General features: G+C 42.6%; 4 protein-coding genes and 1 long non-coding RNA gene across 16 annotated transcripts; 3 read left to right on the top strand and 2 right to left on the bottom strand.

Annotated features, from left to right (window-relative positions):
* Positions 1–4,026: 4,026 nt before the first annotated feature.
* Positions 4,027–5,452, top strand: MOS (MOS proto-oncogene, serine/threonine kinase). The gene has a single exon (XM_081204220.1). It carries the CDS (start codon positions 4,383–4,385, stop codon positions 5,400–5,402), a length of 1,020 nt encoding a protein of 339 aa, XP_081060346.1. The 5' UTR covers positions 4,027–4,382; the 3' UTR covers positions 5,403–5,452.
* Positions 5,453–12,407: 6,955 nt separating this feature from the next.
* RPS20 (ribosomal protein S20) lies at positions 12,408–16,519 on the top strand. Its single transcript, XM_081205508.1, has 4 exons — positions 12,408–12,567; positions 13,965–14,064; positions 15,301–15,374; positions 16,295–16,519. The coding sequence occupies exons 1-4, from the start codon at positions 12,565–12,567 to the stop codon at positions 16,475–16,477; spliced, it is 360 nt and encodes a 119-aa protein (XP_081061634.1). The 5' UTR covers positions 12,408–12,564; the 3' UTR covers positions 16,478–16,519.
* Positions 16,391–18,306, bottom strand: LOC308593298. Its single transcript, XR_014010899.1, has 2 exons — positions 18,014–18,306; positions 16,391–17,642 (listed from the first exon to the last, which is right to left on the bottom strand). It is a non-coding gene; the product is annotated as an uncharacterized lncRNA (long non-coding RNA).
* A 2,239-nt stretch (positions 18,307–20,545) lies between these two features.
* LOC308592762 (kinesin-like protein KIF20A) lies at positions 20,546–51,518 on the top strand. 6 transcript variants are annotated; one of them, XM_081204509.1, is made up of 20 exons: positions 20,546–21,328; positions 24,215–24,332; positions 24,958–25,035; positions 27,508–27,627; positions 28,780–28,918; positions 29,000–29,184; positions 31,052–31,148; positions 31,827–32,000; positions 33,831–33,942; positions 36,126–36,197; positions 39,113–39,259; positions 40,475–40,640; positions 42,427–42,597; positions 43,352–43,491; positions 45,387–45,552; positions 46,112–46,217; positions 46,495–46,550; positions 46,892–47,011; positions 47,193–47,249; positions 47,511–48,412. In XM_081204509.1, exons 2-20 carry the CDS (start codon positions 24,222–24,224, stop codon positions 47,751–47,753), a joined length of 2,460 nt encoding a protein of 819 aa, XP_081060635.1. In that variant the 5' UTR covers positions 20,546–21,328; positions 24,215–24,221; the 3' UTR covers positions 47,754–48,412. The 6 variants fall into 6 exon arrangements, 5 of the variants coding, with proteins under 5 accessions (XP_081060635.1, XP_081060636.1, XP_081060637.1 ...); XM_081204510.1 differs by lacking the exon at positions 20,546–21,328 and adding an exon at positions 22,993–23,077 and having other exon boundaries at positions 24,221–24,332; XM_081204511.1 differs by lacking the exon at positions 20,546–21,328 and adding an exon at positions 51,333–51,518 and having other exon boundaries at positions 24,018–24,332; positions 47,511–47,770.
* Positions 48,359–94,745, bottom strand: LYN (LYN proto-oncogene, Src family tyrosine kinase). 7 transcript variants are annotated; one of them, XM_081204756.1, is made up of 13 exons: positions 94,464–94,745; positions 74,377–74,505; positions 70,322–70,364; positions 70,116–70,221; positions 69,520–69,618; positions 69,319–69,422; positions 67,194–67,343; positions 65,363–65,515; positions 60,594–60,776; positions 58,282–58,358; positions 52,375–52,528; positions 51,530–51,661; positions 48,359–50,162 (listed from the first exon to the last, which is right to left on the bottom strand). In XM_081204756.1, the coding sequence occupies exons 2-13, from the start codon at positions 74,497–74,499 to the stop codon at positions 49,960–49,962; spliced, it is 1,527 nt and encodes a 508-aa protein (XP_081060882.1). In that variant the 5' UTR covers positions 74,500–74,505; positions 94,464–94,745; the 3' UTR covers positions 48,359–49,959. The 7 variants fall into 7 exon arrangements, with proteins under 7 accessions (XP_081060882.1, XP_081060885.1, XP_081060883.1 ...); XM_081204759.1 differs by having other exon boundaries at positions 74,440–74,505; XM_081204757.1 differs by having other exon boundaries at positions 70,116–70,224; positions 74,440–74,505; positions 94,464–94,743.
* Positions 94,746–103,460: the final 8,715 nt, after the last annotated feature.

Genomic DNA, 103,460 nt, shown 5'->3' with positions numbered 1-103,460 from the left:
AGTTCTGCAAACTCCATGACTTAACGATAAAGACCCTCTGCTGCAACCCACCTAGCCAAACGTCTGAAAGTTACAGGATGTGTTGTAAGGCCTCAGATTATGAACGTACTGGACAGGCATGTTCACATGGTAGGAGGCAATCCTCAAATACAGTGCTCAAAAAAAGCATTCAGAGTTTTTAAAATAATATTGAAAATTTAAGGTGAAGACACACATATTTTTAAAGCAAATTGTCCCCCAACTTATATTTGTGTCATAAATTCTTGATGCTTTAAATGCAGGGCTTTTCTTTCTGATTAATTTCATCTTGCTGGTTTTGGCACAATGTTCCTACCTGTCAACGTATTATTAAATCTTGATTCTGATTTTATGGTGTTGGCCACCCCTCCCAGCTTTGGGTCTACAAATTTTAAAAGCATCTCCTCAACACCTTTGAAGTCTTTTATATGTCTTTATAAAAAATACTGAATAGCACAGAGCCTAAGAAAGCGCTGTGGAACTCCAGGCTGCTACAGAATATTAAATAAATTTAAGGGGCGGTCAGTTTTTCAACCAGCTGCAGATCCACCCAACAGTAGTTGTTTCCAGTCCATATTTTACCAGCTTGTCAATGAGGAAATCATAACTTTGTCAACTACTGGCAAATGTTTTTGGAATTTTAGCCCAAGAACTTCTGGAGGGCAACAAATTGGCTAATCCTGGTCTATGGCATTGCCATGATCTGGGCAACTAGTAACTGTCAAAAAATAAAAAGGTGAGGTTGGCTTGAGAACTTTTTGATAAACTCAACCATACATGATAGTAGCCAATTTTACTTTTTCCAGGGGTACCCTTGAACTGCCAAAAGCATGTCTCAAAGAGAATACAGTTCTATCCAGTGTACAACTCATCCCAGAATAGCTTTCCTAACTCCTATTAACACCTCTGTATTGCCATATCTAGTCAATCGTTGTACCTAGACATAAACTTTGGAACCTTCACTGCCTTCTTGACATTAGCTGGAAAGGGGAGAGGTGGGTTTCAGCAGCATAGTGTGAGCACCCAAACCCCAGTGCTTTTAGTATTAAGCCCATTAGCCTTAATTTCATATGCCCATAGAGAAAGATTGGCAGAGAAAGAGAGAAAGATGGGGCAACGCACAGAAAAAGGACCTGATCAGGTGTGTCGTGTCGTTCCCAGGTAAGGCAGCCTCCTTTATACAATTCAACAAGGCGGGTTTTGAAGCAGCAAAATACTAATTTATGTGTACATTTCTAATATGCATGCATTTTGCTTACCATACGTATATATGGTGGGTGAAGAGATTCAGGTGCATTATCCCACAGCCGGGTTGGATTTTTGTTTACTCCGCTTATTTCAAAGGAACTCACAACTAAGTGCGCACAAGACTGCAGCATCCTTACAAGAACCCTGTAAGATAGGTCAGCCCTGTTATCCTATAATGGCAGGTGTAAGGGAAGAAGGGTGACACTGAGGAAATGTGACTCACCCAAGACCACATATTGCAGAAGTGAGAATGACCTAAAGACTTCACAGCACACAGCTCACACGCTTAGCTACTACACAGATCGGCTCTGGTAACGGAACAACTGAATCCTGTGCAACACTCTGGGAGATCTACTGAAATTGCATATTGTCTTTAAAATGCTGCAATCTTTTGACTAATTTTTGCCACACATTTCTCTAGCTCTAATTCTGCTTTGGCCTTAGAGAAGCCTCGTGTGATTAAGAAAAAAATAAAACAAATTGTTACTTAGCAAAGTTGAAAGCAATTTGAAAAGTACAGTACACACAATCTCTTGTCATTTCAAAAGTAACATCAGAAACTGAAACTTATATTCATCTATAAAGACCAGGCATTTACTTATGCCTGTGTCATATCACACACAAGTTTAACTTGTGCTCATGCTCATCTGAAAGTCCCAAGTAAGCATTTTGAATATACACAGCTTTGTAGCAGTTGATCTAGAAAATCACAAAATGACACCTAAATTGTGTCATCATCCCACAATTATATTTGTTGCTCATGGTGTGGTGAAATCTGCATGGAGCAACACTTTGTGAAAGAGCCCAATATGAATGTACTTCCTTGGGTGCAGTGTGATAGCAAGGTAAAATTTCTGATTGATAATGAATTCTCTGTGGCATTCCATAACCTCTCATTCTGATATAATTGCAAGCAATTGCTGAAAAGCAGAGAAGTACTTTCAGTGAAGCAGTTTAAGAAAAAGAATTTTTTTAAGACAGGGGGGTGTTGAAAAATGAGGGCTCCTTGTAGGAATGAATCTTAACAAGTTCATAGTAATACTATGGCAAGTTTAAAAGCTAATTTAAGAAGACTCTTTCTAGGGCAAATGACTTAATCTAATCCTGAATACACTTACAAACATAAGATCAGCCCTACTGGATCATGCTGAAGACCCACAATGGGAGACAACTAGAGCGCAGGTGGTGGAAAACTCACTCCAAAGCTGACTGAATGATTATTCAGTCACAGAATGCTACCTGTAAAGCAGCAGTGAAGGCGACAAAAGAGAATTACCGTATTTTTCGCTCTATAAGACCACAAGACGCACCTACTTTTTGGAGGAGGAAAACAAGAAAAAAAAGATTCTGAATCTTAGAAGCCGGAACAGCAAGAGGGATCGCTGCACAGTGAAAGCAGCAATCCCTCTTGCTGTTCTGGCTTCTGGGATAGCTGCGCAGCCTGCATTCGCTCCATAAGACGCACACATATTTCCTCTTACTTTTTAGGAGAGAAAAAGTGAGTCTTATAGAGCAAAAAATATGGTACTTTGCCACCTCTATTGCATCCTCAAAGAGCTGTCTGGCAGAGTTGTTTTGGATAGTCCAAAAACTGATCATTACCAGAAGTGGTAGACGGACCTCTGGAGCACTCAGCAGCATGCTGTGATCAGTTTTCACAGCACTTTGAGGATAAAGTAACTCAGCTCCATAGTGCCTTGGGTGTCACCGTCATTGCAGTTCCACCTGAAGTGTTATATACAATTTCCATGCTCTACGGGATCAGTTTCAATTTACATGGCCCAGTGATTTGGACAGGACTCTTACAAAGATGTGCTTCTTGCTCTCATGAACCATGTGCACAACCAGGCTGTGGTGAGTGCATCTTTATGTGATGGAATGATGCCTGCTTCTCTTAAACAAGTGGCAGTGTGTTCACTCCTGAAGAAGCCCATTCCAGTTCCTCTAATTTATAATAACAACCACCCAGCTGCAATTACAGTTGTACCTCGGGTTACAGATGCTTCAGGTTACAGACTCCGCTAACCCAGAAATAGTACCTCGGGTTAAGAACTTTGCTTCAGGATGAGAACAGAAATCGCGCGGTGACAGCGGGAGGCCCCATTAGCTAAAGTGGTGCTTCAGGTTAAGAACAGTTTCAGGTTAAGAACGGACCTCCGGAACAAATTAAGTACGTAACCAGAGGGACCACTGTACCCCTTTTGGGGACAAGGTGGTGGAGAGAATAATGGCTGAGCAGTTGCAGAAGTTCCTGGGGGATACAGATTATTTAGATCCACCTCAATCTGGTTTCAGGCACAATTTTGGGACTGAATCAACCTTGATTGCTACTGGGTACCAGTTGCTGGAAACCACAGGTGAGCAGAGTGCTGTTGCACTCATTTCTGGCTTGCAGGCATCTGGCTGGCCACTGCGAGAACAGGACGCTAGATTAGATGGGCCATTAGCTGATTCAGCAGGCTCTTAGGTTTTTATGCTCAGAGCCATATAGCTTCGCAAGGTTGCAACTTTTCTCTGAGAAAGCCCTTCTGTCTTGAATGTGCTGAACAACGGGCAGAAATTTAAGTTATGACTCTTCCTAGCATCAAGAGTACAGTGCCTATTGAATTTCTACCTGTCATTCAGTTGTTAAACTCCACTAGAAGTTGCTCTATTTAGCTACAGCCTTCAAATGCAATACACAGGACCAGAACAGCATTAGAACCTGACATAAGATCCAAATTAAATATTTCTAGCAAGTGTACTTAGGAATAAGCCTTTCATGATTTCCATGAATGGAAGGCTTGTCACTAAAATCACTTAGTAGGAATAATTTGTACTGAACTCAGTGAGACTTACTGCTAAGTAAACATGTTTAGGATGTTTAGCATTGTGCTGTAAGTATGTTTAGGATTAGGACTGCAATATCAATTCCCTTTACAGGCTAAAGTTACTAGAGTAATTATTAAAATTAGAATCATCTGAAGCTGATTGGAGTTTGTCATGTGAGATTAAATGCAGCTATTTATGAGAAGGAAACATGAACTTGGAGGCAAAAGGAGAACAAAGTCAAGAAAACCTACTTAATCCTTTCTCTTGGAAGAAACTGTGTTGCCTAACCTTCTTTTGAAATAATTATGCCATCCCCTCTTCCACATAGTCGTCTTCTCCATCTGGAATTTTCTCCATCTGTGGAAACACGACCCTGTAGTAGTCCCTTGGTGTTTCCTGCCAAACGTGAAAAGTTGGGGGAAGGTCCGTTGCCTAGGGCTCGTCGGCTACCCTCTCGTGTAGCTTGGTGTTCTATAGACTGGGATCAGTTGTGCCTGCTGCACCCCCTAGGCTCTGGTGGCTTTGGTTCTGTTTACAAGGCTACGTACCATGGAGCTACAGTGGCTGTAAAGCAGGTAAAAAAATGCAGTAAGAACCGTCTGGCATCACGGCAGAGCTTCTGGGCAGAACTAAATGCAGCACGCCTTGATCACAAAAATGTGGTGCGTATAGTAGCTGCTAGCACATGTGCCCCTGGCAATCAGGATAGTTTGGGCACCATAATAATGGAGTATGTAGGAAATAGGACTCTGGACCATGTTATCTATGGGACTGGCTGTATAACAGCTAAAAAGAAAGATGATCAGCTGAGTATAGCTCAGTGTCTGGGCTACTCCTGTGACATTATGGCAGGCTTAGTGTTTCTCCATTCACATTTGATTGTGCATCTGGATTTGAAACCTGCCAACATATTCATCACTGAACACAATGTTTGCAAGATTGGAGACTTTGGATGTTCCCAAAAGCTACAGAATGCTGCATCTGACCCACAACTTTGTCAACAAGGGGGAACATACACCCACCGTGCTCCTGAACTCCTTAAAGGTGAGCGAGTCAACCCCAAGGCAGACATCTACTCTTTTGCCATCACCCTCTGGCAAATGGTTACACAGCAAGAGCCTTATTCGGGTGAGCGCCAGTATGTACTCTACTCTGTTGTAGCTTATAACCTGCGCCCTTCTCTGACTGCAGCTGTGTTTAGAGAATCAACCACTGGCCAAAGGCTTGAAAATATAATTGGAAGCTGTTGGAGAGCTGATGTAGCAGAGCGTCCTAGTGCAGAACTTCTCCTTCACAATCTTCAGTCCCTGTCTCTAATAGTATAAAAGACCTTGTCTTGTCCCTCTTCATTTTTATTGTTGATCATCTCTTGCTAAGTTTGTGTATCTTATTGCTCTGATTCTTCTCTGCATGCAAAAGAAGTTTAAAAATATATATGTTGCTGGTGGTCAATTTTCTATAAATAAAGTTCATTACAGGAAATTACTAGTAGGTTTGATGGTGTTCAGAGACTGCTATTAGCTGTATTCAGTTTATTATTTTGTCCTAAGCATCTGAATAGGTTAAATATGCCCAAAATCTGAGACTTGGTTGCTATCCTAGGCACACTTTGGTGGGAATTGAGTCCATTGAAGATAATGGAGCTTCCTAATAGGAATGCATACCAAGAAAAATGTAACAATTGTCATACTCCCAGTGTCATATATCAAACTAGTATTGCACAAGGGGGGGGGGTAACAGTGTGATTTTTATTTTATTCTCTTTGAAAATGGTGATATATCTGTGTGCATTGAGCTACAAATAAGTTATACAATTTCTTTCCTTGTTTTAAATATTTGCTAAGCCACAGAGACATGATTTCAATGGTCAAAATAGGCTCACAAATAAGGTATCAGTATGTGTAACATATCCATGCATTTTTTGGGGAACTGATAAGAATGATGAATAATAGATTGGCCTGCTATTTTGTCTCCAGTCCAGATAAACCATCCAGCTGTCCATCACCAGGTGGTACAGTTTATGAAGATACTTTCTTAACTATACCTAGATAGCAAAAGGCTTGACAAAAGAGAGACTGATCCTTGATGGGCAAATACAACTGCAGTTCACAAGCAGTCATTTAAAGGTCATAAATGTAAGAATATGTTAAGTTTAACTATCTAGTGACTGCTTTTAAAGTGTGTCCAGACACAATAGAGAACAGGACCCTGCACCTTTAACAGTAGTGTAGAAGTCGGAATTTCAGCAGGTGTAGCTTGTCCTGAATCTAGCCACCCTAGAATGAATACTCAAGCATTATTCCAGAGTGAATACTCAAGCATTATTCTCCCAGATTAGTATTGTTTGGAAAAGAAAAAGAATGATCTTGGATTGTTTCCATGCTTTGTGCCCCTATGTGAATTACAAGCATTCTGAAAATAATAAAACCTTATTTGTGGTCTTGGGGAAACCAAGAACAACACAAAATAGTTAAGTTCTAACAATGGTACTGCAAAAAGATTTGGATATGTATTCATAACAATGTACTTTTAATATGTGGTGTGTGAGTTATGCTGCAAGCAATCCTCTGATCTTTGGGTGAAGCGTGGTATATTAATTAAATAATAATAATTTATTATTTATACCCCACCCATCTGGCTGGGCTTCCCCAGCCACTCTGGGCGGCTTCCAACAAAATATTAAAATACAGTAATGCATCAAACATTAAAAAGCTTCCCTAAACAGGGCTGCTTTCAGATGCCCCATTGATAATGAAGCAGGAGACTGGAGGACTGCGATAGTTTTCTAACTGAATCTAAAGATATGGTGAAATCCTTGCTATTTTATTGCAACACCCTCTCAGATGACCTTTGAATTATGGATAATGATTTGTTTAATTTTACTTCCATGCAAATGTCAATGTTCCCATTTTGGTTGTTGCAAGTCTTCTGCTACCTTGTTCTTAAATGTTTGTGTTTAACATTTAAGCCTTGCTCTCATATCCAGATTTTCTTTATAAAACACAAACACAAAACTTCAATTTTCTTTTATGTTAAGAAGTGCAAGATGAAGTTTATTATAAATCAAAGCTACCGGTACTTCTGAAAACAGTTTCCCTACCATCCCAATACTCTGGTCACAGTTCAGAGAGCTTTTAGGTCACGTATGCACTATGGACTTTGGCTTATGGTGATGGTGGGGACGTCCTCTTCTCCTCCCCTCAAGTATTGTAAACTGCTTCAAACAGTCATTCAAACTTCCAAGAGACTTACCCTGTGCTACAATATGCTGCTGTTTGTGGGGGGTAAATCATATTGATTTCTGTATTATGACTATGGCGGTATTTGTTGATATGAATAGACTGTAGCTTAAGTTACATAAGCTTATAGGATAGGCTGTTTTAGGAACACAGCTGGGAGCAAATGTAATTCCCGTTCTCACAATAAGAAAATCTTGTTTCCAGCAGAATCAAGTTTTGCCAAGTTAGTCTGTTTTGATTAAGATATAAGGAAGTTTAAAATAGCACTCTCAATTGTATCTATTTAAACAATAATCCAAAATAAGCAGAGTATTTTTAAAAACACAGAACAGCTGCTGATGCTTCCTGACTTCATGCCTAGAACTCTCTAGCTTTCTTGTTTGGCTGACAGAACGACACTGTTACGACATCTAAAACTATATATATATATATATATATATATATATATATATATATATATGGTAAAATCTGAGGCATCTATAACTTGACAGCTGGATATGTGTCATACATTACAAACATACAGAAGTGGTGTTTTTAATATAGTATAACTGAATGCTCACCACTGTGAAAGTGAACATTATTGGAATCAAACCTGCTTGTATTTGTACGGAAGAAATAGCATATGGTCCAGAAATACTCTTTTACTTGGATATGGCTACAGTTGCAGAAGTAAGAAGTTTTATCTCCCACATTAACATGTTTCCTTCAGGTTCACTCATTATAAACCTGTGTATGTGAACAAAAACATGGGCCTGAGAATTTCTCTATGCAGTTGTGTTGCCACTGTGAAACTAGTTTCCAAAATCGTAAAACAAAATCTAGCTACTAGACCCCAGAAACAGCTTTTCCAGAATAGTGTCTATCAATTATAATAAAACAAATATTCCAGAAGGTATCAAAACACAAGGATTCATAGCTGTTATTAGATGAAATTTCCCTCTCATATGCAGATTGCTGTCTTGAGACTTTAAATAAGCGCTAATTAGGAGATTGAGCTACCTGTCCACACAAACTCACTTTTAAGAACTAAGACTGCAATAGGGATGCGGGAGAAATTTTATTCTCTCCACATTTTGAGATGAGACAAATTATTTTACCATGTCCCCTGCAACAATGTGCAAATCAGGACATAGGTATGTGGATTAGTCTCCACAGTTTGTGAACCAATATGTGCATCCATACAATACTAATTATTAGTTCATTTATGAATTGCTTTCTGTGAAGTATTTCAAAGCAGTTTCACAATACATAGCCATTTAGAAGGTTTGTTGAAAGAGGAAATGATTTTTTGCTGAAAAGACAAGATATGGCACCTGTCTAACAGGCAGGTGCTGGCACACTAGAGGGCCCATTGTAGTATCATGCAGACAGACTTCCTGGCAATATGGTATCTGCAAAATGCCTTATGCTGCATACTCTAATTGTTGGTTAGGCATATAAGGAGTGATATTATATTTTAGGTATCCTTGTTCTAGCTAGCTTAGAGCAGCTAATAACTCCACTGTAGACATGCAAGTAAAAAAAAAAAAAAGTTTAATGCAGCTAGGGAACAAAGCATGTGGTCCCTTCATGGGGAATTGTCCAGAGAAAAAGATAGCTGCTTCCATAACAGTCCTCGGACCACTTTATAAATACATTACTTTTATTTTAGCAAAACCCCATGGATTTTTAAGAATGTATTCAGATGCATTTTTGCACGTATGAGAAACCATCATGGAACAGAAATAGGCTGGGTAGTCCACACATAACATACTTTAATGTATTATTTACAAAGAAGTAGCTTGTGTGTCAACATAAATGGGTTGCTATGTATCATATTTTTTTAACAATAATAACTAACTTTCACATTAGATGCTCACATTAATATAAATGTATATATCAAAATCTGTTGTATATTTGCCTTTTGTCAACTCTCCTTCTATTGCATCTTAGACCCCTGGATTTAGTCCTAAACATCTGTGTTGGTGTGCAGTGTCCTATTACAGTTGGAGATGGGCTGATGTAACAGTTGGATGTATCTTATCTTACAGACTTAGTTTTATGTTTCAGTTTTGTTTTAAGAATGTAACCAAACTTTGATCTGAATTGAAGTTCACATGTTCAGTTAGTATACTTTATAAGAGATGCTAGAGGAAAGCTATACCTGGTTCCTAACAGAATCAATGTCAATAAAAAGTTATTCCTTTTTGCCATAATGTGAACTCCCTAGCATCTCTCTAGATGGGAAAAGATAGAAAATTCTTATCTACAATGGAGAAGAAGTGAATGGGTATATATAATAATCACCTTCTGTTGAGAAAGAAAGGATAAAAAATGAGTGCTGCAGAACTCTAAACACTGAGAAAATTACTGTGACAAAAGGTTTCACGCATCGAGTGTTATTCTCAGTAAACAGATGTATGGTTACAGTGTGGGAAATGGGGGGGGGGGCAAAAAGTTGTAGAATGGAAGAGATACGTAACATTTCCAAACAACAGTACAATACAATAGAAGTGCAATGATTATTTACAACAGCAGGAATCAATGTTATCATATTAGCTTTGCTGAGTTGCTTTTTACACCTGTAGTGAGACAGAATGCCCTTTTCTTGTTTAAGACCTAAATCATGTTTGGGGAAATATTCCACCAACAGACTTTTATTTCACCTTTTTTGCCACCACATTAAAAATTTGTATGGGACGCCCATCTCAAATCTGCTGCAAAGTGTTACATCACTGAAATAGAATTTAACTCCAGCAATTTTCATTCTATTTATTTAGATTTTAAATTTAGGTCAAGGATCTATCTCCCACTGCCAGCATTGTTTTCCTAGCTTTGCTAGGCTAATGTATATTGCCAATGACAACTGTTGACACTGCTGTGCATAAATAATTCTTTATAATTATTATACTAAGATCCTACTAAAAAGGAATTTTCTCAAGCTCAATATGGATGGCATCTTTTCTTCCTCTCTATTCTCCACATGTCTTATTGCAAAACTACCACCAATGATATTTAATCTCCTTTGTCATCCATCAAATCTGTTTTGTATTCATATTAGCTGCAGCCACTTACCCAACCTTCTTAACAAAAATGTGAGTGTGGAAATGAAATAGGCTTATCCATTTCAATTTATCTACAACCTTCGTCTTTTAAAATAAGGCAAAACCTTTTATATAAGAGATAAGAACAAATACCTGATAAAAATGGTTCCATTGCTGTTTTATCCTACTAGATGGGTAAGAGTAGTAACATGATTACTGAAGCCCTGCTAATGGAAGCAAGGAATTAAATCCTATATCGCTGCGATGTAAGATATGCCTATTTTGCATTTGTATTCCTGAAGGCATTCTGACTTTTGTTCAAAATAATGACCAAATTGTTCCAAGGTGAGCTGTCACCTCCCCACACCCCAACAATCTCATTCCCATTTACCTGGGAGTAAAAAGAGTTAGGATTGCACTGTTGGTTGGATATATCATTGTACAAAGCAGAAGAGAGGGTTTTTGCTGTCCAACAGGTATAAAATTGTGGTAAAATGGTCATCTGACCATTTTGGAGAAATCATATTGGAGAACAACATAATTAGACAGTTGTATAGTCGCCTACTACCGGTACTTTTATTTTTTTCTTGCTTTATTTCTTGTTAGAACATGTGTTCATACTAGGATTTTATAGTATCTTATTAAAGGAATTCAGTTCATTATTATGTAAAATTTTCCATTAAGCCTGTTGCTTAAAAACAGGCTCACCATAAATGAACTTGGGTGAGGACTAAGGGGTTAATACATATAAGGGTGAAGTTGTTCCAAAGAAAGCATAACCTAATTCCAAAATGTGTCTGATTGTGAGGAAGAATAAAGTTAAAAGTTGGCAGATCTGTAACACAAGGAATACCGCAAAGATAAATTATTCTGCCCTAGTTGCATATGTTCAGAACATTGGTGTTCTTGGTTGTGTCCTGCCTTTGAACCATCCTGTTTAAAATGTAAATATTCATATACTGTTGCACCAGTCAATTATAAGACTGAAAAGTGATTCATTCTTTCCAATACTTCATAATAGGTCTCCCTAAGGACAAAAAGTTGAATACATCAATATCTATCCCATACATATTTGTCTTTGTCTGGAAAATAGAAGTCAGTTTGCAGCAAGTGGGGAGTGATCCTATTTCTCCCCCCTCCCAGCACCATTTTGCCACTGCAGATTGCCTCCCCATGCTTTGCACCCAAATGTGTATAGTTGCTCAGAAATACCCTTGAGTTCAATGCAGATTACATCTAAGTAAGTGGAAGTCTTAAGACTGCAAGTCTAAGAATGCTGAGGGTTCAATCACTCTAAAACAGATTGGTTGACCCTGAGTATCTTTGAAACAAAGCTTTGGTCTCTGAGCATTTGTGGGAGTAAAACCAGCGCTCAATGGAGTAATTCTACGCATGCTTGTTTGGGCGTTAAGCATCATCGGCTTCAGTGGGGCTTCCTTCCCCCTAACTCCAGCAACATGGTTAACACGGGTGCCTTCCATCTCTACAATTACAGTATATTGATTCTATGAGCGGGGCTGATCGGAGTCAATCACTGCTGAAATGGAAGGCAGCCTGGAGCTAGAGATATAGATAAATAGTTTAAAAAGGGGGCGAGGGAGGTTCCGGGGCCAAATTCTAACTTGACAGACGAGGCTTGGCATCCTGGGTAAACTGCAGAGCAGCAAAAGCCAAGGCAGAAGACGCCTTGTGAGTACACTACTACTGTATATGTTTACCCTTCGATGGAGGGGGGCGGGAGTGTCTTATTCTGGATCAATCGGAAATTCCACATTTCAGAAGGAAGGTTTTAGAGTTTCCTTTCCTTCTTGCCGGAATAAAGGGGGAAATGACAGAAGGGAGATCCTACGCTTTCCCTCGGGGAAAAGGACCCGGCTACCGGCATAAGCCTAAAGCCCATCGCACAGCCATGGCGGCTTCCCTCCCTACCCCGACCCGCCGCCCTGAAGAACAACTTCCGCCCCTGCCTCGCTTCGCAGGCCCAGCCCTCGCCCTCGCCGCTTCTCCTCCCCATCCATCCACCCGAATCGGTTCCGGGGCGAAGTGGGGGGAGAAAGGGGCGGGGCGTGTGTGGCTCGGCGAGCCTATAAAGCCCGCGCCGCCTCGCCACCCGCCCTCTTTGCGTCCGTGTCTCGGCGAGGCGTTTGTTTCCTGACTCACCGCTGTTCCCCGGGCCTCGCGCGCTTCGGCCAGGAATAAGTCGGTCAGGAAGGCTCCGCGGCGGCCATGGTGAGGGAGACTGGGCCTCAGGGGTCGCGCGGGAAAGAGCCCTCGCGCCGACGGGTTGCCATGGATGTGGGAGACGTTCGAATTTAACGGTTGCGCCTAAGGCCCCCACCCCACCTTCTCGCGCGTGCGCTCTCACGAGCTGCTCCGAGGTCGTGGCTCTCCTCGGTTCTTCTTTCCTTTATGCCTCATTAAAAGCCCACCGTGGGTAGAGGCGGGCCCTCTTTCGGGGAGGGGGTTATTGGTTCGTTCTTGTTTTTATTACGTATTTTTCTGTTTCCGTTTTGTAGTTTTTATGTTGTGCACCGCCCTGCGACCTTACGAAAAAGGGCGGTATACAACTTGGATAAATAATGGTAATAGGCGGGGATGATACGTTACCATTCCCGCGCCTCCAGAAAGATGGGGCTTCTGCTGTTAAGAGGCACGCGTAAGATCCCATTTTGATGTTCCTCGGTATCTTTACCAGGTCAAGCTTTAATGCCGTTTTAGCTGCATCTCTCGGGAAGTAAACCCCGCGGAACAAAGTCGCATTTACGAGTAAACACTTATGCATAGATAGGATCGGGCTGCGCAAAATAGCGATTTGCGGCTGCTTGGTTATACCGAGGTTTATAACCAAGTAGGACGGCTGTGCCCACGTGCTACAGAGAAAAGGCCTCTTTCTGCGCTGTTAACTCGCGGGGTGGAGAGATGTTTTCAAAGATTCTTAACTTTGAACACTTTCGATTTCATTGTCCACTGGGGCTCTTGTTATATATGTTTTTGCTGCTGTTTTACTTTTTTGTTTCTTACTACATGGAACATTTTGTTAAAAGAGCAGGACATGCATTATGAAAATAAATAGCTGTTCATCTCAGTCACCAAACTTGCAGTTTTGTAGTCAGTGAATAAGGTTTGCTAGATCCCAATTTAAAATGCAAGGGGCACATGGTGTATTGCATGGGTCTTTTAAAAGAGCCCAAGTGGTCAATAAAAGCTTTTTGTGCAGTCCTATATTGAGATGTCTGTTATGGGACGCCTTTCATGACAAATACTTGTACGCCTACAAAGTTACTCTTTACTGAGTATCCTGGGGATTTTGTTCTTTGGCACTGAAAGTGTAAATATACTTATTCCTATTCACGAAAGGCCAAGATACATCAGTTAATGCTTGAGTTTGAGTTGCTGTTGTAAAGGTGATACAGAAATTGCCTTCCCATGTGTGTTTACTGTTTGATGATGTGCAGAGTGCTAAATGCTTCATTTCTGCTTGGTACAGTAATGGTGGAGGGAAAGAGTCTAATATGTGCGGTAGATCTTATTTATGATTTTAAAGATTGATTTGAATTAGTTTTTGAGGTTGCAAAACTAGCATCAAATGAATGCCAGAACTTATCATTACAACCCATTTCTTTCAGGCATTTAAAGATACTGGGAAAGCACCTGTAGAACAGGAGGTAGCAATTCATCGAATCAGAATCACCTTGACAAGTCGCAATGTGAAGTCGCTTGAAAAAGGTAAGTAGCAAAATAGCTGATAGGATCTAACCCTGATAGACCAGTCCAGTGACCCATCTGGTTCAGCATCCTGGTCTCACATTGGAAACCCATAGGCAGGACCTGGGTGCATATTCAGAGGCATAGTTCAGCCATAGATAGCCTTATCTTCTTTGTCTAATCCTCTTTCAGAGGCATCTAAATGGGTGGCCATCACCACCTCCTGTGGGAACAAATTCCATAGTTTTAACTATGCGCTGTATGAAGAAATACTTTCTTCTGCCTGTCCTGAATCTTCCACCATTCAGTTTCATTGAATGCCTGTGGATTCTAGTGTTATCAGAGCATGAAGAAAAACTTTTCTATGCCATGCATGATTTTAAACACTTCTGTCATGTCGCCTCATACTCTCCTTTTTTGTAAACTAAAAAGCCATAGTTGCTGTAACCTTTCTTTGGGGAAATTTCTCCTTTCCTTGATCATATTGGTTGCCCTTTTCTGCAGCTTTTCCTACTCTCCCATATCATTTCTAAGGTGAAGCGACCAAATCTGTCTTCAGTATTCCAAATGTGGTCACAGCATAGATTTGTATTTAAATTCTAAATGGCTGGCAGGAGTCTGTGCACTTTCCCACCCAATTTTCTGTTTTGGCAGTTTCATCCTGTACAGTTTGGTTCTTCTAAGCCCATTGATTTCATTGGGCCTTATGACATCGTATTGAGCTGTTAATGTTTAAAAATGGTGAGGACATACTTGATTAAATGACGATTTCAGTTGAAATTGGGGGATTAAGGACTCTTCTATAGACTCATTAGTTGTGGTCTGTTGAAGTTTGCTATCTTTGTTATTGAGGTAGAGTTGCATGTTTGTACCATCCGGTTTGCTTCCATATTTTAAGTGCAGGGGTGGGGATAAAGTCTATGTTGATTGAGGTAATTTTTATGTTGCATAAGTTAAAATGTTTGCAGTGGGCATGTCTATGAAATTTGAGAATGTTGCCCCTTAAGATACATAGAAAAGAGAGCAATGAAATTAGTTATCCTAAATTGTCGTCTCTTCTAGTCAGTTGTTGCATTGGCAATTTCACAGGAGGAAATTTTTATCTACATTTGTTGGCTATGAGGACAAAAGTGCACTGAACTACTTTGATTAATTTATACGCTATTCTGAGCCAACACTTGTAATTCTTTTTTATAGTGCTTTTTTTTTTACTGATGAACACACAACTTTTTAAAAACTCATTTTTCATTTTTATAGTCTGTGCAGATCTGATCAGAGGTGCTAAGGAAAAGAACCTAAAAGTGAAAGGACCTGTCCGCATGCCCACCAAGGTACGTAATTGCATGCACGTTATTATCCTGAATGTTTTTAAGTTTAAATTCTTTCTTGACATCACTTCTTCCTTTGCTTCATAGCTTTTACAGATGGAAGATCCTCTTAATAAGGCCTATCATTGAATCATATTTTACTTGCTTTGTAGTGAATACATTGGTTAGGGATGGAGAAGGAGATAGAACTAGTATAGTAATGTGTGGTATAGTACTGAATAGATGTTTTTTAAAATAAGTTAGAGGTGTATAAACATTAAAAGGTACATACAACTCCTTGCGCGCACCCACCCCCCAAATGCTGTAAAGGTTTAAAACGCACCAAACAGGCTGCAACATAGTACCTGAACTGGGAACTATCTGGTAAGCACCTCTGGTACCTGTCTTTAAAGATGCTACGGTAGTGTGGTATAAATGAGTCTGTAGTTACTGGTAAGTCAACATAGCAATATGATGCTTGTAAACTCTTCAGTCCTTCATAATGAGGCTATTTGCTGAGGTAATGTCGATCAACTGCTCTATTATCTCCTTGATTTCCCCAGGGATGCAAGTTTCTGCAAAGCTCTATAGACATCTAACATAGCATTAAGCAAGTGTCACATCATGTTCATTCCTTGAGTTCAAGGAATATTTTGGTGTGACAGCAACTAATCTCTGAAATGCCTTGTCTATTGATATTATGGAAGGTACTTGGTTGTATTGTTTTTTATTCTTGCAACCCCACCCCATTTTTCTCAAAGGCAGGCCTTTAATATGTATATTTGTTTTTATAACTTGGTTTTATGTATATTTTGATAATTTTATTACACCTAATGTTTTAATGTCTGTTTATCTCTATTTTGAATGAATATTTTATGTAAATACCTCATTTTTTAAATTAATCTTGCTAAATATATAAAATAAACATTTTACTCACATTTTAGACTCTGCGAATCACCACAAGGAAAACACCATGTGGTGAAGGTTCCAAGACCTGGGATCGTTTCCAGATGCGCATTCACAAGCGTCTCATTGACTTGCACAGTCCTTCAGAGATTGTCAAGCAGATAACTTCTATCAGTATTGAGCCTGGAGTAGAAGTTGAGGTTACCATTGCTGATGCCTAAATGATTGTCATCTGCTTCAATAAAAGTTAATATCAACTTTTACTTTTTGTTGTGTGCTTTGTGGCAGTGTTCCTGCTTTAATTATGATTAGTATCAAAAGCCTCTACTTGTCCACAATTAAAAAGCCTACAAAGTATGTAATTATCAGGTAGGTAAGAGATCTCCGTTTAAACTGATTTTTAGAACTCATTCAACAAATGAAGCATACCAGTGTGAGTAGACTAGGTGGGGTTAAGGGAGGGGGTTATTGGTTTGTTCTTGTTTTTAGTATGTAATTATGTGCTAGGTTCCTCCTGTTGATCATGTATATAGTCAGCGTTAACTATGTAGCACTTGAACCAAAGTCTTGTATCACAAGAAGTTTGTTGGTATATCTGGCTAGTTTGGGAGTTGCATTCTTGCCTCCAGGAGCCAAATCTGCTGTTGTTTTGTCGTGTCCGACTCTTCGTGACCCCATGGACCAGAGCACGCCAGGCACTCCTGTTTTCCACTTCCTCCTGCAGTTTGGTCAAACTCAGGTTGGTACCTTCGAGAACACTGTCCAACCATCTCGTCCTCTGCCGTCCCCTTCTCCTTGTGCCCTCCATCTTTCCCAAATCTAGTGTTTGTTTATTGGATTTCATTACATGTGACAAGGAAGTGGAAATCAGTAACATTAACATGAAATTAAACATCCTTCAATACACAGTGTCCACAGTTTGACATAGCACATTGGGCGTAAAAAGTCACTGAAGTCTTTTTATTCAAAATATACAAGAATGCTAAATGGAATTTTAGGTCTGGACCACAGCTTGTAAGGAGTTATAATAAATCATGGCTATGTAGGAGGCTGAAAATTAGAGGGCTACATTTAACTTAACGTTTGATTGAGAATGAGGGAGAAGGCATTTGCTAATGCCCTCTGCTGGAGAACAGCTGCAATTGTAAAAGCACAGTATTTTTGTGTGTATTTGTAAGTATAAGGTGAAACACCAATGCAAGGGTGTGCATTCAGTTTAGAAGTAGCATTTGTATTTTTTATCCAACAAGAGAAGTTCTAAAGAAGTTTTTTTATTTTATACAAGAACACTTCAGATGGAAGCAATGAAAGACTCAAATCCAGGTAAGTCAGCTAGCTACAATTAGGGTGATTTTTAACCTCCAGTAATCCACACTGAATACATACCTTGGGTAAAGGTAAAGGTACCCCTGCCCGAACGGGCCAGTCTTGACAGACTCTGGGGTTTGTGCGCCCATCTCACATCTATAGGCCGGGGGCCAGCGCTGTCCGGAGACACTTCCGGGTCACGTGGCCAGCGTGACAAAGCTGCATCTGGCGAGCCAGCGTAGCACACGGAACGCCGTTTACCTTCCCGCTGGTAAGCGGTCCCTATTTACTTGCACCCGGGGGTGCTTTCGAACTGCTAGGTTGGCAGGCGCTGGGACTGAGCAGCGGGAGCGCACCCCGCCGCGGGGATTCGAACCGCCGACCTTTCGATCGGCAAGCCCTAGGCGCTGAGGCTTTTACCCACAGCGCCACCCGCGCCTCATACATACCTTGGTTAGCCTGCACTTAAGATGCAAAACATGCACCTAGTTTGTGGATAAAAGTTCAAAAGGCTATTTTGCTATCCCGAAGTATAACTTATTTATTTAAAGGTGATCCTTTAGGGTTTCCCTCCACATTGGAATATATATTTTACTCTTGCTTATTTGTAAGAAGTTATGCACCATTGGAAACACACAAAATGTAGCATTAAGCACTTCTGAAAAAAGTTATCAAGATAGTTTCCTGGTGGAAGCTACTGAAAGCATCCTTTGTGGTTCTTTTAAAACTTGGGCATCTGTGTGTATACATTAAGCACTCTGATGAATGGTCCTGCAGCTCCTGGACAGGTCAAGAATTGATGCATGTAGATGGGTTAAGTATTATGGATGGGGAATTGTTTTTTCCAGGAAAGCTTGTTGGAAGTTAGTCTACAGCTAATGGTGAGAGCTGAATCCTAAAGAGTTCGCAGCATTGCACAATTGAGTTCTCTCTGCCGTGCCATTCCTCAGGCGTCTGCTTTCTGATCTGTTGCATCTCTGCAGGCGTCTGGTTCCTCAATTTTAAAACATTGAAATAGGGCTTTTCAGCATGGATTATGCTTTCTGTAGATACACATTCATTGGTTTCCAACAAAGGGATGCAGCTTTGAACCAAGATGAACTTTGAAATCCCTATAGTTCATGGTTGATAGGGAAATAGTAATGTCAAGATTATCTGCATCACCTGCCCTCTGCAAGTCAAACTGATAAAAACTGTACAGTGGTGCCCCGCAAGACGAATGCCTTGCAAGATGGAAAACCCGCTAGACGAAAGGGTTTTCCGTTTTGGAGGTGCTTTGCAATACGAATTTCCTATGGGCTTGCTTCGCAAGACGAAGAGACTCGCGGAACGGATTCTTTTCGTATTGCGAGGCACCACTGTAACTCATAGTTCTATATCTAGGCAGCTGGATAGCTCAGTTGGTTAAGAGCATGGTGGTAACGCCAAACCCCCGTAAGGGAAAGCTGCATATTCCTGCATTGCAGGTGTTGGACTAGATAATCCTCAGGTTCCCTTTCAATTCTATGATTCTATTCTGATTCCCAGTAAGTATTTGAAGTACAAAGACCTGTTTCACTATTACCGTACTTTCTATTCAAAGAGTGGTTGGGTGGGGTACAGATTGAAGCCCTGAGAGGCAATATTGACGGCCAGGACAAAAGTTTCCCAGTAGTAAATGGGGATGTGAGCTTCTAATGCCTGTTCAAGGTTGTTGAGGTTCCTGTGTGGATATAATCTGCTTGGCATATGGGAGTGCCCTGCATAACTTTAAATGGGCAAAAAATCTGTGGCCTTCCAGATGTTGCTGGACTGCAACTACCCTTATTGCTTACTATTGGAAATGCTAGTTGGGGCTTAGTTGATGGCAGACCTATAGCATCTGAAGGGCACATTGACTGTACCTGATCTTGAGATATTTTGTAAATATAGTAGTAATAAGATTCTAGCAGACACAGCTGATGGGAACTGGAGTCCAATAACATCTAGACCAGAGTGGGTGGCAGCCCCATCACTTGATCAAAAATCCAATAGGCCTAATGAGGTTGCCAACTCCTGGCTCAAACACAGGTGCCAGAAAACTGAATACAACCATTATCAAGCTTACTCTCTGGAGAAGAAACAGAATTTCACCACTGCATTCTTGAGCTGTAGTCTGGTATGGACCGCCCAGGACATTTTCCTTCCTGAGTCAAAGGTCAAAAAGGTGTCTCCTCCGTTCCACATACAGCTGAACCTTAATTCATGACTGACATGATGGTGACCACTGGCTAGCTTAGAGGGTGCAGGGTAGCATGTAAACTGCTTTGAGCCCCCCCCCCCCAGTCAAGTGGTATATAATTTTTTAAAAAATTAAATAATAAATACAGTTCCATTCTTCAATGACTCACTATGATTCCCCTGTCCTGAACCCCACCATCTGCCAACGGAGATTTGAGAAAGGTTGTTTTTATTTTTTATTAGTTTTTATTAAATATTTTCTCAAGTTACAAAACAAACTGAGAAAGGTTGTTGAGAGCAAGCATGCTGCCTGCCACAGACTACACTGGAGTCTTCATGCTTCACATGTGTGTGTCACGCCAAGTCCTGAGTGAATCAGGGAGAGGCTGGCATAGGTTTTCACAGACAGCTAGAGGTGTTCTGAAATGCCTTTGGAAAGTCAGTAAAGTGGGCATAAGTGGAAATGCTGAGCTCGATTCCTTAGATCTGGTGAGGGCAGGAGGAGTGGCAAAGCTGCTTTATTTGCTGCTGCCTCACCCTTCAAGCCAGCCTCCATCATCCTGGATCTGTACACCACATTTCTTTTTATATTATTATACAGTCTGCCCTCCCAACACTGTTCATCTGAACAGAGGTGAGCAGCAGACAGCAGAGCTTGTTCGTTGGTTCCTCTATGACAGAAGTAGCTGGTGCTCTCCAGATACTGCTAGAGTACAACTCCCATCATCCCTGACCATTGGCCATGCTGGCTGGGGCTGATGGGAAAATATGGAGGCTACCCCTTCTCTGGTGGGATGCGGGTGGCGCTGTGGGTTAAACCACAGAGCCTAGGACTTGCCGATCAGAAGGTCAGCGGTTCGAATCCCCGCAATGGGGTGAGCTCCCGTTGCTCGGTCTCAGCTCCTGCCAACCTAGCAGTTCGAAAGCACGTCAAAGTGCAAGTAGATAAATAGGTACTGCTCTGGCGGGAAGGTAAATGGCATTTTTGTGCGCTGCTCTGGTTCGCCAGAAGCAGCTTAGTCATGCTGGCCACATGACCCGGAAGCTGTACGCCGGCTCCCTCAGCCAATAAAGCGAGATGAGCGCTGCAACCCCAGAGTCAGTCACGACTGGACCTAATGGCCAGGGGTCCCTTTACCTTTACCTTTACCCCTGCTCTGCGGGCCAGAGCACATCTTTATTTTATTCTATCTAGTGTTTCTCCAACCCTCCTGCTTTATGAAATCCTGTTTGCTCAAATCTGAGAGCTTCTCTCTGTGTGTGGCAAGACTTAAGGCAGGGATGTAGAACTTGTGACCCACCAAATGCTCTTGGACTCCAATTCCCATCAACCCCAGCCAATATGGCTGTAGTCTCTGGGGTGATGGGAGTTGTAGTTCAGTAACATCTAAAGAACCACAGGTTCCCCATCCCTGCCTTAATGGCTTATCTTATGCAGCTGTTTGGTTTCAAGCCAACACAGACTCATTTTTGCTCCTTCCTAGGCATAGGACTTCTCAGGGTTGTGGACTTGTCCCATTCCATGTGTTCCTGTTATTACCATGCTCACATTTGGATTCTCAGAAGTAAGTACTGCTTTACTCAATGGGAGTTGCTTCCAGTTAAGAGTGAATGATATAGCAGCTGTGCAGCCCAATCCTATTAGTGTTTATTCAGAAGCAAGTGCCTCTGAGTTCAATGGGGCTTTACTCCCAACCAAGTGAGTATCCACAGGATTACAACCCCGTGTTTGTTATTGTTTTCAATGGAGAGGTGAGTCACTCTGCCTGCCTCCAATGCAGTTTTGTTCCATTTAAAACCCAAACCCAAAAAATTCTCTGCTCTCAGGTGTGCTACAGATCTCTGGTGTGTCCACCTGTTGCTCTTGAGTCATTTGGAAAATGGAAATATGAGTTAATTGAGGGGCCTGTGTAGCAGTTTGTTTGTCTGTTCCTCATTGGTCAACATCCTCTCTATAAAACTTGGGGGAAGGGCATAGTAGGTCTGACTGAAGCAGTAGTAGAAAGCACAATTTGTCTGTGTTAGCAAAGACATAGGAAGCTAGCGGTGTTTGTAGGAGTATTAAAACAGGTATGTATGATGAAAATGTAAAGTTCATGATAGAAAAAAAGTTATTTGGTAAAGAAAAACAAGTATGTGTATAAAGACTAAGAATAAGGAAAAGTCTGAATGCAGGTATAGGAAGGGTCTAACAGCCTAATTCCATGCATGCTCTTCTTTTAGAAGTACCGTATTTTTCGCTCTATAAGACGCACCAGACCACAAGACGCACCTAGTTTTTGGAGGAGGAAAACAAGAAAAAAAATATTCTGAATCTCAGAAGCCAGAACAGCAAGAGGGATCGCTGCGCAGTGAAAGCAGCAGTCCCTCTTGCTGTTCTGGCTTCTGTGATAGCTGCGCAGCCTGCATTCGCTCCATAAGACGCACACACATTTCCCCTTACTTTTTAGGAGGGAAAAAGTGAGTCTTATAGAGCAAAAAATACGGTAAGTTTGTTTTGTTCAATGGAGCTTTCTCCCAAGTAAGTGTGCAGAAGATTGCAGCAATTTAGCTTGACCCTATTCAATGTTAGATAAACCTAAGAACATTGGAATCAATAGGCCTAAGCTCTCCTTTCAGGATCAAGCTGCAAGTAAAACTAGGTATATGAGTGAAAAGAGGAGGCAATAATGGAACAAAGACATTTTCTTTTTGAAGTAATGTATTGATAGGTGTAAAGTGTTGTGCATATGCAAGTTTAGTTAGTAATTATGTAAGTTTTCAGAACCAAAAGCTAATTCTTTTTATCTCACATTCTGGGAATTTGTGTTTTTTATGGGAGGCAATTGAAATACAGTTTTTTGCCAGCTCAGGTGTGCTGTTTACCATGCCTTTATCTTCCTGCTTGAGAAAAGAATAGGTTTGTTAGTACAGGTGCCATGAACTCTGTGCATGCACTGAACTACTCTTCTACGTGCTGCATAGACATTGATGGTGGGTCCAGATTCATTTTCTGACGTCATGTACTCATTTTGTAGGCTTCGATGATATGTCTTGAGTCATTCTGGATCTGTAAAATTAAGAGATTCTTGCTCAGCATCAGAGGCTGGGGGAAGACTGTAGCTCAGGATCGGAGCATCTGTTTTGAGACCGATTGGAGAGCTGATGTCAGTCAGTGTGTAGACAATGCTGAGCTAGGTAGACCAATGATCTGACCCACTAAAAGGCCCTTCCCTATGTTCCAGTGCTGCCTGGCTTAATAGTGAGCCTATTGAGACTTGGTTGCTGCCGATGTGCTTTGTGAACATGGCCACTTATAGCCTGTTCGTGTTCTGGTGAGCAAAACCAAAACCAACAAGAAAACCCTTAATTTCTTGAATGATAGCAAATGTTGAGTTCGGAAGGTGGAACCAGGAAACTGGACTTGAATTCCAGATCTGCCATATACCTGTACTCATTTTTTAAACCTTGACAAATGAGTGGGGAAGGAGCAGTCATTGCTAATACAGTGGTACCTTGGGTTACAGATGCTTCAGATTACAGACTCCGCTAACCCAGAAATAGTACCTCGGGTTAAGAACTTTACCTCAGGATGAGAACAGAAATCATGCGGCAGCAGCGGGAGGCCCCATTAGCTAAAGTGGTACCTCAGGTTAAGCACAGTTTCAGGTTAAGAATGGACCTCCAGAATGAATTAAGTTCTTAACCTGAGGTACTACTGTAGTGATCTTCCTTTAGTGCCTTGTGCTGGCTGTGGTTTTTTCTTGTTTGGAAAGGCTCTGATAACTAAATTCCTTGTCACCTACTATTACTTTTTGGTTAAAATCCATGTGGGTGGATTTCCTTCAGATAGCAAACATTGAGAATTGTAACATTGGGTTGGATCCAGAGTGAATTAGTTATTTATATCAATGGGACATCCCTTTTTGTTGTTTAGTCGTGTCTGACTCTTCGTGACCCCATGGACCAGAGCATGCCAGGCACTCCTGTCTTCCACTGCCTCCCGCAGTTTGGTCAAACTCATGCTGGTAGCTTCGAGAACACTATCCAACCATCTCGTCTTCTGTCGTCCCCTTCTCCTTGTGCCCTCCATCTTTCCCAACATCAGGGTCTTTTCCAGGGAGTATTCTCTTCTCATGAGGTGGCCAAAGTATTGGAGTCTCAGCTTCAGGATCTGTCCTTCCAGTGAGCACTCAGGGCTGATTTCCTTAAGAATGGAGAGGTTTGATCTTCTTGCAGTCCATGGGACTATCAAGAGTCTCCTCCAGCACCAAGGGACATCCCTTAGTTACACCTAACTTCTCATGCTGATTTCAGTGCAGCCAAAGTAGAACTTAGTTGCTGTAGATACAACCCGTTAACTTCACCAGGAAGTGATCTATTGTCCATAAAATACGTATATATACACTTGTGTCTTGTTTAAAAGTTGGATAGTGTACAGACCTGCTATTTCTTTTCCCCATCTTATACAGCAAAAGAATGAATTGTCAGGAAAGACAAAGAATAACATCCACTGCTGAGAGTATGGCAGAATTGATGTCTATGGACTCGTCAGAAGTATCCAACACCAGAGATGAGCAGGAAGAGGAGGTGGGCTGCTTGCTATTAATTTCATAAGCATTTGTGTAGTTTTCTATTGGTTGTGCATAGCAAATGCTTAGAATGAAAACTCTGTTCCTTTAGACATATATTTCAAAGACTAAAAACCAATCTGCAATAGACTTCGGCATAGCCATTGATTTATCAATACCAACATGGACAAGCTGACGGGGGTAGTTTTATTTAAAATGTACTATATTAAATGCTAGAAATTTATAAAATGAAGATGCAGCTATTAAAACTTTACAGCTTTTGAAATATAAAACTTCCACTCAGTTTTAACTTTGCAGTGAACTAAGTAGGGGAAGCAATCGGGTGTTGGATATGTGCATTTTATTGGCGTTTTCACTGAGTTCAAATAGGATTTGCAGGACATATAATACCCTCACTGTGCCACTCTTGGTTAAAAATGCAGTTCTATAATTGTATTCTCAGGTGTGGGAGGGGTGGAGACTATCTGAGTGTTAAAGAGAAGGAAAGTTTTAAGGTGGAGAAGTAATCTTTTTGAGCAGAAGTCAAAGCTTCGGCAAAGCATGAAGACAAAGGACAGGATATTGAAGAACTATTTTCAATATTTTCACAATTTCAGCCTTAATTTATTATTCTTTTTTTTAAGGTGCTGTATCAGCCACTGAAAGTATACTTGAGAGTGCGGCCCTTTTCTAAGGCAGAGCTTGAAAACAATGAAAACCAGGTTAGTTGTGAAACATGGCATCATTTTTTAAAATCTTTTGTGGGGAATTGCATTCAAAAGCAGTTTGGGAAATAGAAATCTTTTACCTATTTTTTGTCTGTAATATGCTGTTTGGTGGTCCTTACTTACCCTTCTCCAAACTCCATCATTACAATGAGGTTACATTGCCTTAGTATGCATATAGTTAGTTTGCTTATACTTGCTGTGAGTCACCCTTCACAAGATTTGGACACTAAAACAGCTGGATAAGCATGACATATGTAGCAGTCTAGGTTTTTAGATGATGAAGCTTAGATAACTGTACCACTGAAATGCTCCAATGAGATTGTTAGAAAACTGGCTCTCTTGCACCAGAGCATGGGTAGGCAATGCGGTAACCTTCTGATTTTGTTGGGAGTCCCACTCCCATCAGCCCCAACCAGCATAGTCAGTGATGATAGGAGCTATAGCCCAATACCATCTAGGGCAGTGTTTCCCAACCACTGTTCTGTGGCACACTAGTGTGCCGCGAGATGTTGCCTGGTGTGCCGTGGGAAAAATTAAAAAATTCGAAAGATTATTTTTTTTAAAAGTCAAATTTTCGATTGGGGCGCCGTCACTAGATGACCCCTGGGGTTCCCTCCCTCCCTCCCGCTCTGCGCCTCCCTCCTCCTCCTCCTCCTCCTCCGGGGAGGCCCTTCCTGGCTCTTGGCCAAGGCTTGGCGGCTGCCACTCACTCACTCGCTCGCCCACCCATCCCTCCATCCCTGCACCCGGCCTCTTCTCCTCCGTCCCCGGCGTGGGGGCTGCCGGGATCCGTAGTCCCCTCGCCCTTGGGCTCCGCGCCCGCGCGGGGTGCGCGAACTACGTTTCCCAGCGTGGCCTGGCGGGCCGGGCGTTTTGTTTGAAGCTCTCTTCGCCCGGCCATGGAATGAGCGCAGCGGCGGCAGCCGGGCGGGCAGGGGCTCTTCCGCGCAGACCCCGCGCAGCCTGCCTGCGCCCCCGTGGAGATCGGGCGGCAGGATGGAGCCTGGGGATCCCCGCGGAGGCGGAGCGGCGGAGGCGGGGGCTGCCCCCCAGGTAGGGCTGCGTCGGGGGTTTTTTATTTTTGCAATGCTGCATCCGCGCCGGAGGGGACGCATCGGACCGCGGGGAGACCCCTTGGCGGGCGTGCAAGGCAATGCATGCGTGCAGGCGTTGCATGGAGTGCAGTGCAATGCAATGGCAACGCGGCGCCCTGCATGCATGCATGCAACTTCCACCGGTGCTCCGGACTTGGCAGGTGAGGGGGGTCCCCAGTGGGCGGCAGAGAGAGCCGGGAGGGCGAAGGGGAGCCGGGGGGGAGCAGCGCTGCTCCCCGAGCCGAGCCCGGGGGGAAACTTTGGCGTCGTTGCGCCGGGTGTTGGAAGTGGAGGCTGGCGGGGGCCCCTCACCTGCAAAACCTGGTCGCCTCTCATATATTTCGTGCATTGCATTCATCGCCCGCTTTCTCCTCCAAGGAGCTCCCGGGGGCGCGCGTGGTTCTCCCCGTGTTATCCTCGCAACAACAGCCCTGCGAGGTGGGTCAGGCGAGTGGCCCAAGGGAGCACCCAGGGATTGTCCTGGCCAGGTGGGGTGATTTGAACCCTGCTCTCTGCCCGCTCTTCGTCCTCATTTAGCCCCCACATGTGCATGACTGTGCATGACTGAGGTTTTCCCCCCTCGTCTTGGCTATGGTGAGAGTCTGTGCTGTTAATTAATGGGGTTCTGCCTTCGGAGAAGATGAGCCAGCCCTCAAGGAGGTGATTATGTAATTTGCTAGCAATTCATGTCCCTCCTGGCGTGACGCTGCGCGCTGACGTCACGGGGCTGTAATGGTGGTGTGCCTCGAGATTTTTTTTCATGAAACAAGTGTGCCTTTGCCCAAAAAACGTTGGGAAACACTGATCTAGGGAACACCATACCCCTGACCAAACAGTAATGTTTGAAACTTTGCATTTAACTACACTACGTCAAAGTGCAGCTTGCACACTGAGGCTGCATGCATACCACACATTTAAAGCACATGACTGTCCCTAAATAATCCTGGGAACTATAGTTTAAGGGTGCTGAGCAGCGCCGGCCCACCCAGGAGGCAAGTTGTAGTGGCAGCTTCAGGCTGCATGGGGTAACAGATCCCCTTGTTCTTGATGTAGATTTTCCCTCGCCCCTTCTAATCTGGTGAGGAGGGGGACACCATTTTGGTGCCAATTTTTTCTTGGGCTGGTCCTGGTGCTGAGAATTGTAGCTCTGTAAGCGGTGAGCTACAGGTCCCAGGTCCCAGGATTCTTTGGGAGAAGTCACCTGCTTTGAATACACTTGAAAGGTACAGTGTTTACACAGCAGCAGAATCGCATGCACCAAAAGGTCACGAACGAAACCACGTCAGTAAGTGTAAAACCGGTTTGTAGCATGCAATTTAGTAGGCAAAGAATGTTTTAGGAAACTGGTTAAAATAACTTGTGTGCTCTTAAGGACTGTTTGATTATTGAAAATCAAGAAACAGTGACTCTTCACGCACCTAAATACTCTACTGCTATGAAGAACAGTGAAAAGGGAATTGGACAATCGGCGCATCAGTTCACTTTTACTCGGGTGAGTTCTCCTCCAGGGCCAATTTCGGTGAAAATAAATAAATAAATGTGCATAAAGCAGACTGCATTAGAACACTTGTGCAGGCTGTTCCTGTTTCTGTAAGTAGTGAGAACTCAGAGCAAAATATAGCTGACTCCCAAACAGATGCACAGGACTTCAGTCTTAAAGTGCACCATTACATTAATTGCATGCTGCTTTCCTGTACTGTATAGTAAAGTTCTTAAAGGTGATTATTCATTTGATCTTTATACCAATTGTATGGAAAGTGACAGTGGGACAGTGAAAATGGATTCTACATGCCCTAATGGCGGCTAAGAGACCAATACTGTTGAACTGGAAGAATAGAAATATGATTCCCCTTAAACAGTGGCTTGACAAACATGACAATATTAGCAGCATATGAGCAGACTGCCTATGGACACAGACTTTCTTTGGATAAATATAATGATATTTGTAACAACTTTATACAGAATATATGAGGTTGTTGTTAAAGAAATTTGTGTTAGGATAATAAGACTATACACATTTGTATATTTGTGGAAACGTAATGGAGTATTTTTCTTTAATTTGAATTTTCACTTTTTTCCCCCTTCTCACCATTTTTCAATAAATGAAATTCTTCTAATAAAATATCAATAATACTTTTAAGAGGATTCAGTGGTGCGTTGCTCTGAGGATCAAATTGGCTGTGGCATGGTATGACTTGTCATAAGCAAAGCAATTAAACTGCTTTTCTGTGCCAAACTGGATGTAACATGTATCTATAAATAACATATTCTATGGGTTTTTTTAAAACATTGTCAGTAGCTGCTGAAAGTTCTAATTTGGATCAGAATAATTACACTTGGGTTTGGGGGTTAACCCTTCCCCTCAAAGTCATTCCCCATTCTAATCACCCTTTCCCCAAAGTTGCTATTTGCCTCATGGGGAAAACCATATAGGTATCATTTGACTTCATGAGGCAAATGGCAACTCTGTAGGAGAGGGAAGGACTGGTGGTGAGAAAACGTTAAGCTCCATGGTCCCAGCTTGAAGTAGGCCCCTATAGATGCTGCTATTAACACTTCAGTTAGTCAGAGATCCCACTCACACCTCATGTGTACAGTTTGCTCCTCACTGTCCCTGTAAAACTTTTTCCTATTCTCTACTTAGGTGTTTGGACCAGAGACTTCTCAAAGTGAATTTTTTGAAGGCACAATGAATGACATAGTAAAAACTTGCATCAACGGAGTGAATGGACTTGTGTTTACCTATGGTGTGACTAACGCAGGCAAAAGTTTCACAGTTCAAGGTATCCAATTATTCTTCATGGTGTCAAATACAAAAGATCTAACAATGGCATGTATTGAAAAGAGGCTCATTGTTTCTGCAGGCTGCTCAAAAGACGGTGGTATCCTTCCCCGCTCTCTTGATCTCATATTTAACCATGTAAGGGGAAGACAGTATCCAAAGATGAACATAAAACCATGCTTCAGCAATCTTACCAAGAGGCTAAATGATATGCAGGTTAAGCAAGAAGAATCCATCAAAGCTGCCCTTCTTGCTTCTCTGAAAGAGGTTAGTGGCAAAGCACCCTTCCAGATCCTGCCTTAAAATCCACACCATGTAGAACTACTCATTCCTTGGAAACCCCAACAACAAATTCATATAAGCCTCTCAAGGGGCTTGGTTTAAGGGGGTTCTGGACTATAGCACTGCTGTAGTTCTTTGGGTTAGATTATGTGGGGTGGAAACACCGCAGAAAACAGTGGCAAAGGTGGGCACTGGTTTATAGCCATCTTATTTCCCCCAGAATTCTTCTGGATCCTGAGATAGCCACCTAACCTTGCACTTCTCTTTGAAACACTGGGACATCTTTGAAAAATGTGGGTGAGATTAAAATGTTTTGGAAAGGAGGTTGGCACCACTGGTTAAGGGGCTTTATGGGAGCTGTTGGCTCCAGCATTGTCACATTATGCTGATGGAGAGCAGGTTCTCAAGCTTCCGAATGCAAATGAGGTGGTGGCCTTGCTTCTCATAACTGTAAGAAAGGCACTGGGGCCTAATTTGGTTAGTAGGTATCTGTCATCTGGTGGGAGGGCCTTAAGTGTTGTGCTCTGGAATTGGCCCATCCCTTCGGGGGTTCAGTTCAGTTCAGTTAGATGGAGGGCCAAGTTTGGCCATCACTGAGTTAGAGAAACCAACTGTCATTCTTGCCTCAGGGTGTTGTTTTAATTTATCTCAGACAGTATTTTATTGTGTTACAATTTTCTTTATTATTAAAACTTTGTTTGATGTATACATGAGCCACTTACTATACTGAAAGAAAAGAAACTGATGAAGAATGGTGGAATATCCTATACTGTGTGAGTGAGGGGCTATTCCCAGTTTGACAGGAGTATTGGTGTATTTTAATCACCCCCTCCCTCCACAACAAAAAACATCCACAGAGAAGGCTTGCGTGCTTGTTTTAAAGTGATTGTTCTGTAAGATGCTTCTGAAAGGTTGGAAAGAAAGTAATTTATAAATAAATACTCTGATTTTTCTTTTCTTCATTTGAGACCACTTCCGAAAGCAGGAAACATGCATGACTGGTGTTTTTAGCTTCTTGTGCATTTATGCACTCATGCCACTGCTGTATATGTTGTGTGCAACAAGTTGGCTTTATTCTCCTAGTCTTATGCATTTCCAAGGTGCGGTATTTCTGATTGCTGAATCATGCTTTTCACTTCAGGAGGAATCTTTCGCTATTATGATAATGCAGCAGAGCATTCAAGGGAACTTCTCAAAGCATTTTGCTGTTTGGCATGGAGGTCTACAGAAGGAAGGAAGAAATAAGATAAATGGATTTCTTCTCAATCCCTTAGGTCAGGGGTGGGGAATCTGTGGCCCTCCAGAGGTTCCGGGACTCCTGTACCCATCAGCCAAGTCAGCATAGTCAGGAATAATGGAAGTTGTAGTTCAAGCAATATCTGGAGGGCCACAGCATACTTTCCCTTTCTTACCTGTCTTTTTCAGTCTCAACCAAAGTCTGGGTTTCATCTTGAATTCTTCTTGGTGATGAAAGTGTTTCTCTTCAACCAGGCATTTGGCTGTTTAACATTCTATAGTTTTAAAAGTGTGTTTGTGGGAGGGAGGTTATTGGTTTGTTTTTGTTTTATTATATATTTTGTATTCTCATTTTGTATTTTCCTGTTGTGAACCTCTCGGGATATTTGGGTGAAGGGTGGCATACAGATTTCATTATTATTATTATTATTATTATTATTAATCATAATCTCAAAAAATGCACTTGAATTGTTGTGAATATTGATTTAATTAGAAACTATACCAGTTGCTTTGTTTTTAAAAAACTTAATTGGTGGATAGCTTGCCTCCTGTAGAAATTAAAATATGTGAATACAGAGGCAGCAACATAACCTTGACATTTTTGTATTTCATCAAGGATACTGAAAATACTTCAAAGTCTATCACATCTTCAAGTGCATCAGGCTCAACTTCTAGTAGCTGTAGCTCACCAAGTTTTGTTTTGAATGAATCAGGTAATGGGTGAATATTTGTGGTTAAAAATGCATATAGAATTGTGTAAAATGGTCGCTATAGCATTGCTTACTAATCGTATAAAAACAGGATTGATTTTTGTAGGATATTGGGGAAAGAATATCCCTATGTTTATTTATTAAAATATTTGTATATTGACTTTCATATGTAATATCACAAAATAAAATGATTAAATTCAGAGCAGGCATTTAAAAGAACCCAGCTGGTCCTGATGTTTAGCAAAGGCCTCCAGGAATAAATGTGTTTCCAGCATGTGCCAAAGTCGTCAGAGAGGGAGGTGGTACCACAGGAAGGGCATTGCTGTTGAAAAGACCCCCCTCCTGGTCACCACTAAGTGAATCACCGGGAGGCACAATGCAACCAGGAGCACCTCATCCAATGATTTTAGTACAATAATGTGTAGTAATGCAAAAGTATGTGCCTTGCACCAAATGCTTAAACAAAAATGGTGCAATATCTGTCCTGGGAGGAAGTATCCATAAATGAGAACAAAAATAGCTGTAAGTTCTGCTGCTGTAAGTTGTCTTAAACTGTTTCTGGTTCTGTGTTTTAATGTTGGAACGCGACCTTAGGGCAAAGGGCAGTTAAATAAATTTAACCTTACAATAAACAACAGGCATTACAGTTACTCCCTTTATTCACCATCCTTGAATGTTTAGATTCTGAGGTTTATACCAAGTGCCCCAGGACCCTAGCATCTGTTTGGGTTTCTTTCTTTGAAATCTACAATGAGTACATCTATGACCTACTGGATGTAGTGCCTGCATCGAAGAATCAGAAGCGCAAAGTTTTAAGGATATGCGAAGATCAGGGAGGAAACTCTTACGTAAAAGGTAATGCAGCAACTTTGGTGGTACTGCTTCAAAGGAATAATTACTATTTGGGTCTAATTATCTCAAGAATCCATCTAGCCCAGAGGTTTTCAACCTTTTTTGAATCCACGGCTCCCTTGACCAACTACATTCTTTCTGTGGCACCCCTGTGGGACTCAGGAGCCCAGTTATGTCACCCCTTGCCTGCAGAGCTGGCAGCCTCTCACCCTTTTCAAACGCCCTCCCTTGTGGAGTGTTCCCGCAGCCTCCTCTCCCCTCTTCTTGGGAGTCCTCCAGGCAGCAGCTGCTGCCATCCCTGGTCTCTGAGCTGCCCCTCCTCCGTTGCCCCAAATAGAGGCTCTCTCAGAGGCACCATTCGCCTGCAGAGCTTACAGCCAGGGCTGATGCAACAAACAGCTGTGCAAGCCTTTGGGAGGCAGAGATGCAAGAGGGTGTCAAAGGAGGGCAGGTAAGGAAAGAGGGACAGAGGCCAGCGTTGCCCATGGCACCCCTGACTATCATTCATGGCACACTGGTTGAAAACCACTGATCTAGCCAAACACAGTGGTACCTCGGGTTAAGTACTTAATTCGTTCTGGAGGTCCGTTCTTAACCTGAAACTGTTCTTAACCTGAAGCACCACTTTAGCTAATGGGGCCTCCTGCTGCTGCTGCACCGCCGGAGCACGATTTCTGTTCACATCCTGAAGCAAAGATCTTAACCCGAGGTACTATTTCTGGGTTAGCGGAGTCTGTAACCTGGAGCGTATGTAACCTGAGGTACCACTGTACTATTTCTTGGACAGTTGACAGCTTCAGCTGCATGAGGAAGCTCTTGACACCAGGGGGCGCAGCTTTCCCACTCTCAGCCAAATTTAGCAAGTAGTTGCAAGACCAAATAAATGTACAGAATGCACTTGTAAGCCTTGATTTCCATTGTAAATAATCTAAGATGTAATGAAGTTCGCCCATGTTTTTGTTATGTTTTATCTTGAAAAGGTTCCACGGATGGATTGCTTTGAGCTGTTTGGTTATAGTCACTGAATACAGATGGCCAGTTATGGCTCCATGTGCTTGAGAATGGTTAACCTTCCCCCACCATTTTTATAACATGGCTATTTGTGCTGTTAAGGAGAACCCAGGGGCATCTGTAGTGCTGGTGGGAGAGTTTCTGAATTCAAAGCCAACACACATCCATTTTCTTCCCTCCCCTATTTCCTACCAGCTTCTTTTAAAGCAGATTAAGAGGTGCGAGATCAGTTATTGATCACCAAAATCTTGTTCATCTTGCATCTAAAAATAATAGCTCTATGCTGCCCCAACTCTTGAAGACAGACATGTATTTAAAAATATGCCATTTTGTTTATGTATTACTGTTTTTATTCAAAAATCCAAAAATCCATACTTTATATCTGTGGTCCTTCAAATTCTGGTTTGATTCCAGTTTAGTATAATTTTAAAAACAATAATATTTATTGCTTTTTTACATTAGGCGTGGCTATCCTGTGACCTTCCATATGTTGTTGGACTACATTTCCCATCATCCCTGGCTGGGGCTGATGGAAGTTGGAGTCCAAGAACATCTGGAAGGTCACACAGGTTAGCCACCCTTGCTTTAGGCTTCCGCTGTTCCAAATCTTTCTTGATCTCCATTATGTTCACACACTTAGGTGAACATAACCTTACACCTACTTATTTATATAAGTAAAACTCCTTGAATTCAGTGGGTCTGATTTCTTGTGTAAGCAAGTAGAAGAGTGCTGTATGCTGTAAATGTGCCAAAATGTTTACATACTGCTGTTTTTCTGATTGTTATGCATACTTAATTGTATAAAATACCTTATTTCCCCAGACTTAAAGTGGATCAGTATAAAGAGTACAGATGAGGCCTGCAAAATTCTTAAAGTAGGAAATAAGAACAGAAGTTTGGCATGCACCAGGATGAACCAACAATCAAGCAGAAGGTTTGCGGCCTCATTTTAGATGTTCTTGTTCCTTAAGGAGGTGGTGGTGGTGATTGGGTTGTTGTTGTTTTGGTTTTGATTGTGTATTTTGTGGTTTTATATTTTGATTTTATTCTGCGAACCGCCCTGAGACCTCCTAGTATAGGGCGCTCTATAAATTCAATAAATAATAATAATAAAATTGAGGCTAATGGCATTACTAAGACCACAATTAACTATGTAGGGTTTTAAACCAGGGGTGGATAGCTCTGTTGATTAGAGCATAGTGCTGATAATGACAAGGTTGCAGGTTTGATCTTCGCATGGGGCAGCTGCACCTCAGGGGTTTGGACTAGATGATCCTCAGGGTCCCTTCCAACTCTGATTCTATGATTTATGGGCTCACAAGCCAGTTTGGGCCCATACGGCCATTTCCCCGACAGCAAGCACACCTGTCCACCGGCTGATGCTACTGGGTGATGACAGCATTCTTCAAATAGCAGCTCTCTGTGCCCGTGGCAAGTTGGACACCTGGATTTTCCCGTTTTTTATACAGCACTAGGGACTGCTGTTTAGATCAAAACCTTAAAACCTGCTTGATGTTTGCAAGTCACTGGCAGCACCCAAATGAGGGTGAATTAGTTCATATCCTGTGACAGCAATACCCCTTTCTTGTTACGAGAAGGATATGCTATCTTGGACTTCCTGGCTAGAAGGATCTCTGCTTGTGGAAAAATCAATGATTAATGTTGAGAACTATCTGTTCGTTAATGATCACTCTGCTGCAACTAGTTTGTGTTCCAGTGTTTCCTAGGAGACTTGGAGAAGGAGACTTAGCCCTGCTTAATTGCAGAAGGGGCCTGTCTAGCCCTGATAAATAAACAAGACTAGAACATGGCCATCCACACCCAGAGTCCAGCCACTTTTGGTTTTGGAGAGAGTGTGTGGATATCCTAAACACTGTATTCTTGACCGTTGCTCTTTATCCTTTCTACTGGCACTAGATTTATTCTGGAATCTAGCTGCCAATTTTCAAGGTTACTTTGTATTTGGTGTGTTGGTTTTTATTTTTACATAATCTAATTTAAAGAAAAAGTAATATATTGCCTTAACCGTAGCCCCTTAACCTCTCTGTAATTAGCTAAAAAAAAAAATAAGCATATGGGATATACCCACATGCCAAGTTAATTTCCAAATATTTCCTCCAACTCAGGGAAAGTTTGGAAATTATGGGACTTTTCCCATTTTAGGGGAAATGATGGGACCTCTGAACTTGTCCCATTGATTTGCGTGGACCTTAGACATAGCTAACTTTTTTCTGATGAATGCTTTTGCATGTTAAAAACTGTGCACATTGAATAACAGCACGTTAAGAGTATTATGAAGCTTTGACATCTGAATATAATTCTAGGCAGAGGTGTATCATCAATTATAGAATGGTATGGTAAAATTTGGAACTCTGCTTTAATGACTAAATTGACCTCCTTTATCAGACTCAAAGGACAAAACTGAAGTTGAGACATTTTCAGGCAAAAATGAACGTAATTTTATTGATCATTATAGGAGATGCGTTATACAGTGCACATTATGGAGTCTTGACGTTTTGATAGAAAGAAATCTATTTTTCTATGGGTGGCTTGCTGTATTATTAAACAGTAAGCCCACAACGTACATGGGGGTTATGTTCTGGGGATCACGCCTAAAGTCAAAATTGTGCATAGTCAAAACACATTGGGTTCAATGGTGGGTGGGATTGCCAAAGATTCCACCTCTGGATGCCCATCCCTTTTCTGACCCTTTTACAAGCCTGTAAAGTTAAATGTCCATAAGTAGCTTGTGTGCTGTATGCCAAAATTTCAGTTAAGTAAAGTTTATATGCATTATCTTAATATGACTAATTGTTAGATACCTTCCCTTCCCCTCTCTCTTTTTTTAAAAACCCCACCCCATTTTGAGATACCTTCTCTTATATCTTCTACTTTTTTAAAGCTATGTACTTTATAATAGAAAAGGAATAAAAAACTCCAAATAATATTAATACTTCCAGACAGATGTCAAACAAATATATATGTGAATTGATTATTCAAGCACTACATCAGTTAAGCCCCACAGGAGAAAGTAAAGAAGCACAATATAGAGCATAATACAAAGTAATTAAATAATGACGTGATTAAAAAATTGAACTCGTGTCTCTTTTCCTCCAGTCACAGTATATTTTCTATTCGACTGCTCAGCTTGAGTGATGAGAGTGTGCCACGAGTTCTTGGAGTCTCTGAGTAAGTGGTTTTTTGGTTCTGCTAAATATGTACTACAGTGAATCTTCCTTTGTGTGGAATTATAGCAAAGTTGTTGAGGACAAACTAGTGTTCTCAGTTTTAGACTATGCTAAAGTGCAAGCATTTTTTTATTGGCCTAAGGTTGGAGCTCCTGTCTTTGGCACCGGAAAAATGCCACAGTGTGTTTTGATTTTGCAGTATGTAGATCGTTTTGTCCTCGTGTGTGTAGCTTCATCTATCAAGGTGAATAGGTTAACTCTGTACACAAACTGATTGTATGTGAATGTCATGATAAGCCAAGGTTTATAGCAGGTGGAGAGCCTTCAGCCTGCAGGCCTGGCCTGCCATGAGTTCATATTTGGCCTACAAGGCTGTTTTTCACCAAACCACCTGTGTTCTCCAAACTATCATATGTGATGTCAGGTGTGAGGCAGGTAGAGAACACACCTGCTAGTGCACAAGCTTTGGCAAGAGAAAGCAAACTTCAAGCCTGCTAAACTGGCTGCACTAGTGAGTTCCAATGTTTGCAGAAAGCAAGCTTTCTATCAGGCTTCAGAGAAATGCCCCCCCCCTTTATCCATGCATCAGCAGAACAAAGCAATTACCTTACCAGTTTAAGAGTGTTTAATGATCACAGCAAAAGAACAACACAACCATTCTGGGAGTAAAAGTGCTCCCAATTAAGTTTTCCTCCTACTTCCCCCCAAGTCATCTTCATCACTTCCCCCTTCTTGCAACATGATCTCGCAACCACTGGAGCCTTCTGTGTAGCAAACTTATCAGTTCTCCTTGCCCTTGGAGAGAGAGGCTGGACACTTTCCAGCGAAGAGGAGTCAGTTATCTATCTCTCTCTCTTCCTGTTCTGCTTCTCCTGGCTGTTCCACATTCAGCTATGCCCAGCTGTTGTTTTCCGAACTATGTCCCTCTGCAAACCAATTATCTAAATCTATACTGCTCCACTATTCCTGGGCAGCTTCAGGATCCTGGTCAGGAGCAGGAAGAGGGGGAGCTTCCCACCATTCCTCATCAAAGCTGTAATCAGCAGTCTGGTCTTCAACAGATGGGTGAATAGTCAAAGCCTAGGGCATTTAAAGCATCACATGGGGTGTTTTTTTGCAAGAGCTGTGTAGTACTTTTTTGGGGGGGATTTGATACCCCGCTTTATCACTACCCTAAGGAGACTCCTACTTTGAAGTCCTGATTTTGGAACCCAACCACCCGACATCATTATGGTGTCAGCTGATTGACAGGTGGGCAGCCTCCTGCATTAGGTTTTGTCTACAAACGTAGAATTTTATAAGGGTCTGGCCCACTGAGCCGAAAAGGTTCCCCACCTTGGTTTCTAGTGCCAGGAACAAGCTGAAGTGAGCTAGGTTCCTGAGCCCACCACCTTTTCCATGCAGCTGGGAGATCAGAAGCATTCACTTCAAATTCTAGTTAGCTACAGTTTGCTGTTTTCTCTGTTTCTGGAATTGTAATCAACTTTAACTGTAGCTAGCTTCATCCTATCTACTTGGTTGGAAGTAAAGTAACAGATTAACAGTGCTACAAAAGGGAAACTGTTTAAAGGAGTCAAGAGATATTACCGCATTTTTCGCTCTATAGGATGCACCGGACCATAGGAGGGGGAGAACAGGAAAAAAATAAATCTCTCCCTCTCTGCTCAGCGCCCCTTCAGTGAAGCAGCAGGAGAAATGGAGCCCCTTCCATTTCTCCTCCCGCTTCGCTGAAGGGGCGCTGCGCAGCAATCCCTCTCTGCTGAAGCCAAGAGAGTCTTGCTCTCCCGGCTTCAGCAAAAGGAACCTGAAGCTTTCGGAGTGCAGCGCGAGTTCCCTCCGTGCTCCGGAGGATTCGTGTTGCTATCACTGAAGCCTGGAGAGTGAGAGGGGTCGGTGCAAATGCGAATCCTCCGGAGCACGGAGGGAACTCTCCCTCTGCGCTTCGGAGGCTTCTCGTTGCTATCGCTGAAGCCAAGGAGCCTGCATTTGATCCATAGGACGCACACACATTTCCCCTTAATTTTTGGAGGGGAAAAGTGCGTCCTATAGGGTAAAAAATACGGTAATATACAGTAAACCCACAACTTACATGCAATTAACTTGTGTGTATTCAACTTTATGTGTGTGGCAAAATATTATTATTATTATTTGAAACGAGACAGGATTTGGAGGGAAATGAGTTTGCAATCCCATCTGCCTTTGAACCCAATGTATTTTGACCATTCACAATTTTGGCTTTAGGCACGATCCCCAGAATGTAACCCCTGTGTAAGTTGCAGGCTTACTGTAAATATCTTCTCAATCTGTATTGCATGTTTACTTGTTCTGTTTTCGTAAATGATATACGTATGTCTTTTACTGAGATTTTCATTTTTTAAAAAACCCCAAGCCAATTTGATCACATGTGGTTTGAAGTTGATTTGCTTCAAATTAATTGTAAGTGTTGATCACAGTCTATCGTTCCAGAACAAAATGACAGTAAAAGCTTAGAAACTCCTCCTCCCGACAGGATGGGGCAGTTCAGTGCAGCTTCTTACTGTCACAGTAATCCATAATTTTGTGTCATGCTTATCAACAGCTGAAGGTGGCCATTGGAACACACTTACCCCAAAACACAGTAAAAATACAGGTTCAATAATAAAAGTTATTACTTGACAGTGTGTATTTTACCTGTTAAAAATACTATGAGTGTGTTGTACCAGGCTACCTAAAATTCAAACATTGATTGATGGATTGAAAGATTGATAGGAAGTCCTTAGATGTTTTGTGTTGTGTCTTTGGTTTGTTTGATTTTGTTTTCATTTTCTCCATTTATTTTTTACTTAATCTTTTTGAACTGTATGTAAAAATGCGAATAAATTGTAATTTCAAAAGAAAGAAAGATTGATATTAAAATCAGCTGCATTTTTTGTACAGACTCTCTCTCTGTGACTTGGCTGGATCAGAACGATGCCATAAAGCACAAACCTTTGGAGACAGACTGAAAGAAGCAGGCAATATTAATAATTCTCTTCTTATTCTTGGAAAATGCATTGCAGCTCTAAAGCAAAATCAAAACCCTAAGTAAGTGACAAAAGTAAATCTTCACACCAGTTTCACATAAAACTGTTTAGTCTAACCTATTGTTACACAACATTTATGTTCCCCAAGAAGCACGGTGTCTGTTTCATTGGGTAAAAGTGCTGAAAACATATTCTAACATTATTTTTTTCGTTTTTTTGTATGCACACTTTTTATGAGGCAGCCACATTATGTTGTCCTCCAGTCATTCACAGCCTGCATTTTCTCTGTGCTGCTTATGCCATTTCTCTGTTTTCAAAAAATCTGTGTGGGTTTTTTTTTCAGAAGAAAGGAAAAGTAACATAGCCTTCATAGATACAGACAGTGCTTTTTTTCTTTAAAAAATGTGTAGGGGCACTCTCATTTTCCTACTCATATTGAAATACTGCCCCTCAATGAGGCCAAACTTAGATTCACAAAATGTTTAGGGGCATGTGTACTCCTGCGTCCCCCCAGAAAAAAAGCACTGGGGTATAGATGCCGTTAGCACACCTTTTCTGTCTTTGGGGGGTTTTGACAGGGGCAAAACATATTAGGAAAATCAGCCAAGTGCTTCTCAGCAGGCATTCACTATGACCCTTGCTTTTTTATGACTCCATTTTGTTTAATCTTTATTTTAGTTATTGCTAAATGATTTTCATAGCTATAATTATATATTAAATGAAAGCGGTATAGTGCTGTAACACCATAATGCTATAGCATTATAGTACTACAGTCATACCTTGGAAGTTGAACAGAATCCATTCTGACTTTTAAAATGTTTGAAAACCAAATCGCGGCTTCTGATTGGCTGCAGGAAGCTCCTGCAGCCAGCCAGAAGCCACGGAAGCCCCATTGGACGTTTGGCTTCCAAAAATAGTTCGCAAACTGGAACAGTCGCTTCCAGGTTTGCAACATTCAGGAGCCAAAGCTTTTTGGGAAATAAGCTGTTCAAAAACCAAGGTACAACTGTATAGCATTTTTGCAATATAGTGTTATAGCACTATTCTTCTCTTTAGTTTTAAAAAGATAAGTAGATGGAATAGTCTGTTGGCAATAATTAAAATGAATGAATGAATGAATATGGGACCAGTCTGTTGAATGTGAAAACAGCTATGTCCTAATAAGTACTTGTTCTGCAGATAAAGGGCAGATAGCAATCACACATGTCTGAATCCATGCTTGCTTTTACAAATCATACTCATGTTGAAATTAATGTTAATACAACTTTCCCTTAAGATTAAGGCCAGCATACATTCCCTTCAGAGAGAGTAAGCTGACCCGCCTGTTCCAGCCATTCTTCTGTGGTAAAGGCAAAGCTTGCATGATTGTCAATATTAACCAGTGTGCTTCTACCTATGATGAGACATTGCATGTCATGAAGTTTTCTGCTGTAGCGAAGCAAGTAAGTAAAAGGCTGTGCCCTCCACAACATACCCCAAGCACCATTACCTTGTTTTTCCTGGGTGAATACTACTACTAGTGATAATAATAATAATAATAATAATAATAATAATAATAATAATAATAATAATAATTAATAATAATTTATTATTTATACCCCTCCCATCTGGCTGGGTTTCCCCAGCTACTCTGGGTGGCTCCCAACAGAATATTAAAAATACAATAAAAAATCAAACATTAAAAACTTCCCTAAACAGGGCTGCTTTCAGATGTTTTCTAAAAGTCGGATAGTTCTTTATTTCCTTGACAGCTGAAGGGAGGGTGTTCCACAGGGTGGGCACCACTACTGAGAAGGCCCTCTGCCTGGTTTCCTGTAATCTCACTTCTCATAGTGGGGGAACTGCCAGAAGGCCCTTGGAGCTGGACCTCAGTGTCCGGGCTGAACGATGGGGGTGGAGACAACCGTTTGGAAATTATCTTACTTATGAGCCAATGCTTCCTGGCTGAGGTGTCTCCATGCCAAGGAGCCTGTAGGATCCTGACCTCTTTACTAGGAACACTTACTTGCTTGGGCCATCTAACTGTAATGCACGACAACATAAAAAAATGTAGCAGCTAGTCTTACAACCTCAAATGTAACATGCCTGATATATATCAAGACTCTCATGTCTTCTGTCGATGTTCTGAGTCTTCAGCTCACAGCAGCAAATATGTGTGCGTGGTGTTTTTGTAGTTTTAAGGCAGCCCTGTTTCGGGAAGTTGTTAATGTGTGACATTTTAATGCCTTTTTAATCTTTGTTGGAAGCTGCTCAGAGTGGCTGGGGAAACCCAGCCAGGTGGGCGGAGTACAAATAATAAATCGTTGTTATTATTGGCATACCACCCACTCATATAAAATACCAGGGTTGTATACAACTGCAATAAAATATAATATACCATAAAACATCACAAAATAATTGTAAGTGTAATTGGCTCATCTTGGAAAAAATGTTAAAACAATTGAATGGGCCTGTTTGGCTTCAAGAGGAGTCTGAAAGTTAGCAGGGAGGCTGCTTGCCAAATGGCTGCTGGTAGTGTGTTCCACAGCACGGGGCCAATGACACTAAATGCCTGGCTTATAGTTGGAGCTGGCCAGGCTTTTAAAACACAGGCAGCAACTATAGGACTCCACTGGATGATCCCAGAGACCGAGTTGGCATAAAATGACTCAAGGTATCCTGAACCCAAGTTGTACAGGGCTTGGCATATTAATACAGGGACACAGAACTTGGCCCAGTAACCTATGAGCAGCCAGTGCAGACATTTTAGCAGGGATGCTTTATGTTGTTGGCTGACTGTACACATCAGCCACCTAGCTGCTGCATTTTGCACTTGTTGGAGCTTTCAGACTCAGAAAGGAGGATAGAGGGGTGGAGAGTCCAAATTTAAGAACCAAAAGAGCATACCTTACTGCTCTCTGACTCTTAAATCTAAACCTTACCTCCTCTTTGTGTAAATGGAGAAAACATGCATTTTAGAAGGCTTCAGCAAATTGAGTTCTATCTGTGTATATGAGCTGCAGTGTAAACTGTGAACAGATATGCCATGACAAATGCATTTAAAGCTTTGTTCCTTAGACAACTGAACTTTTCAACCTTGCTTCTCAATTATAATCATTGCAGTGTCCTTCCCAAAGTTCTCAAAATTCCCTTTGTGGCCTTCCAGGGCAAATAACACAAAACTACAGTTTATTGTGAAATTGTGCTCTTATTTGTAATTTAAACCACTGACACAGTATTATTTTTCAGGTTATTCAAACATTCCAGCACAAAATATTTGATTATTTTCCCAAAAAATATATTGGAAGGGACGATAGGCCTACAGTGCACTTTGATGACATATCTGCAGAGCAGCTTCCAGAGGATTCTTGTATCTCCTCTGAAGAAGAGGAAATAGATATAACTATTATGAACCATGAGGTAATGTTTAAAACTGTTTTCAGATGATGTGGTGCATGCTTACTCAGTAGGATTTAAATCATCTTAATAGTGTTAAAAATCAATGGAGTGAATCTTAAATCAATATAATACTTTGTTTGGACTGTTTTTAGTTGTGTTACCTGGCCTAAATCCTTAACAGACTGTAGCGGTTAGGGGCGGGGAAGAATTTTCAGTTTGCATTTAAAGCTGAATTTATCAAATCCACACTTTCTGAAACAAAATGAACTAAAACACAGTCCTTCAGTTTTTCCACTTATCTCAATCTTTGGATGCGGATCTCCAAACAAACAAGGTTTTACAGATTTCTGCAAAAATATGGAGAACTAAATTTAAGATTGGAAAAATGAGAAACTGAGAGAACCATAACTGACAGTTCCTTCCATCCCTAGTAGCAGAAAGAAAACACTAAGTATTTTCCCAGTTGTGTAATGGGTTTCTTAGCCCTACCAACCAACATGTGACCCTTGGCTGATTACCCCTTAGGGCAATGTTCCCCAACCTTGTGCCCTCCAGATGCTTGGACTACAAGTCTGTGCTGGCTGGGGCTGATTGGAGGCATAGTCTAAAACATCTGGAGAGCACAAGGTTGGGGAAGGGAAGCCCTTGACAAAATTGGGGGGGGGGGGAATGGTCTCCCAGTTCTACTCTAATGAATGGCATATGTTAGCTCAGGCACCGCATCCTGTCTTCTGCTCCTTGATTCCATGTTCTTAATTTGACTTCATTCCTGCAGGATCTCTTGAAAATGACAGAGATCTTGAAGAGCAAGCTGATTGCAGAGAGGCAAGGCAAGCTGCTCCTTGAGGTGCAAATACGCAAGGAGATGGCTGAAGCAATGTTTCAGCAACTGATGGAAACAGAAGAAGCCTGGAGGTGAGCCTTAAGATTTTGTAGCTGTGAGGAACTGAAAGGCCCCAGGCACCCACCACTCCAAGCATGGCTTAGCACATCATCAGTTCTAGAATAAGGCATCATATTTACGGATGCCTTATTCTAGGACAGACCACTGATGTACCATGATCTTTTGTTTTGTGTTGCATGCTGGACTATTTCAAAACAGTTGGTTTGAAAATCCCTTGCTTTTCCAAATATTTGTGTAATAGCTTTCTAGCAACCATTTAAATATATTCTGTGATAAAATCCAAGTGTTAGAGACATCTGCTACTGTCTCAAGTCCTCTTAGCTAAAATGATTTTGTACTACTATACTTGTATGGAACCAAGAAAATGTGTCTTGCACAATACAGTGGATGGCCAATATAAGAAATTCTATTAGCCGCCCTTCAGTTTAATTCAATGTTTATATCAGGCCAACAGCAACGGGACTGTACTACTAGAGCGATAGGATATAATAACAATAATAAATTGTGGGTTTAATTCTGTTGAAAATGGTTGGCATCCACATTTCTAGTTACTTTCTGAATGGAAATCTGTGTTTCACTGTTCGATCCAGTGCACGTTTACTAGGAAGTAAGGTATATTGTAGTAAATTGATTTTACTTCTTACTATGTAATAAAATTATAAGCCTGTCTTCATGCTGCAGTTCACGTGACCACAGCAACTCCAGCATGATGGCAGACCAGCAGGCAGATGGCCCAGGCAAGCTGTTTAAAGGAGATCCGGAGGAACTTCAGAGAGTAATTTTGCAAACTGCTCTCTGAAGTGTTCCTACCCTCCTTTAAAGTGGGAGGGGGTGAGCTATAAGGAAAGGGAGGTGGCATAGCTGTGAGGGAAGGCTTGGGCAGCCTGTGAGGGCATAGGCAAGGAGGGAGGGGTAAAGGGAGGAGGGGATGCCTAGATGTCAGTTACTATGAGGTTAGTCCTTATTTGTACAGGAAACCTCCAGGAAACATAATTTGTGATTTTTAGCTATGGGTTGGAACTGGAGTTCTTCCCATTAAATGAAATGAGGGCTTCTATATAATAGAAATGAGATAGGAGACATATTTTGACAATTCCTCTGTGCTACTGCTCAGAGGAAAGATCTTCTGACCTCAGGTGCAGGTTAGGGAAAGGGTGCTGGGATTGGAGACGGATGCATTTTGTACCCACCCCTATGGAGGCTTGTTAATTGAATCATTAGTATAGATAATTACCGTATTTTTCGCCCTATAAGACGCACTTTTTCCCCTCCAAAAATGAAGGGGAAATGTGGGTGCGTCTTATGGGGCGAATGCAGGCTTTCACTGAAGCCTGGAGATCGAGAGGGGTTGGTGTGCACCGACTCCTCTCGCTCTCCAGGCTTCAGGAGAGCCCCAGCGCCAGCCCCACAAGGTCGGGGGACAGAGGGAGGCGGAACGCCGCCATCCCGCTGTCTCCCGAAGTGGTTTGGAGGCTGACGGCGGGGAGAAGAGCGCTTCTCCCTGCTGCCTGCCCCACCACTCCGGGGACAGCAGGGAGACGCAGCGCGTCTTCCTGCTGTCCCCGGATCTGATCTCAGGGCGGGCGGTGGGGAGAAGAGCGCTTCTCCCCGCTGCCTGCCCCACCACTCCGGAGTACCCGCGGGCTCACAAGGCTTGCGGGGAGCAGCCTGCAGCCCCCGCGAGTGTCCGCAAGCCTTGCGCGCCCGGCAGGAGGTCCCACCGGGTGCGTGAGGCTTGGGGTGGCAGCCAGGGCTGGGGGGGGGAATATATTTTTTTTAATTCATTTCCCCCCCAAAAAATGAGGTGCGTCCTATGGGCCGGTGCGGTAGTAATTAAAAGTATTTTAAAGTAATACGGTAGTAATTAAAAGTATTTTGTCTGTCTCTCATTGCTAATACTATCCAGTAAACGCTTAGAAGATCTGAAAGAAAGGTATGAAGAAAAAATGGAGAGTAAATTTGAAATGTACAAGGAAGCCATAAAGAAGCATGCATACATGTGTGCAATGGATCAAATTGAAAACCACTATGTGCCAATAGAGGAGTTCATTGCTGAACAAGCAAAGGTCGAGGTACTTATTCTCTAAAACTTCTTATCTTTGTCCATTGTACATGTTGGCATTCTTTCCAAGGCATCTGCAGGAATTCTGTTAAAAGGTTAAGTTGTTAAATGAAAGCTCTGAAAAGGTAGGGGTTATATTGGGTGGTTTTTTTGTGGGAGAGAGTGATGTTAGTTAATCCTCGTGAGTTTGGATGTGCCTATGTATTTTGAAATGTTGTGTGCCCCCAAAATATTTTGACAGGTGTCAGCCAAAAGTACATTGTCTGGTGATATACCAATAAAGTTTTAGACATGAAAGGGTTCCTAAATATATTGAATGCAGAAAATATTAGACCAAGGTGGGATGTGACACAAATACTGTATGTTTGTTTTCCAAAGTGCATCATATTGGATAGGGAAATAGGTGCTAACAGTTATCTTAATTGTTGCTTAAAGTTATGGGCGGGGGGCAGGGGGGGAAGAACAGCTAAGCTTTTTTTTTTGAAAGCACATGCTGTTACTACAATAAAATGTACCATTTGAGTAAATTATTATGATTCAAAACTATTATAATTCATCTTGTTGCTCAGGACAGAGAAATGAAAATACTAGAGTTGAAAGCAAAACTTGGTAAACTCAATACCTTGCCTTCAGAAAGTCCTAATTTAGACTCTGCAGAAGGGAACATTGATCCAGGTAAGCAACCTGCATTCTTCAGCTTAAGTTTTTTCCCCTGAAAAGTGGTCCAAATATTCTTAACCTTTGGTTAGGGCACAGCCTGACTCCCTCCTTTGGCAATCTTTACAATACTTTAGTTTATGGTTGCCATCAATTTTGATTTTAATTAATTCTTATGATGTTTTTATAATGTTGCACTATTTTAGTGTTGTTAGCCGCCCTGAGCCCGGCTCCGGCTGGGGAGGGCGGGATATAAATAAAATTTATTATTATTATTATTATTATTGCTTCACAGATCTTAAGTGCAATGCTTCAGATGCTTCGCAGGGACAATGTGATGAGAGAGACAAGGTAACTTCCTGATTCCTTCCATGGTCCCTCCCAATTCTCTGCTTCATTATCAAAATATTTCTTAGAGCTCTTTGATTAAGGGCTGGTAAAATAAGTAAGGTGGGGGTGGGGAACCTGTGGTGCTTCGGTTGTTGCTGGACCATAACTCCCACAATTCCTGACCAGTGGATGGGGCTGATGGGAGCTGGGAGTCCAACAGTATCAGGGTTGGGGGCTCCCGGATTCCTAAACCTTGGCCCTACAATAGAGCAAAATCATGGTCAGTCAAAGGTTGCAGCAGAGTTACACCAACATGACTCTCCCTTTAATCACTAATGGTAACAAATAAGATTGTTTTGCAGCAAATAAGATCCTTGAACTTAAAAATAGAGAAATTAAATGAAATGTTGCAAGACGCCAATGAACTCTACAGGCAAGCAATGGAAGAAAATAGTAGACTTAAGCAAGTGATGATGCATAAGGTTGGTCACATGGCTACTAAAGCTGCATTTGACTGTTCTCTCTCTCTCTCTCTCTCTCTCTCTCTCTCTCTCTCTCTCTCTCTCTCTCTCTCTCTCTCTCTTTCTCCTGCTTATGACTGCTATACCTGTTAGTCTTAACCTCCTGCATGACTTGAAACTGTTTATATTTCAAATTTATCAGGATAAGAAGATTAACTTGAAAATGCAGTTTTGTGCTCTCTTCCTATTCAAGCTTTTGGTGAGCAAATATAGAAAATATGAGGTCTTACAATGCATTTCATTATATTTGAAGTAGATTGCTGTACATACCAGCTAAGCAACAGAGGTATTGTCTTGACTGAGAACTGGCAATTTCAAGATGGCCTCTAACCTATTAGAAAACGTTTAACTACGTATTTATTTTGGCTGCTCACCTTCAGAGGATGCCAGTGAGATAAATTAAAATCAGTAAATGCCAGGACTCATTCTACCTCTAATGCATCCTTCCATGGCTTAACAGGAAGAAGTAGTCAAGGGTCTTCAAAACTGGGCTAAGCATGGCAATGAGCTTGAAGCCACAGTGTCTCTTCTACAAGAGGAGCTACGTGAAAGCAAAAAACTCCTAAGCACAGATTCGAAGCATCAGAAATCCAAGAAGGGCTTCTTTGCAAATCTGAAACATACCCTAGCAGATGTTCCTAAAACACTCAGTGACAAAGACTCAGAAAAACCTGAGGCAGCTTCTACAAGCTCTCACAAGTGACCTCAGCAACACGCAAAGTAAGAGAGTAATTTGGATCCTTCTTGGGGAGGGTTTAATGCAGCTACTGAATTAGTACACGTACTGAATTGGTGGTTAATCAAAGAAGGCAAAAACACTGGAGGCAATTTCTACTTTGAAAATAAAATGCTTTGCTGAACATAAGTTAAGCATGGCTTAAATGTGGCCTCAGAAGATCTTGTTGCTGTAAAGTGCTACTATCTGCATCAAGAATGCCAGAACACATTAAATACACCATTGCTTATGTTTTTCTTGTACTAGGATAAATTTTGGAAGTTCCCTTGTTTTAAGAAATATACTTAATGTTCAGATCACAATATCCATTATCTCAGCTTCAAAACCATTGTAAAAATGTGTAGAATGAAGCTACATGAATTCTGTGATTGAATTGCTTTCCTTGTATGAAGAAATTGGATGGAAATGTGTAAAGCAGCCATTTTATACATTTGCTAATAAAAATGTTTACCAATACTTGAACTAAACACAATTGTCTACGGAAGCATAGACTTAATATAGTTGCTGCCATATACTGTGATTGTCTCCTTATCATGGGATAACAACTTAGAAAATACTCAAAATCTGCCAGGTTTGAAATTTCAAGAATGCTTATTTATTAAAATCACAATAAAATGAAAACAGTATTTACAGGTTGACAGCCTGGTTGCCAGTTTGTCAACTAGATTCCTTCATTTAAAAAGAGTAAATATCATGTGTACTACAAAAATATTGGTTTGTGCAACTGAACATAGTTAGAATCACAATGTTCCTATAGTAACCAAGTTGTGAATAAGTATTTTGGAAAAGTCTCAGCATGATAGAGAAAAAAACAACCCTTTTGGAGAAAGCTGAGGCACAGAGTAGTGAGATCGCATCCTTTTTATAACTTCAGTCCAATCCTGACTTTATACAGCTAGTGCCCTTAAACCTGATTTTCTTAAACCTGATTTTCAAGTGTCTCCCCACCCCCCACTCCCGCATCCTACTTACGTAATATGTGCAACAAATTGTATAGACTTTGGTTATAATAGTAGCTGGCTGTACTTTCTAATGGGAATGTTGTGTTAGTTGTGCTTTTTTAAATTTAAACACTAAGTGCTGCCTTTAAAAAGGGCAGCTTTATGAGCCACACTGGTAGAAAGGTTTCTGCCATGACTCTAGGTTACACTTCATTTAATCCCTATCAGATTCCTACTTGAAAACAAACTATAAAGCCATATACAATATACCTTTAGATCATCAGGTATAAATGTACTGCATTTCAGATTCTACAGGTAGGTCCTTTGAAGGGAGGTAATGTGAGCCAGAAAGACGGTTTCTTGCTTAAAATCATGGTTAGCTCCTGGGGGTTGGGGGGAACCACTCTATTATGATGTCTCATTCACTTCATTGCAACTGTGCCAATTCCACCTTACTCTTTACATAAGTATAGAAACTACAGCAGCTTTTACTGTTTAAGCCCCTTCATCCAATCCACTTTTACAAGGCAAAACACATAAAAAGCAATTGCAGCAGGCTGCTAGAATGAGCTCCTCAGTGGTGACCAGGGAAGAGATGAGTGGGCAAACTGGTTAAACATTTCGTCTGCCACTGTTAATTCCGTCAAAGTTGTCTCTCCAAGCTAGTTTCCAATTTAAGAAAGATGCCATTCCTGTGTTTTCTACGCTGCAGGTGGGTAATCCATTCCAAAAGATGCAATTCTGAGCAAATAAATGATGGCTCTACAGTCCTCCCTCCTCCCCTCCCACAGCCTCAAAAGCTTTTCAGTTAAAATAAACGGGTGAGAAGAGCTCATGCATCACTATAGCACATAGATGGGCCCTAAAACAGACCTTTTTTAAAAAATGCATGTCATGACTGGAACATGTGGGGCTAAGTTCTGGTTGCTGTCATGAACTGTTGTTGTTGCTGTTTCTCTTCATTATATTTGCAGCTGTCTCCAGTTTGATTTTGATCTTCTGGTGGGTCAAAAGAATCTGGGTACTTAAGAAAAATAGAAAGAAAGTGCCAGCAACAGAGGACATTAAAGCCTTAAGCTGGATAGTGGTCACCTGCAATGTTTTCTTGAGCTTCAGTTTCAGGATCCACAAGCAGTTAGGATATCCTAATGCATAAAAGTAACTGGTGCAACCACAATGTCCCATTAAGAGGTTCACACCAATTTGGAGGCAGGAGCTCCTCCTCTTTCCTGTTACGGCTGCTGCTGATATTGTCCTTCTGTAGCGGTGTAGAAGTCATCAAGGACACTCTGTAAATATTCAAAAGTTGGTCTCTCTTCTGCTTTATCTTTCCAGCATGTTTTCATAATATCATAGAGCTCAGCTGGACAGGCCTCCATGCGTGGCATGCGATACCCACGTTGAAGAGCTATCATGACATCAGAATTACTCATCCCTGAAACAATAAAAAAATATTATTTCTTCCACTAGTAAATTTGGCTATGTCAGTCTAAAAAAACAACCCAAACAATCCTAAACCTTCCTCCACCCCTGCATTTCTAATACTTATATCAAATTCATTCATTGACTAGTCAAGCTTTTGTTACTGGAGAAAGTCAATTGTAGGAAATTAAGATAATTTATGGAGTCAGCTCCAATGAAGTACTGCAGTGGGACTTACTTCTGAGTAAACATGTATTTGATTGCACTGTAAACTGAATGTCAGCTGATCCAAAGCCTCCCTACACTACACCCTGGTAGGATACATTAGAACCCACTCTCTCATGTCAGAGAGGAAAACCTTAGGTTTGATCGCCATACCTGCTGCCACAAAACCTCAAGATGCCCTTGCCCTCCAATGCCAGAGCTCCAATGTTGGCTAGGTTAAAAAGTGGGTGGTATCAAAGAGGGTGCTGGGCAGCTAGGACCCAAAGATTACCTAGCAGAAAGCCAAACTGGTCACCTGTGTTCTCACAGACTGTATGTTTGCATTTTGGCCTTTCAGTGACCTTCCCTAGAGAGGTAATCACCTGCAAGGGCCATTGCATCAGCAGCAGACAATCTTATCTGAGATCTGCACAATTTCCCCCCAAAGGTACTAAGGATCTGTAGTCATCCCCAGAGTTTCATCACCTGTAACATTCGGCTCTGACCCCAGGGCCTGCTTTCAGCTTTCCACTCCAGTTATGATACAGTGGTGCCTCGGTTTAAGAACGATTCGGTTTACAACGATCTGGAAATAGTGACCCAGTTTGAGAACTTTACTGCGGGAGGCAGTGGAAGACAGGAGTGCCTGGCGTGCTCTGGTCCATGGGGTCACGAAGAGTCGGACACGACTAAATGACTAAACAACAACAAAGAACGGAATCCGAACAGTGGAAGGACACCGGCGGTGGGAGGCCTCATTAGGGAAAGCATGCCTCAGTTTAATAACGTTTCCGGTTTAAGAACGGACTTCAGGAACGGATTAAGTTCATAAACCAAGGTACCACTGTACAGCAAACACCTGCTTTTGTAGCAAAGACTATCATCACACAAATTGCTGCTGTTGCTGCAGAATATGTTTCTTACATTGAATGAAGCCAAGGCATTCATTCATTAATTCATTTTTTAAAAAAAGCTGCAGGGAGGCCAAAGACTCGCATGGTTTCCACCCACATTCCTCCTATAACTGAGTACTTTGAAGACACTTTCTTAAGTACAGCAAACAATACACATTTTTTAATTATCAAAATGTCTCTTGTTGCATGTTTGCACCTATTCTATTAACTCTGGTACCTGTATAAACTGAGGGCAAATAAGCAGTAAATAAAAAGTGCATACCTGGATAAGGAATTTTCCCATAAGTAATTATTTCATACAGAAGCACTCCAAAGGACCACACATCAGACTTAATAGTAAATGAGCCAAAATTAATGGCTTCTGGTGCTGTCCATTTGATAGGGAATTTTGCACCTACAGAGAGGAAAACAACAGCAGTGTTTTAAATCTAGTTTCATTCATGTAACCATTAAAAACTATTCGTAAGGTGATTCAGATGGTGATTCATAAGGGAAAAGTGACTGGAAAATTGGAAGTGAGAATGAAGATTCTTCAATAGTATGGAAAATAAACTCTGACAAAATGTTGAAGGAACTGGTGTTCAGCCTGGGAAGGAAGACTGGGGTGGGGGGGGGGGAACAAATTTGCACTCTTCAAATACCTGAAGAGTTGTTCTCCGCTGCCCCAGAGGGTGTAAGTTACCGAAGAGTAGATTTTGGTTTAATGTTAGGAGAACCTTCTTGGTTTCAAGATCAATGGAACTAATTGCCTAGAAGGCTGCCCCTCATTGGACATCTGCAGCAGACACTGTTCTGGAGGTCTTAAAGCCATCTTCTGGAGACGTTCTAGCTCTGGATTTCCTGCATCACGCAAGGGGTTAGCCCCTATGGCCTACAAGGCTTCCTCCAATTCTATGATTTTATGACAGGAGCCAGTGAGAAAAATGTGGAGGTCTGCTATATCTCTCTGTAAAAATGCAAGTGCAAACCAAGTAGCAAGGTAGGAAATCTCAGGGCCAGACAGCAGAGATAGAACAGTGTGTGTTGACATTTAGATATTTCTAGTGAAACAAGTGGCTATTAACAGAATTATTCTTATAGGACTTAAAATTATAATATGATACAAACCTTCCCTGGCTGTATATTCATTATCTTCAATTACTCTAGCAAGTCCAAAATCAGCAATTTTGCACATTAGAGACTCTGAAACGAGAACATTAGCTGCTCTCAGATCACGATGGATGTAGTTTTTTCTTTCTATATATGCCATCCCTTCTGCAATCTGCAACAACAAATAAAATATCTTTAACTTTTGTACTGTTCTTTTTTGTAAGCACTTTTATACGCACACAATATTTGTAAACAGTCAGGGAAACTCCTTTTTTAACATATCATTTTTACGTATTAGCCATGATATGCACAGCCTCCAGTATTAAAAAAAATGAAAATATGGGTACACTTGAGTACTGATAACACACCTTTCCTTACATTAAATATCATTCATTGCCCAATGGTAGATTGTATCTACAAATGGAGGGGAAAGGAGGGAAGTGGGGAGTGGGTTGGTCAACATTCATAGGTTTTCCTCATTTTCAATTTACAGAAGTGCAATAAAGTACCTTTACATACAGCCAAGGACAGCATTTGGTATAGGCTTGCTATATGGTTTGTTAACTATTTAGGCTTTTTCTTGTGCAATGGAACATTCCCCTTGTGGGTTCCTTAAATCTGTTCTGAGGTACACACAGTGGGGGGAAAGGGAGCAATTTCTGTTGTTATTCCTTGTGTTGTGTTAATCCTTGTGCTAGCACAAATATTTAGCTTTTTATGAATCAACTCCCATCTACAAATATGCTTTGCTTGAAATTATTATTATTAATAATATTTCCAGCTCCTTTCCCCTCCCTTTCCTGCAGCTCATTCACACCCCAAGTTGATGGCAGGTTGCCTCCCTTCTTTCTCTGTTGCACCTCAAGGTAGGAGCAGAGGACTGTGTAGGACAGGGGTTGCCAAGTTTTTAAGGCCAGTGAGAACATTTGGAATTTTGAGAAATGGCCGTGAGTGCCAGTCACAAAATGGCTACCATGGTGCATGTCACATAACACAAAATGGTGGCCACAGCCAAAAGAGAAGAGGCAGGAACACAAAATGGTTCAGGCATGCCTCCCCGCAATTGCATTGTGGATTTCTGAGGTGATGGTTACTGAAACCTATCCTGGGCACCATCAAAGACACTGGTGGGCATGGAGACACCCAGTTGACAACTCTTGGTGTAATGTAATGTCTCTGCCTGGCAAGGTAAAGATGTCAGAAGACAGACAACACAGCTCAGGTAATAGTTGCCCCTCTTCTGTTCCTCAACTTCTAGTACTTCTGTCAGGGTGCAGCCAATTCTGTCCCTTTGTAACACAGTTCCAGAACATACCACCTGTCTCTTTGTTATGATACAAACATAGGGGTCCCTAATCCAGAGAGACCAGGACAGATGCAGACTGGAAAAGCTACTAATCATTCTTTTTCAGGGCTGCATTAGCTAAAAGTTTTCAGCTCAGTTCCCAGCTATATATTTATTTTATATTTTCTAAAACAATGCAACATGTAAAAGGTATCAGTTCCTAGTTTTGTTGAGCAAGTTTGTCAACACGCAGCCCAACCAAGCCTGATGAGCAACTCACTTTTGTCTTAAGTTTTCACACGCAAACCAGATTTCATTCTTTTTAAAGTCAGTTGGACTTATTTGGCTTAAATAGTTTTGGCTGTTCAAGGAACTGCAGAACTATTAATAGATACCATAAATGTCTGCACACTCTTTAAAATGTCTCGGGTACCAGTCCTGTTGCAATATGCAGATCAGCATCTATTTAAAAAAAGGAACTGCACACTCACTTTGTTCCTCTTTTTGTGGGTCAGGCAATGGAAAAATACCCATGGTGGTACTTCCCACCGCACTGTCACAAGTGCTGAACACAGTTTTTGTGAAGAGAAACATTGCACAAAAAGCTAAGCCCTTGAAGAGCACCAGCAGTTTCTCTCTGGTGCAGAAGGCTCAGAAAGTAGGGCTTCTTGTAACCAGAGGATGTAGCTACTCCCTTAGAGGCAAATATTTCCAGTCCCCAGGATCTGTTGTTGTTGATAAGATAGCCTGTGATAAGAAGCCTGTTGACTGAAGGGATTTATAAAGACAGGTCACTTTTAAAAAAGAAGAAAAGATGAAATGGGGGCACAAAAGGCTGGATTGGACAAACAAACCCATTACAGATTGGAACAGCATTGAAAACCTCAATAAAGTTGGTACAAATAATGCCAGGAGGAGAAAAATGAAGGATCATGCTTCCTGACACCAAGCATAGATTGGCCCTTGTGCAAAGGATTTGTACCTTGCAGGTATTTCTCCCCCTGCAAGGAAACAATTATTGTATTGTATCCTGGAGAGAGAGAAAATGAACAAGTAGATGAACTGACTGCAGCAAATTTAGACCAAATTTCAGTCCTTGGGTGGGTCTAGAGAAGAGGAAGCAGCAGTGGGAACTTCCAAGGTATGGCCAAAGACTTCTTGTTATTTTAAAAGGCCTCTCTAGGTCCCTTCCCTTCCCTTCTCACCAACCAACTAACCAAAATCCCAGTTAGAGCATGACTCTTTAACATAGGCAACAGAGTGCAGCACACAGGTGCAAACCCTGAGCAGATAAATCTGGAACTTAAACTCAAGGGAAGCATGTGGTCTGCTACCCGTGAGGAGGGATTAGAGAAGGTGTGTCATCAGCACCTGTTCCAGTCCATTTTAGGAAGCCGCCCACCCCTGGCCACAAAATCACATTTTAACTGTGAAGCAGACTTGCTCCTTCACAATGGAAGAGTTTGCTTGAATGGCTGGATTGGTTTCAGGCTAATTCCAAGGTTGTGTGGGGTCCCTGAGCAAAGCAGTCTTGGGTAAGTCCCCTCCTTTTGCTGGTGGCAGTGCTATAAACACAGCCAGATGGCTGGATTAGCCACCATTTTAATTTCCCACAATGCCCCCAGAGTGTTGTAACATTGAAAGCACTGTGGAAATTAAAATGGCAGTTAGACCCAGCCACCTGGCACAGCTCAGAGTAGCAGGCCAGAAAAAAGTTAAGGGGGGGTTGAAGCAGGCATCATCAGTCAGCTCGGTCCAGGTGCCAGGTTCCTGACAGTTGCTTAAGGGTGTCAGATGCTGATGCCAGCTCCACCGGCAAGCACCAGTGGCCAGAGAGACAAGCCATTTCTTTTGCCTGGGGTTGATGGGAGTTGTAGTCCATACCATTTGATTCAGTAAAGGCTGGCATATTGGGAGAGTATGAAGGTCGCCTTTTGCACGTACACTGGAAGGGAGATATGAACATATGAAACTGCCAAGTTTGACCTATTTAGTATTGTCTACCATGATTGGCAAGACCTTCCCAGGGTTTCTTTCTCAGTCCTATCTGGAGATGCTGGGATTGAACTTAGGACCTTCTGCACCCAAAGCATGCCCTCTACCTCTGAGTTCTGGTCTCCTTTCCAATTGACTCATGGTCACATACTTTATCTACTCCACATGTCCAAGAAGTTCAGGTACATAGTTTACAATTTAGTGCAGGAAAAAAAATATTTAAGATTCCCCTTCCATGCCAGATATGACCCCCCCACCCCCAGACGTTTAATAGCTAGCAATGCATTCCAGATGTTCCCCAAGAATGAACTTCTAAACACAACTTGCAATCCTAATGAATGGTTCTATCACTACTCCTGAACCAATGATGTTCAGTGCTGTAAGATTAGGGTAACTGCATATGGTAACTTGCAACAGAGAAAATAAAAATACTTCTGTTGGAAATGCTCCTGGTGCCCTATAGAGTGATCTAATATAGCATATTTATTTTTCTTATATTTAGTAATCAGAGCTTTAAAAAATTAAAACTACCAGGCATGCTCAATATTTATTCACAGTCTGAATCTATTATATGAAATGAAAATTTCCATGAGGAAAAATACTATTTTAAACCATGTCTGGGCCGTGTTTGAAGCTAAAACTCTCAAGTTCTATATTACACTGTTTCAAAACTGTGTTATTGTGAAGCCACTTGTGTGTTTTAAAACAGAAATGTGGAATATACAAGTGTTAGTAAAGAAATCACCACGAAAAAGAAAGCAACTGTAACACAGTCTGAAGATAGATATTAATCGTTGCTAGTATGGCATGTGACATAGATAAAGATGTTGATATGAGGCGTCTGTTACTATTACAACCATTTTCAGCCAGACTGAGGCCAACTTTTGCAACAGGAAATTAAGGTCATGTTCAAAGGATATTTGGTACAGGACATGTTGCTCTGTAGTGTTGTGCCCTCTGGTAAATATTGATTTAACAGGATTTAAATGTTTTTGTTTAAAATCTACCCAAGCACTGTGGGCCCTTTTCCACATACACATTTTCTTTTCATTGCCATTGTTTTGAAGATGAGCAATGAATAAAACATAGTATATTCCAACCAGCTGCTATTTGTTCTAAAGAGAATGAAAGCCATTTGCAAAAATAAGGAAGACGAAACCAAGAGCAAGCTATTGTGCAACCTTCACCAGAATGCAACCTGCTTGCTCTGACTCTCATCTGACTTGCCGTCCCTGCTTCTGTCTCTGGCCACATCCACACCAGCCATTTAAAGCACCATTCTACTACTTTAGACAAACGGTAGTTTGTTAAGGATGCTGGGAGTTGTTAGGAGACCCCTATTCCTTTCATGGTGCTACAACTCCCAGAGTGCTTAAACAATCAATTCCTCTTTCTGAGAATTGTAGGTCTGTAAAAGGGAATAGGGGGTTCCTAACAATCCTCATATCCCTTAAGAAACTACGGTTTTCAGGATGTTGTGGTGGAAGCCATGACTGTTTAAAGTGGTATAATAGTGCTTTAATTGCATGGTGCAGATGAAGCCACTCCATAGTCATGGGGTCTGTTTCTGCAGGGACTTTTGTAGCTCCTTTTACTGCTTTGGGGACAATAAGGGTGCAAGTTACTTGGAAGCACTCTCTAAACTGACGGAAGGGACTACAAACACCATTCTGCATGGGTTCCTGCTCTGTGATATGTCTTCCAAGGTTTGTGGAATTTGGGAGCTGTTACAGTTTCACACAGCTCCAAGCACCAGCAAGGTGATCCAGGATGTATTGAGCCAGTGGATGCCCATCCCTCGCAACGTGTCACTTCTGAATAAGAAGCAATACACTCTTTGGGGCTACCCATCATTGACAGGAAGTAGTATCTGTCGCTGGAAATTTCATTCACTCCCATTTCTTCCTGGTTAGGAGCAATCCTCACCAGAGGTTGTATATCAACCTCTTAGACACCCCTGCCACCGTACTAAGCCAGCGCTACACCTTGGCCCGGGCAACATTCATTGTTTTCTCCTTGGCAGTAGCAAGCAGCAATTTATTTTACTAAACACAATGACAGCCTTCTTCCAGACAGCACAAGAATAATCTCTTTCTTCTCTTGCCAATTCCCCCTGCTAATTAGAATATTTGTGAATATTCCATGACATCACAGCAACTCAGGCAACATTTGGAGAGACAAACAGGCAGCAGCGCTCTAAATACAATTAATTACACTTTTGTAACTAAGCAAAGTTTACACAGTAAAGGTAACATTGTACATAAACTGCAGTTAGGGCTGCCTTTACACACCTAGGGTCAGGATGAGGCCAGTTACATCTTCCCATGCTGTACAGTGGGGTAGCTATTACCCAGGCACATCATTCTATTATTCCACCTATAGTTGACCTGCCACTTCCTCCTCAAAACGGACCCAGATGTGACTTGACTAAGCCACAAATGGTAGGGGATAACACAATGTGCCTGGGGCCCCAGCAATTCAGAGAGCAATTTTCTCTTGCCACATCTGCAGGAGAAATCCACTTTAAACCAAACTTTCAGCATCCAAAACCTGTCTCAGTAAACCTGGCTTCCAGACAAAGGTGAAAATGAAGCATAGCCAGTGCCAAGACAGCCCAGTATCAAAAATAAAAATAAATTATTTACCTGAGCTGAGAAGTCAATTAGCTTTGGAAGTAGTAATTTCCCACCATCTTGACTCTTCAGGAAATCCAGCAAGCTCCCTGTGTGGTAATGGAAGGGCAAGACAAGGTGGTAAGAAACAGGTCAAACACATTATCCACTCTCTACTGTATATCCACTGCTAAACTGAAAGAGTATGGGTTCAGGGAGCCTAACTTAAAAGTGAGAGGAATATGCAAGACGATAATGTCTTTAGCTGCTTAATCTAGGCGTTCCCAAACTCTGTACTCAAAGGGCCCTCTTGAGATGGCTGGAAATTATTGAGACCCTGCAGTCACAAAATGGTGACTTATCAAAGCAGTGTCCAGCATGAGCAGCTGACACTGACATTGTTTTCTTTTGATTTATGATCACTCTTTGGAAATTGCTTTTAGTCTTTACCACACTGTTTTCTTTCTAGCAAGCAGCTCCACGGTTCAGTTTCCTTGAGTTAAATACATACATTAGGTATGGGGGCATTCTGACTCAGCTTTCCACTTTAGGAAGATGTTGATCCAAAGACTCTAAGCAGAGAGGGCTTCCTATTTTATATTTTCATCTCCCCACACCAAGCTTCTCAGAACTGTTTTTACTCATTGCAATTTCTCCTCCCCCTCTTCCATACCTAACTTATCCACTTCTCATAAACTGCCACTTTTTCTCATACTTCCTTCACTTTAAGTTGTTGTTACTTTTAAATGACTGTTTCTCTCTCTTCCTAATTTTCTTCAACACCTGTTCTAGCCCTTTCCAGTCAGCGGAGGGGCAACCTCTTATCTGCTTCCCCAGCATCATTCCAACAAAAGGCTATATAGAGGCCCGAATTCCCTCTCAAGTGATTACTAGGCAGCAGTGGCTTGTACTCAGCACATGTATGAATTTTCAAATTTTCTCCGTAGGCTGAAATGGTTGGGGAACTGCATTTTCAGTAAAAACTACACACACACTTCCGCTTCTGCCAAAGTAACAGTACATACCAATGTTTCCTTTGACCTAATGCAACATGCAGGACAGAGAAATATTTTCCTATGCTTCAGCCCAAGAAAATCTTAGAAAGATGGGGGAAATCTGCAGCACCTGTCAAAATGCCAGCCATTCAAATATTTACCCTGCATGTGCCTACTCAGTTGCTTCAATGGGCGGAATTGGTACAGTGGTACCTCGGGTTACAGACGCTTCGGGTTACAAACTCCACTAACCAGGAAGTGGTTGCTCCAGGTTAAGAACTTTGCCCCAGGATAAGACCGGAAATTGCGCGCCAGTGGCACAGCGGCAGCAGGAGACCCCATTAGCGAAAGCGTGCCTCAGGTTAAGAACCATTTCAGGTTAAGAACGAACCTCTAGAATGAATTAAGTTAAGTTCTTAACCCAAGGTACCACTGTACTGCTATAGGTGTCACATGCCACTTCTGTATTTGTAAGAACTCAATCATTTAGCATGGCAGGGCCTATACTTTGGAATTCATTGCCTGTTGATATCAAGCAGGTACCTTCACAATATTCTTTTCAGTGCCTGCTTAAAAACATCCTTGTCCATACAAGCCTACCCAGGTGATTAGGAGGTTAAGCTAATTTTAATCTGTTTTAGCATTTTAAAGTATGCTTTTTTTTCTTGTTTTCTCTTTTGTAAACCACTTTGAGGGTGGTGGTTGTTTTTACAATCAAGTGGTGTATAAATTTTATGAAATAAAAAGAAACAAACAAATGTTAATTGGTTCAAAATAAGCCACTTATCTATTCTATCCCAAATTTGGCATGAACCGCCCTCAAGCTTTCATCTCCTACACACTGCAAAGTTCAAATGTAACCTGCTGCATGATTTTCTAATTATAATCCATAGAACAGGTTCACCCTGCCAATTCCTCATAATGACGGCAGAAGGTCAGTAGACCGTGGCCCCTTAGAGCTCTAGTGCAAAGAAAGGATGTTTCTGGATGACAACCCTCATCATTCCTGGCCATGCTGGATGGAGATGCTGGGAGTTGAAATCCAACAACATCTGGAGGGCACAACTTTGGCTATTTGCAGAACAGACGAAACTTTGACCAAATTGTTTCTATAAGTGTATTCCTTTTGACCTATTTCTTTCTATAAGTCTATTCCTCTTATGATACTTAATTTAATGTGTAATATTTTTTGTCCAGGGTACGAGACACTACTAACCAATACTCAAGTTACTACAGTCCCATAACGAATGGCTATTGAGTTGACGGTTACAAGTGCCTGTTGCAATTGTACCATACACCATTTCCTACATGCAAATGGTACTTCTGGTTAATGAATTCAGTAATACCTACCTTTTGCCATGAATTCAGTTATGATATAAATTGGTTCTTCTTTGGTAACTACAGCGTAGAGTCTGACCAGCCTGTCATGCTGAAGTGATTTCATAAGGTTGGCTTCTTCCATGAATGCCTGCGCAGACATGGTGCCTGGCTTCAGAGTTTTCACTGCTACTTTGGTATTGTTATTGTAGTAACCTAGAACAAAAGGGATAGTTATAGGAGAAGAGACATCCAGAGCGCTGAATGTGGTGGTCAAATGTCTTGCCATGAGAGATCTTTAACAATAAATTTATAAATGATGTATTTACAAGCAGGCACCAACAAATGCTACTACAGCCGTGCCTTGAAAGACCTACATTGGCTCCCAGTACGTTTCCAAGCGCAATTCAAAGTGTTGGTGCTGACCTTTAAAGCCCTAAATGGCCTTGGCGCAGTATACCTGAAGGAGTGTCTCCACCCCCATTGTTCTGCCGAGACACTGACTTTTAGAAGACATCTGAAAGCAGCCCTGTGTAGGGAAGCTTTTAATGTTTATTTTATTTTATTTTAATATTTTGTTGGAAGCCGCCCAGAGTGGCTGGGGAAACTCAGCCAGATGGGTGGGGTATAAATAAATTATTATTATTATACCTTAGTTGTTGAATGGAATCTGTTCTGGAAGTCCATTCAACTTCCAAAAACGGTTGATAACCAAGGCGTGGCTTCTGATTGGCTGCAGGAGCTTCCTGCACTCAAGCAGAAGCCGTGTCGGACATTCAGCCTCCAAAGAACGTTCACAAACCGGAACACTCACTTACAGGTTTGCGACATTTGGGAGCCAAAATGTTCGACTCACAAGCCGTTCTGGATCCAAGGTACGACTGTATTGGCCTAGAAAACTGCACTTCAGTCTTTGCCAACCTGATGCCTTCCAGATGTTTTGGACTCCGAGTCCCACCAGCCACTGAGCACCAGGTTGAAGAAGGCTGAATACTGTATGTACAGAACAGCCCGACACACACGACCTCATTTTCCATTTCCCCCACCGCACATTTACTTCAATAATATTTTGTAAAAAAATAAATACACAAATACATTTTGATGGCAAGAATTAAACTTTGAGATTTAATCCTGTCAATGAAGAATGCAGACAATGGCAGAAGTGGGAGAAATATTTTCACAGTCGTTAACCAATATAAACTAGATGGTTGCCAACTTCCTGCAAGCTTAATATTCTGTGATGATTGACACTGCAGAAGAATAAGCTGCTACAAAGAAGAGGACTTCAAATCCCAATGTTTTCATGGTGGACATAATATGGGTTGACATGTGTCAGGAGGCCTCAGTTGGCTGTTTCCCCAATGAGTGCCCACCGTGTACCTGCAAAAACATGTATCTCCTTTTCATGTGGGATTCTTTCCCAAGGGAGCCTTGCCTATCACTTAGTCTGATGTCATCTGTGCGCCAAAGACGTTTTTATTCTCCTGGGCATTTTCATTTTTAGAGAAGCATGGCCATGTCATCACCCCTGCTGAGAGATCAGCTGCTTCAACTGTCACCTGGCAGGAGCCATTCCATCAGGCTTCCTTCTCAGCTGGTCATTCTAAAACTGTAACTTTAGGAACTGGTGCATGAACTTGTTTTCCCCCCCTTTCCCTCCACATCCCTTTCTCATTGTGTATAAATGATGTCTTTCAGACTGTAAGCCCCAAAGCATATACTGGCCTATGACCGATCCTGTAAGCTGCTCTGGGAACTTTTTAAGCCAAAAAGCAGGATAAAAGTTCCCTGTCCACGTGGTAAGATGCAGAGGACACATGACAAAATTAGCATTATCTGGCTGATCAGACATATTTAGACAGTACCTTTCCCTAGAGCATATTACTTAGCTTACTTGAGCCTTGTAGAACTCTTTGCTCTTTGAGGACCTTTCAGTCCCCTGCTGCTTCAGGCACACTATGAGAAATGGTGAATAGACCCACACTGCACAACTGATTGGTCTAAAACAGTGCTTCCCAAACTTAGGTCTCTAGCTGTTTTTGGACTACAACTCCCATCATCCCTAGCTAAGCAAGACCAGTGGCCAGGGATGATGAGAATTGTAGTCCAAAAACAGCTACAAGAGACCCAAGTTTGGGAAACACTGGTCTAGAATTATGGCAACAGGTGACCAGAAACAAATCTTGCCATATTAGGGACTGAAGGTAGACAGCAAGAATTATGCCAAGCTAATGGTGTATATTACACTGGAAAAAGTGTAGGTCTATGAACTATTATACTGTGGATGATAGAATTTGAATCTATCTATCATATTGCCTATGCTGTTAAAAGGACGGAAGACACAGACTGGGGCGGGGTGTTGATTCCAGTTGATCAACTGAAATCATCTCTCCAATTTCATTGTTAATCTCCTCTTGCAAACAGTTCCATCCCTGTCATTTCCTGTGTCTGTCGAAGTAGGCTCTTGCCCATGGAAGCTCATAACACGATAGAGTTATAAGCCACCATGAAAATATCTGCATCCTGAAACTCAGGATACAAATAAAATAAAGCATAATAAAGTGCCGCACAACACTGCTGGTTTAGTACTATGTACAAACACAACCACTATTCTAAAATGTTTTCCTAAAACAAAACAAAACAAAAACAAACATAAACCTTCTCTTATCACACTCCCATTTTCTGTGCACTCACTGTGCTTCCAGAACTGAATTTTTAATCCATGTTCGCACAATGTGATCCAAAATGCATATGCATCCAGTAGTTTGTTATAAAATACTACTGTCCAATGTGTTGTTTCTCAAACCAGCTCACATCACTGGAGTTGTTAAGCAATTTCTGGTTCGTCTCCAGCCAAGGTGTGCCCCCTGGTCCATACACAAGCAGAAATAAACAGAACGCTAATGAAGCTATGCCAATGTGAACAGCTAAGGGGAAAGAGCTGGAAAATCCACTGAGGGGAAAACAGTAACTTCACTGCAATGTAATGTGAGAACAGCCTAGTTTTTTACAATTATATTTCTTTTCATTCCTTTGCCATCCTGAAATCATTCTGAAACAAGCAGTGCTAAGTAAACACAATCCTTGGGAGCTGATGGAACTCTTAGGCCCTCCAGGGAGAAAGGCAACTGGAGCTCTACCAAAGCATGCAGTTTAGTTCCAATCAAAAAAGGTCTGCCATCATGGAAATCAGCTTTTCATACTTGTAGCAGGGAAAGGAAGAATGTAGTCAGGCTTCACAGTGCAGTAATTTTACCCATAACGTAAAAGTAACCCACAGAGGACCAAGCCAAATTTAGACGTCAAAGAGGCTCACATAAACAAGAGGAAACATCTTGAACCAGAAACACTCCCCCTCTACCCTTTGTGAGCACATATGCAGGAACATAACTTCCTGAAATTAGTTCTTTCTTCTGCAGCTGACAGTGCTTCAATAACCCCTGCATATTAGCTCAGTAGGCAAACTGTTTTCATATGGGCTCATTAAACAGCAAATGCCCTGATGATGTCATCCCCAGAAAATGAAGGGACGTTTTCTATTACACTAACAAAGTGGCCAACCAATATGGTGGGTAGAGAAGTGAGGAACTCATAAAGATGGGATCACCAAAGCATACCAAGGTGCATTACTTAAGGAAGCACAGGTAGTGCAGCTCAAGTGAAATGCTAGTGGGCACCAAGACTCCTTGTGCCAGGGAACAGATTTTGCCCCTGTCCCAACAGTATCCACCAAGTACAACATGGAGCCCAGCTTCATGCTGTCAAATGGGAATCAAGCTAGGGATGCAGTTACTATTCGTGCACTCCCTGGTGCAACTCTATCTGTCCCCACAACATCGGATATGTGCCTAGGGAACAACGGATGAAAAGGCTACTTTTCTGCTTCCAGCTTCTGTCCATTGAGCACTCCCATCACTATGGTGGACAGGAGCCTGGAGAAAGAGCAACAGCAGATGCCATTGTTCATGCAAATAATTATTTGCTCTTCAAATGGTCAATTCACATTTTGGTTTACAGCAAAATCGAAAGCATGTTCGACCATTTGGATATTATCCCTACCCACAGTTTATCTGATGATATCCCACTTTTTCTGTCCCCCAGTGTGGGATGGCTAAATTATGGCACACCAAATGTTGTTGGACTCCAACTCCCATCACTCAAGTCTGCATGGTCAACAGTCAGGGATGATGAAAGTTGCAATGAGTTAGTATGACATTAGAATTGAGCTTCAAACTAAGGCACAGTGTGGATCACCTTCTGTAGCATTTGTAGGCTCCAACACAGCCAGCTAAAGCTAAAACTGAAAAATCAATGCTGATTGCAACACTATATATACACTAAGTAGTATTACTCTTGCCTCTGACAAATAAGCTAACTTCAGGGTCTGGTCCTTGATTACATCATTCTGTCAGGGCAAGCATTTCTGCTTGACAGAAGGAATTATTTCCCTTTCCCTTGTGTGCTGTTCTGGGGTTCTACTGACACCTCCCAGAGCCAATCGGTGGGAGTACATGGGGGGAAAGCCTGATGCACTAGTGGGACTCGTGCAGTTTAGGTGAATTCAGCACAGAATTTCCTCAGAGTGGGGAAGGGGAATAAATCTTTACGAGCATGCACACATATGGCACTTCCCCATTCTAGGAGTTCAAACAAAATGGGGCATTTTTACAAATGAATGAGCCTAGTTCATTTCTTATGTTGCATCACTGAACATGAACATAGTTAACAACCTAGCATGTCAGTACAGTGGTGTCACACATGTTGCTAAATATCTGAATTATCCACATATTCAAATATCATACCCATCCAGACTTCTCCAAATTGACCAGCTCCAAGCTTTTTTACTAATTTGATTGAGTCCCGCGGAATCTCCCAGGCATCTTTATCCCACGGTTTCTGTGGTTTGGGACTGAGGCATGCCTTCTCCAACTTTCTGCATAATCCATCTGGCTGCTCTGTTTAAGAGACAAACATCCTTACATTTGTACCTTAAGCAACACCAAAGTGCATAACAAAGGACAACATACATGCAGAGATTTAGTTTTTCTTTTAAATCCTGCTTGCAAGAATTTTTTGAAAACCCGACAGGAACAAAACTATTTTCTTCGCTGCTGGTAAACAACACAACATGTGCCATAGGTTCTGCTGCACTGGATTTTTCCCTCTGACCTTGACGCAACATGGTGTAGTAGTTCAGATACATGCAACTGGGACAAAATATTCTCTCACTTTGGTATGTGGCAGCCTTCCACAAGCTGGTGTCCTCCCGATGTTTTGGACTAGAATTCCAATCAACCACAGAAAGCATGGCTAGTGCTCTGAGTTGCAGTCTGGAGGGCACCATGTTGAGGAAGGCTGGTATATGGCAACTGGTGGGAGGCATACCCTTCATGAGTCTCAGTTTTAAATGCCTATTTGCCTCCTTTTGCCATGAACAGAAGGATAACTTTACACCAGTAGATGCTGCAGTTTGCATCTTACATGGATTGCTGACAACTATCAACAGTTGATAGATTTTAGTCAGATATGTGTCCTATGAAAACCTATTTTGGTCACTGGGGTAAGTAAATATTGTTTAGGCTTCTGAATATAGAGCATGCCAAGATCCCAGGAATTCATAGATTAAGTGTCGTTCTTTTTGTTTTAATGAGTTTGCTTTATATATGTGTTGTTGTAACCCACCCAGAACTCTTAGGACAAATGGTGGGATCTAAATTAAAAGGAATTTCTTAAGTACAGTGGTGCCTCGCAAGACGAAATTAATTCGTTCCGCAAGTTTTGCCGTCTAGCGAATTTTTCGTCTTGCGAAGCACGGTTTTAACGGTTTAACAAAGTCGCGAGACGTTTTCGTCTTGCGAAGCAAACCCATAGGGAAATTCGTCTTGCGAGGCAAATCGAAAACGGAAAAACCTTTCGTCTAGCGAGTTTTTTGTCTTGCGAGGCATTCGTCTTGCGAGGTACCACTGTATAGCTGTCACCTGTTTTAACCTCAGAAAATACACTCATATGAAGTGAAGGCTCATCGTTTTAAACCAAGAATCATTATTTTGCCAAATGCCATATATTAAAAGTCTTGCCCTGAAGTATTTAAGATCTGCAATCAGATTGAGTATGGTTTTCCCAGCTGATGAAAACAGCTTCATGGGTTGTTGTTGTTTTTCAGCAAACTTCTGTATAATGCATTACTATGCATGAGCTACATGTTCTTTTTAAACGTCACTGGTGGTTTTACTTTCCCACATCAAATATGTTCACAAGATTGCCACAGTGTTGGCACACAATAATTACAATGCCGATAACTTCTCAGCTTATCACTATGTCCATACTAGTGTTTAAATATTGCTTATACTCAGCAAGCAAAGTGTTCCCATTTACACTGAGCTGATATTTCTCATACAATCAACTCGGTTTCAGGCTGATGTAAAATCCTGTGATCAAAGCTGACATACTTTTAGTTCCCACCCTTGAGAGAGTTCTGTAGAACTTTCATCAATGTCCACCTTTACACAATCTGCACTATAAGTTAGAATGCATTTGACTTGAATGATCTGAAATACAGCAATAGTTTTTCTTATATAATTATTTGATAACAACTTGCATTTTAATAATAGTCCAGTAAAGGTACTGGCTTACTTTGGTAATGTTTGATCATGTCACTGATACAGGGGAAAGTAATTCTTGGAGAGATGTAATATCCTCCATTGTCTAGACTTCTGATTTTGTAGTGCTTGACGACATCACCATGTTGTCTGTCATAGTCCCTCATGGACAGAGAGTAGCTACCTGTATACAAAAAAAGAAAAATAATAATCATAACCACAGGTTAAATCGGAGTTAGAACTAGCCGCATCAAATCTGAGTTTTGCTCTCATGTTGCTGTATTATCAGAATCCAACAAAATGTGGTTAATCAGAACTATGATTTGTATGAAACAAGCCTGATTCAAACTGGTTGAAGTGAAATTGAAAGTGAAATATTCTGACCTTCTCCTTGCGGATGTCTTGGAGGAGAGGGGAAAGGGGAAGCACAGGGGTGGATAGCCTCATTCTCATCACAATAAACCACTGGTTATGACAAACCATTGTTTACCATGGCATCTGGATGCAGCCACTGTGTCAGTGCCAGATTGCTCCATATTGCAATATTGCAGGTGCTGGTCACATCAACATTGTAATATATCTGGCTGTATGAGTATTGAATTGGGCACTCCATAAATGATTCAACAAGGTTTTGATGTGAAAACAAGGTCTAGATAAGACCAGAACAAGTCTTTGACCGTGTTTGTACTTTTTTATACTATGCTATAAAGTCTAAATTCCCCCCCCCCCCGTGCAAACACATAGATCCATGTTAGTATATAATCCCTTCACCAGTGCCCAATGTCTCATCTATATTTGTACAAGAGTTTCTCCCATAGCTATTCTCCATTTACAAAGGCTACACAGGCATCATATCCCAGTTTCTGCATATATCTAAGAATAACACAAAAACAAAAATGGATTTGGATATACAAAATCAAGATTTGAATTGGAGTTATTAAATAACAAAGTTAAAATATTATCTAAAATGTATAAATTACTATTGGGATGGCATTTGAAAGATGAGGAAGTTAAATAGGTTATGATTCATTAGGCCAAAGATATTGGTCATAATATACAGATAGAGCATTGTGAAAAATTATGGAAAGTGGGAATAAAATTTACTGCTTGCAGTGCATTGAAAGAAAACATTATGAAAATGATATACAGGTAGTATATAACACCAGTGAAGTTAGCTAAAATGTACAAAACAGATAACAAATGTTGGAAATGTAAAGAAAATGAGGGTACTTTTTACCATATGTGGTGGGAATGTAAGAAAGTGAAGGACTTATGGGAAATGATTTATAATGAATTGGGGGGGAAATGTTGAAATATACATTTGTTAAAAAACCAGAAGCCCTTCTACTGGGTATTATGGGTACAGAAATTCATATGAATGATAAAAAAAAATTTATATGCGATAACTGCAGCAAGGATATTGTTAGCCCAAAGATGGAAGCAAGAAGAAATGCCAACTAAAGAAGAGTGGCAAGAGAAATTGATGAACTATGCTGAGATGGCGAGATTAATCGGGAAAATTTGGAACCAGGAGGACCAGACTTTCCTAAAGGAATGGAAGAAGATTTCGACGTATTTGGAAAGCAAGTGTAACCAATTGACATCGCTTGTAGGGTTAAAAGAACTTTTGTAAGGAGTAATATATAAATTATTGTGAAAAGAATTAAGAATAGGTATTAAGATTTGAATTTATAGCAATAAATGTAGTAACAAAATGCATAATTAGAAAGGATTTTAGAAAACCATAAGTTGAGGTTGAAGGAAGTCTTAGGCTGTGATAGCCAAAGATTTTGAAATGATGTTTAAAAGGATGATATGCTGGAAAATATGTGTAAAAACCAATAAAATTTATATATATATAAAAAGAATAACACGGCTTAAGGCAAATACTTGGTCTATAGCTATCTTCCCTCTTTGTCTGCCCGTTCCTCTGTAATAATTTGGTGCTATTAGCCGCATTTATCAGGCTAATAGATTTTTTTTAGTAATGGGGGCAAAGCTAAATGTAAATTGAAAATGCTATCATCATTCTTTGGTGACAGATAATTAGTAAATTCACTCATACATAAACAGAAAAGAGAACTTACTGGAAAAATCTGAGCTCATCAAGGCAGAAGGCTGAGTTTCCTTTTAATTCAAATGAAATACAGAAAGCTCACCTTTCAATGTTTCACTCTCTCTGATAAGGAATGACCCAGGAGCATTCCCAGGTGCTAGAAGCTGCCTTTCTGCATCTTTCCTGGTTATGTCTTTAAAGAACCATCTGTAAAGTATCATGGGGGAAAAGTTACACTTTCTTTGTCTTTCTCAAGTGCACAGCGCAAAGTAGAAAATCAAGAATTTACAATATATGAACCTACTCTTCTGTTTCTAAGGTGTTAACTTTTGCGACATAGTTGCTTGGGATAAAGCCTTCTCTCTTGGTCAAAAGGGACTTGGCTCTCCACCATTCTCCATGTCTAAGAAAAAGAAAAGAATCTTTTGTAAAGAGGTACTGATCATCTTCAGTGCCGTCTGGAATCAACTCCTCCAAGAACATGCCCATATTGCTGAAGGCTGCAAGTTGAATTCTAGATCATGCAATTATAAAAATAAATTTCTGATGATTCAGAGCAGAGAAATACAAGGAGGCTCAGTCCATTCTGCTGTGCATCAACTTGTCCGCATTTCGATTAGTATTTTCTGGAGAGGCAGTTATATTAGTCTATTGGAGCAAAAACTAACACGTCTTAAGATAGGGTGCCACAAAACTCTCTGCTGCTAGTCAGACTAACCCCAATAAGTAGTTTTTATCAAGGCAGGCATTTGGGGACTTGGGACAAGCAGGGAACTTCAAAATAGAAAGCTTGTGTGCATATGTATAAGTAATTAGCATAATGCTAGTTATTAGGTGGCAACACACACATAAACGTGATCTAGGAGCAACAAATAGAGCAGTCACTATTTCAATACTTACTCCTCCAGAATTTTCATTTTTTCTCCTTTTTTGAAGGACAGATCATCTTCATGAATGCCGTCATAAGGATACAAGGCTACCACAAGGTCCTGATGTTCCTTTTCCTCTTCTACTACAGAAATTCAAGCAAGATATTCTTACTCATTTTTCAAGTCTTATCAAAACAGCAACTTGTAGTAATAACCAACTGCCTTTTAGAAACATACCTTTTATAAACCTCTGACCTGGCAGAAGGATATCATCAGTTGCCTTGAAAAACAACAAGAAGAGTTTAAAAATTGTTTTATAACACTATCATATTTATATAAATGCACACTTATAAAATTAGAACATGTTTAAAACATAACTATACTATTTTTTTAATGATGACTCACTCTGTTATCTCTGGCAGCTTTTGGATATAATTTATAGCATCTACACTGAGATGCTTAGAAGACAAAGTGTAACGGTTTACACGCCTTTAGCAGTCAACACCTTTGCAGCTTACAGGAGAAGCAGCACATGTTCTGAAATACAGCTAATTGGGAAACTGCTCTATGTTTATCGAGGGACAAGCCCTTTATTAATATGCCTAATCCAGAGTTGCTTCTTGAAAGGGGTGACTTGCAGCCTGATCCTATTTGTGCTTAGAATCAAGTTCCACTGTGCTGAATGGGACTCCCTTGCAGACAGCTGCTCACAGGATTCTAGATTGTCTGAAACCAGCCTTTGGGCAACCTAGCAGCAGTTAGACCATTAACTGTTGAAAAAGACTTTTTGCAAGCATGGAACAAAAACTGAATACAGTGGTGCCCTGCAAGACGAATGCCTCGCAAGACGGAAAACCCGCTAGACGAAAGGGTTTTCCGTTTTGGAGGTGCTTCGCAAAACGAATTTCCTATGGGCTTGCTTCGCAAGTTCCTGTGGGGTTTTTTTCCTCCTCCCCCCCCTTTTTCCCAAGCCGCTAAGCCGCTTATCAGCTGATCCTAAACCGCTAAGCCGCTTAACAGCTGATCCATTAAGCCGCTTATCAGCTGATCCGCTAAGCCGCTTAACAGCTGATCCGTTAAGCCGCTTATCAGCTGATCCGCTAAGCCGCTAATCAGCTGATCCGCTAAACCCGCTAAGCCGCTAATAGCGCTAATCTGCTAAGCCGCTAATGGGCTTGCTTTGCAAGACGGAAAAAACCGCAAGATGAAGAGACTCGCGGAATGGATTCTTTTCGTCTTGTGAGGCACCACTGTACAGTGGTACCTCTAGTTACGAACTTAATTCGTTTCAGAGGTCTGTTCTTAACCTGAAACTGTTCTTAACTAGAGGTGTGCTTTCGCTAATGGGGCCACTTGCTGCTGTTGCGCAACCGGCACACAATTTCCGTTCTCATCCTGGGGCAAAGTTCTCAACTCGAGGTAACTCTTCCAGGTTAGCAGAGTTTGTAACCTGAGGCGTTTGTAACTCAAGGTACCACTGTATTTTGAAAGTATGCTGATGCTTAATAAATGCTTGAGAGGGTTTTTTTTTAAAAAAAAAAACAGCTGCACAAAAGGACACAAAACTGCTTTTACTTTTAAAACAACCCTCTTCATAAATTTAAGATAGAAAATTGCTAGTTAATTTTCCAATGGTCTACAAAAAGTGGTGGAGAAACCTCTGATGGGCCTTCTGCTAGGTCAGTGATGCTGTGGGCTTACCTAGCAGAGGGCTGCAGTAGTGCTCCAATAAGAACCTGGCACTGGGTCAGGGGGAACCACTGTTTAAATTTCCTAAAATGACCCTGATGTACCATCATTCTGGAGAACAGTGGGAAATTAAAAGGGACAAGGTCCTCGGATAAGCTGCCCAGTGTTCACTGGAAAGCACTAACATTTAAATAATAATTAAAAAATTGTCCAGTAGCACCTTATAGACCAACTAAGTTTGTTCTGGTATAAGCTTTCGTGTGCATGCACACTTCTTCAGATACACAGTGTGCATGCACACGAAAGCTTATACCAGAACAAACTTAGTTGGTCTATAAGGTGCTACTAGACAATTTGTTATTTTTATATTTTTATTTTGACTGTGTCAGACCAACACAGCTACCTACTTTTATTTAATTTTTTTTTAAGGAAGAGACCAGGGCAGGTGTCAACAGTGAGTCCAGCCATGGAAGTGGGGCTCCAATAGCTGCCTAAAGATACCATGCACTGACTCCAGGCCTGTCAGGAAGAAAAATCCTCTGTTAATGTCAGTGGATCTATGGTTGTAACTCCATCACTCAAGATTCAGTTTATAGTCAGATGTATATGAGCAGCTATAGCATGTCCTTGGAGCACAGCTTGCTCACAGAGATGTAACTGTGAAGCAAGATGCATATAGATCCAGTCACATAGAATCCCGTGCCTCTGGCAACTGGGAAAAAAATGTTCCTGCTATTTCAGAAAAATGTACCAGGCGCTCATACTTGTATGTTTTAGTATTTCTCCATGTGATTATGGGTGTGCACAAAATCTTCTTAACAGACACAGAGCCTCTTTTATAGACACAAGTTCTCTGGGCTCATAAAGCACAATGTGCCTCTGAAACAGTGATGCCTTGGAAGCATTTAAGATATGTTGTTCAATCATTTTTGCGACTTTCTTTAAAAAGGAGTAGGCAGCATGGCACTCAAGTGATGCTGCTGGGTTACAGCTCCCATCATCCCTGTCCATTCATCATGCTGGCTGCGATTGATGGCAGTTAAATTCCAAAACAACTGGAAGGGACCACACTGGCTCCCTATGGCATACAGCAAGGGGAAGAGGGTCTCAAAGCAGTTTTGGGTGTTAGTTTCTGTGCTGCAGCCATCTCTGCTATTCTTCTTTATTAAAACTTGTTTGTTTGTTTGTTTAAAGAACAACCCCTCAGTGCATCTCCATCTCTGCTTTGTTCACACCTATGCCATTGTTTAAAACATATATTTTTCCTTTCAGTGTTATTCCCTTCTCACTGTACTCAATGTCTCTCTCTTCCATTCCTCATCTGAGAGAGATAAAGGGTGATGAACCCTCAAATACTCCATAGTACACAATGTATAATACTTCTGGTACTCTGTGTTGCCTTAAGTTTCAGATTCAACTGCAGTAATTTACAATATGTATCTTATTAACAAGCAAACATCTATATATTTAAAACATCCATCAACTGAACTGAACTTTCTATAACTGAACAAGCTAACTGACAGGCTTGTTCTTAAGATTCTAGTTATCTTACAGATACAGTAACATATACCATCATGGAGTGTGTGCACAAAGGGGGTTGTAGAATAGGAGAGAGGATGAAGTGTGGAAATGGTAGTTTGTGTGCAAGGGACAGTTGAAGAAAGAGAGGGAGGAGGAGGAGGCAAGGAAAAGGGGAGTGTAGGCGAGAATGGTGTTTGTGTGCAAAGTTGGCTGAAGAATATGATAGAAAGGAGAAAATGTGGGGCATGATTTGTGTACAAGGGAGAGTTGAGAAAAGGAAAGGGGAGAGGAAAAAAGGCAGTTGCAAAAAAGGGCATATGAGGCATGGGAATGGGGTTAAAGATGAAAGCAGGGGCATGAAAGGGTTTCAGAAAGGTGGTTAGATGGTGCAATATGTAGATGTAATACAGTGGTGCCCCGCAAGACGAATGCCTCGCAAGACGGAAAAGTCACTAGATGAAAGAGTTTTCCGTTTTGGAGGTGCTTTGCAAAACGAATTTCCTATGGGCTTGCTTTGCAAGACGACAATGTATTGCGAGTTCCTGCTGGTTCCCCCCCCCTTTTTCTAAGCCGCTAAGCCGCTTATCAGCTGATCCGATCAGCAGATAAGCCGCTAAAAGCCGCTAATAGCACTAATAGCGCTAATCCGCTAATCCTTCAATGGGCTTGCTTCGCAAGACGAAAAAACCGCTAGACGAAGAGAATCACAGAACGGATTCTTTTCGTCTTGCGAGGCACCACTGTATGTGGGAGGAGGAAGACATAGGAGGTTACCATGGGGTGCTTTGTGTGCAACAGGAGATGCCTAAAAGAAGTGGAGAGGGATTGACATGAGCATGAAGGTGAAAATAGGGAGTTGTACAATGGAAGTGGCTTCAGAAATGAGGTTGCGAAGGTGGAAAGCAAGCTTGCATAGGGTGGGAAGGGGAAGCTCTGTGGGGTTAATGTGGGGGGAAACGGCAGGAGGCTGGCGAATGGTGCGAGCAGTGAGGCAGTCCCTAGTTTTAAATAAAAATTTAAATTATGCCAGTCGTGCTGTGATCTCACTCTTGGGAATTCTTCCCTAAAACTAATCTACTTACTGGCCTTTGCTGTTTATTGGACGTTGGATCTCTCACATAAATAGTTCGTTCAGATTTACGTACTGGTTCAGTCTTCACATCTCCCTGCAGATTGTCTTTTCGTTTGGATTTTATACATCCCATATTTTCCTGTTGGAATAAATAAGAATTAAGCAAAAATCTATGTTGTCTAGGTTATGTAGCAAAAATCTTCCAAGGCCTTTCTCTCAATCTCTCTTCTATCAGGGCTGCAGCGATTATCTAGAAAGGATGGGGATTTCTTCTGTTCCTTGGTTCCGGAATCTGCTCCCCAAACAAGTTCACTATGTTGTAGTGGCGGGCAAGGAACGCTTTCATTTGCTGGACCATTTAAACTGATCTGGTATGAACAAATCTTACATTTGTTTAATGAGTTTATCTGCCACTTTGTTTCTTTGTTTAAAAGCATTTCTTAAACCAGCAGTGTTTAAAAACCTTGATGCAGTATATTATGCCATTTTGTTTTTCATTGTATTGATCTTATATTCTATGTCGTCTTCATCATATCAGATTTGAGGGGAGCACAAGATAGAATGAATACATAAAATTGTTCCCACACTAAGATATATTGCACAACTTCTAGAAATTGGGCGTACATATCTTCAGATTGTTGATTTTGACCAACTGGATTTAAAGAGGAGGATAAAGGACTGAACTTAAACAATTCTTACCATGAGCCAAGTTTCTCTCTCTGTATGTATGAATGTATATAGATAAGTGCATATTTACCTAAGATAGGATTGTATTCCTTCACAAGAAAAAGAAAAACAATATATTTTAATGTTGTTTTTAAAGCAAAGAAATGATTTTACAAAGACTTCTGCAAGGATTTCACTTTAATTTTTTTTAAAAAAAGGCTAAAATGCTGACTCATCTTGGACAGTTCAGACATAAATACAAACTGAGCTATTAATGGCCTTATCTCTAACACAATAAGTGTTTCCTATTTCCTCTGACATGCTGGTTTATCTACAAATTACAGGGGGGGAACCTTCCTATGCACTGGCTGACAATTTTTCTAGGCCATTTTGCAGTAAAGTCTATTAAAATTCTCAAATGAGGACATGATACAGCTAGGGTTATTTCTGCTGTGTAACATTTATTTCTGCCAGGTACAAAGTTTGCCAGAGAAATTATGTTCCAATGCTGATCTGGAATGAACCAAGTTGGCAAAACTTGGTGGTAAGCAACAGTACACCAGTTTCTTTTTTTAAAAACCCATATTTTTCATTAAAGATTTATTGGTCTACAAAAGTATGTGCAATGTCTCTTTTTTCAAGTTACATTTTCTACAGATCAGTTTCATTTGTTGAGACATTAGTGTACCTTAGGAAGAAAAGGGCGAAAGAGGTGGAGGGGGGCATGGTGAGTGGGGGTGGGGTCGGATGGCGATGTTTCTATTCTACTTAGTGTATGTGTGGGGTTTTGTGTCAGCATCGCTTGTGCGGGTTCTCTTTGTGCAGGAGTGAGAGAGGTTGGGGTTGGCCTAGGGTGTGGTTGTTTGTTTGTGATTGGCTGTGGTGACAGTGCACCAGTTTCCAGCACAGAGTTTATTTGCTCACAAAATCTGCTTATTCTTACATAAATGAGCCCCACCAATGAAATTCAAGGAGGAAATACCGTATTTTTCACTCTATAAGACGCACCAGACCACAAGACGCACCTAGTTTTTGGAAGAGGAAAACAATAAAAAAAAATATTCTGAATCTCAGAAGCCAGAAGAGCAAGAGGGATCACTGCGCAGTGAAAGCAGCCATCCCTCTTGCTGTTCTGGCTTCTGGGATAGCTGCGCAGCCTGCATTCACTCCATAAGACGCACACACATTTCCCCTTACTTTTTAGGAGGGAAAATGTGAGTCTTATAGAGCAAAAAATACGGTACTTCAAATCTGAAGCAGTTGTAGGAGAAAGCTGAAGACTTGGAAGTTGTAAGCAGGAGGCTACACATGGAGTAACCAAAATTAATTATCCACCCCAAATTAAGCTCAAAGGTGTATTTCCATCTCCACTCACCCCTCAAGACTTTTACAACTGGAAGACTTTGAGGCATCTACATCATGGAATGCTTTGTCTCCCTTTTCGTATGAAGAAGAGTTCTATAAACTAAAAAGCTCACACACTAATTTGTGAAATTTTAGTTGGTTGCACTAAAAAGTATTCCCCTTTTGTCAATGGGTAGGAGCCAATGTGTCAGAACCAAGACTACAGATGTCTGAGAGAACGATGCTTTCAATGGCATTCCCATGTTGAATTATCCCCCTTTTTCTTGCAATGTACAGGGTCAGTTACCCTGGGCAGTGACATTTTTATTTAATAATGAGAATATATTTATATTACTTTTGGGGCTTACAATACATTTTTTTTTTTACTGCTCACCTAAAAACCAGTAGGGATGGGGCTAATGAAATCAGTAACCAGGGACTGCTGCAGAGAAGGCCCTGCCTCATGTTCCCACCAACCAAACATATTTAGCTAAAAAGCAGGTCTCTGAATATTAATGTAGCCTACAAGCAACCCATAAAGGGAGTAAGTAGTCTTTCAGATATCCTGTCAAAATCACAAGAATCCCACTGAATCTTTCACTGATCTGTATGCAGCTGTAAAAATGACCACTTCCTAATCCTCAGTTTCAGAGACAAGTGTGAATTTGTAACATCAATAATTTCTGTTCCTCTTCTCTTGTAGTTTCTTAGGTGGTGGAAGCCATTAAATACAACTTAATGAAGTGTGGAGGATGGAAAAATACTCAGTATATAAGTGTGATGATTTCACACTGGAGTTTGCACTAATAAGGAAGGGTCGTCATTTACTGTTCATTTTTAACAGATCATTGGACTGAACAATTCTGTGAAAAGGGGAATCTGTTGGGGTTTTTTTTAAGTGAAACAGAAAGTGGAATAGGAAAAATATTTCAACCATGATCCAGAAATAGATGTTTCAGGAGTCTGTCACGTCTATATGCATAATTAAATGATATAATTCCTGTGCTAAGCCACAAAGTGATAGGTCAACACGGCAAGTGTTCTCTCATCAGATACTGAACAGGCTTATGCTGTAGGTTATGTTATCACCAAAGTTGATCATGCATTTCATAAGAAGACAAGAAGCTGCCTTATAGCAAGTCAAGCTGTAGGACCAGGTACTGAGACCACTGGTGACTAGCCACGGTTCTCCAGGATTTCAGACAGGAGTCCTTTACCAGCCCATTAATACTGTAGCCCATTAATACTACTGTAGTTTGAGTTTCACAACTTGAAAAGGCATCTGACGTTTTTTGTCTGGGTGGAAGATGGTGGGGGAATAGGCTCTAAAGGCCTGAGGCTCCTAAAAGCTGTGTACTTCCCTATTTCAAGAACTAACATTTTTTGTATCATTTCCCTTTATGACTGACTCCCTTCCCTAAAGGCATAGTTAGCGAGCACTAATTATCCTGTTGCAATAGCAAAGATTGCAACAAATGCATGGTGTACTTGCATGCACCACTTAACTGCCTGCGTAACCAATTGACCCTCTCAGCAATACACTTCAGCTTATCTGATCTCCTAGCCCAGGGCAAGGGGAGTAATTTGCCCCTGTTTCTTAAAGCCAACAGATCTGTCATCACTCTGCTTCTTTTTTCCAGTGGAGGAATACAATACAGTGGTGCCTCGCAAGACGAAATTAATTCATTCCGCAAGTTTTTTCTTGCGAGTTTTTCGTCTTGTGAAGCACGGTTTCCCATAGGAATGCATTGAAAATCAATCAATGCGTTCCTATGGAGACCGTCCGGGGACAGAGGGGAAGCGCCGCTCTGTCCCCTCTTTTGAAGCAAGGGGCTGCGGGGAGAAGATAGCTTCTCTCCGCTGCCCCTTGCTTCAAAAGAGGTCCGGGGACAGCGGGGAAGACGCGCTGCGCTTCCCGCTGTCCCTGGACCTGGGGCTGCGGGGAGAAGATTGCTTCTCCCCGCCGCCCCTTGCTTCAAAAGAGGTCCAGGGACAGCGGGAAGCGCAGTGCTTCCCGCTGTCCCCGGACCTGGGGCTGCGGGGAAAAGATCGCTTCTCCCTGCCACCCCTTGCTTCAAAAGAGGCCCGGGGACAGCGCTGTCCCCAGACCTCTTTTGAAGCAAGGGGCGGCGGGGAGAAGCGATCTCCCCACAGCCCCTTGCTTCGAAAGAGGTCCGGGGACAGCAGGAAAGACGCGCTGCGCTTCCCGCTGTCCCCGGACCTCTTTTGAAGCAAGGGGCGGTGGGGAGAAGCGATCTTCTCCCCGCAGCCCCAGGTCCGGGGACAGCGGGGAAGACACGCTGCGCTTCCCGCTGTCCCCAGAGCTTGCGGGGCAAGCTTCGTTTTGCGAAGCAAGCCCATAGGGAAATTCGTCTTGCGAGGCAACTCGAAAACGAAAAAACCTTTCGTTTTGCGGGTTTTTCGTCTCGCGAGGCGTTCGTCTTGCGGGGCACCACTGTACGGTGTACTCTGTGTTCAAGTGGGGGTGGGGGGTATGAAGCTATCTTTGCACATATGGGCCCCTCCAGCCTGGTGGGTTTTTTGTGAGTGTATTCTGTAATATGTCATTGAAGTAATAATACAGTAGTGCACTAGGGGTGAATTTATACCAGATGCTCCACACATAATTCTGCTTTATTAAGTGTTCTAAGGTGCTTTCTCAATACTACATTACTGATGTCTGGAGGGGCACCTTAGTGCTATACCACAGCAAAATATGGACAAAAACAACCCCCGAAACATTTGTGGTATAGAAAAGCAACTGGATTTCGGCAGGAAGCTATGAGGCATGCACTATTTGGAGATGAAGAAGTGTGACTTCTCAAAGTGGTTGCAGGGGCCAGTGTTCGAAACTCCCATTGTTCTAGGCGCATTTTAATTAGCACAAGCAGTTTATGAACTCTGGGCACAGCACTGCGCCAAAGATTTCAGATTAAAACTGCAGAGTGGAAGGAAAGGAGGACCTTATTCTGCCCCCACTTCCATCTACTCTCTGAAGACTGAAGAAGAGACCTTCTTAAGAATATCGGGGGGGGGGGGAGGACTAGACCATGTAAAAAAATGAACATAATATTTTAACCACAGTTCATATACTTTCAGCTTTGTATTCTTGTTATAAAAAAGCGTGCCTAGACATTCCATTGTTGCGCCCATAACCTAGGTTTAATGTGCCATTTAGCTCCTAGCTTTCATACCTCAGTTTCTAACACTGGAAGAGGTAAACAGTATTGAAAGCAGGAACATCTATAATCACCACATTATGATCATGAGCACAAATCTTCATGAATGCACAATAAAGAAGACAACTGAATGGGCCCTATCCTAGCAGAACAGTAAGCAAAGCCCGTATTTTTTGCTCCATAACACTCACTTTTTTCCTCCTAGAAAGTAAGGGGAAATGTCTGTGTGTGTTATGGAGCGAATGCCTACGGATGGCGGGGGGGGGGGATCTGCTGCAGTCGTGAGCAGAGGATCCATGGTTCCCCTTCCTTCCTTCCTCCGTGGCTCGCTTTGAAACAGCAAAGCGGGAGAAGAGCCGATGAGTGGGGAGGAGAGAGGGACAGAGAGCCTGCTTGCTTTAAAGGAGCAAAGCGGGAGAGGAGAGGAGCCGCTTACACAAGTGTAAGCAGCTCCTGTCTGGTTGGCTCCTTTAAAGCAAGCAGGCTCTCTGTCCCTCTCCTCCCCACTCAGCTGGCTAAATAGCAGCAACGTTTTTCAGCTCACTAAGCCGGGGAGGTGGGAGAGAAGCAGAGCCTGCTTTCTTTAAAGGAGCAAAGTGGGAGAGGAGAGGAGCCTTCTCCTCTTATACCCCACTTCTGCATTATTAACAGTATCCTTCTCCACCCACCCCACGCGTGTTCCTTGTCCCTGGAGTGCTTTTCCTTCCCTCCCCACTTAAAACATGGTTACAAAGCACGGATCCACATGGATCCTCAGGATTTTTGCACTGGGTCACCCCAAACTCACCATCAGATCACATAGCACGCACTCACTATTGCCTGGGACCGCAGTGGTGCAAAAACGTGGTTACAAAGCATGGATCCACATGGATCCTCAGGATTTTTGCATTGGGGTACCCCAAACTCACCGTCAGATCACATATCTGTGGCCACAGCATGAACCACAAAAATCATACATCCACTGTTTCTTTTAGAATATTTTTTTTCTTGTTTTCCTCCTCTAAAAACTATGTGCGTGTTATGGTCGGGTGCGTGTTATAGAGCGAAAAATACGGTAGGTGCTATACAATGTAGTTCAGGGAAGGGAAATAAAATAAGGCTTAAGAAGAAAACTCTTGGTGGACAAGAAACTGACACCTTCTGTCTGGAGGATTCAGGCAAAGACAGGCCTGATGAAAGAACCCACTCTCATTCAGGTTATTTATTTTGTCAGGAAGTTAGTGTGTGAAACAAACTATGTACCTGAGTAATATGCCAATAATAATAATAATAAGGCAACTTGTTTTTCTTCTTAGTGCTTTCCTATTTAAAACCATCATTTGGAGGGGAAGGGCTTGCAAGTGTTGCATGCATGACAGTTGAGTAAAAGTGATAAACTTGGTCAACCAGGGCCGGCCCACACATCAGGTGAGGCAAGCGCCTCAGGTGGCAGAATCCATAGGGGCCACAGATCACAATGCAGTCTGTCCTTGTTCCTGATGTAGATCTTCACTCACCCCTTATTCCTTGGTAGGGAGGGGGGACACCATTTTGTGGTTTGCCTCGGGTACCAAAATGTTTTGGGCCAGCCCTGTGGTCAGCTGTGAGAAGTGCCACTCTCTGGTGCTCCTTGTTTAATTCTTCTCAGGTAGCCTTATAGGTGGGAAGCCTGGGTTAAAAGAGGTGCCTGCTTACTTAGTTGTTCATGTTTTTGTAGATGCTTTCCCACTCTTCCCAGAAATATTTCTTGTGAGCTGCTTATTGCAAAGAAAGGGGGAGGCCTTTGAATATCATAGTGTACTTTCTGTTCTTGTACTTGTGCAGGAGTGAAGTGAAAGTTGCTAAAGACTGGAATCTGCAAATGCAGCAAAAGAAACAGATGAGAAACAACTGCATGTGCTGGGTGTGTGCATGGGAGCAACAGGAAGAAAGAGAAAGAGGCAGCAGGCAATGGGGCAAGAGGCTGCTCATGAGACTGTTCATTATTCATTAAATGGAAGTCACAACTAGACATGATGGAGTCTGTCATTCACATGTCTGTCCCACCCATTACATCCCAGCAGTTGGTTGCTCCCCACACTTCTCTTTCGTCCTGCCTTCAACACTGGACCGGAGTCAGATGTAGATAAAAGAGCATTAATCAAATGATGGAGGGGGCCAGGCGCCAATACAGCTTGTTCCTCCCTCCTTTTCTTTTACCTGCTTGGCTGAGGAGCATGTGGCTGCCCTCACACAGTGGTATACAAATATTTTAATAAATATTGTTCATTCAGTTTCTACTGTTTTCTAAACCCTTTGCTCACTAGCATCACACATCAAGCCAGATGAGAGCCAGAGGTTTACGTGCTTCTAAGTTCAACTATAGGCAACCAATGTACATTGGAGGTACGCAAGTAAGTAGCATCATAGGAGATTCACATGTCTGACTGGGGCAGTACCAGATACGCCTGTGGAAACTGTTAGCTACTTCCTGTCTATCTATAGTTGGATGACTTTTGAGCGTTGCAATAAACTGTCAATGTCCATGGGGACAACTTCCTGGGACATTCAACAATGAAATAGAGCAGGGGTCAGCAAACTTTTTCAGCAGGGGGCCGGTCCACTGTCCCTCAGACCTTGGGGAGGGGGCCGGACTATATTTTGGGGAAGAAGAAAAAAGAACGAATTCCTATGCCTCACAAATAACCCAGAGATACATTTTAAATAAATGTATTTAAATAAAAAGGACACATTCCACTCATGTAAAAACATGCTGATCATCCGCAGGCCGGATTTAGAAGGCGATTGGACTGGATCTGGCCCCAGGCCTTAGTTTGGTATGAAATAGAGTAATGTAAGGCTGACTTCATGTTCTCTATTACTTAAAGCCTGAATACTTTTTAAACCAATTTAAATTGGTCACAACTGCAGTTACTGCTTTACCAATTCTGCATCCATTAGCTTGGTTGAGCTCAAAATATAGATTTTTTCACTTCCTCCTTCCCGTTCATGGCAAGAACTTTCACTCCTCATCTGAATCTCCAGCATCTCTCAACCTATGCTTCCCACCTTCGTTTTGCAAATAAATCATTTAAACAGAAAGTCTGAGGTGGAAGAGACTTAGCAAAAAGGCATCTCTTGTAACCTGCAGTTATCAGAGATGAAAATGTATTCTTCTAGGCTCTATATATTGCTAAACTATTCAATGGCAACAATTTATTGTTGCATTTCTCTAAAACAAATGTTTTAGCGAAATGCAACAACATAACGTTGTTATGGGAAACATGACATGACATCCGAATGTCTGCGCACAGTAATAAATCTCAGCGACTAAGAGAAGGCAGGAAGAAAACAGTACAATCTTGTCAAGGGCTGATATAGATTGATCAAGAAACTTCTCAAAGGCAGACAGAGATTAATTGGGGGGGGCGGGGAGGCTAATTCCATGTTATGAAAAGGATGAAAAACAAAACTGCCCAAGGCCTTTCCATAAACATGTAGTGTGACTACACGTGGAATACGAATGACAACTCTGGATAATGTAGAACTAGAAAACGTGAATAAAAAGGCAACCCAAATGATCAGGGGGCTGGGGCAAGTCATCCTACAGGTTCATCCTCATTGTTTTGGGCTTTTTGGGGGGGGGAGCAGAGTAAAAAGGGACGTGGTACAGGTGAACATAATTATGGATGGTATGGATAAAATGTGGTAAGTCTCTATGAGGCACAGGATGATGGAACAGATGGGCTTTGGGTGTGATCCTGCAGAGCTCTTCTTAAATTCTTATGGGATTAATGGTCACACAGGAGGGACTATAGCTCAGCACTAGAAGCGTTTAGGTTCAGTTGCCAATATCTCAATTTAAAAATACATATATTGGGTACCAAGCCTGGGGGAAAATAGAATAACATAATAGAGGTACAGTAAGCCCAAGGCAGAGGAGACTTGTGTTCGACTGAAGCTCCTACCCAGTATAAGATTCTTATGTGCTAAGAAAACACTGATGTGCTACCTTCTGTATATCTACAAAGCTATAGGTTCATAAGTATGAGAAGCTGCGTGCCCAAAAGTTACATGTGAACGTAGATTCCATTCAGAAGATCCAATCAATGCACACCTTCCATATGTTTTTTTGTACACAGACTAGAAGTCTACACACCTCTTATTTAACTCAGAGGGCTTTCCAAGCTCAACATTTACTCTCTTTTAAAATGTTGTCTAAGTTGCATAGAACCAGAGGGACTTAGGTGTAGTGGTAGTCTGGGAGAGATTTTCTGAATCCAGACTCTGCAGGCAAAACCAGAATGCTTAACAAACTTCAGTTCCCATGTGGAAGCCACAGATTCCCCATCCCTGAAACAGGTAGTGGAGTCGGTGGTTTGGAGTCACGGTTTGAGCCCTATCATTGGAGGTGGGGGGAGCCAAGATATTTGCCTGGTAGCAGAGAATTCTGAATTGGATATCTGCATAAGATTGATGGATGTGAAGTGTATACGATACACAGCCTAAAACATAAAGGTTATTTTAGGGGGGCAGGCTTTTTGTATTTGGAGGGGCAGCACCAAGTTGTCTGTAATTCAATTAGTTAAGTATTTTTATTTATTTATTTGATGGGGGGGAGCTGCCCCGCTGCCTGCACCCCCTGGCTATACCCATGAAATAGCATCTTTAACTACTGTCACAGATTTGACATTTACAAAAACATAACATACTAATACATTAAATCTTCAGATCACCAGAGATGTACATTATGAAAGCTATCAAAGCTTTACTAGAGTAACAGAGCTACTGTGTGAACACACACACACACCTTAGCACCCTATGTATCATAGTATCTTTCACTTTTCTTTTAGAATATTCTAAAGGGGTGGGAAACCTCCAGAAGGCAGACCAAATTTAGCCCAGCATGGGTCCCAGTTTGGACATGGGTGACTCAGCTGCACCAATGAGTTCCCCACAGTTGATCCCTGCAGAAAGCAGGCTTGAGTCACTGGCTATGAGCTAGTGCTGGATCAGCTGCACAACTGAATCCCTCTTGGGTAATTTCGTCAAGCAGCCAATCCCTGAATAAAACAGGATTGAAGTCACCTCCCTTGAGCTGATATGTGGTAGCTTACAAGCCCTGCCCCACCCGCACCTCAAATTTGAGCCACAATGGTTAGGGGCAGGGCTTTTTTAAGCCAGAACTCCGTTCCAGCATCTCTCAGGTGGGTGCCATTGCCATTATAAGAGAACAAGGTGAGTCCCGGCACGGCTTTTTCTAGAAAAATAGCACTGGGGAAATAAGAATTTGGTAATACCCAATTCCCCAACCCTATTTTAGACTCAAGTTTTAGAGAGCAGTCTTTTTCAATGACTACTAGCTATATCAGGTATGTTCTACCTCCACTGTCAGATGCTTCTGAAGACCAGCTTCTGGATACCACAGAAAGGGAGAGTGTTCGGTGCCCAGGTCTCCTCCTTGCAAGTCCCCACGGGCATCTGGTTGGCCACTGAGAACAGGTTGCTGGACTAGATGGACCATTGGCCTGATCCAGCAGGCATTCCTATGTTCAACCTGGTGCCCTCCAAATGTTTTGAACTACTACTGGAGGATGGAGTCCAGAATGGCCGCAGGCTATTTTAAAGAATAATCTGTAATAGCTAGCATACATTGACAAAGCTGAAGTTGCTCAGAACACCATTCACAGAAGCACAGAGTTGGAAGGGACCCCAAGGGTCATCAAGTTCAATCCCCTGCAATGAAAGAATCTCAACTAAAGCATCCATGGCAGATGACCAACCAACTTCTGCTTTAAGATTTCCAATGAAGGAAAGCCCACCATCTTTCAAGAAAGTCCGTTCCATTGCTCTACATCAGCCTTCCCTACTTAATCTGGTGTCCCACTGGATGTTTGGACTCCAATTCCATAAGCCCCAGACACAAAAGTCAATGGTCAGGAATGATGCAAGTGATAATCCAGGAACATCAGGAGAACCACAGGTCCCCCACCCTTGCATTTAATTGTTGGTAAGGAAACACAGGTCTGGCAGTAGCACACAGCATCCCCAGTATGATGATGCCTGCCTTCCCTCCCCCCACTTTCCATGAATATTGCACACTGGCAGTTGATGGCCACCAATTTGCTTTTTCCAGTGTGCAAGCTATCATATCAATACATGATGTGGGGGTGGTGGGGAGTGGGGAGTGAGTGTTGTAAAACTTTGAGCAGCAGAACAAACAACTCAAAACCTGTGGAAACAAAAACTAACAACACCCCCGCAAGACAGCAGCTTGTTAAAAACGTTGCATGCTGAGGACGTCTGCACATTAGCTATGCATGCATGCCACCAGTCAACAGCAGCACACCCATCTCACACACAGCGCACAACTATGCTCCCAGAAATAAAGGTGAGCGTGTGTCCTTCTTTACAAGTGACAACCCTTTATCTGAAGGGCGGGCAAAAAACACAGCCCTCTATGTGAAGGACCAAGTCCAGTTTAAAGATAAAGAACATTAAGAAGGGAAAGCAGAATCCTTAATAATAATAATAATATTTTTTTATTAAAGATTTTCTTGGTTTACAAAAGTACATGCCTTGTCTCATTTTTCAGGTTGTACAGTTCAGGTTTTCTAAAGGTCAGTTACATTTGTTATGAGACATTAGTGTAGAGTACAGTATAAGGTCAAGAAGAATGGGGGAGGGGTGGTGGTGAAATTTATATTTCTTTACAGTGTGCATGTAGGGTTTTGTGTCGGCGTCAACTGGATAGGTTCTCTTTCTCAGAATTCTCAAAGTTGACCTCCAACAGCACCTGGACTGAGCAGGCACAAAGGTCACCTGGTTATAGCCGTCTCCGCTGTGTTGAGATCTATTTCTGTTAGCTAGTATTTCTAAGTTGCCACCCAACCAGGAACAGAAAACTCAGCTTCCTCCACCAGAGGCCCCAGCAGGCAGAAGGCATATACAGGTAGAACCCAGAAGCTTCTCAGGAAAAGGGTTCAATTCCTGTTTTGGTGCCAGTGATTCCACACAGTAAACACTAACAATACTAAATGGAACATGCTGGGTGCCTGTGGGAGGAGAACTAGCTTTTTGCAAAGTAAAGGGAAGGAAGCCATTTGTACAAGAATGAAGTCTTCAGCAACATGGTTGCTGGAGGCAGGAGAGAAAGGTAAGCAATGGGTAATAAGAGGTTTGGGCTCAATATGTACCCTATGGAGATAAACTTGTGGCCTCCACAATGCAAAACCTACTTTTTGGGGAACCTACTGGAAGCAAGCTTGGAGTTGAAACCAGGCCTCCCACACTAGAGAACAGTACTATAATCACAGTCACAGGAGCAGACCAGAGAATGAACTCTCATAGAGCCTCTCTGGGGGGCCAGGCCTACAACATAGCATCTCCTCCCCCCCCACACACACTTTATCCACTAGTGGTCAAATATAGGGATTCTAGTCACATCGGCCAGGATGGGGTGGTACCACTACCACTATGTGAAGTGGTAGCTTAATAGAAAATGTTTAGCTGACATGAAATCCCAGGGGAAAGGGGGATGGAGAGATATAAAAGGTGATGTGCAGGGAAGCTTTCATTTCGGGATCTCCATCAACTCCATTGGGAAGGTTTAAGCTACAACATCTCTTGCTTGCTAGCTTTTAGGCACCAAGCAAAGCTCATTCTGTTCCCTTGTACATTTAATAGATTTCTATGGATCAGAGATCCTTTTAATTGCCTTTAGTGCTGTCTCTATTAGGGCTTTTAATTGCCAACTACATTTTATCTATATTTATGTGCTGTTTCATGTGTGTTGGTTATTGTATTTTAGTGCTTTGCAATGTAAGCTGTTTTGAGACTATCTGGAGAAAGGCAGGACAGACATCCTCTGAATAAAAATAGAAGTGCATGCATAATATCATGTTCTCATCAGAGTTGGGATCAGCGCGTAAGCATGCATGCAGCTCTAGCTAGTTTCCATTCCCAAACTGAAACAATCACCACTGAAAAGTGAAGAAAGAGAGGAAGAGGAGTCATTATAGTGCTGCAGTCACCAACACAGCAACTGTATGCAGAATGGTTCCCTAGAGCAGTGTTTTTCAACCTTTTTTGGGCAAAGGCACACTTGTTTCATGAAAAAAATCACGAGGCACACCACCACTGTGTAAGGAGAGGGAGATGTCAGAGCCCCGCTGCTCTCTATGGGGAATCGGATGAGAGCGGACCCCCTGTCCGCTCTCATCCAATCCCATCTGATCTGATCCCCACCCAGGACGGATGGAAAATAGGGTGGACACAGTCCGGCGCCCGCCTAGTGGGCGAAAATTTGACTTTTTAAAAAATCTTTCGAATTTTTCAATTTTTCCCATGGCACACCAGGCAACATCTCGCGGCACACTAGTGTGCCGCGGAACAGTGGTTGAAAAACACTGCCCTAGAGGACATCCCCTGGTGCATTATCATGAAAAGCAAATGTCTTAAGTGTTCTGTCATCATCCTATGTAAAATAAAAATAAAAATAAAAATGAAGACCCATGACAACTGATGCCTTGCATCAACATTCCTACAGTTCTGGCAAGAACTGGATCTGTGATTTTTTTTATATATATATTTTAAAAAGCACCTGTACAGTCTGCCACTGTAAGCTTTAATTAAATGGCATTTATAGTATTTTTGGAACTGCGTGTTGCAAATTCAATAAATTTCATTATTAATTCTATTGATTCTGATTTAGACTCTCCCCACCTCACCCCTGCCTTGGAAAAGCAGAGCAGTGTTTTGTGTTTTCTCTTTCAATTTGTCTTTTTTTTGGGAAACGATCCCCTGCGGAGGAGGAAGAGAAACCACTGGAGAACAGGGAGCTCATAGCACTCCCTCAAAATTCTTCAGCCTTCTAATGCCAACGTAGTTGAAAGAAATTCTTTTTAAAAAACAGACTTCCTGCATGAAATAATGAAACCTCAACAAAAGGAACTGTGGCACCATCTTTAGCAACCAGGTAGCGGAATGGTCCCTTCAACAGAACATGCACTCTACCAGATTATGATACAACTGACCAGATGTTTGAAGCAGTAGAATAAAATAATAATAATAATAATAATAAGACTTTATAATAAGACTTTAATAATAATACGCATCTGGCTGGGTTGCCTCAGCCACTCTGTGGAATGGGATTAGAAGTGTCATCTGCTACATGTCTACTCAGAAGTAAGACACATTGAGTTCAGTGGGGTTTACTTCCACTTCAGTAGGTGTAAGATTGCAGTCTCAAAGTACTAGAGCATGGCAAGTACACAAATGGTACACAAATGGTAAACAGCTGCCTGGGTAAATGGAGGTCACCATGTTGGCTATACCTGTGCTATATATAAATATTATTAAAAGCTGCTACACAGCTATTAAAAGCATGGAAACTTCTTTTGTATCAAATCCCATGAGCCAACAGTAGCCCACATGTATGATAGCTTAAGGTTCTTTTGACAAAATAAGTTGACTCAACAGTGCAGCCATGCATTAAATAGTAGATACAGTGGTACCTCAGGTTACATATGCTTCAGGTTACAGATTCCGCTAACCCAGAAATAGTGCTTCAGGTTAAGAACTTTGCTTCAGGATGAGAACAGAAATCGTGCTCCAGTGGCACAGCAGCAGCAGGAGGAGGTCCCATTAGCTAAAGTGGTGCTTCAGGTTAAGAACAGTTTCAGGTTAAGAACGGACCTCCGGAACGAATTAAGTACTTAACCCAAGGTATCACTGTAGTCTGATGTTGTTAAGACTCCAATTGTTATTAGTCCCAGCCAGCATGGCAAATCCATGGTCAGGGATTATGGGAACTGTAGTTCAATCAGGTCCCAAGGACCACAGGCTCTCAATTCCTGGTTTAAAGTACAGTGGTGCCTCGCAAGACGAAATTAATTCGTTCCGCAAGTCTCTTCGTCTTGCGGTTTTTTCGTCTTGCGATGCACGGTTTCCCATAGGAATGCATTGAAAATCAATTAATGCGTTCCTAGGGAAACCGCCTTCAAACCAGGTCCGGGGACATTCTGTCCCCGGACCTCTTCTGAAGGCTGGGGGGGGGGGACAAGGGCTTTTCTTCCCACCCCAGCATTTTAAAAAACCCTGGGACAGCGGAGGACTTCTCCGCTGTCCGGGGCGATTTAAAAGCCCCTGGGAAGGCAGGCAGGGGGGACAAAGACTTTCGCCCCCTGCCCGCCTTCAGAAGGTGTTCCCGCCCCCCGCCCCACTTCGGAACAGCTTTCCGAAGTGGGGCGGCTGGGGCAGGTGTCCCCGCCCCCCCTCCCCACTTCGGAACAGCTTTCCGAAGTGGGGCGGCTGGGGCAGGTGTCCCCGCCCCCCTCCCCACTTCGGAACAGCTTTCCGAAGTGGGGCGGCTGGGGCAGGTGTCCCCGCCCCCCCTCCCCACTTCGGAACAGCTTCGCTCCCGACCCCCAGCATTTTAAAACCTCCCCGGGACACGGGGAGATTTTAAAATGCTGGGGGTTGGCAGCTAACGCTTCGCTCCCGACCCCCAGCATTTTAAAATCTCCCCGGGACAGAGACTTCTCTGCTGTCCCTTGGAGATTTTAAAATGCTGGGGGTCGGCAGCGAACGCTTCGCTCCCGCCCGCCAGCATTTTAAGATCGCCCGGGGCAGGCGGGGGGGAAGGCAGGCGGGGGGAGCAAAGACTTTTCCCCCCCGCCGGCCTTCAGAAGAGGTCCTCTTCTGAAGGCCGGCTGTGGGCGAAAGTCTTTGCTCCCGACCGCCCCCTATGGGCTTTCGTCTTGCGATGCAAGCCCATAGGGAAATTCGTCTTGCGAAGCGCCTCCAAAACAGAAAACCCTTTCGTCTTGCGGGTTTTCCGTCTTGCGAGGCATTCGTCTTGCGGGGTACCACTGTACTGTAAGATGCCTTGTCTTGGGGTTTGTTTCCAAGCATGATGAAATCACCTTAGCTGTGACTGTACAAACCACGGCTGCACGGAAACCTCTCAAGTGTCAATCATTTGAAATTTGGAAACGAAAAATGTCCACAGAAATACAAAAAAGGGAAGTCACTGCAGTATAGCTGAGTAATTAAAGCCAGTTCGAAGCCAAAAGTTCACTGGCAGAAGCCCCTGAAGAATTATTTCACTTGCAAAGGTAACTAGAACCCATGTTCATTCCTCTAGTTCTACATGCAACCCTTTAAACAAGCATCGACTTTTATTTTGAGGAAGTACACTCACTTTTTATTTAGAAGTCAATTATGCATAACGCCTTAACTCTTTGCTGACTGAAAGAATCACTCTTCTAAAGCACCGTGTGCTGCTAGTCATTATTTATCCCACAAAAACTGCCATGGAAAAAGAAAGCAATTAATTTTGACATAGGTGAAAAATAATCAGATCTATGAATATTTTGCTACACTTCTACGATGCCACAAAAGAGTATGTCATTTTAAGTACGTTGTCCCTTCTGGAGTAGAAAACCTTTTGACAATGTCTGTTCTTCTGGTGAAGTGTGTGGTGTGATAGGAATTTTTATTTACAACAGAGGTCACTACCAGCTATGAATATGCAAAGCCTTTCTTTATTAAAATGTGAATAAAACTAACTTTTCACTCTGTGTCCAACAAAAGCAACACACGTTTGCCATCCCCTCCTTAAATTCTCCTTAAACTCTGCATGATTCAAAACTTTATCAAAAGCAGTGATCTATTTCTTCTTCAGTACTTTACTTCAAACCAGCATACAGTGGTACCTCAGGTTAAGTACTTAATTCGTTCTGGAGGTCCGTTCTTAACCTGAAACTGTTCTTAACCTGAAGCACCACTTTAGCTAATAGGGCCTCCTGCTGCTGCCGCGCCGCCGGAGCCCAATTTCTGTTCTCATCCTGAAGCAAAGTTCTTAACCTGAAGCACTATTTTTGGGTTAGCGGAGTCTGTAACCTGAAGCATATGTAACCTCAACCGTATGTAACCTGAGGTACCACTGTACTACAGCAGCCACTGTAGCATGGAGGGCACCCCGTGGGGAGCTACAGCACAAGATGCTGCTTGGGCTTTTGGCACAATCTTTGTGTCCACTTTATCATTCTGTCTTCTATGGAGTGTGTGTACAGAGTCCCCATCTTGTTATGACTCTCCTTCAACCAGTAGTGGCTTGATGCCTCCTGTGACTGGTGAAGAAGAAGAAGAAGAAGAGTTTGGATTTGATATCCCGCCTTTCACTCCCCTTCAGGAGTCTCAAAGCGGCTAACATTCTCCTTTCCCTTCCTCCCCCACAACAAACACTCTGTGAGGTGAGTGGGGCTGAGAGACTTCACAGAAGTGTGACTGGCCCAAGGTCACCCAGCAGCTGCATGTGGAGGAGCGGAGACGCGAACCCGGTTTCCCAGATTACGTGACTACCGCTCTTAACCACTACACCACACTGGCTCTCATATAAATCCTTCCGCACTCAACGGTGAGGCAGGAGAATGGTAAAGGTAAAGGGACCCCTGACCATTAGGTCCAGTTGTGACCGACTCTGGGGTTGTGGCGCTCATCTCGCTTTATTGGCCGAGGGAGCCGGCATTTGTCCACAGACAGCTTCCAGGTCATGTGGCCAGCATGACTAAGCCGCTTCTGGTGAACCAGAGCAGCACATGGAAACGCCGTTTACCTTCCCGCTGGAGCGGTACCTATTTATCTACTTGCACTTTGTGCTTTCAAACTGCTAGGTTGGCAGAAGCTGGGACCGAACAACAGGAGCTCACCCCATCGCGGGGATTCGAACTGCCGACCTTCTGATCGGCAAGTCCTAGGCTCTGTGGTTTAACCCACAGCGCCACCCGTGTCCCTAGGAGAATGGTAGGCAGAGGCAACTCATTCTAGTTTTCTCACCATCCTGCTTCCTTCCCTGCTGAGTTTTATAGGAGGAAAACTGAGACTAAGGAGGAAGAAGCTGATTATAAGTAGGTAGGTAAGGCCTGGCTGAGGGTGGTTGGTAAGACAGAGTCCCATTTGCGCTAATAGACCAGCCTCCACTGCCTTCAACGTTTATTTCAGATCATTCTGCAAATACATTTACTAGATGTGACTCCCAAATTGTACAATAGTCATTGCATTTATATAGCCAAGTACTAAACTACTTACTATTCAGAGAACAGTTTGTGGATACCTATGATGTAGCATTGTTGCAGCTAAGTATGTGTAGACCTGATCACTGACTTTAATATCACAATGCTCTCTACTCTGGGGTAAACAAACAAAGCAAACACTTTAGTTTCCTGCCTTTGCTTCCCAAGGCACCAGTGCTTAATACATACATACATATATATATATATATATATATATATATATATATATATATTTGGTTGGTTCCCTTTTGCGTGGCTAAGAAGACAGGAAGCCATTTTTGCAGCTGTTCCGGTTTTGGAGAAAATACCAACTTTGTGAAATACCAATTGGGGAAGCTTAGAATAAAACAAATGAAAACTTTAATTTACCCAGCATTATATCTGTTTGCTTTAGGATTCCTTTTTATGTAATTGTTAACTTTAGTTCCGCCCAGATTTCTAAATCTGACAAATTAATCATGAATGGTAACAAAACAAAACACTAGCACTTGTGGTGATTCATTGCAAGCTTTGCTTTTACTAAACCTTTTGATTACTTAACAGAGCTTAACAAAAAAGAAAAGTCATCAGAGTGCCTGTGGGGAACAATAGATTATAATGCATCAATATCAGATGAGTTCCCAAAGTTTTTTTCCCTTAAGCAAACAAACTCCGATCGTAACAAGAAGGCAGGAAAATGTGAGCGGTACTTACAAAGGACTAAAACAACCAGTCAGATGACCTTAAGAATTCATCAGCACCACATGAGAGAATAGGCCGGATAAACGCCCCTTCCCGCAGGCTAAAGGAAAAGCGAGCCACTGCGAAAATAACGCTACTTCCTTTTAACTAAACTACTGTAACATGTTTTAATCTGGGGTCCAGATAGAAGCTCCTCTAGGGGTCAGGCGCGCGCACTGTCCAATTAGTACCACACTTCCTCTTTTTTAAAAATGTGCTCCGCATATGGTTCACAATACAGAACTTTAATAATTTTCATTTTAATAAAAGAGAGCGCACAGAGGGAAGGAGCATTTATCAGATTTCAGGGCTTATTGGTGAAAAATAAAAGCTCCCTTGGTATATTACCGCAGCTGAATTATGCAAGGTGGTTATCTAAAAATGATACAAAAGCCCGAAAGGCTGCAGCTGAGAGAAAGGGATTTATCAAAGCCCTCCTCCCAGGAAACTTCACGGTTGATAGGAATCCCAATCTCCAGCAATACTCTCTACTCACTGATCTCCACCCCCCGCGCCACTTCACAATAGAGAAATACTCCTGTAATCAATCTAAAAATCTATGGCCACGCCTTCTTTCCCCTTCTTCGGGACATATCTCGCGCAGCCTTTCTCCCCCCTCGAAAGAAAGGACCGTCTTTGCATGTGCGAAAGTTTTGTTTGGCTGGCAAAATGCAAGGCGAAGAGCTGCACCACTGTGCGCGCAGGTTTGGCCAAGCACGAGCCCAGGTGCTCCTGCCCTGGGCGACATCAGTGTCGCTGCAACCCTATGCACGCTTACCTGCGAGTAAGTTCCACTGAACTCAATGGGGCTTACTCTTGAGTAGGCACGCCGCAGCCTTGCACTAAAGCAAGCCACAGATTTTTAGACCGGGGGCATCTACCTCATGGAGGAAATTAGCAGGAACCAACCACCGAAGATTCAGCTTTCTCTCTGCAGGGCAGCAGGACTTTGCTACGTGGCTAAAAGCAGCAGCAGCAGCAGCACCGACGCTATTAGCCCGAAGCGCGGCGGGGAAGCGGGATAAATGCTTCGGAAGCGGCGGGATAAGTTCAAATTGCCAGGCTTCGTCCTTCGGAAGCCAAGCCACCTTCCAGCCACTCCTTCCCGCCACCCAACCGGGGCTTTGCCGAGAAAGTAAGGGGAGCCCACTTACTTTCCCCGGAGTCCCGAGCTTGGGAAGTCCACGCTCGCTGCTTCAGCCCAATGGCCCGGATAGAGCCCGAGCCCGGCGGGAGCGCCTCGCCGGCAGCCGCTCCTTTTTCTCGGCCACAGGGGAAGTGAGAGCGCGCCCGAGGGGAACCAGCCAGCCGCCGCCGCCTCCTCCTGCCCAGCGCCCGTCCTGCTCCCTCGCAGAGAGGAACTTGGGCGGCTTTCGCAGCCTGTCGGGGGCTGAGGCTTCGCCGCTCACTTCCTGGTCCCGGGAAATTTGCATAGCAGGTCGGGAAGGTGGCCGGCCGGCGAGGGGGAGGGAGCCGGGATGGCGGGGGGGGGATCTTTCTTGGAAACCGAAAGGCGGGTCCCGGCAGGACGGCGACAAGGCGATCCAAGGGCAGGGGCAGTGCGGACACACCCGCTCCGAGAGCGGGAGAACTCGCTCTTTCTTGCTCTCGCAGCCGGGGCTCTTGAGGGCAGCCGGCCCCACGGCGCGAAGGGGGCGGAGGGGAGGGGACTCGGTCCGCGGCTCCGAGCTCGGTCATCCTGAGGAAAGCAGCTGCGCACCTTCCTTGTGGGTGGGGAGTAATTATTCTGACCGAAGCAACCCGGTGCGTGAGGGGATAAAAATAGCTAAGCCAAGTGGACTCTGGTCCCAGCTCTGCCCCTTCACGAGCCTCCATCGGGGCCTAGTCAGCCCCCAAGAAGCCTGCCCAAGTCTGGCTCGCCTGGTCCTGGGCAAATCAGGGCCTTCCGGCCTTTAGCCCCCTCTAGTGAAATGGGGAAAAGAAACCCTGATTGCATAAGGAAGGCCTCTGAAGATCCATACTCTAGCCACCTGCTCCAGTGCTGCGTTACACCACCCCAGTCTCGGAGCCAGGAGAAATTGCAAGGGGTTCTGGTGCTTCCCCAGGGTTCCGCTTCCTTAGGGCCAATGGAGATGGTGGTGTCTTTTGGAGATAAGGTTTTATTTACACACATATACAACCTGAGCATATGGAGAAAGGAGAGGCTGGCAGCATTGACACCCCAACAGATCTTGCTTCTCCTTTAGGTTTCCAGGGGAGCCCCCAAAGCCCAGCGCATGTTATGCTAGCAGCTTCTAGCATTCTGGACCCAACTGACTGTCACACACACTAGCCTATTGTTCTACATAGCAGCTAGGTGAGGCAGTGGGGGTAAGACCCTTCCGTCCCTTCTGTGGCACAGAGCAACTTTGGTTATGCTAAATTGTGGTATTTAAGCCATTGCCTTGACAAAGAAACTAGTTTGGCAAGCTTGCTCTTAAACATTCTACTTCCACAGATACAGAATCCGGAGAACTGGAAAGGGACCCAGGGTACCATCCAGACTGACACCTTCCAAACACATAACAGTTACTATACAAGATCAGCTCTGTGGCTGTATACACATCACCATTTATTTTGCATCCAGTGCACTCCCATTGCTAGTTTTTGAAGCCACATACACATGAGGTTAACCCAGAGCCGGCTCTGCCCTTAGGCTTACTGAGGCAGGTACCTCAGGCAGCAGAAGCCCCCAAAGCAGCAGCCCTATGGGTGCCTTTCCCCCGCCACAGAAGCAGAGCCAATATCAGCAAGACAGATTGTGTGTGATTTCAGCAAGATCTTACTCAAGATTAAAGCCAGCAGCAGAGGTGACAAGGTAGGCAGAGAAGTGGCAACAGCAGGGCAAGGCAGCGCTTCCCATTTTGCCTCAAGTGGCAAAACGGGATGTGCCACCCCAGTTTAGCCATAATCTATATCGGTTCTGTAAGTTCTTGCATTTTTCATCAAAGCAGCTTTGCTTCAGCTGGAAAACAAGCCACATTCACTTTGCAGGGGTCAGCCAGTTGTGTACATTTGAGGCATCTGTTGCACATGTGCAAATGTCAGCTTTGTGGAGAGGTGTTCGGGGGTGTGTACATGGGAGGGAATCAAACAGGATAATACGCATTGGGTAAAGACACCCTCTTACCCGTCTCTGATGTGTACAGCAAGGGGCAAATGTGGCTTGAATCACAGCAGGAGGGGAAATACCTTCACTACGTTTTAAGCCACTAATGCGTACATAGCCTGATTCAGTTGTGCGCACTGCACGGCCTTGGATAGCTCTCAGCATTTCAGCTTGTAAACCCTCTATCTATAAAATGAGGGAAACCAAGGCTTACCTTACAAGAAAGGCAAGCACAATAAGATTGTAAAGTTAAGAGTTGTGAAACCTCTGGTGGGGGAGCCTTTCTGTGGATGAATTGGCATGACTTCTGCTAATGGAAGTCTTGCTAATCTGAAGGCATTAACCGCTGTGTAGATACAGCTGAGTGACCGTCATTTCAAGATAGACAAACTGCTTCATGCAACATCTAGCTCATGTATGGCAAAAATGGTCACTAGGTAGGATGGCGTTTCAAATGGATTAGACAAGAAGCAGAGTCTACTGAAAACCTTTAGTTATGATAAAAATGGAGCCTCCATGTCCAGGAACAGTGTACTCCTGATAATCACTTGTCAGGAACAAGCTCTCTCAGTTTTGCTGCTGCTTGTGAGCATCACAGGAGTATCTGTTTCCCAAGTATTGGAGGCTGTATATGTGAAACAGAACTTTGGCCTGCTCTTCTGATCCTGCAAGAGCTGTTCATTTTCTTCTTTCCTTTCCATATTAAACATGCCATGCAAATATCTTTATGGAAACAATGCACCAACAAGTGTCAGCTTGTCATGCATCCAGCACTAGCAGGAATATTTTCCCTGCTGGTATCCCATTTGTTCCCAGTTTTTTGCTGTATGAAAAGCCAGGAATCATTAACAAGGGTTTTGGATTGTCATTGTATTTGATTGTTTGTGTGTGAGTTTTCATTTTGAACTACCCAGAGGACACTGTTGATCGAGAGGGATAAATAAGCCATAAATAAATAAATCAACAACACAATAATATATAGTTACAGGTAGGTAGCCGTGTTGGTCTGCTGTAGTCAAAACAAACAAACAAAAAAATTCCTTCCAGTAGCACCAACTAAGTTTGTTATTGGTATGAGCTTTCGTGTGCATGCACACTTCTTCAGATACACTGTATCTGAATAATTTTATTATTATTATTATTTTGCTTCAACAATAATATATACTCAGGGCTGCCTGGGAGTGGGCCTCAGCCAATAGAATGGCTGGGGCAGGTTCCACAGGAGGGAATGTATTGGGACACCCGATCTCAGTGATCATGGGCTGGAGGAGGAGTTACGCTAAGACCAGACCATATCATTACCAAGGAGGCAGGTTTAGTCGTTGTTTGAGGACTTTCCCTGTCTCCAGGTCTGGCCCTGACCGGAAGGATACTGGAATCAGCAAGGGAAACCCACATGACCTGAAAGTGTTGCTGTGCAATGCCAGGTCAATGATGAATAAAACCACTGCCATCCACGACCTGATTGTGGATGGAGGATTTGACCTGGCATGTGTGACAGAGACCTGGTTGGATGAGGCAGATGGGCCTGTCCTTGCCACTGCTTGCCCATCAGGTTCCTCTTACGCACAGCAACCCAGGTCATGTGGGCGGGGAGGGGGGGTTGCAGTGATTTTTAGGAAGTCATTAGTCTGCACCAGGCGTCCTATTGGGAAGACCAATTTCTCTGAGTGCATGTTCTGGAAGTTGGGCAATAGGGGCAGTACAGGATTCCTATTGGTGTACCAACCTCCCCGCTGCACCAAGGATTCCCTGCCCGAGCTGCTTCAGGTCGTGGCGGATATGCTCCTGGAGACACCTAGCTTGGTTGTCCTGGGGGATTTTAACATCCATGCTGACATGACCTTACAAGGGGCCGCTCGGGACTTCGTGGAAAGCATGGCCTCCATGGGGCTGTCCCTGAATAAGTTTGGCCCAACTCATAGCCGCGGACATGCCTTAGACTTGGTGTTTACCTCTACGGATGTTGGTGATCTGACATTAACTAAAAGCGAAACAAAAGAAGTGCCATGGTCAGATCACTTCCTGGTGCAACTGGACTTCTCCGCGACCCTTCCCCTCTGCAGGGAGGTGGGACCGATTCGGTTGGTCCGCCCCTGCCACTTAATGGATCCAATTGGCTTCCAGAGAGTGGGAGGGGATGTTTTATCCCAAGTTGATGGCCTTTCAGCTGATTCCCTGGTGGCCTGCTGGAATGCGGAGTTAACCAGGGCTATTGACTGTCTGGCTCCGAAGCGCCCTCTCCGATTGCATGGAGCCCGGACAGCCCCGTTGTTTTCCCCAGAGCTGAGGGTGATGAAACAATCGTTGAGACGGCTAGAGCGCCGGTGGCAGAAAACTCATTCTGAATCAGACCAGACACGGGCTAGAGCTCAACATCGAGCCTACTAAGTGGCAATGGCGACGGCGAAGAGGGCCTTTTTCGCCGCCTCCATTGCATCTGCAGGAAACAGCAGCAGGAGACTTTTTCAGGTGGTTCGCAATCTATCGGAACCACCTGTACCACCGGGGCCTGGTAGGGACCCCAAGATCTCCTGCAATGCTTTTGCAAAGTTTTTTTGCAGATAAAGTCGCTCAGATTCAGAAGGAGGTAGACTCCACCGTGGGAGCAGGGCCAGGGTGGGATAGTGCTAGAGTTCTTTCTAGTCCTGTTACATGGGATCAATTCCAATCTGTTACCTCCGAGGATATGGACAGGCTGCTTGGACAAGTGAAACCGACCACCTTGATCCTTGCCCATCCTGGCTGATAAAAGCGAGCCGGGAAGGGCTGGGCGATGGGCTCTGCGGGGTGGTGAATGCTTCCCTCTGTGAGGGAGCCTTCCCAGACCCGCTGAAAGAGGCGGTCATTAAACCACTTCTTAAAAAAACATCTTTAGACCTAGCCAATTTGGCCAACTATTGCCCAGTCTCAAATTTACCATTCTTGGGCAAGGTGATTGAGCGGGTGGTTGCCAAACAACTCCAAGCACGCCTGGAGGATGCAGACCATTTGGATCCCTTCCAATCAGGATTCAGGCCTCACCATGGGATTGAAACTGCCTTGGTCGCGCTGGTTGATGATCTCTGGCGGGCTAGGGACAAAGGTGAGAGCTGTTTCCTAGTTCTGCTGGATCTCTCAGCGGCCTTTGACACCATCGACCATAACATCCTTCTGGACTGTCTAGAGGGGCTGGGAGCTGGGGGCACTGTTATACGGTGGTTCCACTCCTTTCTCCTGGGCCGTGTCCAGAAAATGGTGGTGGGGGATGAGTGTTCAGACCCCTGGGCTCTCACTTGTGTGGTGCCTCAGGGTTCCGTCCTCTCCCCCATGCTTTTTAATATCTATATGAAGCCGCTGGGAGAGATCATCAGGGGGTTTGGGCTGGGTGTTCATCAGTATGCAGATGACACCCAGCTCTACCTCTCCTTTAAATCAGAACCAGTGAAGGCGGTGAAGGTCCTGTGTGAGTGCCTGGAGGCTGTTGGAGGATGGATGGCGGCTAACAGATTGAGGTTGAATCCTGACAAGACAGAAGTACTGTTTTTGGGAGACAGGGGGCGGGCGGGTGTGGGGGATTCCCTGGTCCTGAATGGGGTAACTGTGCCCCTGAAGGACCAGGTGCGTAGCCTGGGAGTAATTTTGGACTCACAGCTGTCCATGGAGGCACAGGTTAATTCTGTGTCCAGGGCAGCTGTCTACCAGCTCCACCTGGTACGCAGGCTGAGACCCTACCTGCCCGTGGACTGTCTCGCAAGAGTGGTGCATGCTCTAGTTATCTCCCGCTTGGTCTACTGCAACAGGCTCTACGTGGGGCTACCTTTGAAGGTGACCTGGAAACTGCAATTAATCCAGAATGCGGCAGCTAGACTGGTGACTGGGAGTGGCCGCTGGGACCACATAACACCGGTTCTGAGAGATCTGCATTGGCTCCCAGTACGTTTCCGAGCACAATTCAAAGTGTTGGTGCTGACCTTTAAAACCCTAAACGGCCTCGGTCCTGTATACCTGAAGGAGCGTCTCCACCCCCATCATTCAGCCCGGACACTGAGGTCCAGCCCTGAGGGCCTTCTGGCGGTTCCCTCATTGCGAGAAGTAAGGTTACAGGGAACCAGGCAGAGGGCCTTCTCGGTAGTGGCGCCTGCCCTGTGGAACGCCCTCCCAGCAGATGTCAAAGCAATAAACAACTATTTTACTTTTAAAAGACAACTGAAGGCAGCCCTCTTTAGGAAAGTTTTTAATGTTTGATGCTGTACTGTTTTTAATATTCAGTTGGAAGCCGCCCAGAGTGGCTGGGGAAACCCAGCCAGATGGGCGGGGTATAAATAAAAAATTATTATTATTATTATTATTATTATTATTATTATTATTATTATTCCAGTGATGCTGCTATTAAATAACAATTACTTAACAGTAGGAAAATTAGAGGCAGGAGGCCAACCAGGTTTTCCCCAGAACACACTTAAGTTGTGTCTAATGTAGGAAGTTCTGGGGCTCAGTCGTTACATTGGAAACAGGTTTAATGTAAAATAAAATTAATACATTCTCCATGTGTGTCTGTGTTTTTAATGACTGGGTAAATTGTTGCTGTAAATGTTTGGAGACAGGGGTGGGAACTTGAACAAAATATTGGGGGAGGGCAGGTCCCTGCCCCACACAATTCATCACAAGATGTGGCACACACCCACCATTTGAATGGCAATGCCCATCAACTTTTGGGGGGTCGATCCCCTCAAATATATTATGGAGTGGGGGGCTGAAGGGACGTTGGCTCCTATGCTTGGAGAGGTGTAGAGTGCTGAAATCTTCTGATATGACTTCAATAGGAAACAGCTAAATAAGAGAGTTTTCATTTATGCCTATTTACAATGGAATTCTATGCCCATTTAGAAGTAAGTTCTGCTGACCTGTGGGATTTTCTCTCTGATAAGTGGTTATAGATTGTAAGCCTTACAGGGCACTCCCATGCATATTTACTCTGAAATAATTCACATTGTTTCCCATGGTGCTTGTTCTTAAGTAATGTTGCATAATATTGCAGTCTTAAAAGGCAAACCTGTGCACATTACTTGAGAGTAAGTCCCAATGAATTCAAATAAAAATAAATTCCACTGAATTCAATGGAACTTGCTTATTTATTTATATTAGATTCTATTTATGAATCTCATCCCATAAGATATCTCAAATTGATTTGACTGTAAAAACATCAGCAATACAAAAAAATAATAATTTCATATAGAGAAACAACTTGCTTCTGAGTATGGCATGCTTAGGGTTGTGCTGTGTACAGTAAGTCACAACTTAATGGTTAGGCTTTCAGATGAAAAGGTGAATATGTTTCTCAGCTGTCCAAAACCCCTGTGAGTTATAGGAGCTTGCAGGTACCAGTAATTGGAGCCTATTTGCCTTACTAGCCATTGTGTGTTTGAGCGGTTGTCTTCTGCTGAACTAATTGCACCAGTAATTTATTTCACACATTATCTTTTTTCTGCTTGACTTGAAAATGCAAATATCCTCCAGCTATTCATGTATATATCACTCACACTAACAATATGTATAATAACAGAGCCAGCAATGATTTATGAGTACATCTTACTGAATGTTTGTCAATGCACTTGTGCTTCATTAATGTCCAGCATCAGGGGTTCCCACTACAGGTGACTGGGGAGGGGGATAAAAAGAGTAGCAACAGGAAAAAAGAAACGAACAACAACAATTTTTAAATATCGCAAAATATGGCACTTCAGTTAGTATAACATTCGACTCCTTGACTAATATGCCCTACTATAGACATCAGCTGTAAGAATTTGGTGGGAAATACAAATAAAGCTTTGGATATAGCTGTCCTGTGAAATGTTTATATTCAAATACATAATTTAGGTATGATTTCTGATAAGAATGCCTTTCAATGACAGAGTTAAAATGTTTGCTGTGGGCTAACCTTGTAAAGAAAAATAATAAAAACATGTCATAGATTTACTGTGCTAAGAGCAAAATTCATGGATCAGAGTACCTGTAGATGTTCAAATTCTTTAAGGCTGGGTGTCACTGACAATTGCCCAGGGTGATCAATGGGCAGAGCATTCATTTGAGGAACAATGAAAACAAATGCACAGTAAACTGAAGTCTGGAAATAATGTGATTATAACTAACCATCTCCTAAGCCCTTTCCCACTCGGCTAATCCCCTCTTGCTCCCCACCCTGTTCCTTCTACCTCCAACTATCAACTGACAGAATCCACACACTGCCCAGGCTGTCATTTCCTCCCTCCTCCCTCCTGCCTTCCAAACACAAACTCCAAACATTTGTTCAAAACAGTTCTGTACTGCTTGTGAAGGATGCCATGGCAAACATCTAATTACATAGCCAACTCTCTAACTGACAAACAAAATAGCTATTCAGCTTTGGAGTGCCTCAGATCAGGCTTTGATTACACAAGGATTACTATAGGATTATTATTATTATTATTATTATTATTATTATTATTATTATTGCACCTTTTCCCTCTTATATGACTGGTGAACAGAAGGAGTCACTGCTGCCTGTAAGGTTGGGGTGCCCATTCTGGCTGTTGGACCAGATAGCTGGATCAGAAACTACAAAGTCACTGTGCTTTGTAGTGTTGTCCATCAGATCCAGTGAATGATTGGGCAGGAAACCTGCTACTCTTAGGCACTGAGCCTGACAAACTCCTAGGATGGAGCAGCCCATTGACTATCACCGAGCTCTTATTTGTGAAGCTGAATAGCAGATGGATGCACTGCTTAGAGTTCAGGTGAATCCAAAGAGAGTCTCCTTCTGTTATGGCTGTTCATTGTTCAGTCACGTTGATGGAATGTATGTCATAATCCATGCTACTGTGGAACTGGGCATGAAGCTGCCTAACACCAGGGCAGTGCATATGTCATTTTAGCTTGATGATGTCTTCTCTTCTCGGCAACAGTTCTCCAAGGGATTCGTACAAGGAACTTTCCCAGCCTGTGAGATATCAGGAACTGAACCTCGGACCCTCAGCTGCTTTACCATCAAGCTACAGGCTCACTCCAATAGTAATTCTGAATT

This window comes from Podarcis bocagei (genome assembly GCF_964188305.1).
Source record: "Podarcis bocagei genome assembly, chromosome: 8".
NCBI classification, from domain to species: Eukaryota; Metazoa; Chordata; class Lepidosauria; order Squamata; family Lacertidae; genus Podarcis; species Podarcis bocagei.
This window is presented reverse-complemented; position numbering and strand designations above follow the sequence as displayed.

Coding starts and splice junctions, on each gene's coding strand:
- MOS (XM_081204220.1), top strand. CDS start 4,383: ATGCCATCCCCTCTTCCACATAGTCGTCTTCTCCATCTGGAATTTTCT.
- RPS20 (XM_081205508.1), top strand. Junction 14,065..15,300: donor TGTGAAGTCGCTTGAAAAAG/GTAAGTAGCAAA, acceptor TCATTTTTATAG/TCTGTGCAGATCTGATCAGA. Junction 15,375..16,294: donor CTGTCCGCATGCCCACCAAG/GTACGTAATTGC, acceptor CTCACATTTTAG/ACTCTGCGAATCACCACAAG.
- LOC308592762 (XM_081204511.1), top strand. CDS start 24,222: ATGAATTGTCAGGAAAGACAAAGAATAACATCCACTGCTGAGAGTATG. Junction 32,001..33,830: donor AGGAAACTCTTACGTAAAAG/GTAATGCAGCAA, acceptor TTATTTCCCCAG/ACTTAAAGTGGATCAGTATA. Junction 46,218..46,494: donor AGAAGGGAACATTGATCCAG/GTAAGCAACCTG, acceptor ATTGCTTCACAG/ATCTTAAGTGCAATGCTTCA.
- LYN (XM_081204754.1), bottom strand. CDS start 74,499: ATGGGATGTATAAAATCCAAACGAAAAGACAATCTGCAGGGAGATGTG. Junction 69,619..70,115: donor AAAATGAAAATTCTGGAGGA/GTAAGTATTGAA, acceptor TCTTTTTCTTAG/ACATGGAGAATGGTGGAGAG. Junction 51,662..52,374: donor TGAATATACAGCCAGGGAAG/GTTTGTATCATA, acceptor TCCTCTCTGTAG/GTGCAAAATTCCCTATCAAA.